Source organism: Lissotriton vulgaris, chromosome 2_1 (assembly GCF_964263255.1).
Source record: "Lissotriton vulgaris chromosome 2_1, aLisVul1.2, whole genome shotgun sequence".
Taxonomy (NCBI): domain Eukaryota; kingdom Metazoa; phylum Chordata; class Amphibia; order Caudata; family Salamandridae; genus Lissotriton; species Lissotriton vulgaris.
In genome coordinates, this window is record NC_141687.1 from 1,668,093,930 (window position 1) to 1,668,219,577 (window position 125,648).

Here is a 125,648-nt window from a genome sequence, read left to right on the forward strand (position 1 = left end):
TTCAGTTAGACCACAGGCCTGCATGACATTTTATTAGTCCCTGGATTACATCTTTCATAGACATTTCTACCTGGTGTAATCAAATTACAATGATGCTGTTCGAGACATTTTATTACTGTTGACTATTCTCTGTGTTTTTGAAAGCTGAAGCAGGGACTAGTGTTTGTCGTTCACATTTGCCCTGCTGTATATGGTTAGTGAAGCTGTGGGGTTTGCTCAAATGTTGTACAAAGTTGTAGCCGCCATTTTCCAGCAGGAGCTTTCATTTTCTTGTTCTCTGTATCTGGAGGTGAGCATGCAAATGTTGGCCATTCTAGTTCTCCCATGTAATGTTCATAATTTGAACCTTCTGCTTAGATTAATAGGGTAATCCACAGGTGTCTGCCTGATGGAAACTGTCTTTTGTTTGTACTGTGGGTGTAGTATAATCCATTAAAAGTCTCACTGTCCCTGGGCATTTAGTTGGTAGCATTTGATTTTATAAAGGCAATTACAGTTCCATTTTGCAAAGGGTTGGGTGCGTTTAATAGTGACTCTTCCTTTCATTTGCTATTTTTAGGTCGAACCTAAGTAACGCGCATGCAAGACCTGTTGTTATCTCCTCTATCGTCTTTTGGCAAGCCCATGAATTGCCATTTGTTTGTTGTGCCATTTAGAAAAACTTGATTTGTATTGGTGCATTGGGTCTGATTCTCCCACCTTTGGGTGCTTGGATCACGCCCAGGCGATTTCAACCATTGTTTGCTTGTGTTGGTCATCCCAATACGTCCCCGGTTCCTCCTGGTCATCCTGACCTACCTTTTAATTTTGTAGGCTATCGACATAGTTTTAGGCTTTCAGGCCATTTCACGGAGCAATGCTCTGTTCAGCACCTGCAAAGTGGCAATTTCTGTCCGGTAGCTGTTGACCTAAAAATGCAAGCCCTATTACATTTCTAATGCTTGTTTACTTTAAATAGTTGATTTTCTTTCTTCTGCTGGACACATACACACATGTCAGTGTCCAGAAACACATAGACCACAGTAGGATGTAAGGGAAACCATTAGCAACTGGAACATTAAACTTTCCATAGAGGGCCAGGTTTGTGTATCCACACCAAACCGTACACAAACTTTGTCCATCAACATGCATGGGAAGGGTCTAAGTTGGGGATCAATTTATGGTGAGATGGGATTTATAAAGAAAACTCATAAAAAGCATCAGCAAATTCCCCAATATCAGTGACAATAAGCCTAATCTACAGTCAAAATCATGATTGCCTTATTAAAAAGAAAAATAAAGTCTAAAAAATATATATATCATGGTAGCCTTATGAAATGAGAATGAAAGTATAAAAAATATATTTATCATGGTAGCCTTCGCCACCCAATCCGGAAGGAAAAACGCATGCTCCAACAGCACGCCACCTTCTTAAAATTGAGAGAGTGACAGTCAAATTATTTCTCAGCAACAACAAAAGTCTTTTTTTCTTAATTTAATGGACAGTGACAGAGATGACTCGTTCCGCGATGGCTACAGCTCATTGTGTTCAAATTCCACTTAGGTGACTTTGAAAACATCCTTAAATATAAATAAGATTCAGACACAGTGCTGCTGGTGTGAATGTGCATTAGTTACATTATATACCGGTTTCACTTGTCAAACATGTGGGGCACAGGATATATACAAATGAGGCAGATGCGTGCTATAATCCGTGAGTCAAATGGAGAGCGAGCTAGGGGCCTCTAACTAAGGATTCTGGGTAATGTCCTCACTGCTTAATCAAGGACAGTGTACCAAGTCTATACATTGAGGGAATTGTGAACCTACAACAGCAAACAGTGTTAAGTCATTATGTGCAAGGCGATTTATCAGTTTGTGGTCACACTATGTGTAACATGATACATGAATTTATAAAGATATTGTACTAAACTATGTGGTCCAGGCACATAGTGACCCCAATTGCATTAATTGGATGGGTAATCACAAGTTCATGGCAGTAAAGTATGTGGATTAAGCAATTAGTAAGTTCACAATAATATGTTTAAGGCACTTAGTGAGTTCATAAGGATAATGTACCACAACACTACATGTAAGGCATTTAGAAATCTCACAGTGGCAATGTACCAATGCTCTAAGGCTAAGACAAAAAAATAGTTTCAAAGGACACTATGTCAAGGCACTATATGAAAAGCAATTAGTGAGTGAGTTTATGGAAACATTGGACCAAAGGACCATGGAAAGGTCACTATGAGAGCTCATAGGCAGTCTATGTACAGTCATTAGTGAGCTTAAAAGAACACACTATCAGAGCACTAGCTGTTTAGCAAAATTTTTACAGGACACTGTAGCAGGTCTTCGTGTACAAGTTTGAAGTTCTGAAAGTAAGTGAGTTCACATACACAACACCAAGGCGCAATGAGTGAGGCCACTAGTGTGTTCACGAGGAAGAGTTGTGGCACACTGGTAAGGTGAATACAGAAAGACAACATTTCTCGACATTATAGTGAAGGTATTCATTGAGTTCAGTAGTGCAGCAACACGCTGTGGGTAGGTTCAGGGCTCACGAGGGCACTGCACCAAGAAGAAACAAGGCACTTTCACTGAGATCGTGGTTGAGTTCACTGCACAGTGGGTAATCCTTTCTGGGTGTGAGGATAATTACCCAAATGACCAACGTATGTTCCCTGTTTGAGAGCAAAATCTACACCCACATAGCAATGACTGTAAATTGGATTAACCGCTTGGGTCTGAACTGTTCTGCAGGTGAGAAAAGGCGCAAAATAGGTAGATGTCCATTTTGGGGGATCATTTTGTGCTTCCAGTTGAGTTCAGCGTCTCTCAAAATGACCACTTCAGATTCATCTGGAACGTTTTAAAACAGAACCTAAGAAGAAATCTACATCCCTGCGGGAACCATGATTGTTGAACGTTTTGAAGGTTCGATGTTGAGGCGCAAGGAATCCGCAGGAGAACCATGCTGAAAGGGTCTTTAAAGAGGGGCTAACCAGGAGCTTTGGTCCAATTTGATTGCAGCAGAAGCTCTTTTCAACAACTCTTGAGGGGTCCGGGATGTCCATTATTTTCAGAGCTCACAACTTTCAGGAAAATTGGTTTCGACATAGCATTTCAAGGTAGGCAAGGGATTCCTCAGAGTCGGTCTCTTGTTTTAGAGTTCGTTTTTCAAGTCAGGGAGTGTTACTCTTTCTTCTTCCTGGCATCTTGCTGTGAATGGTGTCTCTCCCTGCTGGGCACCATCAGTAAGTTTGAGTGACAGTCGCCCAACTTGATGCCAGCCTGGCAATGGTGGAGTCGTACTGGCTATCACCGGAGGGCACCTCTGTTAGACTACCATCATAGGTTGGAGAGGCTGAAGGTGTTTGGATGGTGGAGGTTAGGCTACTGTAAGACGAGGTGGGTCCTCGAAGGAACTGGGAGCCAGGTGGACTCTGAGACGGTGCAGGGCTGGGTGAGTTACTGCCACCGAGTGACCACAGACCTGTGTACTGACTGAAAGAGACAAGAAATACTGTTGATACCACTAAAAAGCACAATCACATCTTTCAGGAGACTAAGTAGCTAGTGGATGCTAAAGCGCATATTTATGAGTGGGGTGTCGTTGCACTTGCATCATGCAACGTGGTGCATGCGTGGCACAAGCCCAAAATGCGATTTATGAGGCCACACAAGGCCACCTTGCATGGCCCTGAGTAACGAAATGAACAAACAAAACTTGAGGGGCCTCTCCAGCTGAAGTGCGATGCTGAGGGGGCCCCCTGGAGGTTGGGCAGGGGCTGTGGGGGGCTGTGTTACGCCCCTGGGTGTTGCGTGGGTGTTCCCTTGCAACATTCATGGATTTTGACACATTCCCAGATTGCACCAAAATGCTATGCCTTCCCAGGTGAAGCGTAATGAGGCCAAATATCTTCATTCCTACTCGTTACTTCCTATTTCTATGTGTGATGCATTCTGTAGCACACATAGAAAGAGGAAAATTCCTCTGGGGACTGTTTTTGTGCAAGAAGGTGCCCCTTCCTGCACAAAAAATGCTACTTACAATGTAGGCACCCTTGCACCATGGTGCAAGAGTGCCTGCCCTGGTGCTAGGCAGCCAAAACAGCGCAGGCGCAGGCGCAGGCGCAGGGTCAAAGGCAGGAATGCACCACATTCTTTTAAATATTGCACTTTCCTTCCCTTTCCCGTTCACGCAGCTCAGCAAGGTGACTTTCTGTACTACGTAGTGTGACTTTGCCAAGGATATGGGTTGATATTCTTCCTACTCAGACCGAGGCCCTTATTTACGGGGATTTGGTGCAGGGCAGCACAGCAAGTCATCTTGCTGCGCTACCCAATACAAAATTGAAAGGGCAGGAATGCACTGTATTTTTGCAACACAGTGCATTCCTGTCCTTTCCCCCTGCATTAGCTCCGTTTCAGCAGCCCAGCACCAACGCAGGCCCCCTTGCACCATGGTGCAAGGATCACTGCATTGTTGGCAGGATTGTTTCTGTGCAGGAAAGGAAACCTACCTGTACAAAAACATTCCTAAGAGGTGTTTTCCTCTTTCTATGTGTGCTTCAGAATGCAGCACACATAGAACGAGGAAAAAATTAGGAGAAATAAATACATTTTTCCTTGTCACACTTCACCTCAGGAGACGTGAGGATTTGGAGCTTCCCCAGGTTTATATGATCTTGTTATGGGTGTGCATGGGAAAACCCACTGCAACGCCCATGGAACGCCGCCCGAGCGCAGAGTAAGACAACGCAGCGCTTTGCACTGCCTTTCATTAATCCATATCTATGAGGCCACCCAAAAACACGCATAGTGGTTTTGCGACGCCCCATAAATACGATTTAGTAATCTACGCCACTGGAGCATCACAAAAATGAAGCTCCGGCAGCACAAGGAGGCATGTAAACAAGCCCTTGAGTTCACACAGTATGGTCTGAAAATCACCACTAAAAATGAGGAAGCCTCTGCAGAACATTGATCACTTCCAGGCAGGCCAGAGACGCTGAAAGTACCAGAGTGGCTGGCTACAGTCTCCCTTCCAGGTCTAACCTTTCAGAAGCTACAGACCTCCCTGCAGATGTCCCTAGGTGCCACCGACACAAGCACCATTACATACACTCACACGCTAAGAGCTAGGTGTGTATTTCACACCTATCCATGTTCTCTAAATGTTTGCGGACAGTTTGAATAATTTGCTGAATCATTCAAACCAATGTCTGTGGGATTCTATGCAGAATGCAGTTAATTATAGGAATGTAGTGATTGTTCAACGGAAATGCGCACATTTGTGAATACATTTTTTATATGCCTAGATTAAAGGGTACTAATTTTATGCTAAAGTCACTGGATTCCACACCATGATTGTGTTTCATGTCAGTGACATATGTTGCAAAAAGAATTTGAATAAGGGCCATATGTATCATCAAACTATTTTGTATTTCCTAAATAACGAATTTTAAGGAATCGCTATTTAGGAAATGCAAAATGGTATGTATGATCAAAATCGCTTTTTATTTGCGATTCCTTAAGCTTCCTTATTTGCGAATTCGCATTTTGCGAATTTGCAATTAAGGAATAATTTCCAATGCATTCCTATGGGCCAGGAGGCCCATAGGAATGAATGCAAAATAATTCTCAAATTGCGAATTCGCAATTTGCTAATCGCAATTTGAGAATTATTGCAAGGTTGCAGGGGTGTCTCAAAGACACCCTGCTGCACCCCTGAAAAGAACATGTGTGTGCAAATGGCACACATACATGCCCTATAGGCATGTGTGTGCATCATATGCCACCTTTAAAAATACCAATTTATGCATTTCTGGAAGAATTCGCAAGTTTCCATCAACTGAAAGTTGGTGGTAATTTGCGAATTCTTAAACAAAATTTGTAAGCTAAAATTGCTACATACATAGCATTTAAGGAATTGCAAATTTGCGATTCCCTAAATGCTATGGAAAAATAAGGAATCGCACAAGTTTGCAATTCCTTATTTTGGTAATGTTTCATACATTACAGACCGTGCAAAACGGCCATTTGCGAGTCGCAAAGGCCGAAATTCTGCGAATTTCGGCCTTTGCGATTCAAAAACGGCTTGATACATATGGCCCTAAGTCTCTTAAGTGTGAACACAGGGGCGTCATACATGTTTTCTGGGGAATGAAGCAATTGTAAAGACAGCACCAACCTCGAGGAAGGGGCTGCACCCGATGAAAGTGGCAACACGCCAGTCGATGCAGAGAGTCCCAGGCTGGACCAGCCGTCGGGTGCCGGCAGCATTGAGAAGGCAGCTGAGGTATCCATGTAAGGATCTGTGGGAACATGACAAATCAGCAAGCATTAGAAACACTAAACAGAGATGGGTTTGTGTTCAGGGCTGTGGAGAAACGTGTGCATGGCAGCGCAGGCATAAAGTATACATAAAGCCACAAAATTGCCGAAAACAGTCCTAGCACATTGAGAAATACTTAATACAATACACAAATAAAAACAATTGTGATTAGGGCTCCCAGTTTTATGGTATTTCTTTTTTGACTTTTCCGTCTGTATTTATCCATATTTCTTTTTTGCTAATTTTATCTGTTTTTATACATATTTATTTGGGGTTTTGGAAAAATAAAGCTGAACCTGGTATATTTCCACATTTATTTAACTGGTAAATATGCACTCATGCTTGAATGTCTACTAGGTTTCAATGCTTTTAAGAAAATATGCGAATTTCAGTTTCAACCTTGTGCACATCTACTGCTGATAAAGACTCTTTACCAAAATTCCTTTCGTTTTTAGCCCCCTTACCTATCAATCCCAAAGCTATTGGCCTGGCAGTCAAAGCAGACAGTATTATAAATTACTCAAAAAGTTAATCAATTTCAGTTTTTATCCACATTTAAAAATAAATACAGATAAGACAATAAATGTTTTCTGTCTGTATTCATCTAGAAAAATCAGTAAAAACGGAAAACAGGGAGCCTTAATTTTGATTAACATTTTAGATCAGGGGTTGGCAGAGATTAGTACTCGTGTGAGGTGCCCCCCTCCCCCTTTCATTCTCAATCCTTTCTAAATTTATAAAAAGCCTGGTCAGTTTTGGGAGTGACACTGTGAGCAGACTTAATGTTCCTTAGGGTAATGCAGTGCAGTAATCAGAGTTGCTGTGCAGCATTGCGCAAGGGAAAGAAAGCAGAGCAGTGCTGTATTTATTAAAATGGTCTGCTGCTGCAGGCCCCCCCTGCGCTGGTGCACTATAAAGGGTGCCTAGCCCCACATACAACCTTTACACCATGATGCAGGGCTGTAGGCGTGCCTTCGAGCATAGGATTTGCACTTGAAGCATACCCTTTCCGTACAAACTCAGATGCCTAGGAAAACTCGGAAACATTCCACATATTGGGACGTATTTATGAAGCTTTCGTGCAGCGCAGCAAGCCGCCTTGCTGCGCTACGTGGAAGGGAAAGGGTGGGAATGAGCCGTATTTTAAATTATAAAACATATTCCTGTCCTTTCCTGCTTAGGGCCAACGAAGGCACCCTAGCGCAGTGGTGCGAGGGTACCTGCGTTACAGACATCATTGTTTCTGTGCAGGAAGGGACACCTTCCTGCACAAAAACAAACCTCTCAGGCTTTTTACTTTTTCTATGGGTGCTGCATAATACACCACAAAAAGAAAGAAGAAAAACGAGAAATAAAATATATTTCCCCTCGTTACCCCTCAGCTGGGGAGGCGTAGCAATTTGATGTATTCCCAGGTTTGCAAACAAGAAAGAGTTTGACGAGTGCACTCCAGTTTTTTCTTTTCATAAATTCATATTCCTCCTTTGAATTGGATTGTGTGCAAGCCCGGAAGTGTCGCCACCATCTCAACAGGTTGTATTCCCAGGTTTACAAGTAATGGTCAGTCTGGGGAGGCACCAAAATCCATGAGTGAATGCGTGGGAACACCCACGCTCCACTCACGGAATGCCTCCCTGGGGCAAAGTTGCGCAATGCAGGGATTTGGGCTGCCTTGTGTTGCTTTTGATTTATCAAGCCATGTAGGGGCACGGAAGGTGGCTTTGCGTGGCTTGACTGATCGGACTTATGTTTTGATTCACCCAAGAGCCCCCTTGCATGGGCAAGGGCGACCAAAACCTACATAAATATGCTCCATTGTATGTATACTCTGCAGTGCAGCACACATGCAATGTGTAGAATGTTTGGAGAAATGTAACCTTTTATCAATGTTAACATCTGCTTCAACAAGGATTTTGTTTTAGACGCACAGCCAAGTCAGGCTATCTTTGTAGATCGAGTTTTGTATCAGAAACTATGGGTGCTTGTGCAGATCTGCCCAAGTAACACCCAAGTAATGCACCCTTAAAGCAAAGGTGAACAAACAACGCAGAGCAATTTTTGCATTGAGAAAGCGGCACTTTTTTCAGCACAATATACCAAATATGCTGGGATATAAATACCCTTACAAGATTTGCGTCACTCTATGTGCAAAGTATTTGCAAATCCGGGGTGGAGCATACTGGGGTAGAGTTCACATATACACTCAGCTGTCATCAGAGCGGGCAACATTAGTTCAGGACACTGCTCTAAAAAGGCAGATAGACAGAATTTTAAAATAGTCGAGATAGCCTTGCAGGTTGGTGAGCATGGTACATACGCAATAAAAAGAGCTCTTCCTGTGGCAGCAGTCTTCATGGGTCCACACCATTGAAGTTTCAGTTTCAGTGCATTGTCCGTTTGATATCATACGTAAAACGGCAATACAAACAATTCATGTACACACCATTTAATATATACCCTGCCCCACAGCGTCCTCACAGCTGGACCTCTAAAGAGTACACAAGAGTACAAACACAGTGTGCATGGGCACTCAGGCATAGGCGGCATGCATGGTGGCGGTTTACCTTAGGGGAGTATGGTCCAGCCTGCCCCACCGCCCAGGGTGAAGTGGGAGAACATTACATGAGAAAGGTGGTGGGGGAGAATATTGCATGAGGAGAACAGTCACTGTGGGGCAGGAGGCAAGTAATATGACCCTGTCCCTTGTGGGGTTTGCCACTTTTTACAAGCCATTTATTCATCTTTTTAGATCATGAAAGGGACTAAAACCGGAACCTAAATCTTATTTTGTATGAAACACGGTGCATTCTTTCCTAAACTGGAAATTCTGCATATTTGCTTTAATAATCATTTAAAAGTAATTGAAACAGCTCCAAAGTAATTTTAATTGCTTTTTAAATGCATTTTTTAAAGTGGCAGAAATACTTTTGCTGATTTTACAGACTTTTTTATTGATCCATACGCTTGACTAATATAATACGCAGTACAGGGTAAAGGTAGAGACAAGCGAAAGGCATGTAAGTCACTGAGTTGGTGCAGTGAAAATTATAGAAAGTGCAAAGAGCCGATGCTGCTTCTCTACCGATCTCCACTATCAGCATGCTGTTAAAAATACAGGCGCGAAAAAAGAGAACAAGGGAGACCCTACTCACAAAGGAACCAGGGTAATGCGTTTATCCAGAAAAACAATGGTTCCTGTGGCATATCACTTTATGAATATTTGATTAACTGGGACTTAATACCAATCCAAGTATTAGAGAAAGGGTGGCATCAAGGAGAGAAAGACACAATTACATCCGTTTCAAACCATTTTTTTATATGCTTCAAATGACAAAAATAATTAAAACAGTTTTGACTATGACATATAATACAATATACAAAGTGCAATGTGTCCCCAGTGATTTGTGAAGTAACCAAAAAACAACGTGTGTACAGTTAGGTGAACTATACAGGTTACAGTGGTGGCTATTTACAAGAAGGAGACATGACTCAGACCAATTATTTAAATCAATTGTGGAACAGCTGCTATACAATCATAGGCACTGTGTGAGTCTTATTCGCCTCCAAGTACGTCGACGGCGTTTCGACCCTTAGAATGAGGGTCTCATCAGGACTGGGAGTGAGGGACGTCTTATAGTGGGCTAATGAAAAGTATAACCCATGCGTGTAGAAGTAAACTGAATTTACTTACAGTGAACCTGGCCGGGCACACTGTCATAGACACCTTGGTAGTTGTCGTCTATCTGTCTCTGACAGACGGTGCCGGAAGACAGCGATCGAGCTGGTGGACAACGCGCCCAGAGAATCTCTGGTCATTTCGGCGGTGACGGCACCGTCCGCCGAGACAGATAGACTACAACTACCAAGGTGTCCATGACAGTGTGCCCGGCCGGGTTCACCTAACTGTACACACGTTGTTTTTTGGTTACTTCACAAATCACTGGGGACACATTGCACTTTGTATATTGTATTATATGTCGTAGTCAAAACTGTTTTAATTATTTTTGTCATTTGAAGCATATAAAAAATGGTTTGAAACTGATGTAATTGTGTCTCTCTCCTTGCTGCCACCCTTTCTCTAATACTTGGATTGGTATTAAGTCCCAGTTTATCAAATATTCATAAAGTGATATGCCACAGGAACCATTGTTAAAAATACAGATGCTGACTGGTCCCAGACAGCTATAGCCCTGGTCACCATTATTATAAACTGGAACACCTTTTGCTAGTATTCATTGACATTGGATTGAACGGACTGTCTATCCCTTGATATGTTTTTATATAAACTTTGTAATACGTTGTACTTTTCTTCAAATTGGGGTAAAGGTACTTGGGGGCATATTTACAATAAGTGGCGCTTCAGCAGGGATGGGCCACTTATTGTACGCCATGTCTCTGCCACCATGGATGCGCCGCATTTACAATGCGGCGCACCATGGGGCAAAAAAAACGGCACAGATGCGTCACGCATCTGTGCCGTAAAAGTGGCGCATTGCCGGAGTTTGGTCGCAAGCTCGACGCAGCTCCAGAAATGCTCTGGGGGCCCTATCTTGTTAATGCTGCGTCGATCCTTACGCCTGCTTTAAGCAGGCGCAGGGTTTTGACGCAGCATGGTCCTCAAAGTGACTGAGTGAAATTTTGAAGATTTCACTCAGCCACTTTTAGGAGGCGTTCCTGCGCTGGAACGCCCCCCCCCCTTGCGCAGGAACGCCTCCTTCTGGCGCATCTCCCAGATGCGTCACGTTGTAAGTACCCCGCACCATGGTGCATCTTTTGCGCCGCCACTGCGTTACAAAAGTGATGCAACAGCGGCATAAAAGTGGCCCAAAGGGCCTGTAAATCTGCCCCTTGGTATCTTACCCATTATAGAAATGGGGTAACCCAAAAACGGTTGTTGGACCTGGGTAATCGATATTATTAGCAAAAACAATGGCCCAACCCGAGATAGATTATTGGCTCAATGAATCAGTACTCACAGTTAATCATTTTTTGTGACTGAATGAGTATTAGAATTAATCACCTCTTATAGATTTAATCAAAAAATATTCATTCCACTTAAAAAGCATCCACCTCGAGAAAAACTAATTTATTCAAACAGGAGTTTTAATAAATTGCTCCAACACAGCGAGAAAATTCATATATACATTAATAAAATTTCAAAAAACGAACGGTAACAAAGAGAGCAGCGTGCTTCTACAAGGGTGCCGGAAAAAAGAAAGAAAACGTGGTTTTGAAAGAAAAGGGTGTAAGCCTCAACAGAATAGTGACATAGGGTTTATTAAAGTTGAAAGAACAGTGCTGTACAAAAATTCAGCAAATTATGCAATAAGGCCACTGATTGCTTATTTCACTTTTAACATTTATACATTCTTTAGGTGGCATGTATAATGTTTGAAACGACAGTGGTCCTATTTTTTGGAGAAGAGCATCGACGTTTCGACCCGTCTTGGGGTACAGGGGTGGCTGGGGACCTCGACCTGCGGGTCTTCCTCAGGACGTGTATGACACAAACTTCGTACCGTGGTTGAAAAAGCTGTGAGCCCAAAATTTTTCTTTACATGGGATGATCAAGATCCTCCTACGTCTGGATGGTCTTAAAAAACTGATTGGTCACAGTCCCACTTCTAAAGTTCCGAGTTAATGGTCGTTGGCCTTCCACATAGTTATTCAGGTGATGATGTCGAAGGTAACATATAGGACTTAGTCCGTTACTTTTAGTGTTCATATACGGACATCATAGGTGAATATAGATGAAGCTCAGTCTCTGCGCCAAAAGATTTCTTTGGATTCATAGGATGGCGGCCCTCGCTTGGATATGTTCGCGAAAGTCGAAATTATCCAACCCGGCAATTTAGGGCGCAGGTGTGTTTGTATGCTGGCGACGACTCATCAAGTCCAGGGGCCTCGTCTCCTTCTGGCGCATCTCCCAGATGCGTCACGTTGTAAGTACCCCGCACCATGGCGCATCTTTTGCGCCGCCACTGCGTTACAAAAGTGATGCAACAGCGGCATAAAAGTGGCCCAAAGGGCCTGTAAATCTGCCCCTTGGTATCTTTCACTGAGTGTGCATGCATTAGTTGCCTCATCTACGACATTGATGAAATTGCTCCAATTGAATTCCGAAGGTACCATTGGGGCATATTTACTAGGGCATCGTGCCACCAGGTCGTCACTTTTTGTGGCTTAATGGAGCTTTGTAAATATGGTATCCTTTCATGCAGGGATCTGCGTGAAAGGGGCATGCAATGCGTGTTACCGTGGGCATCCACCGCATCACCCAGATATACAAGGATGTGTATGTAAATCTGAGGCAGCGCCAAAAAAATAACTCCATGCAAGAGCAGGCATTTGAATCGGTGATAGAAGGAGAAATACTTCATTTCTCTACGTTTTTACTTTTTCTATGCGTGCTGCAGTAGAAAGAGCAAAATGCCCTGAATTTTTGTTTAAGTGCAGGAAAGTGTCACCTTCTGAACATAAACAATATAATTTCTGCAACGCAGGCCTGCGTTGGCACTAGGCAGCTAAGTTTAGCACCAGCACGAGGGAACACACAGGGGTGTACCGTATTGTTGTAAATATGGCTCATCCCTGTGTTTTGGAAATGTTGGAGTGCGGCGTAACCAAATTTGGTGCAGCTCCACGGTCCGCAATTCCATGTACATATGTCCCATTGTTTATTGTACTATATTACTGGGTGGCTCCTGGTATATTCACTTTTGTTACTTTGTACGACACATACTAGCTATAACAGAGGCGTGGCTCCCAACATTGCAGGAGCTGTAGAGGCACTGGGCCCCAGAGCAGGGAGGAGCCCACTGCATCTCCAATTGTAGCTGTTTTTCACTGCCAAACAGTGGAATAGCGGCCCTTATTCCTTCTTGGGGCCCACTGCACCATTGCTACTGGCTAGAATGATGAGCTTGTGGCACCTGGTGGGAGGGCAGAGCCCTAACCAGAATACATACTGTGAGCACAGGACCTACTAGATACACCAAGGATGACCCCAGTTGAAAAGATGCCAGAGCCCCTCACTTCAGGGACAGTGTCACTCTCTGTGATCTGGCCTGCTGGATCCTGCCTGCCATAGCGAAGCCCCTGGGATTCTATGGGGAAAGTGGCTGCCGGGGTGCCTAAAGCGGAGAGTGAGAAGGACCAGTCCTGAAAGCAGTCCCTCTGAATACAGAACTGGTGGTGGTACCATCGATATGGGAGGCGGGGAGTTAGTAAATTTGGAGAAACTAGGGAAACTTCCAGAATAAAGAAATTATTGTGTCATTACTCAGCCATCACTAGCGCCATAGTGGTCGGCACAGAAGCTATAGGAACACTGCAGCCGCTGCAAGACAGGATGAAAACAATAGTTACCTAAGCAGCAACTGGTATAGCCCCCCCTCCCCCACCCACACACACACACAAACCTACCACCGCAGCCAGAATGGGGTGGTTTCTCCTCTGCAGAGACGTGAATATGGATCTGGTCAAGGAAGCTGGTACAAGCAGGGTTGGCCTTCTGCTCACTCCAATTGTGCACTTTTCCATAAGGTCAGCAGCGGTGCCACCATGAATGAGTTCCACCAGCCACTGCAACGTGCATTAGGCAAGTGGGACACGCCTTCAAAATGAAGGTATTGGGCCGGAAGCATGGAAATAAAATAGTGCATCCAGAGTGCTGCAGGAATGCACTACGAAGCCTGGAGAAAGGGTAAGTGGGTTATTGCCACCTGTGGAGACTTTTATTCACAACCTGAGAGTCCCGACTCAAATCCCACCTAGCCTTGCTCCAACTTTCGCCTTTGAAAGGTCAATTAAATGAGCATGAGTATGGTTTAGACGGGTAATAACGCCAGTACATTAAAGTTATTATCTGAAGGAAGAACTTTTATTATAGAAAATTCTATTCTCCATGACTATGGAAGTGCCTTCCCAGTGTGTTCTTGTGGTTTGAGAGTCAGCCATTATTGCAGTATTACCCTTTTACCTGTGTTTGGTACTCTTTTGTAACATGCACACGTCACTTTTCTCTTGTAACACACTGTTTGTACCTCTTACATTTTGTTTGCTTTTGATACTTGCACAAGTGCCACCATTGCCTACGTAACGTTTGTTCTTGTGTTTGAGTGTCTGCCATGTATTGCAGTATTTTTCCTCTACTTGTACTTTGTACGCTTTGTAACCTGCACACGTCACTTTTTCCTCCTGTAATGCACCGTTTGTTACCTCTTGTATTTTGGTTGCTCACTATTGTCACTTTTGCCTCATGTAACTTAGCGTTTGCTTTTGTAAGTTGTTCACTTGTAATGTTCTCATGTATCAGTTCTGTTCCTATTGTGAAGCGCTCTGACACCTTCGCGTAAAGTTCGCGCTATATAAAAACGCATAAATAAATAAATGGGTCAGACGGTCCAGCGTGTTAAATGCTCACGACAGGTTTAGAGCCTTGCCTGGGTTATTATTATTGTTGTTGTTGTTGTTATGAACACTGCCCACAAGCCCTGGTCCCAAATTAACGTTCGAAAGTTGTTAGCTGCAGAAAAACAGCATCTCCGCCCGCACTAGCAGGGAAACTGGCGTGTAAGAGAAGCACACGGCACGTCGCAGACGCACTTACGTGGTGATGGTTGCGTGGCGCCACTCTCTGGCTCCCTTACCTATCTCGCATTATTCTGTGCTCCTGCCAGCAGAGGGCACCCTAACCACAGCATATACCTTTCAATGCACCATGTTAGACTCAGGCTGCGCAGCGGAGGGTGGCTCCCTCCTCAGAGCCTCCTCTCCTCCTTGCCACTGAATCACACCGCAGCATCCAGCGGCCACAATAACAGTCCTTTGGAAATGAGTACATACTTGGAGAGACGTTCCTCTGTCCGTACGGGGAGGGGTAGGGAGCTGCCCGGTGGCTTCGCAGGCCCGAGTACCTCTCGCAGTAGGAGCCGTGCCCTGCAGCCATGGCGGGACTTCCTGTGAAGGACGCGCCGGCGCCGGAGGAGCAGAAGGCTCCGGAACCTGCAGGCAGAAACCAGCCACCAACTGCGGAAGAGAAGACAGACATCTCAGAACATGAGCAGGAGGCCTTTAGCATTTAATAAAAAAAACATGACATATATGAAAGATCTACAACTGATGCATGCTTGGCTACTTTCTCTTCAAACTTAAACTCCATTACCCCGGGCAGTGTGATGACTTTTTTTAACCAATGTATGTCAGCAGCTCCTTGAAGTGGCACGGACTAGGATGAGGCGCGTGCGAAACGGAAGGACACCTCCAATTAGAAGACAAAGCCATCGGTTTTTTGATAAACTCTACCAGACAGAGCAGTGTCTCGTGGCGAAACTCATAGGGGCATATTTATCAAGTAGTTGCGTCAGCCGTGTGCCGGGCAAGAGAGGCGCAACTACTAAGATTTATCAAGCTACGCAAGGCCACCTTGCATGGCCCTGCATGACTCGATAGAACTAGAATAACGCAACTCAACGCAAATCTCTGCGTTACTCTGCCCCAGGGAGGTATTCCATGGGTGGCGCATCAGTGTTCCCACTCATTCACCCATGGATTTTTGCGCATTTCCAGATTTACCAACACTGGCATACCCAGGAATGCGTCAGAATGGTACCCCTCCCCAAGTGAGGCTTAGCAAGGAGAAATGTCTTTATTTCTCCTCGTTTTTTCTCTTTCTATGTGTTCTGCATTCTGCGGCACAGATAGTAAGAGGAAAACGCCTCTTGGGATTGTTTTTGTGCAGGAAGGTGTTCCTTCCTGCACAAAACAATCCTGCTTACAACACAGGCACCCTTTCACCGTGGTGCAAGGGGGCCTGCATTTACGTGAGGCAGCACGTTGGGCGACAGTGCTAGAAGAGGCAACGATGAGCCTTATAATGTTAAGTATGGCGCATTCCTGCCCCTTCCCTATCAAGCAGCGCAGGAAGGTGGCTTCCTGTGCTACACTATTTGTTGCTAAATGTGCCCCATATTGTGGGTTTACCAGGAATGTAAAAGGGCTCTCAGCCCACTCATTGCTTAACATTGGTTGGCTTTACTATCACTCTCATTTACTTTCTGCTTATTCGCTTATCCTTATTATGCTTGCCTTGTCCGACTTCTATCTGTCTCTCCCTGGAGCACGTTGATGACTGAAGCCTGCACCTCCGGTTTAAAGCCTGTGACTCAGAGCCAGACAAGTATCCTGAGTGTGGAAGGTGTTGAATCAGGCCTTTGATCTGGTCCCACTGTTGGAGCCCATATCGAATAACCCCTTCGATGCTCATGACGAGCTCAGCTCGTCATGCAGTACACTGGTCGTGTGCTCATGACGAGCTGAGCTCATCATGAACAATGGGAATGAATCAGAAGTAGCACAGAGGGGGAATTGCTGCAGCACTGATGGTGTTAAGGAGCACGTTGGAGTTGGCTATCATCCACTGTGTGGCTGCCTCTCTCAATTTTTCTGTCCACCAGGTCCAGTCTTTTGCTCTCCTTCTCTAGTGATTGCCTGTTGATGTGGGGGCACTATTTCTCTTCCTTGAGGTTGTCACAATGATGGAATCCACTGGGACATTTCCCTTGATGTATTTGGGTTTTTGTGTGGAATGTTTGTACTTCTCCTTCTCACGAGGAGTTATTGCACTTGCTGTGGCTGGCTCTCTGAAAGCCTCTTTCCCCTGGTCCAGGATGCTAGGGAGCATGGGCAGGTAGAAGTTAGCTTTCTGGGAAGGCATAGGGTTTCTAGTAGGAAGCATGGATCCTCCTTTTCTTCCTCTAATTGTACCCCATATGTGTCCACTGCCCTGTAAATGTGGCTATTGTACATGGAAAGGTAGGCTGGTGGTGAAGCTCTTGAGGGGCAATTGTCTATCCTTTCCTCAGGGGACTCAGTGTCGAGGTCGAGCCATGTATCGTCAAACTGGGTTTGTTCCTCAAACATTGTCGCCTCTTCATCCTTGAGTTCGAAGAACTCATCTTGTTCTTCTTTGTTTGGCTCCAGGGTTGCCGGGCCTCCATGCCTGCTGCTCATTCTCCACCTCTGTGGTTCCCAATAGTCTCACTGGTTTGCAAAACTCTCTTAGGGCGTCATCAAACTCCTTTCTCCCGGCAAGGACCACCATTTCAGCCTCTTGTGTTTTCTCGCTCCACCTCTAGCACTCCTTCTCCGACATCCATTGTAAATTGACATCTTCCTTTTCAGTGTCAGTGGCTCCCCTGCCCCATGTCTTTGCACTTTTCCTTTGCTCCCTCTTGAGCACTTGTTTGCATCAAGTGTTTCGTCGAAGGTTTGACCCCATCCATATCTTTTGGTTGGGATCGGTGCAGCTCCTTATGTTTGTGCTGTCCTTCAGTCATCAAGTGTTTCCTAGCTGAGGCTGCTTTTGAGGACCTTGAGTCCAAGGCCTTGGCATCTGGGCCTTTGAGCACTTTTGTTACCTTCTGCCGTCTTCTTTCAGCGTCTTTCACTGCTTTCTTTAACGCTTCCCTCCTTTCGACTATGGTGGCTTCAATGTAAGATTCCCCTCAATGCACTGGTTCGGCCTCCTTAACATTCTCTTTGTCCTAGCTGGGTAGGCCAAGGTCTTTCAGGAATTCCTGTGTCTTGTGGGTACTACCTATGGTACGGTGTTAATCACTGTCGGACCTTGAAGGTTTTCGGCACAAACTCTGCTCGGGCTTCGCAATCTTCATCCCTGTGGTCTTTTGGCAGGCACAGATTGCAGACCTCATGTGATCTCCACTGCACAAACCTGTGGGGGCAGTTGGGGCAGAACTTAGATAGGGTATTTTCCATGAACCTCTGCTGCCTCTCTCCTCTTCATTCTCCAACCATGTAAGTGTTACCGGCGGTGTCCTGCATTGGGAGTCGAGAAGTCTCTCACTGGGATTCTTTGGAGGTCTTCCGCTGTGCTTTCAGACCCAACGGCGGAGAAAAGAAATCTGAAGATGGTGACCGCGCATAGGATCTTCTAGGGCAGGCACCATGTGGTCTTCACACTAGGGATGGACTTACCACCAAATGGTGGTCGATGACGTAAAAAAAAAAAAAAGAAAAGAAGAACAAACATGTTTCCAGACCTAATCACTAGATGGCGGATTAGAAGCACATGTGAATCCAGAAAAGGATTCATGCCACAAATCTTCACTTTCTGTTTTAAGTTCTTCTGAACACTTCACCCTAAACTCACTCCAATTGCAGACCTTGTCCCTTATACGTGTGAGACTCCAATACTGTCAAAGTACTTCCTACACGTGAATTAAGTGGTTAGGAAATTTATAGGTGATGTACGTAAGAGCTCTGCAAGAAGCCTGGCAAGGCAGATGAGAGGATATTTTATGCATCTCTGTTATTTCGCTCCTAGTCGGCTGCCAACTTGTTCTTTTCTTTTATTCAAAGATTTTGTCTGAAGAGATTTACTCTCTTCTTGATCAACTTTTATTTTAATTATCTCGTTGTTTTTGTTTGTTATCGAAAATCTGCCAGACAGTCAAGAAATTAATAATTTTCTTTTGTTGCTTCTGATTTGAGCTTAGCTAAGCTTTTTTTTTCAATAATTATATTTCATTCTTTAGTTTTATAGACTACTTCTTTCCATTTTCTATCAATTGTCTTTTATAATATTAAATAATAATTCTTGCAGATTGTTTGACTCTTTGCTCGCAGATTTTTCATCAATATTAACCACATAAAATCTCGTTATTTATCATGTAAGATACATTTGTCTTTAGCATCCTTAGCATTTCAGCTTTGCCATTGAACTGTTCACGGTGTGGGGCTGATTCTACAAGTTGTGCATGGAGTTGGCAGATGCACCTATCCTGCAGCTCTATGACTAAAGATGGAGCCCACCTTCTTTTGGTAACTGACTGCTCTATAAATTGGGTGCGCCTACATGTGCAAATGTACTGTGACTGATTGGAGAGCCGCTCTATATAACGGTCTCTGATTGGATGGCGAGCCAATTTTGCAGCTGCTATTGGATAATATGTGGGGGCCAGACACAGCAGCAAGCTAGATGTCTTGCAACTGGTAACACATTTTCTGTGATTGGCCAGATGGTCTCAGTCATGTTATTAGATAATTCCTCTTCAAAAGAGAGACCACCTGTGCAGCTTCAATGTGATTTGGCACATATCAGAGTCTCTGCTATTTGCTGGGCAGAGATCTGACCTCTGTAGCTGGCCTCTGATTCGGCAAAGAGCTCTCCCTCTTCTGCTAGCTAGTTGATTTACAATTGGGCAGGCACGTGCTCATTAATGTGGCACAGGGCAGGACTTAGGCTTCCATTGCCTGGTAGCTTCTCGTCGTTTGGGTGGACAGCTCACCTACGCATCAGGGCTGTTACTGGCGTGAAACTGGGAGAAAACAGAGCCGTATATGGAGCGTTTAAACCGGATGTAGCCATCAGATAACCTAAGGAATAGTATTATCCCCTCTCAAAATCAGCATGCATAGTCTCAAAAACATTTCTTACTTTGTGAATACCCTGACTGCGGATCACCATTGTCCAAGACGTCACGTGAGTCACTTCTGTAAAAAGAAATGGAGAGTTGCCAATTATCAGCATATACAAGGCAGTTGTAGATTCATAAAAAGAATAGGCACATGAGCCTAAAGCTTCTCTAAAAAGCCTGCCACTATCTCTACATATTATCACGGTTGCCAAATGCCTGGTTTGCTGAATACCATAGCTTTCTACTTTTGATGACTCTTTGCACCCTACACTTCCTTTCTCTTTATCTCACACTTGCAACTTCTTTATCATCTCGGATTTCTCTATTTATCCGTGCATACCAATATTTCTCTTCCTTCTTCTTTCTTCCTTGCCTTTCTATGTCTCTCTCGCCTGATCATCTGATGATGAAAAATAAGTCTTGGTCCCCAAAAATGAGTGTCAGTGCCCAGAACCACCTGCACAAATTAAGCACCAGTCCTCCTGCTTGTGCATGATGCATTATGTGCTCATATGTACATTTTGGGAAAAATATCATGAAGCACTTCCTTCTGGTTCTAAACAGGCAGCTTACACACTCACATAACCTTACCGTACCTTAACCCCCCATGCTGCTTCTCCCACCACCAGCAATACCACCACCACCTTCCTAGTCACATTCTGAGACCTAAAAGGGTGTCCCGCTGGTAGAAGGCACTTTTCGCTTCCATAAGCGACTCCACGCTCAGGGAGAATTTCCTAGCCCCACAACAGCACTAACCTCTCCTTGGCGTCCAGGAAAGCCTTAGCAAACGGGTTGTGCTTGATCTTCAGGGCTGTGATCTGCAAGGAGAGTAGACAGGTGTTCAGAGTGGAGATCGCACATAGGGCCGACTTTAGTGCTGGTGGCGCCAAGTGCAGCAATTATTTTTGGCACCTGCACGCACTATGACCATCTCCTCGGATTCTCTCACTTCCATCGGACAAAAGTGCCCCTCATCTATCCAATCATAAGTTATTGCTAAACACAGCGCCCCCTCTGAGGTCAGCTCCCCTCCACAGACCAGCGCCCAGTGCGGCCGCAGCGTTCGCACTGCCCTAAAGCCGGCCCTTATCACACACCCCTGGGCTAGGGTCAGAGTAGGAATAGAGTAAAGTTGCAGCTTCAGCACCAACAAAGCAATGATGAATTCTACTTCAGGGTCAGCAGCACAGGAAGCCAGGTATCTGCACTCACCTCTTCGTTCTGATATGCCGTTACCGCAATGAACTGGGTCTCTGGGAAAGCAAAGCTGTTAATCATTTTCTGAGGTCCACCGACCTTCATGACGTGGATGCGAGGTTCGTACTTGTGAAGGGAGTTTAGCATGATCTGTGCCATGGAAAGAAAAAGTTATACATTAAATACCGGGATTGCAGTCCGAAGCCCTCCAGAGACATCCCTCCACCCAAACACTTTTCACTGACACATAGGTTTCGACTGATGTGTTTCGGCTGCCCGTGACACATCACAGGTACTCTCATAGCTGATGGTACATTCTTTGGTAGCCACACAGGCATACAGATGTTTGGTACAGTGAATCCTTACCACCATTCCTTCATCATTTATGCATAAAGGATGCATCGGCCCATGACCGACTGCGCTGGTGATATAGTACCAGCCCTGCTCAGGCTGTATGAGAGGCTGCTGCAGAGGATGCACAAGTATGTAAATGTTCTCCTTTCATATACCATTTATCGGATCTTAGTTTAGAAACCTCCAGGGCACCAAGTTGGACTTATTCTGTTTTTTTGTACACATACATGCCTTTCTCATTTCCTGTATTCAGTCTCTGGTGCTGTTGAGTGACTTTCACCTTTGGTTTCTGTTGTCAACATTTCTCTTTCAACCTTAATTCCCAGCCCTACTTTTTGGCTCTGTTATACTTAGGCTTTCCTGTTTTCAGTTTCTATTTTTGGTAAATTCTGGTGTTTCGTTTTTACTGTTTTCAAGTAATTTCAATATCTTAACAAGCATTAGAAATGCAATAGGTCTCGCAGCATTAGAGTTAGTGCTTTTAGAATTGTTTATGGGTTTTTTTGTAAATCTTTAGCATGAGGTTGAGGGTGAGTGAGGGTGAGTGAGGGTGAGGGGTTGAGGGTGAGTGAGGGTGAGTGAGGGTGAGGGGTTGAGGGTGAGTGAGGGTGAGGCTGAGGTGGTGAGGGTGAGTGAGGGTGAGTGAGGGGTTGAGTGTGAGGGGTTGAGGGTGAGTGAGGGTGAGGGGTTGAGGGTGGGTGAGGGGTTGAGGGTGGGTGAGGGGTTGAGGGTGAGTGAGGTGAGGGGTTGAGGGTGAGTGAGAGTGAGGGTGAGTGAGGGTGAGGGGTTGAGGGTGAGTGAGGGTGAGTGAGGGTGAGTGAGGGTGAGGGTGGGTGAGGGGTTGAGGGTGAGTGAGGGTGAGTGAGGGTGAGGGTGGGTGAGGGGTTGAGGGTGAGTGAGGTGAGGGGTTGAGGGTGAGTGAGGGTGAGGGGTTGAGGGTGAGTGAGGGTGAGGGGTTGAGGGTGAGTGAGGGTGAGTGAGGGTGAGTGAGGGTGAGTGAGGGTGAGTGAGGGTGAGTGAGGGTGAGTGAGGTGAGTGAGGTGAGTGAGGTGAGTGAGGTGAGTGAGGTGAGTGAGGTGAGTGAGGTGAGGGGTTGAGGGTGAGTGAGGGTGACTGAGGTGAGGGGTTGAGGGTGAGTGAGGGTGGGTGAGGTGAGGGGTTGAGGGTGAGTGAGGGTGAGTGAGGGGTTGAGGGTGAGTGAGGGTGATGGTGAGTGAGGGTGATGGTGAGTGAGGGTGAGTGAGAGTGAGTGAGGGGTTGAGGGTGAGTGAGTGAGGGGTTGAGGGTGAGTGAGTGAGGGGTTGAGGGTGAGTGAGGGTGGGTGAGGGTGAGTGAGGGTGGGTGAGGGTGAGTGAGGGTGGGTGAGGGTGGGTGAGGGTGGGTGAGGGTGGGTGAGGGTGGGTGAGGGTGGGTGAGTGAGGGTGAGTGAGGGTGGGTGAGTGAGGGTGAGTGAGGTGAGGGGTTGAGGGTGAGTGAGGGTGAGTGCGGGTGAGTGAGGGTGAGTGAGGTGAGGGGTTGAGGGTGAGTGAGGGTGAGGGAGGGGTTGAGGGTGAGTGAGGGTGAGTGTGAGTGAGTGAGGGGTTGAGGGTGAGTGAGTGAGGGGTTGAGGGTGAGTGAGTGAGGGGTTGAGGGTGAGTGAGGGTGAGTGAGGGTGAGGGGTTGAGGGTGAGTGAGGGTGAGGGTGAGGTATTGAGGGTGAGGGGTTGGGTGAGGGTGAGTGAGGGTGAGTGTGAGTGAGGGTGAGTGAGGGTGGGTGAGTGTGAGTGTGAGTGAGGGTGAGTGAGGGTGAGTGTGGGTGAGTGTGGGTGAGGGTGAGGGATTGAGGGTGAGGGGTTGAGGGTGAGGGGTTGAGGGTGAGTGAGGGTGAGGGGTTGAGGGTGAGGGGTTGAGGGTGAGTGGGGGTGAGTGAGGGTGAGGGGTTGAGGGTGAGTGAGGGTGAGGTGTTGAGGGTGAGTGAGGATGAGGGGTTGAGGGTGGGTGAGGGTGAGTGAGGGTGAGTGTGAGTGAGGGTGAGTGAGGGTGAGGGTGAGTGAGGGTGAGTGTGAGTGAAGGTGGGTGAGGGTGAGGGGTTGAGGGTGATTGAGGGTGAGGGTGAGGGGTTGAGGGTGAGTGAGGGTGAGTGAGGGTGAGGGGTTGAGGGTGAGTGAGGATGAGTGAGAGTGAGGGTGAGTGAGGGGTTGAGGGTGAGTGAGAGTGAGTGAGAGTGAGAGTGAGGGTGAGTGAGGGTGAGTGAGGGTGGGTGAGGGTGAGTGAGGGTGAGTGAGGGTGAGTGAGGGTGAGTGAGGGTGAGTGAGGGTGAGTGAGAGTGAGTGAGAGTGAGGGTGAGTGAGGGTGAGTGAGAGTGAGGCGTTGAGGGTGAGGTGTTGAGGGTGAGGTGTTGAGGGTGAGGTGTTGAGGGTGAGTGAGAGTGAGGGTGAGTGAGGGTGAGTGAGAGTGAGGGTGATGGTGAGTGAGGGTGAGGCGTTGAGGGTGAGGCGTTGAGGGTGAGGTGTTGAGGGTGAGTGAGAGTGAGGGTGAGGGTGAGAGTGAGGGTGAGGGTGAGAGTGAGGGTGTGTGAGAGTGAGGGTGAGTGAGGGTGAGGGTAAGGGTGAGTGAGGGTGAGGCTTTGCTTTTGGCAACATTGTTATTTTTGTATTGCTGAATGCAAGTCAGCCTACTCAACAATAAAGTTTTAACAAAACCATCACAAAAGAAAACAAGCATTGCCAAAGGCAAAAGGCCCACCCTTGAAACAATTAGAAATGTGTCTGTCGTTCAAAATAGGATTTTTACGCAGCGTCCTTTATAGAAAGCATGTTGAGACACAAAATGTGTAAATAAAAAAAAACATAATATTTCATATCCTTTCATTGATCACTTATATTAATAACCACTGATATAGACTAGATTAAAGGCGAAGAAAGTTGTAAACCAGACACCCTTTACATAGACAATGTTTGTTTTAGTAAATCAGTCTTCAAGCTCTCATGAAGAAGCAGAGGGTTGTGATCACAGCTGTATGTTATTCACAGCTGTATGTTGTAATGCACCTCCCCGACATGTAACTCATGTTTGGAGTTAACTACAGATTTGTAATATTGAAACAGCGGCCAATGGGATATCAAAGGATGCAGATTAATGCAGAATGCCCAAGTACAAGGATCACAATAATCGACTTGTCATACTAAAGAGACCATGCCATAGGTTTCTCTATCACAGGAAGTGATGCACTTTGGGATGACCCAACCATTTACGGGTGCTAGATTTATGATTTAAATCTTACCAGGCATATCTTTTCCATAGATTGGAAGAAATGGAGCCATAAAGACCTATCGTTGGAATGACTTCCAGCATTACTTCACCCACACTTGTTAATTTGCCAATCTGATTGGCTGAACGAGTTGGATCACGCAATGAGATTGTCTCGTTTAGGCAATAGGCTTCCTTACTTTTGATTCAACTTACTATTGGGCGCTCTTTTAGTCAATGCTTCTGGCCGGTAAGTTTGCATTCTATTTTGCCATATTTACAAAACTCTACAGAAGCAGTCCCACATTTTTTTCAATATATAAGCATGTCAGGAAACAGTCCTTATGCAATACCTTCTGGTCGAGTTATTTTTAATAGTATTGCTAATTTCAGCAAGCAAACAATTAAAGAAGGTCCAGCCCCAGGCACATTCGCTCCATGACGAGGGCTGGCCAGCCGGGCCCTGCAGCTGTCTGCGGCCATCTTCCGTGAGCACCGAGTGCATTCATACACCATTCATGCGATGACTCAGGCAGCTGAAGGAAAGGTGTTTTCTCCAGAGCGAGCGCCTCACAACATCCGTAAGGCGGGAATTCCTCAAGTGGTGAAACACCTCGTCTGGCAGAGGCAGTGACTCCCCTGCGTGGGGCGAGGGCTCGGCCATCAGCCATGCTTTTATGAAGCACAAGGGAGTAACTGTTGCTTTCAAAAATAGCTCCAGACAACTTTTTTACACAATTTACCAATTGTTTCTAGTCAGTATTGCGTTGAAAGTTGTTCCGCTCGACCAGTCAGCGCCAGAGTGCACAGATACATGGCCCTATTAATAGAATGGCGAGTGCAGGGCAAAAGGAAGGGGCAGTAACATTTTAGAACTGGGAGAGGCAGGGGTGACTCATGCGCCGTGTTTTCAAATCAAAGGTAAGTAGAGGTAAGACTCCGAGTCCAGTGTGCCAGCATGTGGCTGACCAATGACTGTGACTTAATCTTACTATCCCGTAGGGAGAATGGCGAGTGCAGGGCAAAAGGAAGGGGCAGTAACATTTTAGAACTGGGAGAGGCAGGGGTGACTCATGCGCCGTGTTTTCAAATCAAAGGTAAGTAGAGGTAAGACTCCGAGTCCAGTGTGCCAGCATGTGGCTGACCAATGAATGTGACTTAATCTTACTATCCCGCAGGGACAGTAAACTGCCAGCAAAACATAGCAGTGAAATCATCTCATTTCATAGAACTGACCTTCATCCAGTCCCATGTGTTCTGCTACCTGCACTAAGCATTCTGGGACTTGTAGTTTCACCTTACTTCTCATAAGTAAGCCTAAAGGGGCCAACGTGAAGTAGTGCTGGTTGGAAACCGCGACAACTGGCTGCGCTCGGGTTAGATGACAGCTATAGCAAAAGCCCGGATTACCCCAGTGGCCCGAGAGATCACAGGATCCCAAACCGGAGCAGATGTTATACTGCACTCAGGCAAACAAAGGCGATCCAGAAAATAAGTAACAAGCAATTGAGGCTTGACTTAATACAGGCTACACGTTGAGAGGTGCGCACGCCTACAAATCTTCAGGGCTGAAGGCGGTAAACTGTTCACAGCATCTTGAATTAATCAAAGGCGTGCCACGCACTAACGACCTCTGGCCCCGGCTGGGCTGGGTGCTGCACAAAGCGCACAGAAACACGAGTTGCGCAGAAAACCTTTACTCACAAAACATTGTGCCTGTAGCAGGACAGTGGAAGTGCTGTCTTGATCCTAAAATTAACAAGACGGAGGGGAGGGGGGAGGAGAGATGCGACACGGCGGGAAGGGGAGGGGGCGGTGCGGCTCAAATAAACAAACAAGCCGGAGGGAAGAGAGGGGAGGGGGGAGGAGAAATGCGACACGGAGGGAAGGGGAGGGGGCGGAGCGGGTTAAATTATACAAACAACAAGCTGGAGGGAAGAGAGGGGAGGGGGGAGGAGAAATGCGACACGGCGGGAAGGGGAGGGGGCGGAACGGGGGCGGAGAGGGGAGAGAGAGAGTAGGCAAGGGTAAACAAACACGGACGTGCACGCGCCCGTGACTTTTAAGGTCAATGCGCATGCGCATAAGCTTAATGCGCATGCGCATTGACCTTAAAAGTCACGGGCACTGCAAGGAATCGCCACGATTCCTTGCAGTTAGATAAAGAGTGGATGAGCCCCTATAGTCTCGCTTGCTCGATGCGCATGCGCATCGACAGGCGAGACCTAAAAACCAGTTGTTATCAGTGGTTACACATTTTCGCGCCACTAAAAACAACAGAAAATGTGTTTTACCAGTTTTTATGGAACATTGTGCTTTTAATATTGTTTGCTTTCTGCACTGATAACACATGGTATATAGACAGTATACATATAGTGCATATGAGGTCCAAATAGATTTTTGTAAATTAAACTTATTGTAGTACACCATACAATACTTCAGTGAGTCTTTGGTCATGTGCCCTCGCTCTTTCTTTCCCATGTAAACTTCTGTGAAAAGGCACTCTCAACATTTGCACTTGGGACCGGCAACGCCAGAACAGCCAGTACACAATTGCTGGGCGCTTATGCCCTCAGAGTTAATGAGGCGGTCAAAAATGAAGCAGCACTTTTGAAACTACGGAGGAAATGTCCTTTTACTGAAGGGATCTTGAACTTCTACAGAGTACCACAGTGAGGTTTCATTGACTTCAAATGCCATTGGTGGTGAAGGGACATTTCTATGCATCATTGCAAGCCATTTCTCATACATTGTAAAATAAATGTTCCTGAATTGCTCTTCAATATTGCTTTGCTTACCAAGTGGCAAGCACTCTAACATGGAGCATGTTGCAGTGCCAAAGCCACTAAAGGTGTTGCCCAGCGTACTCTCAAGGAGATGTTTCACATCTACACCAATTATGCTGAACACTTGGCAGAAAAGGGTTTTTTCAGACTCCAGTTTTTTTATTATGCCTACTACAGCAGTTATGTATTCCGGTCAAAATCTAATAATGCAGTAGAGTGTACTTTTTTTACATCACTATAAATATGCGACTAAAGATCCTCACATTTCTTGCCTTTGGCATCATCACTCAGAAAAACATCTGTAATTGGTTGCCACATGGATAATATAGCATTCATAGCCCCTTGGGCTGAGTACCTTCAGCTAAGGAGGGAAACAGCCATCACAACGCGGTTTTTACCACGCGTTGCTATTACATCGCATGCGTTTCAACGCATGCGCTGTTACAGCGTGTGACAAAAACCATGCATACCATTACATCGCATGCGCTGTAATGTGTAATGGCGGCTGCAGCGGCTATCCAAGTCGTTGTGAGGAAACTTAGGCTGTTTCCTCACAACGACGTGCACCAAGCTGGAAGGAGGAAGCAGGAACCGGGAGCAGAGACGGCGACGCTGGAGAGGAGAGAGGTAAGGGATTGAGCTTTGGGTGGGGGGTTCTGTTGTAGGGTTTAGGGTAGTGTTATAACGTTTGTGTGTTTTTAAAAAACGTTTTAGTGTGTTTGTTTAGTGTAGTGTATTAGGGCTTAGGGTACTGTTGTAGTGATTTAGGTTTTAGGGTAGTGTAGTAGTGTTTGTGTAGTGATTTAGGTTTTAGGGTAGTGTAGTAGTGTTTGTGTAGTGTAGTGTTTTAGGGTTTAGGGTAGTGTAGTGTTTTAGGTTTTAGGGTGGTGTAGTAGTGTTTGTGTAGTGTAGTGATTTAGGTTTTAGGGTAGTGTAGTAGTGTTTGTGTAGTGTAGTGATTTAGGTTTTAGGGTAGTGCAGTAGTGTTTGTGTAGTGTAGTGTTTTAGGGTTTAGGGTAGTGTAGTAGTGTTTGTGTAGTATAGTGTTTTAGGGTTTAGGGTAGTGTAGTTTTTTAGGGATTAGTGTAGTATAGTAGTATTTGTGTAGTGTTTTAGGGTAGTGTAATTGTTTTTGTGTAGTGTTTTAGGGCTCGATTCACAGAACTAACTTAAGACAAAATCCTAAACTTACTACCATTTTGGTATTCACAGAAGGCACTTACTCATTTTGGTATTCACAGAAGGCACTTACTCATTTCGGTATTCACAGAAGTTAGGAGTCCTAAGTTTAGGACTCCTAAATGCCTTCTGTGAATACCGAAAGTCTTAAAGTTAGGATTTTTCTCAGTTTAGGAGTAGTAAAGTTAGGACTGTAGTTTAGTGTAGTGTTTTAGGTTTTAGTGTAGTATAGTAGTGTTTGTGTAGTGCAGTGTTTTAGTGCTTAGTGTGGTGTTGTAGTGTTTTAGGGTTTAGGGTAGTGTAGGGGTGGGAGTAGTGTGGGTAGTGTTGTAGTGTGGTAGGGTTTTAGGGTAGTGTAGGGGTGGGAGTAGTGTGGGTAGTGTTGTAGTGCAGTAGGGTTTTAGGGTTTAGGGTAGTGTAGGGGTGGGAGTCGTGTGTGGAGTGTTGGAGTGTAGTAGTGTTTTAGGGTTTAGGGTAGTGTAGGGGTGGGAGTAGTGTGGGTAGTGGTTTAGGGTAGGGTAGTAGTGTTTTAGGGTTAGGGGTAGTGTAGGGGTGGGAGTAGTTTGGGTAGTGTTGTAGTGTAGTAGTGTTTTAGGGTTAGGGGTAGTGTAGGGGTGGGAGTAGTGTGGGTAGCGGTTTAGGGTAGGGTAGTAGTGTTTTAGGGTAAGGGGTAGTGTAGGGGTGGGAGTAGTGTGGGTAGTGTTGTAGTGTAGTAGTGTGTTAGGGTTAGGGATAGTGAAGGGGTGGGAGTAGTGTGGGTACTGTTGTAGTGTAGTAGTGTTTTAGGGTTAGGGGTAGTGAAGGGATGGGAGTAGTGTGGGTAGTGTTGTAGTGTATTAGTGTTTTAGGGTTAGGGGTAGTGTAGGGGTGGGAGTAGTGTGGGTAGTGTTGTAATGTTTTAGGGTTTAGGGTAGTGTAAGGGTGGGAGTAGTGTGGGTAGTGTTGTAGTGTAGTAGTGTTTAGGGTTAGGGGTAGTGTGGGGTGAGACTAGTGTGGGGAGTGTTGTAGTGTATTAGTGTTTTAGGGTTAGGGGTAGTGTAGGGGTGGGAGTAGTGTGGATAGTGTAGTAGTGTTTTAGGGTTAGGGTTAGGGGTAGTGTAGGGGTGCGAGTAGTGTGGGTAGTGTTGCAGTGTAGTAGTGTTTTTGGGTTAGGGGTTGTGTAGGGGTGGGAGTAGTGTGTTGTGTAGGGGTAGGGTTGTCACTTACCTTGCAAACTTTAACCACCACTATAGCTTTACCAAGCATGCCTTTGCGTTGTAATGGCATGCGTTGTAAAGGCATACTCTTGGTAAAAGTATGCAATGTAATGGCATGTCGGTGAAATTGACATCTCGTAGTAATACTCGCGTTGTAATGGCACACGTAGTATTACTATGCGATGTAACGTCATACAGCCGCTAAGGAACACAGTTGGAATGACTGTTTCTTTGATGCCACACCAAGCATAAAATGATAAATATTTGCATTTTAGTTCCTGTGCATAAGAAAACAGTGCACTAGAATGGACTAAAAAGTCAATAGCTTCCCTCATTAACTCTGAAGATTGTAAAGATGCTTTCAGCATACCATCTAACAAGTGGCAAGGATCTCTTACAGGGAATCACTTCAACTCAGGTATCAATTTTGTCAGGTCATCACACAACTTTTTCATATAAATAGCTGGATCACTGTAAATACAAACAATATCACTCCAATCTTTGTTGAACTTGGAAAGAACCTTTTTTGCAGAGCATTCCAAGTGACACTGCTTTCCATGTTTTCCAAAAGTCTGGTGTCATGTTTTCACCACTATCCCAGATGCTTGGTGATGGCGCTCTTTTTACATATACTTGTCACTATACTTTGCATTGAATGTTTAAAGCCTGAGGCACTGGCAATTCACCTTATATCAATACTGACCCACTAGAAACTGGGGGCTGATGTATTGTGGATTTTTACCCATTGTCTGTGGGTAAATGTGATGACACATATTAGGAAAGATTCTTATGAAATCAGCCATTTTACCTATCAGTGTAAGAATCAAACGCAGCCAAAATATCAAATATGATTTTGATATTTCCTGATTCTCTACAGTTTATAAAATAATTAAACAAGACTTAAAACATGCTTCTAAACCCTACATCTTTAGACCAAAGACCACAAAACTGAAAAAAGCAAAAGGAAGAAGAAACAATATTTTAGTGGCATCCCTAAACATCAAAACTCAAGCAGGCAAATGTTAGTCCAGTCTTTCTTACTGCTAGCTTGTATAACAAAGTTAAATTGTATTGGCCCCTTCAGGAAGATTAAAAATGACTCTTTCACTCTCTTTTTCCTTTCTTTGAGTTTGTGGTTGTGCAGGTATTTTTTCAGTGTTTATATGTTTTTACTGGTGAGCGCTATTTCTCTTTCAAAGGGGTTTTATCAGTTATTATAGGTTTAAACCTAAAACCTCACAGCCTAGTTATACTCTAGCTGTGGGTATCCAGTGGAGATTCAGGAGTTCTGGATCAGGTCTATTTTCAGGAGAAACTCTTATTGTGTGAATGAGTGTGAAGCAATTCCAAAACTTCTGAAGTAGTACGAAATGTCTTTATTTCCAAGTAAGTTAACACATCCACGCAGATGAGGGAGTTTTTAAACTGACTCAATAGATTCTTTCTCAGGGTTAAACAGACACAAGGGAATTTTGGAACAGAGGCATCCCACAAAGGAAAGAACCTACGATACAACACAGTGCAAATCAAATTTATTGTATATCACTGTGTTTTGGCTGGATATTCAGAAAATCTGGAATGGATCTGGCCAGCTTGGACCTACATTTAAAATGCAGGTTATTCATTCATGTAAGTCCTTTGCCATAATGCGAGAGTATGAGTATGTTGACCTTGACACCCCCCTATTTTCTACTGAGAGGCTTGAGGAATGCCAACAAGTGTAATGTTTAGAAATTAAATAAAGCTCTACAGCACTGTTTACTTTCTGTACCTTTACTACATTCATGACCTCTGAGACCAGGGTACAAATTGGAATCAGATGCAACTCCTACCTGGCCCCAATTGATGACCTTGTATTCAGTGTAAATGCACTCAATACTACATTTCCCACCAGAAATACACACTATCTACATTTCTCAATGAGTAGATTTTTAAGCGTGCAAGTACTTCTGGAAAATCTGTAGCAAACACAGCTTTCCAGGATTACTAATAGAAGTCTTTGTTAATTACAATAAAGTAAAAAATCTGCTCCAAATGTAGGAAGAAAGAGCGGAGAGCAACTTTCTGACTTTCTTTTTGAACAAGGCCCAGTTTTGACTAGGCAGGGAAGATCCCTGCATGTCCAAGGCGGCGCTATATTTACAAAATATGGAAGTTCACAATATTTGATTTGGTTTCTCAAAAGGACATAATTTTAATAGTTATAGTCAATACTCGGCCTAAGAGGTACTATGGCGTGTATGTTATAGAAGACGTCAATGATCTTTATGCCTTAAATTTTATTCCTCTTTGTAATAAAATAAAAGATAAATTGATAAAATGGAAAGATCTTCCAAAAGTAATAATAGGCCCAGTAGCCATAATTTGCATGATGATTGTAACATTATGTAACTTTCTTTTCTTAGCTATTCCAAATGCGGTTCAAATGACATTTTTTAAAGAAGTTCAAGGTCTGTTCTCCACATTCATATGGGCAAATAAGGTTTCTAGGCTTTCAATAGATGCACTTTTTAGACCTGTGACAGAAGGGGGACTAGCTCTCCCTGACCTGAAAGAATACTACTATGCTAACTTTGCACATACCATGTACAGAACAACGAAGGTTCTAATTATTAATAGATACACCAATTTTTTACTAGATTTAATTCACAAAGAATATCTAATCCAAGACTTCATGCGTTTAATGAAAACACCCAAAAAAGTTAGATACAAAACTCTAAACTGGAGTCTTAAGCAAAAAAAGCAGCTTTATGGGTATTAGATGATCCCCAATATAAATGGAGAAACACTCCTTGCTGACTTACAAATCGGTCAAGATCCATTGTTAGATCCAGTAATCATAGCTAACTGGAGAAGTCAGGGCTTTTGTAAATAGGAGACTTTCTAATGGGGGGATAGAAAATCTGGCCCGAAAATAGAACGTGTATTAAAGATAGCAAAATAATCTTACAATGGTCCTACCCCAGGGTTAGAGGCTTTTTGTTGGAGCTACACCTTATATATATTACTGAAGCCAGTGAGTTAGCAGGGCAACTATTAAATCACAAACACTGTATATCGATAAGTGGTTGGGCCTCCCTTTTTCGAGCTCGAGTGGCAGGTAAATTATATCAGAAAGCACAGAGAAAATGGGAAACCCAGGAAGGGCTGCAAATTTCTACCACAGCTTGGAGCCAGATAAATAGGTTCAACAGCTCCTTGTTGAAAGCGGCCAATTTAAAACAAATGCAATATTACTCCAAGTGGCTGCTTTATTGAACACCAGATTTTCTGCATAAAAGAAACCCTCAAAGTTCGGCAAACATCTTTGGCTGTAATATGGAGAAAGGAGGGGTGAGGGAATTGGACTCACATCATCTGCTGGTGTTTGAAGCGAAATAGATTTTGGGAAATGATTAACAAGTACCTCCTCAATATATTGAAAGTACTGCAGGTGCTAGATATCCAGACAATGGTTCTAGGATACTCCCCCGATCCAATAGCAACCTCCCTGCAAAAAATGTTTTATATATATATATTGGTTCTGATAGCTCGGTCGCTGATTCTTCAAGGTGGAGGTCGAAGGACATCCCAACTTTTTCACAGCTAATCAGTAAACGAGATAAGATTAAGGCGTGTGAAAGAAAATATGCTCTAAGATCAGGCACCTATAGGAAGTTTAGGACTTTATGGAAGAATACAAGTTAAGACACCGTAAGTGGCTGCTACATTCCTGATCTTGTAGATCTTGTAGATTTCACTCAGCCACTTTTCCGAGGCGTACCTGTGCCGTAATGCCCCCACGCCTGCGCCAGAACCCCCACATGAAACCTGACGCAGATTTCATGTGGCGCAGGGCCTTACAACGTGACACATCTCCCTAGATGCGTCACATTGTAAATACCCAGCAGCATGGCGCTGGCTTTACACCACCGCTGCATGACAGAAGTGACGCAACTGTGGCGCAAAAGTGGCGTACGGGGCTTGTAAATCTGCCCCGTTGTTTTTACTGTATATGGTTTCAATATTTGCTTAATAATGTGGATAAGTAGGATGTTGTATTCATTTATTACTGTATTAAGCATTGCCAAACTATCTCTAAATAGAATTTTTTTTAACTATTTAACCTTTTTTGTCTGTTTATTCCTACTTAATGTGTATGTAATTAAGGCAACCATTTATATAGTGCAAAGCAAAAACAGAATTCTTTCACTCTCCACTTTTTGTGACTCACCTTTGAGTTAGGTGACATAGCACTATGTACTGAATAACACTATGGGACTTATTTACAAGCCTCTTGTGCCACTGGTGCGTCACTTTTAACATGGGAAGCCCCTACGTTTGTATTTTTATATGATAATAAATCATTAGAATATGAGCAAAAACAATTTCATTCAAGTTCAATCCTACCACAGACCCTCACAACCTTTCTAATCTGTGCCTTGCAGTTACCTGGCCCCCACCGTTCATCTTGTTAGAAAGCTTCACTTTGCAAAAGGTGATATCTGCCTTCATCCAGTGGGCTCCAAAGTTGGGCGAATCAGGGTGGATGTAGACACAGCTTGGACTCTGGGGCTCTGGCTTCCCACCTGGAATCCACTCTCCGTTCACATACTTCCAGCGATTCCCATCTGCTGCCACGAAGTCGAGGAGAACGGAATACATGGCACTGGGGTCTAAGCCCGATATCCTCACCTTCAGCACAGGGAACATTCTCCTGCAAGACAGAAGTATAAAATATTAGGTTAGAATCACCACTAGAAATCTACACACTTAGGGGCAGATTTATAATCATATCACCCAGCACAGCAAGCCACCTTGCCACGCTGCGTGAAAGGGCAGGAATGCAGCATATTTCACATCATACATTGTATTCCTACAGAATGCTCACACATAGAAAGAGGGAAAAAAAAGCAGAAATAAAGATATTTCTCCTCATTGCGCTTCCCTGGGGCAGAGTAACACAATGCAGCGATTTGCACTGCCTTGCATAACTCCTGATTTATCAAGCCATGCAGAACCACGCAAGGTGGCCTTGAGTGGCGTAATAAATCTAACTTAAGAGTTACGAAGCCTTTGCACCCCCCTTGCATGGCATAAGGGCGACACAACACAATGATAAATATGCCCCATAACATTAAGTGGCGAACTCCGTTTGAGTAAATGTTCTGAGAGATCCACCCCTAACTAGCTATGGTAGAGACAAATCACTTTTTCAGGTGTCATAAATCCTGTGATTTCTGAGTTACTGAATGGTAGAAAATGTAGATTTTCCGCAGACTTGCCATCACTCTGTAGCACCTTTAAAGCCAATAGAATTTAGAATTCAAAACATTCCAAAGTTAATAAAACCCCCAGCAACCAGTCCCCTTCCTTCTTTTATACATCTGTGAACTCAAAACTTAAAAATATTCTAAAAATAACATTGTAAAACGTGCTACAACTTCTTCTTTAATGAACACTACTTCCTCCACCAGAATCCAATGAACACCTTAAAGATCTTAAACTTGACCTGTATAAAAATATAATAAATAATCAAAACATTAGGGAAGGGATCAATCTGGAAGGGATAATATCAGCCTCTGTGTCTTTAATAAAATCCAGATTTTCAGCCCACTAAGGCTGTGGAAAATCTGCATTATGTGTCAAGACCCAGAGGCCAATAATATGCAAGTTTAAAGCTTAGCAATCAAACAATCTGCTGCACTCTCTACCAGCTTAAAGTAAAATCGCCTGAACATGGAATCAGATGACCAATCAGAACAACGCAAAATGTCCAGCCGACTGCCACCCATTATACAAGCCGCTCCCCTCACAGAATGAGTACTAAGCAAACTTACACCCACACCAGATCTTTGCATTATCTCTTTCACCCATCTAGCTAAAGTTGGAAAAGACACAGCCTAATGAGAATGCCTGAATGAAATAAGAAAATGTGAATGTGGGTGGGTCTGCACACCTGTGGTACACTAAATTTTATCCAATAGTGAAAACTAATGTTAACAATGTGTGTGCGTGCGAAGCAACGGAAAGGGGTACCACCCCCCCCCCTAAGTATGAATGAATAAAATGAGCCCCTGTGGACCAAGGGCTGCGCTGCGCACAACTCTCAGGCCAAGGGCCTATTGATTTTCTGCTTCTGCTTTAAACAAATGTTTACTCAAGTCTTTTGTATGTATTCTTTACCATACTAAAACATCATAAATTCTCAAAACATCAAAAGTAAAACAATTTCTTTCTCCTTAAAGCATAGATATCAAAGTATAACATGACATTTCTTATGCGAAAAATTCAATCATGAAAATTAAACAATAAAAACCCAATGCATTTCGGGTTCACACTGAACCCTTCATCAGGGGTTATAATGACTCTTGATAAGATTGAAGTTCCTCAGGATAGTTCATTTTCCGTGTCTACAACAAAAAGATTAATTTTTTACATTGTAAAAAAACATATATGGTTTACATGTTATCCCCTACACCAATAGTCTCAGGGTTTGCATTCCTCCTAATATCACAAAAGATTCTTATAAAAGATCAAGTGCGGTTAGTTAAACAAGTGAAGAAAATCTGGGGAAAAGAACTAGTGCTGGGTGCTCACGAGAACATGAATTCTTCCAATAAATACCAAAAAAAATGTGATTCCTATAATGTGAGGTTAATTGAAAGTTAATAATGTGATTGCGAGTAAAGTATTTCAACACCCAAAGACTGGTAAACCTATACCTTTAAAACACACCTCAAATAGCACAACTGAAAATGTCATCTACGCAATAAAAAGTCCATGTGGATTGGTTTATGTGGGGAGAACCAGCAGAAAATCAAAACTAGAATAGTGGAACACAAGAGTCATATCAGGAATAAAAACATGAACTCTTCATTGGCAGCACATTGGGTAAATGCCGCCCATACCATTCCACAACTAATATTCACTATTTTAGAACATGTCACACCTTTTTCAAACATGGATATAAACACCACACTTGCTCGTAAGGAAACTGAATGGATTAAAAGACTTGGAACCGTAATCCCGGGGGGTCTTAATGACCATTATGAGCTGTTAGGCTTCTTGTGAATTATCTGAGCCTTTAGAATGGAAGGGGTATATTGCATTCTTCATAATATGCAACTCATGAATAATTGATCTATTTTACATTAGTTATATTTTTCTTTTCTTTCCTTTTTAAGTCTCGTTTTCTTATACATTTCTGAACTATGCCTCTATTGTAGTCTTTCATTCATTTCATTCATTCACTATTGGATAAAATTTACTGTACCACAGGTGTGCAGACCCACCCACATTTTCTTACCTTGGGTACCATTTTGTGGATCTAGCACCCTTTAAATATGTGGCAAGATATTTCAAGCATCACCACCAATCAAGCAGAAAAAAAGCATATTCCAATAAAGAAGCAGATGCCATTTATGCTTTGGTTAAAGAGGGTAGGGAATTTGGTTCAGCAACTGGGTCTACTGCAAACCAACTAAGACAACTGGAATACCTTATGAAAAAGGAAATAAATCAGCGTTTACACGCCACCACGCTTATTGAATATCATTAGGTTAAGAGGATTCCCCGAGGATTACGTATCGCCTTCGCCCGATGCTATTTAAAAATTTGACAAAGCTTTCATGTCGCGCTGGTACGCGATCTTGAATAAGTGCTCGCTGGATTTAATACTACTATTGATTGAGGAAATTTCTAGCGTTTTGAGAGAACTTACTCTGGACATAGACAAATTAAAAGATGAGCTATCCAATAGAATTGGACAGGAGGATTGGACCAAGATTTTATAAAACATCAACAAAACCCTGGATCCACATGCTCGTGAAGTGCATGAACGAAAAACACGCAAGTTTAGGAGGGACACAATAGATTATAAACTGGATGAGGTTTATACGTGGGCCGAAAACTATGCCCAAAAAAGAGCTTTTAAAAAACCAGGGACAGCCTCTTCAGAAGAAAGTGTTGCCACAGATCAAGACCTGTCAATGCAGAGACCAAGTGCCGCATCAATGTCACAAACCTTAGGGAGAACAAGGGAGGAGACACCCGCGAGTTCATCTTCAGGACAGCCTTTTTTAGAGGCAGGCCAGGCAGAAAAACAACCGCCCGACAAAACAACCACAGGAAACGGAGGACCTGCAGGGGACAAAACAAAAAGAACTGCACCATCAGACACGGGCAGACCGAGCAGAGAAGTGAAGAACAAATAATTGAGAAAGAATCCTTAATAATCAATATCTCTCAGAGAACTTTGAACAACCTGGAGCTTCATATTTTAAACAGAGGATCATCTTTTGTACCCACATACACTTCAAATGAATTGGAGACGGAGGTGTCCCTATTTAAATTTATGAGGAAGCTGAGAAGATTGCGTTGGTTTTTTTCAAATAAAGTGACCGTTGAAACAGATTCCCTCTCTGAAAGACAATTTAAACCCAAGAGTAAATTCATTTCACCAATATCCCACAAGACATTGGATAATTTTGAGGTACTAATCAAAAAAGATCTTGAACAAATCACTTACAGACAATCTCCTTATTCGAATTTCTCCACACAAGAACGGAGGATTTTGAATAAATGAAGACAGGATTCATCCATCACCTTTCTGCCGGCAGACAAGGGAGGAGCTTTAGTAATTCTGGACACTGAATTTTATCATCAAAGTGTACATTCACTTGTCCAAAATGAAGACACATACATCCACTTGACTCAAGATCCCACACAGGAGTTTCAGCAAACACTCATCAAAATCTTGGATAAAGGAGTGGAAATGGGAGTCATTGATACCAAAACACGACAATTCTTGTTCAACCAACATCCTAAAATTCCCTCAATATACATGTTGCCCAAAGTGCACAAAAACAGAGACAACCACCCTTCCGCCCCATAGTTGCTGGATGCGGATCTATTCACGAAACTTTGGGTTACTTTCTTGATCATCATTTACAGCCGCTTGTTCAAGCGTGGTCAACTTACTTGAGGGACACCACGGATTGTTTACAGAAACTTGAAATGATAAAAGACATATTTCATGAGAACATCTTTCTATGTACCATCGATGTGGTGGCGTTATACACGTCAATAGCACACGGAGAAGGGCTGGAGGCAACTGAATGGAGATTACTACAATCAAACCTTGCAGAAGAGAAAAGTGTGTTTTTACTTGAGCTGTTACACTATGCCCTGTATCATAGTTATTTTCGCTGGAAAGATGATTTTTATGTACAGAGGACGGGAACCTCCATGGGTTTTCCGGGGGCACCCGCATATGCGAATACGTACATCATGTACATGGCATACTTTGAACACCAATACATATTGAATCATCCAGAGTGGAGAAAACAGTTACCAACACTCTCTTAGCAACAGAGTATCTAGGACACTCAGACCTCGACTCGAACATCTTTAGGAATCTCCCATCTCATTCAACACTGAACATACTCAGCCACATGTTCCGAAGGTGTCCACTCAGGTGAGAGTAGATGTTTAATGAGCAAGAGGTCAAACATATGTTGTCCAAAAGGATCAATTAGTGCCTCAGCACTTTTTTCCTTACTATGATCTTTGGAAAATTTCTCCTTCAAATATTCCTGATCTAAATCCTCAGAGTCAAAATCCTCAGAACAGCTGATCTCTACCTCCGCACTTCCAGAGGAGTCATCACAGATCGCTGTCTTATGCTTACGGCCCTTTGACCGCTTACTTATTTCCTTCTCTGGTCCTTTCCCTTGCCCACCTTGTGTGCCTTCAGCACCATCATATTTCCTGTCAACACAGAACTCATGTTCTTCCTCAGCAGCTCTTCTCTTTTTTGCCAAACCTATGTTGACAATCATATGATTTCTTTTTCTGGAGACTTTACCCCCTATTCTTAAATTAGTTTCTGCTTCATTAGCAGACCAAAAGCGTTCCTCCTCCATAGGAATGCTTTTACTAATCAACAAATCAAATTTCCTGCCTATCCTACTTAAGACCTCCAAAGAAATTTTTTGAATAGCTCTATCGAGTTTCTCATGAAGACTCATCTCCTACAAACCTTCACTTTGCTCCATGATTTTATTAAATACAGACTACAAAGCGCACAGTGAAGAAAACATTTTAAATAAACTAAAGCTGCTATAAAATCCACCTGATACCTTCACAACTCCTTTCAATAGATCGATGCTATCACCTTCTGAAACTGTCCAAACTCCTACCACACACTGATGCAGCAAGCCAGAGCACCTCCTCCCATCTCACTACGAGACGTACATGCGGACAAGTTTCTCGAACAAAAACCTCTTATTTTGTGAGAATCGTATATCCTCAACCAGGTCTGTGCTTTAGACTTTCCCCAAGATGGCTTCAGCAAGGCATGAGCGTAAGAAGCCACTAGTAATTCAAATAACACACAGCACTAAACAGCAACACTCCTACTGTAACAAAATGACATATCAATCTGTGCACACAACATTATGATATGTAATACGCCACACATCAAACTTATCTAAGTGAGCAGCAGCGATAAAAGAAGGAAGAGGACTCGTTGCTGGGGGTTTGATTAATTTTGGAATGTTTTGAATTCTATATTCTGTTAGCTTCAAAGGTGCTGCTGAGTGGTGGCAATAAAGGATTTACTGCATAATATACGCCTACAGGTCTTGACATAAGATCTGGAGGTGCAATATTGCTTCTGCGCAGTCTGACATGCCTTGTTTCCTCATTACTAGTCACAGTACGATGAATCTCCTATCCAGAAAGAACAGTGAAAGATTAAGGTTCTCAAACCACAGGTGTGGTGTTACGGTCTAGTGCTCTGCACACACGTGATCTGTGCCCTGCCTCAAGGTATCGCGAGAGGCAGTGCAGAACGTGGGGACAGAGAAGTGTAAATGGTTTTGCCTCCTCTCTGCGGAATAAAGTAACCTAACCAGCATACCCTGTATGTGTCTTCTTTACCCCCAGGGCACGCACTTTCTACACCACAGACCAAGTGGCGCTCACTGCAGACCAGCATCCTGCCGACTACGCCACGGAAGGAGGGACAGGGGGCAGCAACGAATCGGCTGGTGAAAGAAACAACGCCGCCCCAGCACAACATACACCTCCCCAAATGCCCGGTCAGGAGGATACACCAGAAACAAGGCAAGGGAGGTTCACTCCACATGACAGCTGCCGGAGGAGAGAATCGCAAGACAAGCACGCCTCCTAGACAAACACCCGCACAGGTAGAAGAGTGGTGCGACCAAGAAGATGCAATGACTTTACCACATAGAGCTCCAAGGGGTCAAAACCATCCTCATCCTGAGCTGACAACGCAGATACCCGGGACTCCTCCGCTGAGGGCCCACCACGCACAAACCGGGTGCACAAGTGCTCACGCACAAGCTACCGGCAAGACGTTTATGTAGTTGGGACAATTTTTCATATGCCTGTTGCATTGTTATTAAAGGAGGGAGATATGTGGTGTTACGGTCTAGTGCTCTGCACCCACGTGATCTGCGCCTTGCCTCAAGGTATCGCAAGAGGTGGTGCAGACCGTGGGGGCAGAGAAGCGTAAATGGTTTTGCCTCCCCTCTGCGGAATAAACTAACCTAACCGGCATACCCTGTACGCGTCTTCTTTGCCGCCAGGGCACGCATTTCCTACACCACAAAAGGTCACCTTAAGTGGCAGAATTTTAATCATGGCATCACCATAAATGCTTGGAATCTTTAAATATTTTAATTACATTTCCACCCTTGTGTGGATCAATTAGTAAATCATCCATAGAAGGGTTGAGTTTTGGAGCAAACTTATATGACAAGGTTTAGTCACAGTGCCAGCTGATAGTACAGTTTTCAATCATGGAGGCACCCCAAATTTCCTGGTTGAATCAGGAATCCATTTCAGGGTTTATTTACAGAGCCACGTTAAATTGCAGTGTTTAATCACAGAACCATCTTAAATTGCAATATTATTGATAGTGCCACCTTATAATTTAGGGTTTCATGAGGTAGACACCTTAAAGTGTTGGATTGAATCACAGAGATACCATGAATTGCAGAGCTTAATCAGGGAGCCATCTCAGACTACTGTTTAATCACAGAGCCACTATAAACTGCAAGGCGTAATCAGGGAGCCACCTTAAATTACTGAACCTAATCACACAGCCACCATAATTTCTAAGGTTTAATCACAGAGCAACTTTGAACGCCAGGATTTAATCATGGAATTTAATTTCAATTGCAAGGTTGGATCACTGAGTCCACTTAAAAGGCAGAGGGGTATATTTACAGAAGTTAATGCCACCAGAATGTCACTTTTTCTGACTTTCTGGTGGCGTTAATACCCTTCGTTTATTTGCAATGTTGCTTGTGAAATTTTGTTACTTTGTCTTTAACTTTATTAAATGCTTCTGTAATAAAGTCAGTTGTCAGTCTAGCAGTCTGGGACATGAATACTTCAAGTGTAATTCTATTTATGTTCTTTTTTTACCTTTACCTTTACATTTTACATGCAGCGATCCCTCTTGTAACCTGTATCCTAGTCCTATGGAAAGAGTTCTGTCATACTATAGATGTACAAAATGACATCCAATCCACCCTGCAAAATGTATCTCAAGAAGAGTCCTACTGCCCTCTGTGTAACCTAGCTAGTACTCCAGTCAGCAAAGCTCCTCAGACAAAATACAATTGTATTGGGCAGGGTGGGATTACAATACTATTAGGGGCAGAGGCATACGTTATAACCATACTCTGACCACTTAATCTGATCATTATCAAAGTATGCTTGTGACTGTGTAGGAAATAACTTTAAAAATCAAAGGTCAACTTGCAAACAATATTAGAGTTGCACATAAGAATGCTTTTAAATTGCTGTAGAAATGTTTTCACATAGAAAATGACATGTAGGAAAATGTGCTTGTTTATAACATTAAAGAATCGTTTTAGAATGCATTATTAATGCTATAACTAATTCATAAATTAATCACTCCTAGCCATTTCTTTCGACTCTTGCTCATTGTTTAAGACGTTATTTAGAACATTTTGCTTAGTACCAGCATCTTACTTAAGAATTTCCTGATTTCAAGCTTACGTTTCCTTAGCCTCATCCTGCCACATTAGCTCATTTGACTTGAACAAAGAACCTTGCCGTGACTGAGAATGATTTAGATATATTATATGTATGCTTCACGAAAACATTATCGCTAGTTTTGTCCCAGCATTTTCAACTCGCTTTTGTAGTCACAATTAGGATGAAGCGCATCTTTTAGCTTAGGTAAGAAGGTTTTCATGAGAACTTTCTTCCATGTTACAAGTGTTGTGAGGTAGTGTGGCTCACTGGTTAGAGGCGGCAGACCTGAGAGCAGAGGACGGCCCGGGACCAGGGTTCGATTCCCGGCGCGGCAGGTTTCTGGACCAGGGTCAGCAGACTCGATAATTCTCTCGCCTCGGTGCCCACTCTGATCAGCGATCACACTCGGCAACTCTGGGCATTAGCTTGCCTCATCTTCACTAACGGCCCCACCAGACCGCCGGGGATGCCTGGTATCACCCTGGAGATACCCATTAAGGTACCATCTCTCAGGGAAGCCAGGAAGGGTTTTGCAGCGGTCGAAGCGCCTTGGGACCCTCCGGGTAAGTAGTGCGCTATATAAATGCCTATACATTACATACATTACAAGTGCATGCAACATACCGGCGTGGATTTTTACAGTGGGAATCAAGAGAAGAGGCATTGGAAGTTGACAGCACCATCGGCTGAGCAGTGTCCATTGGAGTAGGACTATTAACAATTGCTAAGTTTGACACATTATTGTTTGATTTTATATTAATATGTGTTCCTAGCTAAAGAAAAAGAACTGCAAACTTCAGACCCATTTTGATTCTGCAGGGTCATTCCTTATTCTTGTTACTGACAGCTATTGCTAAAGATGACTTGATTCTATACCTTATGCAAACCTTTTTTTCTGATCAATGCTACTGCAACGATCTTTTCCTCCTTTACTGATGTTTTGACGGTTGTTACTGCAACTGTTGGGACCTCGGCTGAGTTTACAGAATGACTCTTTTCGGAAAGTTCTACTTTGCTCTTTTTCGAAAAAAGAACTCTTCATGGGTTCTATTCAGGGTAGCAAGTTTTGTGACAATTTTCCTTTACGGAACTCTTTGTATTGATTTATGCTGTCACTAATCAACCTTTTATTTAACATTTCTATAAACTTAACAAATCTAAATAAAGATGACAAATTATACTAATCCTTTAAGATAAATAAAGGTTTTGAAAACTGTATCAACTTCTCACCATTGACTGTACATTAAGATTCCGGCAGTTGATGATATATGCATGATTTCAATTTCTTTTTCCAGCTCCATTCGGAAAACAGTGGCAAAGGTCCATTAGCATGGACAAAATCTTAAGTTGGAGTGTTCAGTCTCAGAGACCCTTTGGAAAGCCTCCTAGGAAATTTCCGCCAGTTTCTGGTAGCGGAGTTATGGTTAACACTGTGAATGGAGTATTACAATTAATACCCAAGATATATTAAAATAATCCTTGATTCTGGTTTCCTGTGTCCAGATCCTACCGGCGTGGCAAAGCAGAAGTTAGAAGGCATTGCGGTATTATTAGTTGGGGTTTAGAAGGTGTGAGTATTGATAGGGTGAAATATGTTGTGGTAGAAGAGTATTGTATTGTGAGTATTTTCCTTTTCAGGTGTATGAGTGGAAGGTAGAGACATCGAGTTTTTGAGTTTCAGGTTTGTTGCAGTCGAAAGATCCAGGGATAATAACAAATGTTTAAACTTGTTTGCAGGTGAATTAGATACAGAGTCTGAGGTACCATCACTTCCATCGGTAACAATAGGGACAAGCTGTTGTGTTTGATTAGTCTTGGCTAATGTAGTGGAACCTTGTTGCGCAAACAGGTTAAGTTGCATTGATTTGTGTGAATTTTCGCTGGTCGAGAAGTCAATTGTGAGTGTAGAATATTCTTGAGTGGTTGTGATACATCATTTCAGTTAGAAAGAGCAAACAAAAATTTGTTTAAGAAGATATTTTAAGGTTGTGCATGAATGCAATCGTAAAGGAGGGTAGGCTGCAGCAAGGAGTGAGTCATACGTTATAGTGTTCGGACTGATATTGGGTGGTTGTGTGCTCTTGCGCTGCCATTGGGTAGTGGATTTTCTCTGTCGTGATGTGATTGGGCATTGTCGATTTGAGTGCAGTCTTTGGATTTGGTAAACAGTTACATGAAATTAAAAGTTGTCATCTAATTAGTGAATTGCAATTGACTTATACAGAACTGAATCAAACATTTGGTTTTACATAAAAACAATGAAAACCCAATTGTCATTATGAAATGCCTTAAGGATTTTAAGAAATGTGTCCTGGGAGATATCATTATTCCTGTACGCAAAGGTGAGGTAACACCTCCTGAGGGTACTCTGTCATACATTATGACTATCAAACTTGGATTAAACTCATGTTTGTGGCTTCAACAGTAGAGTTGGATTATAAAAAATAAGGGTGCTTTAAGTTTTCCGAGCTATGGGACATTCAATACTAGAATCCTAGATCATTTGAGGGGAAAATTGTATGAGATGAAGACACCACCTTAACCTATGCAATATGAAGCTTTTAATGCTTGGTAAAAGGTGGTAAGGGAAAAAGATAAGGAGAACTATCAAAGTAGGACAGGATGAGTAATGTGGAATTATGCAAATGCTCAATGGGATGAGAAACCGCGCAGATGGAGAAAAGGTATCATTGAAGGAACCAGATTTTATCCAGGTCTAACTTACGAAAAAGAGTAAAGATACTGCTAAGAAAGAGGAAGATAAGTCTGTTATTTATTCGGGAGATGAGATATAACAGATATAACAGATGCTGTCTTCCTGACCACCACCATCTGGAAAATATACTGACCCAAGAGAGATAAGTACGAGAGCTAGTCAGATCATAGCTACAGCTCCAGTAGATTCAGATCCACTTTTCATTGAACGACCCTTGCAGGTTTTACAAATTGCTCCACCAGTTGTGAGACGAGCACCAGCTGTGGTCCCCATTGATAATGTTCTAGTTGCACCTCGAGCGGTTGCTAGTGGACCACTCAAAAATCGAGAGAAGATCAAAAGTCCTAACTACACCAGTTTGTTACAACTCACTTAGCTCTAATAACCTAAGTGTTGGTGAAGAGGGATACTGACCAGCATGGATTAAAGAGATTACTTGAGAGAAAAGGATAACAGTAACAGAGCCCCCAAAAGAATCAAAGACAAAAAAAGATCAATCAATGGATATTCCTAAATTGAAAATAGACCTAGAAGAGCTGATGAAGGGTTGCCTGGAGTTTGATCACTTAGGTCAATACCAAAGAAATTAGTTAACCTACCTGTGGAAGGAGATTACTCGAAGAGCTGCTATGTACATGCCAAATTGGCAGGGATAGTGAATGGGTATCAATAATTACATAAATCTGCATCATAGTTACTCCGTTGAATTGGATGATCAGGCAATTGATAATATGAGGATTACAGGAATGCGTTTGCACATTACCGAGCTGATTAAATGCATTTACAGATGGAAGGATGTGGAGAAGTTGGAACTTATATTGGCAAAGAAACACAAAAAGAAAAAGAGAGAAGCAGAGGGCAAACAGGATGAGTTGCATGAGGCAGCGGCATATCCATTGTGGGAAGTAGTTGGAGGCACCTATGTACATGTTCCATGGGATAGAGGTTATTTGACGGCATTTGCGAATAATTATCCAAAATTGAGAGACAAGCCGGTGCAGTGGTACACACAAGTAGAAAGATTTTTAAAGATTTCAAAGGTGTTGTGGAGAGATGTGGATAGGTTTCTTGATATTGTCGTAGCAGCTGATTTAGGAGTGTAAGGTAGCAGTACGATGGCTTAAAGGAGAAGCACCAAGAGAGAGGAACTGGTGCACCTTCACCATTGGTGATGGAAATATATAAAGTAGTTATGACTTTTCTTAAAGGAAAAATTCCTCCCAGGGATGCAGATTGGTTAAAGATTAAAAGAACCACACAAGAGCCGAAGGAGGCAGTTCATGGGTACTATGAGAGACTACTGCAAATGTTTAAATATTGGATGTGAATATCCTGAAGAGAAGGAAATCAGAATTTTTGTGTCTCAATTTGTTCTAGTGTTGAAACCTGAAATTAGTGCTCACATTACACAGAGTGTAATCTGCTGGTAGACCAAGATGTTGGATCAAATATTGCATTATGCAAAATATTGCAGTGATGATTTGGACATGAAGCAGAGCAAAATAACGTTGGCTCAGACTAAGTTGGCTCAGAAAGGTTTTCATAACCTGTCTTTTGCAGGACATCAAGGAATGATGCAGGGAGTTGTTGCTCTTCAGGCTGGATTTTCAGGAAATCAAGGTGGAATGAATGTGCCCCACTGCAGAGGTAGAGGTGTTCCCACAGGTATTGCTACAATGAAAAGGTCACTGAATGTCACGTTTGTCATAGGGCGGGGCATTGGAAACAAGAATGTCAATTTAATCCAGAAAATGCTGGAGGATTAATGCAAAATTTACAGGGTACCTCAGTACAGAGGATGCCTATAAAGCAAATGCATACTCCTATGCAAAATGAAGCTCAGATGATGCCCCTGTTCCTTCGCAAATGGAGAATCCTAAATTGAATCTAAATCAAATGCCGAAGTTTAACGCAAATTAGTTTCAGAATGTTATGCCACAAATTCAAAACCAGAAACAAAATGTTGTAGGTCAATATCCTTTATTTCAGACTAATGAGTTTACTTCTGATAATTCCCAATGATGATACCTGAGAGAGGAAGAAGATTGTGTGCTTGTCACAGTCTTAGAGGTAGATCAAAGTGGCCCATATGTAGATCCAAATGTTTATGGTCACACTGCGTCCCTACCCTTTCTACTGTTAGAATAGTGGAAGTATCAGACTTGCCTCTCTCGGGGAAAACAATCCAAGTAGTTGTGGTTGCGAATAAACAAATGCAAAATCCAATTTAAATAGAAGTCCCAGAAAAAATAAGAACTGTGATACATGCCCAGTAGACCTTCTAGTAAGAGATCTGTCTGTAAGGTAAATTGCACAATATACAGCATATTGGACGGTGTTGGCTTCCAGACATGAAATGAGGATGTCGACTTTAAAATAATTAGACAGAATGCTGAAGTATGAATATTTCCCTTTTTGACAATTTCCAAATTACCAAAAGATCTCAGAGACACTGTAAGTATGGAAGTTTGGGATCTCACAGGGAAAGACATTGGACTTATAAAAGGTGTAGAACCAGCCCAAATCAAATTAAAGTCAAATGCTGTTTACCCCAGACGCCATCCTATCATTTGTCTCTATAAACTATTGCAGGAATTCAACCAGTAATCAAGGACATGCTTTAGAAAGGCATACTGAGAGAGTTGATTGGAAGCTCAAGTAATTCACCTATTATGGGATTTCAAAAGCCAAATGTGAAATATAGGATTGTTCAGGATTTAAGGTGGATTGAGAAAATGGTAGTGCCTTGTTGTCCTGTGGTAACAAATCCTGCCACATAACTATTTCGAATTCCCTGTACTGCAGAATAGTTCACAGTCATTGATTTATGCCAGGCTTTCTTCTCAGTGCCCTTGTACAGAGATAACCAATACCATTTCTCATTTATCTTCAGAGGACAATCATGTGGTGTTGTGTCCCTCAAGGGTGTATACATAGTCCGTCTATCTTTAATCGTTATGTGTATGATGCAGGATCTGAATAAAGCTATTGTTCAAATAGGTCTGCCGGTGCCGTTCTTCATGGTAGGGCAAGGTAAAGTGAAAATGTTCAGATGGAGCCGGGGTAGTCGGCAGCAAATGTTCACGTGCAGGCACCACGAGTTCGACTACCTAAGCTTTCACTGCTATTACCACAATGGTCAAGACAAAAAGGATGGCAGCAAGTATTCTTTTGTCTCGTGATGCAGAAGACGCCATAGTTCAAAGAGTTCTCACTGTCTCAAATAGTTCAAAAGTTCACAAAGTCTCAAATGTACATATGTGCATATATACACCAAAAAAGAAAAATACGGTGCTGAGCTCCGAGGTAGCCGTTATTTTCTTCTCCGGAGTCAAGACGGGTGTCGCTACTCTTGGCAGAACTGATCCCCCCCCCTTGAGATTCCCGGTTTCCGTTTCACAAACCCCAGAGCGGTAACCAACCAGTCTCGAAAATCAAAAAAAAGTCTTCTCCTTATCGTGGCCGCAGATCGTACCACTGTCGTCCAGAAGCAGTATGGTCCGGGAAGGCTCCCTCGACTTCGGCCGATGTCACAGCTGGGCTCTTTTCTTTTTCCAGAATCTCCTTGTAGTCAGTCAGCACAGCAGGATTCACCAGGTCCGGAGAGACACGCCGGCAGTGAGTTGAGTGTATCCACCGCTTTCTGTTCGTCACTCGTACAGCTGTTCGAGTTGCCAAGAGGACCTGCTCGGGGCCACGCCCGAGGGCAGAGATGTGCCCCCCCTCCCCCCTTGCTGACCACGCTGTTTCGCGCCAACGGTGCCTGACTCCAAGATGGCGCCCTTGGGGACACGCTTCCTATGACCGGCGGACACAGGCTCCGGGGACACGAACGCAGAGGATAGTGCCCTGGTGGACTCTGAGGATCGCAGGCTCACCAAGATGGCGATGCTATGCTGTTTTCGGACAGTTTTTTCGTTGGACTAGTCCCTCCCTCCATACCCTGCATCCCACCCACCCTTCCTCTATGCTGTGAATGCTGCTGTTTTTCGGACAGTTTTCGTTGGACTCTAGCCCTTCCCTCCAGACCTTTGCATCCCACCCACCCCTCCTCTATGCTGTGACTGCATCTTAGACCGATGCAATAATGCTAAGCTTTGGTACTTGCTGAAGTCCTTACACCATATACCACCCCTATGCGTCTCTTAGAGTTTAACCAGTCATATCCCTTCCTATGTGTATGTAGTTGACTCTTATCACTAGTGTTTGCAGCGGACCTTTGTACTCTCTACCACCCCTATATTACCCGTAGAGTGTTTCCAGTCACATCCCTCCTGTGAAGTTAGAAGATAACTCTAACGACTAGTATCCTATGTGATCTTTAGATTGTATCCAGGTGTATCCCCTCCCTGTGTTTAGAATTATAGCTTTAACGACTAATCGCCTGTGGGACTGTTGGAATATAGCCAGGTGTATCCCTTCCCCCGTGTGAAGAGATAACCCTATTCACTATTCACTAGAACAAAAAGAAATGTGTTCCTGAAATGTGTAACGTAACTGATTCTATGTAAAGTGCCTTGATAACATGTAACGGAACGGGTGCTATGTAAAGCGCCTTGATAACCTAATCGGTTCAAATTCCTGAAATGTGTAACGTAACTGATTCTATGTAAAGTGCTGTGATAACATGTAACGGAACTGGTGCTATGTAAAGCTCTCTGATAACCTAATCGGTTCAAGTTCGCGCTATAGAAAACTCTAAAAATAAATAAATAAATAAATAAATCAGATTATAAAAATAAATGTGAGCCTTTCCTAGTTCAATACACAGATGATCTGTTAGTAGCATTGGATACACATGATGCTTGTAAATACAACAACAATGCACTTTTAAATCACCTGCCAGAAAATGGATGCAAAGTCTCTCCGGGTAAACTGCAGCATTTAAAAAAAGTAGTACAATATCTGGTGCACGTCATCATGAAATGAGCCAGAAAGGTGTCACCAGAGAGAAAAGAAGCCATCTTGCAGATGAGTCCACCTCAAAGACAGCAAGAAATCAGGATATTTTTGGGAATGGTTGGCTACTGTAGACAGTGGATACCTAACTTTTCTCTAATAGCAAGCCCCTACTGAGGCTGACACATCGAGACATGTCTGATCCACTTCCTTGGGTCAACTAATGTACAAAAGCGTTCCTAGAACTGAAAGAGAAATTATGTCTCGCCCCAGCTCTTGGAATGCCTGATTACACAAAAGAGTTTACTTTGTTTTGCAGTGAAAGAGCTGATAACGTTGTAATCAAACATTGTAATGTTCTTCACGGATAGCCAGCATGGTTTTGGCATAGCTCATGATTTGGGGCAGTTATGGTTGCAACGTGGTTTCCTTACCTCCACAGGTATGCCTATTGCTCAGACATGAGTCCCTTGCCCACTTTGCCACTGGATTCAAGCAAGCCCGGCTGAAGACGGCTGGAATGCCAGAAACCGGTTCTCGGAAGCTTGTTTCCGGTCCAGGGAAGACATGGCTTGGCAGTTCAGGCTGGGCTGTTGCCATAAGGCACAGGGTCAGACTGATTTGCATATAACCATGTCTGAACTGGGGTGGCAGAGTGAGCTAAAGAACGGTGATGGATCAAACCCAGATCTTTTGACTGGGTGTGAGTGTTTGAGTGATTCAGATGGTCCGTCCATCACCACCCCCTTTTGTACCGCTTTTGGCCGCCATAAGTGTGGCAGGGTATGCTCAGACGTGAGTCCCTTGTTCACTTTGCCACTGGATTCAAGCAAGCCGGGCTGAAGACGGCTGGAATGCCAGAAACCGGTCCTCGGAAGCTTTTTTCCGGTCCAGGGAAGACATGGCTTGGCAGTTCGGGCTGTACTGTTCCCATGAGGCACAGGGTCAGACTAATTTGCATATAGCCATGTCTGAACTGGGGTGGCAGAGTGGGCTAAAGAACGGTGATGGATTAAACCCAGATCTTTTGACTGGGTGTGAGTGTTTGATTGATTCAGATGCTCCGTCCATCACCACCCCCTTTTGTACCGTATTCGAAATGGACAGCATGTCAAGAACTTGCTTGAAGCCCTGCAAATGCCTAATGAAACTGTTGTTGTAAAATGTCCTGGACATCAAACAGGCAACGGTTGCTATGGGCAACAGATACGCTCACTCCATAGCCAGGTGTTGTGCACTGTTGGCATGCACATTTAATGGAGGTTTCACAGATGTGGTTCATTCTGTCTCTCATCGGGTATCACCTGCTACTCGAGACCCTTACCAAGAACAGTGACACAACCTCAATTATGGTGATTGGGTCATGATCAAGAAGCACATTCAAAAGACTTGTCTTGAGTCTAGATGGAAAGGGCCCTACCAAGTAATACTGAAGTAGAACTCTGCTGTTAAATGTACTGGAATTCCCAATTGGATGAATGCCTCATCTACTAGGAGAGTGAACAATCCAAAAGAGGCTTCTTTGGTCTATGATCAAAGAGAAGAGCATTCATTAGTGGTCTCAACACCAGTCGACAGACCACATAGACCTGTAGCACCAGCAACTGTTGAAATACAGAGAAGCACAAGGAGAAGAAAGAGGTGAAGATCAACAAGCTGAAAGACAAGTACAAGAGCCTGAAGTAACACAAAGAGGTATCGAGGTCTCAGACAAAGACAAAGCAGAGACTAAACCACGTGCTGAAAGCATGTTATGTTATGTTATGTTATGTTAAAAATTCTTATAAAGCGCACATACACCAGACGGCTTCATGGCGCTGAGAGCAGAGGGGGGAAAAAAAGTTTAGCGGTAAAAGGTGAGAGAAAAGAGAGGATGTTAGTCGTACGCTGAGCGGAACAGGAAAGTTTTCAAACAGGACCTAAAGTGGGCATAGGAAGTAGTAAGCCTCAGCTCAGGAGGAAGTGAGTTCCAACAGGTAGGGGAAAGAAACGAGAATCTGAGGCCCCCATGCTTTTTGCGCTTAAAAGTAGGGGTCGTAAGCAGGGCGAGATGGGAGGAGCGCAGATTACGAGATGGGCAATAATGGAGGAGGAGAGAGGAAATAAAGACTAGACGAAGGCCGGCCAAGGCCTTGAAGGTAATGCAGTCTAGTTTGAATTCACAACGTTTGGCTACTGGGAGCCAATGAAGGGTTTTGAGCATAGGGCGAAGATGATGGTGTCTGGGTTGGTGGAAAATCAATCTTGCAGCCTGGTTCTGGACCAGCTGTAGACGGTTCAGCTGATATGAAGGGATGCCAACATAAAGAGAGTTGGCGTAATCGATCCTGGAGATTACGAGGGCCAGAAGGGCTAAGGTAAGGGCCTCTGTGGTGAGGAAGCGGGAGATCTTACAAGTTTTGCGGAGGTGGAAAAAACTAGAAGAAACCACTGCATTAATGTGGGGCTTCATCGAGAGGTCCTTACTAATAATGACACCAAGGCTCTATAACATAACATAACATCGAGGTTTCAGACAAAGACAAAGCAGAGACTGAACCACGTGTTGAAAGCATCTGTGAAACTGATCAAGGAGAAGAACAAGATCCTGGTTAAGGAATGAGCTCTGGGACGAAAAGAGTTTGCCGACAAGCAGAGTGGAAAAGAAATCATGAAAAAGAGAGACTGAGGAGAAGATCATCAATAGCATGGATTTCAGAAACAGTGCATGAGGACAGTAAAACCGAAGACAAAGGTGATCTTGACACAAATGATCAAGTTCTAAGAAGGTCTAGAAGAACTTGACTACCTTGCCGAAGATATTCTGAACCTGAATGGTCTTACTGCGTGAATGCCGTACTGAATGTTACTCTGAAAAATGTGTGTATTGTGAACCCTGAATTGTTAGAACCACCTTGAACTGCAGAGACATTACAATTTGGGAAAATTCAATTGAAAAGCAAAAACGAACTTAATGCAAAAAGAACAGCTATGAACTTTTTCTTTTAGATGTTTATTGGTTTAGCTATTTGTTTTACTGAAGACTAACCTAGGTCAGAGAAGAAAGTTACAGAAGAATAAGGATAACATTTTATAAGAACACAGAGTAGGGTTAACCCCTTCGATGCGCCCGTCGGCCAACGGCCGTCGCAAGCACTACCTCTGTAATGCTGCGCACATCCGTTGGTCGCCGCAGCCCCCCCCCACTCAATAAAACCGCCGCACCCCGGCGGAATTGCCGCCGCGGTTAAGCGGCTATGTTATCAGTTAGGGAATTGCACTAATAAGAAGAATAGAAAAAGACTCCACAGCTTTGAAAAGATCGTCTGCTAAGCCTCTACAGAAAGCTATTCTATTACTGACTCTGACCAATGTGTTGCATTTGAAATAAGTGTAAATGTATCATAGGCGCAATTTTCGAATTAACAGTTATAATGATTACAATAGTACCTAGGATGTTACCTAGCACATGATTCAGAGCCCCTAGTACCAATGTCCCTAATACACATACACATCATTTTAGGTATTGTATTTTTACTAAAATGTTTGTGAGTTACAAGAAAGATGACTATTCTACTAATATTTATTCTAGATTAGTACAAGAATATAATAATGCAATGGATGTCAAGGATTGCTATGTCTGTGCACACTTACCGACTTCAGTTTCTGAAGTCACATACTACCACATACCTTTGTCTTAGGCAATCTCCTGTTTATAGGTAAGGACATTTCAAATATTTTTATTCAAACTATGATTTAGTACTATCCAGAGTACCACTAAAAAAAGAATGAAGTTACATCCGCAAGCAAAAATGATGGATACTGCCTAGTATTATTTCTTTCCACATTTGCCTGTAGATAGCGTAAAAGCGTACAATTTTTTGCCTGACTCATGAAGACTTTTATGACTCTGGCTCTGAAGGCATCAAGTCGATTGTCCAGCATTATGCACCCACCAGATCCCTTCGGACTTCAGACAAAAATGTGCTCGCTGTTCCCAGATTGAAGAAGGTTAAATGGGGTGGCAGAGCTTTCTCTACTGCTGCCCTCAAACTGTGGAATTCTCTTCCAATAGAAATTTCTAGTCTGGTCTCTCTTCCACTATTTCACAAGGCCTTAAAGACCTTGCTTTTTCGTGATTGTTTAGTTTGAGCATGTTCTTCCTCTCTCCGTCTCCTGATGCTTGCATCTAGTGCCTTAACGCCCTTGGGCTAAGTTTCAGGCTCTACAATTCTAAATTCATTCATTCACCTGCTTAATGGACACAGAGCGCAGCTTCAAGCTTAGGTAAGAAGGTTTGCTTGAGAACTTTCCTCCATGGTACAAGTGTATTCAATAAAGTTTTACAACATACTGGCATGGATGTTTACTGTGGGAATCAAGAGAAGGGGCATCTGAAGTTGACAACACCATCAGATGAGCAGTTTCCATTGGAGGAGGACTATTAAGAATTGCTGAAGTTTTTTACATTATTGTGTGATTTTATATTAATAAGTGTTCCTATCTAGAGAGAAAAAACTGTGGTCTTCAGACCCCTTTTGACTCTGCAGAGACCCCTTATTCTTGTTACCAACAGCTATTGTTAAAGGTGACTTGATTCTTTACTCGATCCAAACCTATTTTCAATGCTAGTGAAACCATCTTTTCCTCCTTTACTAATATTTTGATGGTTGCTACTGCGACTGTATGAAACTCAGCTGAGTTTCCACAATGACTCTTTCTGGGAAGTTCTACTTTGCTCTTTTCCAAAAAAGGAACTCTTCATGGGTTCAATTCAGGGTGGCTAATTTTGTGACAATTTTCCTTTACGGAACACTTTTTAATGATTTATGCTGTCACTAATCAATCTTTTATTTGACATTTCTATAAACGGAACTAATCTAAATAAAGATGACAAATTATACTAATCCTTTAAGATAAATAAAGGTTTTGAAAACGGTATCAACTTCTCATCATTGACTGTACATTAAGAATCTGACAGTTGATGATATATGCATGATTTGAATATCTCGTTCCAGTTCCGTTCGAAAAACGGTGGCAAAGGTCCATTGACCTGTTGGGAAGTTATCTGGAATTCCAATGGACGCAATCTGGAAGTTGGAGTGTTTGGTCTTAAGAGACCCTTTGGAATGCCTCTTTTTGTTCCTGATAAATAGCCAAACCTCACTTAGGTCAGTTACCCTTGCCTATGGCTAAATTGTCATGATTCCTAGGTCACCATTATTTGCGATCGCCCTGCATAACCGAAAAAGATCCTTTGCACACTTGTATTACTCCACAAAACCTTTTGCAAAAATGTAGTTTTGTAGCTGTCGAGTTGGTGCTGTAATCAGCATCAAGCTCCTGTTGATACCGGTTATTTTCATGAAAAGACCTGTGAAGCCAACCAGTGCCTGCTAGACTGGGAACCCGAATATTGGCCAGCACAGGTCATTGGAGCTGGACCACTGACCAGCTACCCCAGAACTGACTATGTATTGGACCCCTTTCCTCAGTGCTGCAAAAGAGTTTGAATTGCAAACTTAACCTAAGGGTGCTTGTATTGGGGCTTGCGGTGAATGTACCACAGGGGCCCATCTCCTTCTACAAAGAATCTGGTGACTCTCAGTAAGAGTTTACTAAGCACAGATGTGCAGCTCTGGAGTGCACAGTACTCCAGAGTGACTGGTTAATAGACCTCAGCCTTTTGCTCTGCATTGTGGTTGCGGGCCTGGTTTTACTATGGGAAACTAAGGATTGCAAGTCCAGGCATTTGAAGCAAAAAAATTGGACTGGATGACCTGCTCATAGATGGACCTGGGAAACTTTAGAGTTTTGTAAATAGTAGTGACTTTGCCTGCCTAGCAACATTATTCTCCTGCAGAGTTGCAATAACTTTTGAGTCTTTTCAGGGTAGACCAAATCCTGTGTCACAACATTCCAAACCTTTCTACTTCTATCTGAACATTGATCGGTGGGCTTAGACCATACCATGTTCAGCTGCCAAAGACTCCCCATTTACTTCCACCCTGAAAAAGATTAAATGGCATATTCATGACCCGGTTAGCGTCACTCTTGCACCGCGCAACGTGATGCAAGAGATAGGCAAACCATACGTCAAATTTATTTTTTAAGCCATGGAAGGCCACTTTGCGTGGCTCCGAGTGGCTTCACAAATCTGGAGTAACGCAGCGCAAATCACTGTGTTGCATTACTCTGGCCTGGGAAGGCATTCCATGGGTGTTTCCATGCAACTCCCATGGATTTTGACGCATCCCCAGACTTACAAGAACTTGTAAACCTGGGAGTGCTCCAAAATCTTCCACCTTTCCAGGGGAGGCAAAACGAGGGGTAATATCGCTCTTTCTCCTTGTTTCTTCCTCTTTCTATGTGTGCTGTATACTGCAGCAGGCACAAAAAGAGGAATATGCCCCCAGGACTGTTTTTATGCTGGTAGGTGCCCCTTCCTGCACAAAAACAATTCTGCATGCAACACAGGCACCCTTGCACCACGATGCAAAGATGCCTGCATTGGCACTAGGTTGCCAAAAGGGAGCAAGCACAAGGGTAAAGACAGGAATGCGCCATATTAAATACGACACATTCTGCCCTTTCCCTGTGAAGCAGCACAGCAAGGTGACTTGGTGTGCTCCACTGCATCACAATCTCATAAATGAGCCCCTAAAGGTCCACAACCAATGATTGTGATGAACTTGAAACGAAAGATTTCTTTTGGCCCCTTTTGAAAACGCCTACGTTTTTGGCTGAGCATACTTAAGTCTGCTCTAAAGATGTCCTCGATATGTAGGAAACCACTCATTAATCAAGAACAGCAGAACTACTGACTCTGTCACCTTGTGTAAAAAGCCCCTGTTTCTTTAATATCTCTTCTTTTCTCTGATCATTGATCTAACTGGTCCTTTTGACCCGATGACTACGGGTAGAACCAGTCCTGCTGAGATACCCTGCTTGCTTGGAAGCTACAGAGACTTTATATCCCATCCATCAGTAAGACCCTTATAACAACTGTGTGGTATCCCTGAAGACTCAAGTCCTTCCATAAAGTTCTCGACCTGGACCTATAAACTTACATTTGTTTGCCGGTCTTCCCAAAGTCAAACATTAGGTTGTGTTTCGACTATATTTCAGAAACTCTACCTACCAGGCCTTTTTAGTTTTAACATTTGCGCTCTATTTACGCCAACAGTGTCAATGGCTTGTTTTTACTGCCCCCGTCGGTGGCTTTGACGCTGTCGACCATACACTGCTCTTAAAGGAGGTGCACCACGCTGATAAAGTTGAAACGGTGCAGAACTGCTTTACATCTTTTCTTTCAGCAAGATCTCAAAGTTAATTTGAGGCCCCTTATTTTCTATTGTGAGTAAAATCTCCTGGGGTGTTCCTCAGGGCTCTGTCCTAGCTCCCTGCTTGTTTCACCTGAATGTTAAGCCGCTCACTCTTTTTATCCTCTCTCGTGGTCTACAATCATATGTCAATGTTGACGACACCCAATTGTTGCTCATGCATAGAAGATTTGTCCCTCCTGAAGATGCCTCACTGTAGCATTGTCTTTCTGTTTCAAGTTTGAGAATGGATGGTCTACCATTGGTTAAAATTTAACACCAAGAAAATTGAAACTTTTGATCACTGGGTGGTGCAAGGGGGAAAAGGGGAAGAGTGGAGTCAGAGTTGACGGAGTAGACTAATGGCGTGACTCTCATTGGCTCGCAGACTGTGGGCCTATTCGAACACCTTCTCAATGGGCCCAATTCACAAACGTAATCTGAGACAAAATGCTAACTTTGAGACTTTCGGTATTCACAGAAGGATTTAGGAGTACTAAAGTTAGGATTTTGTCTCATTTAATCTTAAGTTTTGGTCTTAAGTTAAAATTAGACAAACTTAAGTTTAACTGAGAAAAAATCCTAACTTTACGACTAGGATTTTGTCTCAGTTAACCTTAAGTTTGTCTTAAATTTAACTTAAGACCAAAACTTCAGTTGAACTGAGACAAAATCCTAACTTTAGTACTTCTAAATGCCTTCTGTGAATACCGAAAGTCATAAAGTTAGGAGTTTGTCTCAGATTACTTTTGTGAATCGGACCCAATATGTAAAAAGTCTTGGGTATTAAAATTGATTCTGCCCTTCAAATGGATTGTCAGATTTTATCTGTTAGTTCTTCCTGTTCCTTTATTTGAGAAAAATCTGACCCATTCTTTCTCATCTCTCCTTATGTGGGTGCCAAACCATAGCCATGGCCTTAACTGGCTGTAGGTCAACTTATGATGGTGCCTACCTTGGCATCAAGTCTTCAACAAATTCTCACCCTATCAAAATCAGTTAGCTTGCATCAGAGCCTCTGTTTTGTCGAACCCCATTCCTGAAATATTTCCATTGGCTAACCATACAGGATTTAAATTATTTTAAGATGCTTTGCATTGTCTATCGTCTTTGCATGGAATTGTGCCCAAGTGTATCTCTCCCTGCCTCACTGGTTACAGATAGGGCGACCACCTCCCTCCAGACCATTCCGGACATTGTTTCCAGTCCTGGACTTTAGTATGATTGATGAATACATTCTCTGTGGTAATATTGTTTTGCTTCCGCTGAGCTAGTCAGACTAATATGCTTGAATCAATGATTTGTAGGTGAAATGTTCACGACTCGAGACAGCATCCGTAATTACCTGGAGTGAGGAAGACGACTCAAATCCTTCAAAATTTCAATCAGTTCTTAGTCTAAAGATCCTGGATTTTGAATGACCCGCAGAGTGGGCCGTGCTTTCTACACTTTAGCTCAATCCTTATGGACCTCTCTGCCATCCAAATTCAGATTGAACACCTAAATATGCAGGGGTCGATTTACAAGCCCCTTGCGCCTCCTTGTGCGCCGTTGTGTCACTTTTTTTGGATGCAACGGTGGCGCAAACTATGCAACCTTTTTACAACGTGACGCATCTAGGAAGATGCGTCACGTTGTAAAGCCCTGCGTCAAGTTATACCTGCATCAGGTATAATGTATGCAGGGTGGAAGTTCCCACTCAGGAAGGCCTGGTAAAACCTTATGCCTGCTTGAAGCAGGCATAAGGAGTGATGCAGTACTGTAAGTATAGGCCTCAAAATACATTGCTGGAGTTGCGTCATGCTTGTGCCATGACTCCAGCAATGGTGACTTTTGGGCCAACAGATGCATCAGAATTTCTTGTATTGTAAATACAGCGCATCCATGGTGGCGCAAGGACATTTGATGCAGGCGCTAGGAAACTTGCGCATCTATACAGATGCGTCAGTTTCTTGTAAATCTGCCACTTAATTCATACTTTACTTGACTTGGATCTTACCCCAGCTCTGCCTCCAGAGATCTTATAGAGCTCGGAGATCTTCGTGCGACAGTGTACTTGATAAAAAATGTATAACATAATATTTAAAAGTTTTATTTTTCTGAAAGCGTATAAATGAAGTGTGCATTTCCAAAGCAATACATTTAGCTGGACAGTAATGATCTTTGGGTAATAGGTAGCCATGCCGTTGACATATGCAGTAATAATCAGTGCTTAATTTGAGCCGGTGGTTTCCCCAGTCAAGTACCTGATAAACTTCAAAAGCTGTTGCATTTTACACAATTGAAAATATGATAAACATGAATAATGCTACAGAACAAAATCCTAAAATAAAGTTCACCTGCACCACTGCTTTCATTTCCTACATCAAGGCTATAAGATAATATCATTGTCGCGAATAAGAACAATGTCAAAGTACGTTCTGACCAGAGCAAACATCACGTCAATAATACCAGTACAAACGATATCAATGTACAAAATGACAGCTGTGTGCATAATGATGATAATGTCAGTAAAAATAAGACCAGTGGCTGCCATATTATTTTTAGATGCTCCAATGGACTCACATCATTGCTCTCGGATTCACCCAAGGTGACCTCTCTGTCAACCACAAGTCAGAGATACATGGTCAGGCAGGTCCTGCGACCCATGCCCGTGCCTATTGAGTAATAGGTCACATGTGCGGTACCCCATCAACCAAAGCCAAACATGTACCCAGGAAAAAGCCCTGATCGATTCCACAGATAAAACAAGTCTGAGATAACTGGTCGAAATAAAACTCATTTTGCCAAAGGCTAGTGTTCCCCAGAAATACCACAAAGCTAGGTACCACATACAGATAGGCACACTCATCCAATCAGGACATGACAGGCACATAGTGATCAGACGCTCCTCATGCTGGACATCTGGACACACATACACTGGCCCACACTAGCTTTCCCTGAGGTCAAGAGCAATCTGTGTCCTTATCAGATGCCTGCATTTGTTGATTTACAACTGAGATGCTTTTTTGGAATGTAGAAAATTGTTTTATTGTACTTCATGAATTGTATAAATGGACGGCCAAAACTTTGTTCATCAAGAGATTTAGAGCAGACGCATTCTGTCCCGACTCTTCTGGCAGCAGCATTTAATTAAATCAACCTGTTCCTGTTTTGCCAAACGCCTCTTGTCTATTTATTTATTTAAGGTAAATTCATATCCGAGCAACATTTTGGCAAGCAAGCCAGGAGAGATTTGTTCATCGGGCCCGACTGCTGTTGAAGGAAGGACCCCACCCTAACAGATTCATCAATGCAAAATTATCGGTGAACAGAAACCATCATTGATTAGAAGTTGTGCTGTATCCACGGGGCAGTGGTCCATCCAGAGGCAGCCGCCAGAGAGTAAGAGAGTTACATCTGATCCTTAGTTCCAATAACGCCGTGAGGCAAACTAGGACAAGCGCATATATTACTTCTGTTTTTTCTCACGCAAGAAGAAGGCGAAGGTAGGTACAATTGTTGGTATTTTACCCTGGGTGCAGGGTACGGCTCGTCCCACTGTATCAGTAAGGGATCGCTTGTACATCTGGGTGTGGTTCAGAGGATACTAAGTCCCTGGGTGTCAGTAGGGGATTACTTGGACCGATGGGTGTGGTGGCAAGTTGGTTTGCATAGGCTCTGTGTGTGATAAAGAGCCAACATCTCAAACTTGATTTTTTAGTTATAAAAGTACTTAGGGCTATTGTCTCAACACTGCTTTCACCTGAAAAAAGCAAGAGGTGTTCTCTTTTTTCTCTCCACTTGGACCACTGGGCAGTAGGTAGCGATACGCACAACCCCTGGGTGTAATATAGGGTGTATTTCGGCAGTTAGGGAAAAGATTCAGACCTGGGTGACTAGGGTATGTCTTGTGTCTGGCCGCGGAGGGCTAGTAGTTATCAGGTTATTCCTGTTCCTCCATTTAAATTGTTGCTCATTTTTGTCCGCGGATCCTGCAGTGACAGACTATCAGGCTCATCCAGCTCCACGTACTGCACAGAGCATCCCCTGTCCTTGGGCTATAGGCACTAGGAGGGGGCTCTGTTTTTTCGACAAAATAAAAAGAAATTCTGTAAACCTTTTTAGTCTCTATTACATCTGTTCCATTTTTATACATTTATTGATATTGTGGTGCTGGTGAAACTTTGTAAATAATGCTGCATGTTTAAATGTTCTGTCTCGTTAATAAGTCTATGTTTGTTAGAGATAACTTTCTTTTCAACTCAAACGTTCATGATTGCTAGTTTTCTGCTGCAAAACAATCCGCATTGCACTGAATGACAATTGGACTTTTGTTACTAGTTGTTATTGCTTCATTGCATTATTGTCTCTGTTACTCTGTTAACCAATTTTTGTCGATGCATCAGGTTGTTTTTTGAGCTCATAAACAGTAGATTGAGTTTTTGGTGGCACCCCCGTGTACACAGTTCCCCCAAACAAGAGTAGAATTGGGAATCAATTTTAAAGAAAATCTCGAGATAACCAAAAGCAAACCTTTAAAACAGACACATCTCCCAATTCTTCATGGAGACTCCATTAGACCACATGCAAGCGAAGTTCCCCAACCAGGGTTGGAGACTAGAAAGACACTGCTGTGAGTGACACGCCCATACTAAGATACGCACATTTCCCTAGCATAAAGGGGGCACATTCAATACCAATACCATAGATTGTACCAAAACAGACCAGACACAGGGGTCAAAAGAGAGACCTGCAAATGACACTGCTAAGAATGTAGACCGACAGAGGGATTACCCCAACACGCACCATACACAACCACAGAACAAGCCGCAGCGAAGAGGAAGGCCCCAGCTCCTCCGAGTCCGACAGAGAAGGCAAAAGTCTAGAATGGGGCCTGCCAAGCCAGGGGATAGATAGGGAGTGCTCAGCAAAGACCACCAGGCACATGAGAACATGCTCAACTTCCTGACAGCCCCGGAAAGCCTTGAGGGGGGCCTGTGGTCACAATGCTCATAAGCAAAACACAATACCATTTTCTAGTGGATACCGGGGTGACTAGATCATGCCTATGGGAAGGAGCAGTCCCTCTATCAAAGACCACTGCCATGATACAGGGGATTTCAGAATTCATGGCCAAAGTCCCTCTCACTGAACTCCTTGAGCTAGAAATAGGGGGAAATAAGATCAGGTAAAAGCTGTTGTGCTATTTCTCCGCACTGATCAGTATATTGGGATGGAACCTATTGTCCAAATTGAGAATAGCCATTGAGTTAACTGAGAACGAAACTATAGCCTGATCCTCCCCTGGACTCCCCCACCTCTATTGCGGACCAACAACATCCGCCCACTCCTCTGGGATGCTAGCCAGAGCAACCCTGGACCAATGAGCGCTTCTCACAGGAGCAGTCTGGAGTTATATGGAAATTCTACTAAAATTGTATAGCCTTGCATGATAGTAGACCGGCCGGGCACACCATCGCTTCGTAGAAACGGCCAAAGCAGTAGCATGTAGGGAACACAGGGAATCGGATACCCGGATCACGACATGCACCAGACCATCACATCCCCCGAGGCTAGGGGAAAGGCTGGCTCAGGGGTACCAAATTCAGCCTCCACCACCATGCTGGTGCCTCCTCAAAGGAGGAAGCAGCCCAGATGAAGCGGAACCCAGCCAAGGGTTGTATTTTCTGCACTAGGAGCCTCCTCCTTGTTACCCAATACTGGGCCAGGACGCATAACATGTCCGACCATCAGGGCACCTCCTCAGGCAATTGTACCTGCTGGTCACATGGGAGATATCCCTGGGCCAGGAGTGGATAGACTATTGCCAACACTCCCCTCCCCATGGTTCTGGTGGAGGGAGCAAGAAACTGGCAAAAGCACACCCAAAGGGGTCGGGGTGACCACAAAAGTACAGGTGGCACCTGATGGGGAAAGAACTCAGCCATAGGATCCCATAGGAATCCAAGTAAATGCTTACACCAGAAAGCCAAAAGGCGGGGGCCTCAAAACATCATAAAGTGCCACTTCTGCATCTGAAGAAACCACAAGGCCCCCCATTTTCACCTCAAAGTATACCACGAATGGAATAGACTGTTATCAGGGATACCCCCGCAGAATCTCTACACACAGAATAAACCCCCGAATCCCCAAACATGCAGTGAATCCTGAGCCTCAGCACCAGCACCCACATCACACTCACTGTCAGAAAACACCACAAACGTAAAAAGGCAACATCACAACAGTAGGGATAACTCAAAACCTATAATTTAACCACAACAGTAAGAATAACTCAAAACCTTTTATTTAACAGTAATAGTAGGGATAACTTCAAACCTTTAACAGTAAACAGTAGAGATAATGTAAAATCTTTAACTGCACACAGGAAAACCTCAGAGCAGCATTACTATGTTAACCGGGAATCCCCACTACAGTTCTTCATCTGGATGCCCACAGGAGGCCCGGGCCCCCGTGGCGGGTTAGCTGACTGTGCCCCGGGGGGAAGACAGTCTGACAATGGAGCAGAACAGCCCCCACCAGTATATGAAAGCAGGTGCCCAGATCCTTGTGTCCATACCACCAGGGCGCACCAATGTCTCTGATGTCTTTCAGGCCTCCTCCAAATGGAGGCCTACCTATAGTTCTAAAACTTGGTGAACTGCTCCGGTGGTGGAAGCCAGACCTATCAGGTGTCTTGCGGAAGGCGGGTCGAAAAGACCACTAGAGCTCTGTGCCTGGGACGACTCCTGGACGACTCCTGGTGGCCCCCCGCCCTGGGCAGCGCACCCAAACCAACAGACCACGCACGCAACCTGGGCTTCATCCTGGACTCCTCCCTCTCCATGACCAGACAAATCAACGCTGTCTCCTCGTCATGCTTCAACATCCTGCGCATGCTACGTAAGATCTTCCGGTGGATCCCCACCGAGACCAGGAAGACGGTCACCCAGGCCCTCGTCACCAGCCGACTGGACTACGGCAACTCCCTCTACGCCGGAACCACTGCCAAACTCCAGAAGAGACTCCAGCGGATCCAGAACACCTCAGCAAGACTCATCCTCGACATCCCCCAACACAGCCACATCTCTGGACACCTGAGAGACCTGCACTGGCTCCCGGTCAACAAGAGAATCACCTTCTGTCTCCTCACCTACGCACACAAAGCCCAACACAACCAAGGCCCAGGATACCTCAACAGCCGCCTCAACTTCTACACTCCCACACGCCAGCTTCGATCGACCGGCCACGCCCTCGCCGCCGTCGCCCGCATCCGAAGAGCCACCACAGGAGGAAGGTCCTTCTCCCATCCAAGAGTGGCCAAAAGGAAGTGACTGTGATGCATTCATAGTAGAATGACAGTGCAATGGTACAATGTAGTTGTTAGTTATGCCGTTACTGGCGGCGTTTCAACCCTCAGTGTGATACAGGGGTCTCAGGAGGACATAATTGATAAAGGGACATCTGTAATAATTAATATATAACCGAACTAGGAAGCGTGTGGTGGGAACAATCACTTGCTGCAAAAAAAGAAAGTTAGAAATACCTACATGGGTCAGTTGCAAGGATGTTCGAATCCAGGGGCCAATCCCTGTGACCAATCTGCAGTGGACGGGCAAGCCCCAGGGGTGGCTCATTAAGAAGAGGTTTGGGGGACCCACCCCTTCTATATTTGCTGACTATTGTGTTTTACAATTAAATAATTATGACCATACTGCTTTGTTATTGTGACCCTCGCTCTGGATGAGGAGCAGCAGATTCATTGCACTTTTCACTGGCGCGTGCTACAGAGTATGTGCCAGCAGTGGCAGGATTTGCAAGGCTGACTTGCTTTCGGGCCTGTTGTATCTGGTCTGCCAGGGCTGTAGGGTCTCTTCCTCCTGTCACACACTGCATCATCACTGACTGGATGCAGCCCTGGTGCCTTTTGCTGAATCCCTCTGATGCCCAAGGCTGTTAGTCAATAAGTGAGTATGGCCCTTTCCTAACTCCTCTCAGGGTGGGATCGGTAAGGCTCACTGACACCACCTCACTCTATGACCAGTTTGGAAAGTGGAGGGTTTCACTGAATGGTGCAGAGGTAGGAGGGCGGACGAGTCTGGATGTGACTGACGTCATTAGCCATTCATTTGCTGTAAAGAGATACACTGTGCATGCTCTGGTTTCGGTGAAACGTGTGCAGTGTATTTTGGTGAGCACCAGCTTGCCACCTTTTATACTAGACAGGGTAGCAACTGAGGTGGGTGTTGGTATTTCTTAAATGCTGGTTTGCCTGATTCTCGTCACAGTGCCTGCCCTATGACTACATGCCAACATTTTATAAGAGGAAAGTGGGAGATTAAAAAAAAAATATTGGGAGAAAGTATTTCCCCCTTTGACTTCTATTGAGGGTGGGGACGGCCATCCCAGGCGGCACATGTTTTTGGGGGCGGCGGTTTCACCCACCCCGCTCCTACCTGCAGCCGTCACTGGCGGCAAAGTCAGGAATCGCCATCACCAGCATCTCCCCCCCGTTTGTACATTTGCCCGCCGCGGGTGCCAAACGCAGGGGCCGCCACTGGGCCTTTATCAGCTCTATTGTCATGTATGGTGCTGTAAGGTCGGATATCAGAAAAGCAAAAATATTTTTTTTCTTACCTGTCAAGAGTATGGAGAAGAAGCTATGGCAGGCAGAGAGAGTGTGACAAAAATGTTATACCGGCAAGAACAGGTTACTGACAGTGCATACTCTGAGTCACACAAGACCAGCCCCTGAGGAATCAGGTTTCTGCATGCAGGAATCGGGAGACGGGAGACCAGCCTTGAAATCGGTAGTCTCACATCTGAATCGGAAGGGTTGGCATGCATGCCTATGCTATTCCGATGTTCCAAGGCCTCAGATCAACAGGCTGTACTGTGCCTGCAGCTCTCCTCATCTGGCCCGCACTGCCCATTTATTCCGCAGGACATTTTTCTAGTGGGCTGGTGCCACTGGAGGCTGGTTTTTGAAGGCAGAGTGCCACAGCTGGCACCTTGGAAACTCTCTGGAGTTCTCCCAGGGATTTAAAGCAGGCACAGCAGGTGCTTCAGATGATAGGAAAAAGATAAAGGAGAGGGAAGAAGAGAGAAATTAGACCGGAGGAAGGGAGCAGGGCTGGTTTGAACATTTTTGCTAGGGTTGATTTTGGTTCCCCATCTTACCCTAGTCCTCTTCCTCCTCCAGGCAGCTGAATCAGCTGAGAGGAGACAATGCTTGTTCAGCGGCATAGGAGCGTCGCACCACTGTTGTTTGAGCAGTTTAAAAAAGGGAAAATAAAACAATGATAACACAATGTTATTATCATTTTATTTTTCAGTGCGGACTCTGAGCCAGGTTAAGTCGCGCGGGCTGTCAGAGGAGGAGGAGGATAAATGTGCACCATAAGTGCGCATGCCAGTTTGGCCGGCCATCTTGGGCCGCCCAAACAGACATGAGCACTTAGCATTTCTGCACCCGGCTGTGTTGCACAGCTGGGTGGAGAATTGTCTCAGGCTCCCAGCCACCGCCGCTCAGACCAACCATGATGCTGCTGTCAGGCTGGGGACAGCAGCGTTATGATTGGCTCAGGGGAGGCTGACAGCAGCGTTATGATTGGCTCAGGGGAGGCTGGGAGCCTATCTGCTTCTGCTCCGTGCTGCCAGGAAGGGAAGAGAGGCGGCTACTGTTCACAGGTAAGTGTTCTTTTTTTTTCATCGCCCCTGCCCTGCACCACCACCCCTGTTCAGCAGCTGGCGCCACTGTGCTTGTTTGTTCTCAAAGCCTGTGGAAGACTCCTTACTAGGGCTCCCCAGCTGCACTGTCTATAAAGAGGCTTGGAAAGTTGTCCCATGATCCAAGATTCAAGGGAGGCAGTGGCGCACACACCAAACCTGTGAACGCCAACCCCCCACATCCCCCCTCCACCACACACAGCCATCACAGGTAGGAGTATGAAGTTAGGATCAACCATATTGCATTTCACTAATGCCATTCGTCAGTGGGCTAGTGGGCCACCATGCTCTTCCCTCTGAAGCCTATGAATGCACCGGCTGGAAATGAAATGTGCTTTAACAGCGCGAATGAATACCTTTCTGTTACCATGGTAGTTCTATAATGGCGGGACGGATATAGTAACCAGCCACCCTGTCTTCTACTTTGACAGGAAACATGCTATATTTCCATAATTTAAAGCTTTTGTACCCCATTCAGCATCGCTGACTTCAGTAAAGATGTGTGGAGTACTGCATTGGTGTGCCTCCGCTCCAGAAATGTAAATAAATAAGACTAAATTACAATTTACCACTACTACCCAATGTTAAATATTGGATTCCAGGGTCTCCGGACTGACAATGCAGAATCACTTTTATATTTGTTTTCCTTTTCGTGGAAAAATGATCTGCTTCTGTATAAGACAGCAAGTAGGGAGGGAAGATAGAGAAAGGAGTGATGTGAGGGACTGAGTGGAGGTATGTGCAGACTTGGAGAGGCAATTGAAGAGTCGGAAAATTGAGCCATTTTCGGAGGGCAAGGGGAGTGGATTGAAAGAATGGAATTGAATTAGCTGGTGGAGAGACAGGAAGATAGAGAGGAAAGGAATAAAGGGAGAGAGGGATACTCTTCTTCCCAAACCCATTTCAATCCCTACCTCCTTTCTCTGTGTACTCCCTGTGTCCACTTGTTCCTAGAGTGGCTTGGCACAAGGAGGTACACTGCACTGCACAGGAACAGCATCTATGGACCTGCATAGCTGGCCCATTCATGACACTGCAGAGAGAGAGGGCATTGCGGGTGCTTTGTTGTCAATATTTTATGGGAATTGCATGGACATGCATCACGTTATCCCATTTTTAAAACAATTGAGCGGGAGAATCTCCCCTAACCCCACCTTGCAGCTCTAGCTTGCACAAGCAACTTTAGGATTTTGTTTTATGCCCCCACTACTTTTAAAGTTAACCAGCCACCACTGGAAAGTGTTTGTGGTCAGACCCTGCGCCCAACCCACCACAGGCAGACAACCATCATTCCCATTGCCTTTAATCATGTACAGCGGGGGTTGGGAGGCCTCCCCAGCTGCCCTCAATGATTGCTCCATATGCATGGCCTTTAGGGAAACATTTCATTTCTATTTTTTTTCTTCAGATTGTCAAATCCTAAATTAGATTTGTGAATCTGAAGCAACCTTCATACCCTGAAGTTTGACTTTTTTTTGTTTTATGTAGCACAAACTCAACCCAAAGGTATAAGAGCGCTTTACATCAGCACCACTTGCATTACATTCATTTTTGTTAGGCACGGGGAGATTAAGTGATTTGCCCAGAATCACAGGATGTTGAGTGTCCTTGCTGAGACTCGAACCAGGGTTCTGCTTCGAGGTTGACCGCTCTAGCCGTTAGGCAATTCCAATGTTTGACTCAAAAATCTCTGACACCTAAAATGTCTGGGTACCACAGTCCCTGGCCCCATTTAGGTGTCAATAATTTAATCAAAAATCAAACATAAAAATCCATCAATGTTTTGGCTTTTTAGAAAATGTAAACTAGCAAAATGCAGCACACATAGAAAGAGGAAAAACTGAGGAGAAATAAAGATAGTTCTCGTCGTTATGCTTCCCCTGGGGATGCGTGGCATTTGATGCATTCCCGGGTCTAACACTAATGGTAAATCTGGAAAAGAGTCAAAATCAAAGCGTTTTGCAGTGGGAACAACCACGCACCACCCATGGAACGCCTCCCTGGGGCAGAGTAACGCAAAGCAATGATTTGCGCTGTGTTGCGTTACTTTAGATTTATCCTGCCACTCAGGGACACTCAACGTGGCCTTGAGAGTAGGTGCAGCCAGCACAGGTAACTGCGGTGGGGCGGGCAGACGACGGAATAGGGAAAATAAAACTAACAAAATAAATCCTATTCTGTCGACTTACTCCCCATCCCCGCACCACCTCGGGTACCGGTGCCGGCCGCGCCTGCTTGAAATGCTTGATAAATCTATCTTAACAGTTGCATCTCTCTGCCGCCCCATTCCGTGGTGCAAGGGCAATGCTATCCTTTGATAAAGTTGGCCATGAATCTTTTTGATTACAAGATCCTGGCGCAAAACTAAGCCTATCAGGCCCTCCAAACATTCTATCAAGAATTACTACAGTGCAAATCTTCTACCTCTAGGGCGCGAAAAGGTGGCAATCCGCACCAAAAACGTTGCCTAAAAAGATAATCGATGAGACTGCAAGTAACAAGATAGACGTCTGCAGACTTTAGCATGGTACAGTAACAAACCACTCTTAAAGTCCTTATACCATTAACACATGCTTTGCACAATACGTACATTAGGCATTATTGCTTTGTCATAACGTTTTGTAACAAACAGATCAAACCTATGAGATCTGGCTAATTCATTTTTTCATGAACCAATAAGACCTATAAACGTTATCATTAGTTTGTCACCCACCAATGGCTTGACACCATACACAACCCAGACCTTCAGAAGTGCACATTAACTGGCAAACATTATGCATTCAGTTCTAAAATTACAAACATGGACAAAAGTGCACAGTTGGCAAAACAATATACAATCTATTTAGATCTTTTTTAAAGAACCTGACAAGCGTTATGAGAGTGCACATCCTCTACCCCCAGGGTTTGTCAGATAGACTGACCAACACCAAAGCTCTGGCCTCACCCAGTAATCTGTGAGATTTTATGTAAAATACCTGTTTACAACTTGTGACAGACTAGTGTGACAACAATCTGCCATTACAGGTCCATTAGCTTTAACAACTGCTTTTCCCAACGCAAAGCAAATTATTGTCTCTATCAAGAGGGCCTTACAAGAATTATTACTGTGCAAATCTTGTATCCCCAAGGTTTGTCAGAAGGGGTATTCACCACCTATACCCTTGCGTACTACAGTAATCTGTGTGATTCCACATATCAAACGCCGCGCTGCAGGCTTGAATAAAGAGTACTAACAATCCACCCTTAAATTCCTGACTTTTACATATGCAGTTCACTATAAGTACCTCAGGCCTACTGTCTTTATCGTAACTTCATAAAAAGCAGTTGAAGCCAAAAGCCCTGATCATTGGCTTGCCACCATAACAATCTCAGTCCTGTAGTATTGAGCATAAGCTTCTCCACTTGGAAAAAAGTGCAATAAAAAAGTATTTTTTCAGAGGAAGCACACATTTTTTTTTGCCCAATCAAAAGCTATACTTAAATTCATCAATGTGTGGGTGGAGCCTAAGACCCTCTCTCAGTAGCAATTCAGAAAGCTCTTGCTCATTTAATATCGGGTGACAGCTGTGCTGTCATGCTAGACCCAAGAATGGATAGTTTTAGGCCTTTCCTAACGTCAAGTTGGTTATATATTTTTCTAATCGGCGGTGGCATCATCTCCAGCCGTCCGTGAGGGGTCCTGAGTAGTGAAGTGTGCTCCGAGAACAATGGTCTTGTTGACATGTACTGGCACGGATGGGTGCAAGGTCTGAGCCCTTATGGCCGCATAGGGACTGTGAACTCCAAATGGAGGGATACAATGTCTACAAAAAGGTACATGAGGGCAAATGGGAAAAGAAGATTGTGAATATGGAATTCAATTTCCTCAAAATACTATCGTTCTGTAAAATCTATTGGGACTGAAATTCAGTGCAGATCTTAATGCAGTTGCAAACCATCGCAAAACAGTTTTAATGACATGTACACTGTATGGTCTTCCTATTTTGACAAATGAAGAGATCGAATAAAATACGTTTGCAGAGTAGATTGTAAAAAATGTTGTACAGTTAATACGATTAACTGATGTTGATTTAATAGTTCAAATAGCTCCTTTAAGAAAGGATATTTAAATCCCTATTAGATCGGGCTCCTGGGCTAAGTTGTGAAATTAAAATAAGTGGCGCAAATATTCGTATACACAACTTATCCAAGCCAGACATTTGCAAATTTTAGAAGAACTTCTACTTGAGTGAAACGTCTTGAAAAAGTAAAGATTAAGTCGGAGTTTTATATGTAAACTACAAAACAATTCAGAAAATGTTATCCCTGTGCCATCAAAGCTCTAAAATGTAAAGACAGTTCCTGAAAATCTGAGCGGGGGTTTGGTCCATATTCGGATGTTGGGGGGTCATGTACTAGGGTGTGATGGGGGAGAGGCTGCGTGTTTCGCTGGGGTACAGAATATGCCCGATTCTTGCTTTCCATTACAGATAGATTTTTGGTCCGAAGAATATTTTACAAAATCTCCATTTTGTTAGGCCATGAGGTTCAATAGTGGTGCCTTAATGCAACTAGTCTGTGGGCATCGACGTGTCCCATTCACACCAGTCTCGTGTCAGGCTAACCTCTGACAGTCCAGTACTGATGGACAAAACTGAGCCACATGGCAGATTTGTGTCTGAAATATTGGGGTGATTGAGACAGCCACCTGTCAGGGGTGCCTCGAAACTAAGCTCCGACAGTGCTTGGAAACAGTCAGTCCCATTCCATGTAATCTTAGCTGACAGCTCGCCCCGTGTCATGTGTGACAGCTTTAGCCAGTTGCACTCTGTCTGCTGAGAATTTAAACCCATGGTTCTAATGAGAACTACAAATCCCAGAATGCACGATGGGGGAGATCAGTGTGTTTGAGGGGCTCTCTGCTGAGGCGTACCTTGGTCAATAAGATGTGTGGGGGGGCGGGAGGGGGATGTTTGAGCTTCATATTTCCCAACAATCAGGCGCCATATAATGATAAAATACATTATACTAAAAGCAGGGCACATGAGAGGGGCTTGAAGGGTAGTGGAAATGGAGAGGAATGCGGTTTGGTAGGGGCACTATGTGACAGAAAACAAAATATTATGCAAACTAACCAACATTTTTAAAGTGAGTTCCTGTCTGTCTGCAAACATCCGACAGACACCTCGCCAAACCCGACTGAAATCACGTGTACCTAACTATTTACCAGAAAATACACGTATTAGAGGGTGAAACCCCTTCCTCTCCCTTGTACTGGGAGGGATGGGGGAGTGTGTGAGGGGTTTCAACCGTGAGCTACAGGGTCCGTGAGTTTGAGTGTACCCTAACCCTTCCTGGTACTGGGGGGTCCGTGTATTGGGGGTCTCTCTGCTTCTAGGACGCTCGGGGTGCTTGAGGGACCTCCCATATAGAGATGCCAGGCTCGCCCTTGGACTAGGGGTACCAGTGCATTGGAGGGGGTCTCCCTTCGATGTGGGGCTCCCAGTGTGCCCGAGGGTGTTCCCTCCTATTAGAGGGGATCTTACTTGTAGCTGAAACAATCTCGGACCTCTCCCTTGTAATAAGGGATCTCCCTTGAGTATGGGGTGGGGTATCTCTTGCCCAGAGGAAGCCTCTCTAATGGTTCGCCCTTGAGTAATAGCGCTCTTCTTTTCAGGTCTGGCTGAAAATGCAGCTGTCTGCAGGTGTATTGTTACCAACTTTCAAATACACAGTCTGGACGTTGGCTCCACCCAGAGTACCCTCCCCTTCACTGCTTGCCATTATCTTTTCGTGTATCATTCCACGTTCTAGGAATCGCTTCCTTTGCAATGCATGAGGGACTATCTTACAAAGGTGAAAGGCACTCAGTCATAACCAGTATGGCCACCCCATTAATATGATAAAACTGTGCTTGTGCATGCAACACATATAAAACAGCAGCTATGCATCCAATACACGCAAGCAGCATTTGTGAAGGTCTGTGTGTACATGCATTGGCACATAAAAGCCAGACCTACAGGCTTTGCCATGCTGCTTTTATTCAGTGTTTTCTGTTATTTGTAGGAGATGCTAACGCATGCTCGCGTGGTGAGGCCGCTCCCTTGCACACGAGGAAGCCCCGCTGTAGGGCTCGTCCTTGTGCACGGGCCCTCTCCCCTGGAGGGGGGCTGGCCCCTTTATTAGGACTCTCCCGGGCACAGGGAGGGCCTCTGGTGCGGGGGACCCATGTTGTGGAGGGGACTTGGCAAGGTGTTTCGTGACAGTGTTGGGGTGGAGGGGTGCCTTGAGTATTAGGGGGTTCCCATCAGTGGCTTCCATTCCATCGGGGAAGTGTTCCTAGTATTAGAAAGGAGGATGTGGGAATCTACGCGATGTTACAAGGTCTCCCCTTATATTATGTAATTGCGATTTCAGGGGCGTCCCTCTCAGGTTTGGGGGTCCCAGTCAGCCTCCTCCAACTACAGGGGGCTCGGATGCTTGCATTCTATGGCATGCATGGGGGATCCCCCCGAGACCAGGGTCTGAGGGCGTCACATACATTACACACCCCTCTGTTGTAGTGGTCGCGGGCCGGGAATTATGTGCATACAATTTAGAGACTGCGGCGACTCCTGTAGGGTACGATGTTATTTATTACTACTCTGTCGTGAGTGAAGACCGTATTCTTTGGTTGGCCTAAGAGGTTCCATGTTCTTGTGTTATTGTATCGTGTAGTGTTGTGTTTTCTGTGCTGTACGCTTCTCTTGCATGCATCATTTTATCTGAATTACCTCAAGGCGCTTAACCAAGGCGCAGGAGGAAACTGAGGCCAAAAGCTTTGTTTTTACATTGATTTAAGAGGGACACCCAGCCGCTGTTATTTCACTCATACATCAACGCGTCAACCGGTGCGCACTCCAAGTGCCACCTTGCTAGTAGCGTAGCCAATGTGTCATGGGCCCTAGTGCAAGAAGGGAAATGTGCCTCCTGGCCGCGGTGTGAATGATAAAACACAGCACTGTCTCTCTCCGCCTGCCGCACTGTTTGCCTAATTATTATGTGTTTATCTATATCTTTTTTGCTTCCTCGATCTTGCTTTGTAATGCAACCTTTATCTCCTGTGTATAGTTAAAGCGCTCTGATACCCACGGGTCAAGCTAGCGCTATATAAAACTTTTAAAATAAAATAAATAAAAGCACTGCTGCTCGGGTCTTCGGGGGTCTCTCGGCTAGGGGGTCTCTCGGTGCTAGGTGGTCTCTCGGTGCTAGGGGGGTGTCGCGATCTCTCACCTGCCGGTCTTGGTGACGATCATCTCGTTGGTGCGCTGCTGGAAGTCTTCCCACAGCTCCTTGTCCTGGAGGCCGACGCTCACCTCCCGCTCCTGGGGGGCGCCGGGATCCGAAGCCTTCATCTCCCCCTCGGCCGCGCTGAACACGTGCTCCAGGCGCTCGGGGGCCCCCGTTGGGACGCTCATCCTCCCGGCTCGGCTGGGACTCCTCTGTGCTCCGCTGCACCTCTCCCGGGCCGCGGGCGCCTCGTCCCCTCTGTGCACTGCTCCTGGCTGCACCCCAGGCCAGCACCTCTTATTCACGGGGTCACCTTCTCTGCGCAGCCTCCTCTTGTGCTCGGCTCCACAGGGAACCTCTGCTATGCACCTCTTCTCCAAAACCAATAGCTCTGACTGAACACTTATACGGTCCCAAAAGACCCGAACTATTGGCTTTGCAAATGCTTGTTTACATTGGCGCCTTCCGGTGCACCTCTCCCCGTTACCTCTGCACCTCCTCTGGTACCTTCTCTCGTGCACGTCTACCCCTCCTCAGGGCACCTCTTTTCTGCCACCGGTTCCCCTCCTCAGTGCAACTCTTCACTCTCCACCTCTCCACGGACTCTGGGCGCTCCCTTGGTCCTCACCGGTCCTGCTGCCGAGTCTTCAACACCCCTCCATTCCTCTCTTCGCCTCCCCCACCCGCAGTCCCACACGCTCGCACCCTCGGACCCTTTCCCTCTCCACACACAAGGCTCCTCTCTCCAGCGCTTCCTTCTTCACACCTCTTCAAGCATCTCCGGGGGCTTTAAACGCCGCCGCCCCGCCCTCGCCCCCTTCTGCGAGAGGCTGCTATTGGTCAGTATAGCATGAGGATGGGGGAGGCCAGGGGGGGCAGGGACCTGTCCAGCCCTGTAGACACACCGGACTCTCAGACAGGGCACCCAACAGCCAACACGCTGTGGACCGGCCTATACCACGCAGGAGGCCCACTGTGTGACGTGGGCACTATTGACCAGTCTATAAGACACTGCCAGCAAACTATTTCCCTGTGGTGGGTAATACGGATTTCATCCAATGGGATGCCTAATCACAGCCTGATTATATTTCCCTCATCCAATTAATCCCTTAGACAAGGACAGGCCCAAACTTCCTCAGAAGTTTCACTATTTCCTGTTGTCTAATTCCCCCTTTCATAAAAGATGCGCAAACCCGAATACTACACCTGTAAACAGGACACACTGGGTTAACTGAACCTTGTTGGCTGCAGGTTTAAAAACCCGACTACTTCAAATAGTGTTTTTTTAACAAAGTAATATGTTTTTTTCCCTAAAAATGCACCTTCTTAACCTACACACTGAAATAGTTTCATTTTATTTTCACTGCAGCAACCAAAGAGTATAGTGTAGTGTTTCATTTACTATTCTGAATACACGTTTATGCTAATTGCACCGAAATAAACATGTAATAAAAAAAAGTAACTCCTAACATACACACTATGATGATGTCATCTTGGAGATCAGATGACATTTTGAAGTTCCTCGGCATTCGACCTTTTCGTGTATGATGTCACCAGAACCCCTTGATGGCAAAATAGGAGCATATTAGCCAGTTACCCATTGTATCCTCTTCATGCGCGTGTGCTCGCGACTGTGTGTGTGTGTACAAGAGCCCAGTCGCACTGAGTAATAAACAAATATCACTGTGACTGTACACAAATATGTATCATTTTATAAATGTAAATGACCCAATAGTTCAACCCAATACATGTGTACCATGCCAGTACTTTAAATTACCATGCATGCGCATCATAAAACTGAATGTCTCGTAAATTCACCTAAGAAATTTAACTTTTCAGCGCAATAATGAATTCTCTGCTACCCCACCATTTTTGACAATGTTTTTATAACATGATACTGCCCAAGTTCCCTATACTATACCTTTTGGGTTCCCTTGTTTTTTGTAAAAACAATGCACTCCGGGGCAGACTTATCAAGGTTTTGCACCACAGAAGAGGCGCAAGGGTGACGCAAAATCTAAGTGAGATTTATCAAGCCACGCACGGCCACCCGCATGGCAGCGCAAGTCAATGCCTTGAGTTTTCCTGCAGGGAGGTGTTCCATGGGTGGAGGGTGGGCGTTCCCACGCGTCCACCCATGGATTTTGGAGCATTCCCAGTGGTAGATCTGGGAATGCGTCAAAATGCCACGCGTCCCTAAGTGAGGCGTAACAAGAAGAAATATCTTTATTTCTCCTCATTTTTATCTCTTCTACGTGTGCTGTATTCTGCAGCACACATAACAAGAGGAAAATGTCTCTCAGGTGGGTTTTTGTGCAGGAAGGTTTCCCTTCCTGCACAAAAACAATCCTGCCTACAACGCAGGAACCCTTGCACCACGGCGCAAGGGTACATACGTTGGCGCTAGGCAGCCAAATGTGCACCTAAGACGGCCAGCTAAACACACATGCGTACTTAAAGAAGTGTACCAACCAGTCCTCTTCCCCCTCTCATGGCCACGCCTCCCCCTCCGTACACATTGGCTCAGCCAGCAGGTGAAAAATAAAGGATGATAGAACATTGTTTTACTTTTCACCTGCGGGCTCTGAGCCAGTGGGGCGATGCTCCTCCTCCTCCGGTCTGCACACCATCTCCTGCCTTTCTACATTAAACAAGCATTTGCAATGCAATCGGCCTCGCATAAGTGAAAGTTAGAGCTATTGGTGTTGTAAATGACAATGTTTTTCAGTTTTTTTTGTTTGTTTGCAGTGCAGTGATTATTCGACCAATGTAAAGAGATCAGAAAGAAAGATGATGGAGAGGAAAGAGTGGAAAGCAGCTGTGGTACGAGTAGTGCTTTGAAAGAAAGAGGAAAGACACACCTCCGGGTCTGGAGCACGCAAATGACTGCGCCACACACGGAGCTCTGTAATACACGTCTTATTCTTCGGCATTCAACCATTACCTGAATAAACTGCTTCATAGACTTCATTGACCACACCCAGACTCACCCAAATACCCTCCAACTGATTACAGAACTTTTTAGGGAGTCCACCTAGGACCACAAGAGTCCTACTGCACATGATCACATGACACTACAACCTCCATGTGGTGGCCATACGCCTCAAAGGATTGTTTTTAGGCAGGAAGGTGTCCCTTCCTGCCCAAAAACAGTCCTGCCCAGAATGCAGACACCCTTGTACTATGGACAGGGCACAGAAATTATGTGGCAGGGGAGGACCAAATTATGCTGAAAATGATGCTGCAAGATTGACTGCATTATGCGGTTAGAATAGACAAATGATGTGGCGTCATGCAGCACAATGTCTGACAGTATTACTCTATTATTCTGGTATTTTTACACTGGTTTGGGCACAGGTTGCACCCAATTAGTACCACTTTAACACCCGCACCTGACATTAAGCAATAGAAATGGGACTAGTCAACAGCTGCCGCGGGTCTTCCACTGCATGGCAACACCAGTCATTGCGTTTTTTTAGTAACTTTTGAACCATTTGAGCTGCAAACAAAATGAAATGTAAATTAAAATATGCAGAGTATGCAGCAGATGATGGATTACGTGGCAAATGCGAAAAATGTCCCGGACATATTATGTCATCATTCCAGCGGCCTTGACTATGGTGCAAGGATGCCTGTGGTGGCGCTGGGCAGCACACAGGGCCCCAGCGCAAGGAGAGCGCAGAAATGCTTCATAGCCTTGTAAATATGGAACACTTCTACTTTCTCCCCTCGTACAAAGTGGCGCAGCAAGTTACCGTGTGTCGCGTTGCCTCAAATAACAATAAATGTGCCCCTAAATATCAGAGAATGAAAAGCAAACGTTTACATTTACATTTACATTTACAAACGCCAATCTCCATATTAAAGGAATGAGCAGGAATCTGGCCAACTACATAGTCTGACCTTCAGATCTGTCATTGAACCCATAGCAAATGTGACAGGATAAAGACACATTTTAAAGGCATCTATATTACTTATTCACCTTGCTTCTGAGGGTGCTGCTGCCCACGCGCACCCATACTTCTAGCGCCTAGGCGCCGAGCCGAAACCTGAGCACTCCCTGTTTGAAGCGGGTTCCTGGGCTCGAGGGGGCGGGGCGGAAGAGGTGCGTATGTTTTATGACAGCCCCGCCCTCCTCGCTTTACAGCCAAGGGAGCATAAAATATTCTAGTGACTACTCCGTTCACACCAGGACTATCAAGGCACTAGAGTTGCTTAAAAGATGTGATTCAAGCAGTAATCCTCAAAGGGAAGCAGACGTCATCCGGAAAGAAATAATATTTCAGGGTAGAAGCGCGCGTTTTAGTCTGGGGTCGGTGGAGTGAGTGCTGCGGCACCTAATTTAGGAGCGGTTTGATACACCCGGAGTATATTTTTAGCATTCCAAACACAGTTTAATTTCAGCTTTTCGTTGTAAACGGTGGGATTTCAGTGAGGCATGAAAGGGGCACCCGTAGTTATTACTCCGACAGGTATACATATAGAACTGCCAGATGCATGGACAGTCTTACCTTGTAGTGAGGTCCCAACAGGGCCCGCCTACGATGAAAAGTAGTGTTAGTGTGCCCGGCCTTTTACTGAATTTGTCACCTGTACACAAATGCAGTATTCGCCCTCCTAGGCCCCCAACACGAAATAAGAACCATTTTATGTATAGTGTTTAACACTTGAACTTTTGCTGCTTCTAAGCGCTGTAACCAACAGCCACTACGGGTATTCTTTTTGAATTAATTGCCTTTTAATTCAAGATAGCGGCATGCTATCTTGTATTCCAATAGTGCTTTTTAGTTAAAAAAAAAAACTTGCAGTCCTGTAGTTAAGTGGCAAACACGCATTTTACCCTTTAGTTGGTTTGCAGGCCGCAGGTGTTTTTTTTTCAAGGCTTAGCTGATTTGTGAGTTGTACCAAGTCTGAAGGTCACTTTATTTCTGATCAAGGCAATTTGGGGGTGGGGGCGAATTGCGGGACAGGAAAATGTCGCAAAGGATTTTTTTAGTGCAGAAAGTTGTACCTTTATGTCCAGCAACAATCCTGAATGCAACACAGGCACCCTTGCATCGTGGTGCAAGTGTGGCTGCACTGGCTTTAGGCTGCACATTGTGCGCTAGCACAAGGAAAGGGCAGGAATCAGGGCACGAGTCCTAAAAAGAGAAGGGGGGGACGCTGTCACCGGAAGTGACGTCACCGGACGTGACGTCACGATAGGAAGTGACGTCACAAAAGGTGCGATCCGATCTCATCCCAGAATGGCCAAAGAGTGATGTCCAGCTGTTTGGCAGGGGGGACGGCGTCCACCCGGTAAAATAAGTGGGGGGACGCCGTCCACCCGCGTGTTACCCCGACTCGAGCCCTGGCAGGAATGTGCAGTATGATGGTAAATATGGTGCATTCCTGTACTTTCCCTTTAATGCAGCGCAGAAACGTGACTTGCTGCACTGGACTTTTTGAAATAATGATAAATCTGCCTCTTGGTACTTGGATCTGGTAACAGAGAGTGCAGTAAGACTCTCCGCAAATGTAAAGTACTGCGACACGTGCTGTGTCGAGGAAGGCGGAGCAGCGTTCGGTTCAGCTGTTTAGCTTGTGAGTCCTGATGGGTTCCAAATCTCCAGCGATACTATGAAGGGGATTAAAGGGACCGACTAGCCCTCCCAGACTTACTCTAAAGCCACCGCTGCATATTCAAGACTCCACCTCCACAAAGGGCCCAGATATAAAATAAGGTGACCTTTAGACTTGCTACCTTTAGACTTGCTACAGTTCATTAATCAGCTCAGCCTTGAAAAAACCCCATTCCTGTGAGCCAATTATGGAGCGAAACGTGTTGGATGCATAACTAGGGAACTGCAACTTTTTGACCTTAAAAAAAAAATATTGTAATATACGAACACATGTCCCTATCTTGGATTAGAAAGCAATTTATTCCTAAGGATAACTGTCTTCTATTTTTGACAAGTGATCCTCAAATTCGACACTTTCAATTTAAATTCTCTAGAACATGTAACCACCCTTGCAAGTAATATTATCATTATTAACCATTGATGGTTCCATCCAATTATGTATGCTATGAATTAGCTTGGAATGGAGGCTTCACCCAGAAGGGATTTACATGCACCCCAACCAAAGACCAGATTAAGGCTTTTAATTGGACGAATTTAAGATGGGGTCCTTTCGAAATTGTACCTGGACGAAATATAAGAATATAATCACGAGAATGTTATAGACAGGGCCATTGAAATTTTGTAGCAAAAGAGTTATGAATAAGACTCCCAGTTTTCTTTTTTTACTGAGTTTTACAGATAAATACAGAGAGAAAACCATCTATTTTCCTGTCTGTATGTATTTTTAGGTGTGGATAAATATGGAAAATACGTGTTCCTTTGGGTGATTCTTCCTACTGTCAATCATGAGTGCTAGGTCAATAGATTTGTAGATTGACAGGTGGGGGAGTTAAAACAATTAAAAAATATTTCCTAATGAAGTTTAAATAACTGCAGCATACCAGCTGTTTAACCTGGTCTATAATGCAAATGGAAACATGACAGGGGGAGCAATACTTAAGTACTATTGACCTACACTTCACCACCACAGATTGTTACATATAACCAAATTCTCACAATTCACAGCCCGCCCTGAGTATGGGTAGGGTATCTATTAGTTCTTGGTCCTGAAGAAACGACCTGGATCCCTCATGGACCAACAAGGCATGAAACGTGTCGACCTGAAGTTATAAACATCACATTTCAGATCGTCGCTCTTCGTAACCTTGCGTTGACCATCTACATTTCATTGCTTTTAACTTATCAAAGGGACCCTTGAATAAACATATCCCTGGGTACCCTCGAGGTAGTTTTAGATCACTTTCACATTTCACCACAATTTTCCACTATCTCTACTACACACCCGCATGCATCATCACAGCTGAAATAAAAAGATCCTTGCTAAAGAGTCTCTTGCAAGCCATTGGGACATTGCAGCGCCAGCCCCATGAGGAGCAAAAGCCTGTTGATGAAGCATGACATTCATATGGGTGTGTAAGGGCAACACTTCCCCACAATAAGGACCCCCCTCAAAGTAGCATACTCCAACCTTTGACTATCCCTTTCTCCTTATAGGAACAGACACCCCTTTCTGTTGATATATATCCTTACTAAGGAGCAGGGCCTTAATACTGTTCCTTGTCCCGCTTCTTTTGTGATAAATGATTGGTCGAAATAATAAACATTTAAACCTATAGCAATCCAGATGTTTCTGAATAGTAATTTTGGCAAAAGTTGTTTTGGAAAACGATCTCTGCCACTATCTTCCATTCTTGACCCTATTTCAGGTCACCCTCCCTGTATTTTAGTGACTGTTTTCCTGTTGGTGGGATGCCAGACCTAACTTTGTCTGCCTGAGTCTGGTCTCTGCCTCTGGTCGATGGCCCGGCATTTTGGTCACTGTTCACTTTGTTATCCAAGGTGGGCCTCTATTTGTCTTTTTGCAGGTCGAATCTGTGGTCAATCTACCTGTATTTGGTTATTATTGGTCTATGTATAGTATCTTCAGGCCTATCTGTGTTGACTGTCTCCAACCTCAGCCAGTAGTTGCTCGCTCTTGTAGTTGCGGTACAAAAGGGGGTGGTAATGGACCTGTTTGATTGATTCGGATGCTCCGTCCATCACCACCCCATTTTGTACCGCTCTTGTAGTTGGCCATTGTTTGCTATAGAGACTCTACAAGGCCTGCTCCCTGGTGGCTAATATTTATCTCGTACAGTGCTGGTGTTTAGATTTCTAGGGCGTTACCCAGAGTTACAGATGTACATTTTTCAGGCCGAGCCTGGGCAGCGCATGAGCTTCTGCTGTGAGGCCTGCAGTAGTGGAGTATGGCTTTGAAGCCCCACCCACTCTTCCCCATATTTTTAATTGGCTTGTATCTTTGTCCTTCACAAATGTTGGCTTCTGATTCATAAATAGGCTTGTTAGTCCCTCCTTGGTACCGCCTTGTCTGCATTTGTTACCTCCCATAACGACTGGGCCTTTTACTTGGCTTGTTACACTGTCTCTGTTATAAGCTGGTGAGCACTATTTAGTTTATTGACTAATGAGGACAACGGCCACTGCTTTTTGTATTTTCAGCGCGCCCACTCAGGACAAAGGCGGCCGCTTTTTGGGTGGAGTGCTATGCCGCTCTAACTTTAATAGTGGCTGCCCCACACCACCCACAGAGCAATAGCGACGCTTTAAAAAAAATCTTTTTAGAAGAACGCGGCGTCCGCTTCAGTAATGACGCACTTTTTTTCAGCTTTTTTTTTTTAATTTGATGGTGAGCGCAGCGCCTGCTTCAGGGACAAATCGCTCTGTTTCTTTTTTTTTTTTTTACTTTAATGGTGAGAGTGTGGCCGCTTCATGGACACCGTGCTCTGCAATACAATAGGTCTCCCCTTTGCTAAAGTTTGACCTATTGGTATTATAAATGACAATGCCTTTTAATATTATAAAAAGGCATGGTCATTTACTATGCCAATAGGTCAAACTTTGGCAAAAGCGAGATGACAATATTATAAAAGGCAGTGTCATTTACAATGCAACAGCTCAAAAGCTCGCAATTGCGAGACCTATTGCATTGTAAATGCTTGTTAGATATCTGCAGGGGCGTAGCTTCCAATGATGAAGCAGGTGCAGTGGCCTCGAGGACCAGAGACCTTAGGTGCCCACGGACCCCGTATTATTGCTGTATTTCACTGTTCAACCCGTCACCAAAGGCCCCATTTCCTTCCAATAGGGCAGTTCTAATGTTGGGCAAGCAGTGACGTGGAGTAGACTTGTGGTGACGTCTCGGGGGGGGGGGGGGGGGGGGCTGTTCCTTAAATAAATGGGCGGTCCTCCGCGGGGTCGTTTGGGAGGTTCTGCCCACCTGTGGCAGGTTCTGCTCTGCACCACGTCAAAGGTCTGTCGAATCAAGCGCCTGTTTACAGGTGTAAGGTGCATCTGTCCGCTTTGGGAGTTGCTGCTGAGCATGTCCCACTTCACTGGCCGACGGGACACCAGTGCCCTTCACCGTGCCCTAGCAGGGCCTGTCCAGGCCACCATCCTGTCACTGCTCTTGACGACTGTCGAACCTGCTCTGTTGTGAGGCGCTTTAAGGCCCATTGGCCAAGTTCGCGCTATATACAAATTAAACTGCTGCCAGCGGGCAGTGTGGGCCTTGGAGTCTCCTCGCTGAGTGAGGCACAGCTGGGGCGGGCACCAGGAAGCCCCCTCCCCGGGCCGCTCTGCAGGCCTCCGGTTTGTGCCAGAGCCCCTGGGGCCCGAGACATCAATACTGTCTGCGAGAGCCCGCAGCCCAGGGGCAGTCACTGCTCACCTGGGTGTGAAATGTGGCAGCTCCCTGCAGTCTGGGCGGGAGGGGGCAGGGCCGCCAGGCCCTGGATTCACACAGATTCTGGCAAACACCTGGCGGGGGTGCAGGGGCTCAGCACACAGGAGCAGAGGGGGGGCTCCCTGTCACAGCCAGCGCGGCGTGGGCAGACGAGGCCTGCGGACTGAGGGGGTCTTACAGATATATATCGCACTGACCGATCACTAAAACGTCCCCCCCCTCCTTCCCAGTCCATATCCGTTTTGGATAAAAATAGGTCGGTGGGATTTTGCTCCACCGCAGAGGACATCTGTGCGCACAAATTCAACCTACCTTCATTGTCATACCAAGTTATGACAGCCCCAAATTATTCCATCTTATTACCAATAACAGGCAGAGCAACAGACAGACAGGAACAGGACGACATGACTCTCGACGCAGTCGCTTTGTGCGATCTGTAAAGGGCCTATTCAGTGAAATGTTATAGAGGGGCAGATTGCCACTAGGCAGGTTTTAGCCTTGCCAGCGCCTGGTACGACAGTCTCCCGCCTCCCAGGATCTGTTTCACAGATTCCCTTACCTTCCAGTGATGTCCCCCATCTCTCCGTGGCCCTTTCCCCACATTTAATTATTATATAGCACCACTTATCACAATGTAGAGTGTCAGAGAGCTTTTCACCACACACATATCATAGAGAGACAAGGGGTCATAGACACCTGTACATCAATGTGTTGGAAATGTTACTTAAGACCAGGGCCACTAAGATTATGCAATTGTGCATCCCTGGCGTTTTTCGCACAATTGCCGTGTCGGCTACATAACCTATCATCTGCTGCATAACCTGCACATTTTACCAAAAAAAACATGTATTTCTAGCTCAAATGGTTAAAAAATGACTAAAAACGCAGAGAAGCGAGCTGCTGAGAAGTGGAAGGCCCTTTGCAAAGGTTGACTGGTCACCTTCCTTTTGCTTTTATCTATCTTTTGGTGTTAAACTGATACTAATGAGGTTCAACCAATGCCCAAGTGCAAAACAATAAAGTAATATTGTCACCAAATGTGCAGCATTATGCCGCATAATTTAATTAGCCTTTTCTTGCAGCATAGTTTACTCAACCCTACCTCACGATTCCAGTGACCCTGCTTAAGACAATCAGGACTGTAAGGTGTTGGAGTCACATGTAATCTACACTGGCAGGCATTATATGGTAAGAGTGCTTCGCCAGGAGGAACGTGGGGCAGATTTACTAACATTTCTAGCAGAGCAGTAACCAATCCCTTGGACCATAGTGCAAGGGAGTGTGTGTGATGTCAAGCATGTTTTTTTTGTTTTTTTTTTACTGGAAGGGTACCCTTTCAGAATAAAATTCTATGTTTTGGTAAAGTTTAACACTTTGCCACTTTGTATGTTTGCTGTATGGTGTAGCACACATGCAAAGTTGGGAAGGCTTGGAGAAAATACATCTTTCCTCCAAATTAATGTCTGCCTTGAAAAAGCATACTTTTTACTCAAAAAGAGGGATTAGCTTCAAAATCAATGGGTGGGTGCCACCCATGTTACACCACCTTTATTTTTGCAGTCTCATGTAGCGTTAACCAGACCGAGAAGGGTATCATAGCGCTTAACACATGTCGGCAAACATAAACATTAGTACCGAAAGTGAAAGAATTAGAGAACAAGGGAATGCCACAAAACAATAGCATTCCAGAGAGAGCATACTCTAACCGCTTAACTGCGGTGGTATTTCCGCCTCAGTGCGGCGGTTCAGTGGAGCGGGTGGGGCCGCGTCAGCCAACGGACGTGCGCGGCACTACGAAGGTAGTGCGCATGACAGCCTTTGGCCGACAGATGCATGCAAGGGGTTAAATACAAATTATGCCTTGCTCCTGTACAAAACAGAGCAGCTCCTGGAGGTGGAGGTGAATTGGGTTTATGGCGCTTGCTCCATGAAGCTGTCGTACTGACACGAGGGAAGAGTTTACTGCAGCACCTGTCTGTTCTCAAGGGGGCTACCTGGATGTGGGGGCACAGCGTGGGTTCTAGTGCCTGCAATACTGCGGATCACCCCCCTCATTGCCTTTCTTGTGGCCCAGGGGTGCCCTATCTCTATTGGCTCTTCCGCTACTATGTCTTGAACAGAGGTTCGTGCCCCATGATAACGTGCCTCCATTTGAACCTCTAGGCGAGTGTTTGGGGGTATCACTGGCTCCTCTCATCGACGGGCAATTGCGCAGGAATCGTCCTGGACTCCTGGATTTTTGGTGGCTGGGTCCCTTTCGGGGAGGTCCTGGTGAGGCGGAACTCTTGCCCTGCTTTGACGCCACAGGGATTTGGCCCGGCTGTACATACTTGTACACTCGGTGGCCTGCATTGTGAGGTTTACTGTTCTGTAAATGGTTAATTGCGCCCTCCTGGCTCACCATAACATCAGATAGCCAGCCAATGGGGGCTGTGTCATCGCCTGGGGTGCATCTTATTGGACTTGCAGATGGATAGTGGTGTGTGGCGGCCCTGATACTGAAACTCTTGGCGTGATCATACGGTGCCCTCAATGCACTAAGGATGATGTGACTGTGAACTCCTCCAAGCAGTGGTCAAGCAGGGCGTTGGGGACATGTCATACAGGAATGACAAGTTTGAAAAATGTTTAACCACCATTGATGCTTTCGGGGAACGCTTGAAGGGCAAGATTGACTCCCTGTCCATGTAGTTGGGCCTTATTCAATAGGACTCACGAAAAAACTCAGAGAGGGTGGCTACCCTGGGGAACACAGTGCGAACCCTGACGCCAACTTTTCAGTCAGCGGACCAACACATCACAGCTCTTGAGGTACAGACTTTATGTCTGGCTGTGCACATGGATGATCAGGAGGGGTGGGCCCTTCACAATAACATTCGCATTGTTGGGCTGCCCAAGCATGTTGAGGTTGACTCTCTGTTGGCTTACCTGGAGACATGGTCTCAGGAGGCGGTGGCTCCAGAGGGCCTCTTCAGATTTGATGCTTTAGAGCGTGCGCACAGGATGCAGCACAGATGCCTAGCCCTCGGGCTTGCCGCGTCCGGTGGTGGCCTGTGTCCTACATTTCCGAGACCGGGATCATCTCCTGCACAGCCCTACTACCATGGCCCATTTGTGGTAGACTACACCAAAGTATCTCTGTGCCCTGACCTTACCCTCCAGGTTCAAACACAGAGGGCATCATTCCTGGCGGTGAAGAATAAACTACGCAACTCGGATATGCTTTACTCTTTGCTTTTCCATGCTTGACTGCGTGTCCAGACTTTGGAAAAGGTGCATTTCTTCATGGATCCATCAGAAGCATGGGACAGAATTGAACTCTTTGACAAGAGCACTGTGCATCCTGAGATGCCTGAGAAGAAATGTCCTTTGCGCCCCAGGTATGACAATCTCAAAAAAGGCAGCAGAGCAGTTGAGAGTGGTTGAAACTGCTGCCTCTATGGGAAGAGGACTCCTTTCGTCACCCATCCCTGGAATGCCACGCCTCCTCTTCGGACTCGGAAGATTCTGTTACCCCAGGTCTCAAAAACACTCTGCCTGGGGTCACTCCGGTGTTCATGGACGGCTTGGTCTGAAGTGTCTACACTGGCATTTCATGGGTGTTCTGTATTGTTCCTCTACTGTATTATGTTGGCCGGTTGGTTATATGGCTGATTACCCATCTGTGATTTATTTACTCCTGTTTAGGTGGTCCGAAGGGTAAGGGCAAGGGGACTTGAGGGAAATATCCTATTGAACTGTTAAATTTCTTGACTGTTGATCTTCCACCTCTTGCTGGCAGCTCCTTCCCCACCAACAGGATAAGCCCAGGTGGAATGAATTGATAGCACACCCATATCTACTTCCAGATGCATTGGTGTACAAACCTAATTTGTCAGGAGACCCTATAGTGGACACCCAGCTATTAGGGCAGTGGATACACACTTTGCCTGCTCGGTTGGTACCCCCCAGTCTCACATCACGGCCGCACAAACAGGAAGCCCTCTGCCCCGTGGTACTCGCAATCCTTGAAAGAATTGCAAAGCCACGTCAGGTCCTTAGAACGAAGATGGCATCAAAATTAAGAGGAGACTGAGCTAAGTATATTCAAAGCAGCCCTCAGAAAATATCATGCCCTGATTAAAACTACCAAAAAAGCCTAATATACAGAGGCAATTAAAACGTCCAACATTAACCATAAAGCGATCTTGAAAATCGTCAATCTATTTACGAATCCTAAAATCTTAAAACAAGAGATTCCCCCCTCTCAGCGTCTTTGTAAGAACAAAACAGAATTTTTTAATAGAAAGTCTGGATATTACAAAAAGACTTCCCCCTCCCATTCTCCCTTTCATTAATAATGACGTTTTTGCAGACACAGATTGAGCTTGTATGCAAATTTTCAAGCCAATCACTTTGGAAGAATCGTGTCAGCTGATCTTGACTATTAAATCAGGCTCCCCTTTTGATCCCTGTCCCCCCATGCTTTTACATGCTCTCTCCAATATTGCTAACCCCTTTATAAATAATATAATAAATTCTTCTCTATCAACCACCAAGATTACGGCAGACTGGAAACTTGCAGCTGTTAAACCACTTCAAAAGAAACAACTTGTGGATCCTGCTACCCTTTCCAATCTGTGTCCTATTTCCCTCTTACCCTGTCTGAGTAAGATGACAGAAACATTTGTCAATATTCAACTCACAACATATTTGGAGGAAGTAAACCTGCTCCACTCCAACCAATCTAGTTTCACGTCTACTGAGCCGTTATTCCCACTCTGTGTGGGATACAGTTGCGCTGGTGCTGCCTCAGTGTCCGGAGGAGGCCCAGACCGTACTCTCCCAGGTTGTTTCCGCTGGGAGGGACGCAGCGAAGTTTACCATCCGTTGTGGGCTAAATACCGCCAACTTTCTAGCAGGATGATTTGCACATCGGTAGCCCTTCGGCGCTATGCCTGGATAAGATTGACTGGTTTTTCTGGGGATGCCCTTTGATGGCCTTCGCCTTTTGGCGACAAAACAGATAACGCTCTAGAGCGTTTCAAGGACTCACAGGCTACGACCAAGTCCTTGGGCCTCTCCAACCATCCTGCGCAGTCTGCTTTTCACCCCCTTTGTGGTTATGGAAGGGATGCCTCACCAAGTCCTGCCCAGGCCACAGGCCGACACAAGCTCCACAATTTTCGCGCAGCAAGGGACGTGGGAACCTCCGCTGTGGTACTGGGGGCCAGGGAGCAGGCCAGTCCACCAACCCCCCTCTGATTCCGGCTCCAAACCTTCCTAGTCCGACAATTCAGGCCCATCAATCGCCAGTGGATGGCAGGATCCGCCATCACCTCCACCATTGGTTCACCATCACGTCGGACAGGTGGGCTTTGCAGATAGTCCAAAGGGGCTACTCCCTTCCCTTTGGGGCTACCCCTCCAGCTATGCCACCTCAGTACCATTGCATGTTGGAGGATCATCTGGGCCTTCTCCAACATAATATCACAGATCTCCTGGCCAACGGAGCCATCAAGCGCGTTTGTGCCCCAGAAGTAGGTCGTGGTTGCTATTCTCACTTCTTTCTGGTACCCATGAAGCAAAAGGGCCTGCGTCCTATCTTGGACCTCAGGAACGTCAACCACTTCCTCAGGAAGGAGAAGTTAAAGAAGTTGAGGCTAGCTCAGGTCATCTGCCCTAGACCCTGGAGACTGGATGGTAGCGTTGGACTTGCAGGATGCTTACTTTCACATCCCCGCCATGCCGGCACACCGGCGATACCTGCGGTTCACAGTAGGCTACAAGCAATTTCAGTTTGCCGTGCTCCCCTTAGGCCTTACCAGCACCCCTCTGGTGTTCACAAAAGTGATGCAGCTCATCTGCACAGATCAGGGGTTCAGCCTTCCCCTATCTTAACAACTGGCTGTTAAAGGCAGGCTCGCCCAGGCTGTTGTCTCCCACCTCCAGACTACGGCCGACCATCCTGCATTCGCTGAGGTTTTCCATCAATTTGGCACAGTCACACCGGACCCCCTCTCAGAATCTCCTCTTCATCGGAGCGATTCTGGACATGACGCAGTTTCGGGGTTATCCTCCCAAACAGCGAGTCCAAGATATTTGGGCTATGATTCCGATCTTTCAGCCACTATCCCGGGTTTCAGTCAGGATGACACTGAGGCTTCTGGGCCTCATGGCCTCCTGCATCCTGCTGGTCGATCATGCCAGGTGGCATATGCGAGCTCTGCAGTGGGACCTGAAGTTCCAGTGGGCACAGCATCAGGGGAATCTGTCCGATGGATGGGGCGGCCACATGGGAGAGGGGAAGATCAGAGGCCTCTGGTCTTCGGTGGAGTCCGGGCTCCACAGTAACCTGCTGGAGCTTTGGGTGATCCGTCCTGCACTCAAAGCATTTGTTCCCTCTGTCTGGGGAAGAGTAATGCAGGTGTTCACGGACAACACCACCACCATGTGTGTGGTACTGTAACAAACAAGGCGGGGTGGGGTCGTGGACCCTATGTCAGGAGGCCCCCGCCTCTGGGCATGGCTGGAACATCAGGGCATATCCCTGGTGGCTCAACACCTGGCAGGTTCTCTGAATGCCAGGGCAGACGAACTCAGTCGCAGGTGCATGATGGATCACGAATGGCATCTTCACTCGGAGGTGGTGCAAGGTCTCTTTCAGCAGTGGAGAGAGCCTTGGTTAGATCTATTCGCCACCGGGGAGAATGCGCAATGTCAGCAATTCTGCGCGTTGGAATTTCCAAAGCGGCACTCGCTAGGCGACGCTTTTCGGTGCGAGTGGAGTTGCGGTCTTCCATATGCCTTTCCACCTAGGCACGTTCTACCCAGAATGCTGAAGAAGATCAAGCGCGACCGGGCCCAAGTCATTATTGTGGCTCCGGATTGGGCACAAAGAGTCTGGTATCCCAAGCTGCTCAACATGGCCATTGATCCTCCGATCAGACTACTTCTTCGGGAGGATCTTCTGTCGCAGCAGCAGGGGACGGTCCTCCACTCGAACCTGTCCAGCCTCCACCTCCTTGCGTGCTGATTGAGCGGCGGCAGCTGCTGTCATTTGACCTGCCTCCCGAAGTCTGTGATGTAATCTTGGCAGCCGGGCGATCCCCCACTAAGAAGGTATACGCCTGCCGATGGAACACATTTGTGGCAAGGTGGCAGCAAAGGCTGTGGACCCCCTTTCTGAGGTTCTCTTGTTCCTCCTTTCTTTGGCCCAGCAGGGCTCTGCTCTGGGAACTATCAAGTGCTATCTGTCGGCCATTTCTGTCTTTCTTAGGCTTCCTGATCAGCCTTCTCTCTTCAAGTCGCTAGTTATAAATCGTTTCTTAAAAGGCATTACTCATCTCTTTCCTCTTATCCCCTTCATAATGCCTCAGTGAGACTTGAATTTGGTCTTGACCTATTTGATATGGGCTCCCTTTGAGCCGCTTCACAACTGTCCTCTCAGACGCTTAGATCTTAAAACTGCATTCCTGACAGCCATCATATCTGCCAGAAGAGTGAGTGAGCTCCAGGCTCTTTCATCCAAGCCTCCTTTTCTGGCTGTACATCCGGAAAAGGTTGTCCTATGAACTCGTCCACCCTTTCTTTCCAAGGTGGTCACCTCCTTTCACATTGGGCAAACCATCACTTTGCGCACCTTCTTTCTGCCTCCGCATCCTTCGAAAGAGGAAGAGAGGCACCACCGTCTGGACCCAAAACGTGCACTTTCCTTCTATCTGGATTGCCCTTAACAGTTCCAGGTGGATAACCAGTTCATTGTGGAGTACCTAGGCGCCCAGAAAGGTCGGGCCATACACAAGCGGATCATCTCCAGACGGGTAGTTTTCTGTGTTTTAAAGCTTGCTATTCTCCAGCAAAAAAAGGAGCCTCCAGTGGGGCTGCTCACCCACTCTGCCAGGGAGACGGCAGCCACTACTGCTTTGGGATGAGGAGTCCCTCTAAATGACATCTGTCAGGGAGCTATGTGGGCATCGCTGCACACGTTTACGAAACACTACTGCCTGGACAGCCAAGTCCGGAGAGACAGCTTCTTTGGCTGTTCTGTTCTCCTGGACTTTCTGGTGTGAACTCGGTTCGCAGACCCACCTCCGGGGTTGGTATTGCGGGGGTATCTATTCTAAGGTAAGGAATCTATAGCTAACTGTTTCTTTCAGAGGAACAAGTTACTTACCAGTGGTAACAACATATCTGTAAGAAACATAGGTTAGTTATATATTCCTTACCGCCCCACCCATCCTCCCCATTCTGCGAACTGATTTCTAGGGTTAAGGTCATCCTTTCAGGGCCCTAATTTTGTGCACCACTGGTCAGTGTCTTGCATGGCTCTGCGTTTTTGGTGCGAAAATCATGTACAGAACTGATGTCAGCGCATAAAAGAGTGGCGTCTAAGTAGCTACCGCGACGTCATCCCGGTGACCACGACGCCAACGACGGATGCGGAGTCGACCGACGCCACCTTCCGACACACAGAGGTACTGCTGACGAAAAAACTTTCCCGATCCAGTTTGACGCCTGGAGGTAATTCTAATGTAAGGAATCGATGACTAACCTATGTTTATTACAGATATATTGTAACCGTAGGTAAGTAACGTGTTCATCATTAAGTTGGGCAACAATTATTATTCTGTGGCAATATACCTCTCGGGTGAACATGAGAACATGTCATATTGTAAGGTTGAATATGCAAAGATAATAGGGCTGGAGGTCAGAGGAAAAGGCCATGGGCCAGATTTATCAAAGTTTTGCGTCACCCTTGAGCCACGCGAGGGGGTGCAAGGGCTACTCAAAACCTAGATGAGATTTACCGAGCCATGCAAGGTGCATTGGTAAATCTGGAGTAACGCAAGCCAGTTCAAATTGCTGCCTTGCGTTACTCTGCATGGTGGGGGTGTTCCATGGATGTACAGTGGGCTTTCCTATGTATCTACTTGTATTCTGAGGCATTCCCAGATTTACCAACCCTGGTATACCTATGAATGCATTAGAACCATACGCCTTCCCACCAGAGGTGCAATGAGGAGAAATATCTTCATTTATCCTCATTGTTTCCACTTTCTAAGTGTGCGGCATTCTGCAGCACACTTAGAAAGAGGAAAATGTCTCTAAGGATTGTTTTGTGCAGGAAAGTGTCCCTTACTGCACAAAAACAATCATTGCACTGTGGCGCAACAAGGAGAAATAAAGATATTTCTTCTCATTGCGCCTCCCCTGAGAAGGCTTATCTTTTTAGGCGCATTCCCTAATCTACCACTTATGTAAATCTGGGAATGTGTCAGAATCCATGGGAGCTGCATGGGAAAGCCCACGTAATGTCCATGAAATGCCTTCCCAGGGTAGAGTAATGCAAAGCAGCAATTTGCGTTGCCTTGTGTTACTCTAGTTTTATGAAGCCACTCAGGGCCAGGACTGCGGGCCTCCACCATGAGTGCAGAGGCCCTTTGGGATCAGGCCCATTGAGTTAAAGATTTGCAATGATATCCTTGTTGAGCCCTTTTCAAAAAGGTTGTATAGTGTTTTGCCAATTATACTTTTGTATATATTCATAGTTTCATGACTCTGTGCCTGATGGTTGCCAGTGTATTTGCAATACAGGAAGTCTCCGTTTGTTATGACAACAAACCTTTTTAAAAAATGGCTGTATATTGTTTTGACACCTGTCATTTTAAATATATTTGTAATGTATGAGAAACCTTATGCTTAATATAGTAGGCCTCAGTTAGTGATGGTGACATGCCAAGGATAAAGGTTATATGCCTGATTGGTTCATTCATGAGCGGTATGTAGGAAATCAAAGGATTGATCTGTTTAGTATGAAAAGTTATGACAAAGACAGTAGGTATGCCTTATTTATTCTGGAAAGCATTAGTTACAATCAATGTGCATTTACGGGTTAATTATCATTACTGTGATTTAAATACTTTAGACAGATTTTGTTACAGATAGTTTCACAGGCTACAATAGAAGGCCAGGCTTTTGGATTTGGTTACCCCCTGTGACAAGCACAAAAACTGGGTGTAGATTTGTGGTTAAGAATCCTTGTTATTCTGTTTTAGAAGAGGTTGTAAAAAGTTTTACTACCTGCAATTTTGTACATGTTTTGGGCATTTTATGACTGTATGCTGATGGTTGCTCTGCTGTAAAGCGTATGCTCAAAATAGTAATCTTACTTTCTTTATGTTGACAAGTGTTGACAAGTCAATGACAAGGAGTGCGGATCTGATTTGTTCATTAGCTAAAGTTATATCAGGTACAGTAGGTTAATCTGTTTATAATGAAAAATTCCCTCAATGGCAGACGGCCATACTTATTTATTGCTAAGATCACATTATAAAGCCAGTAGATATTTCAGTTTATTTGATATTATTTTGTGTTAATGCTTGTAGACATGGGTTTTATTACATGGGATTTTACACAAATTACTGTAGCAAGCAAGGAATTTGGCGTTGGTTACTTCATTTGACAAACCCTGGTGGTAGAAGATTTACAATGTGTCCTTCATACATCACCTTACGAGTGCCTGGCATGTGTGATTGTCTGCCATACACTTACATTTAAAAAAACATAACTCTATTACCCATGCGTACATACAGGATCGTTGGGTCAGCCCTCTTCTGTCTGTTCAAGTGTCATTCACATGTTTCTTCTCCCCATGACAGCATACTGCATTCAGCAATTTATACAGTTGGCTCTAGTTCCCTGTGGGTAAAGGCAGTTTGCCTGATCACATGTGCACATCCACCTGATAATAAGTGTGCTTCACTGTCCTTTTCACTTTTTTAAATTATTTAAATTTTTTTAGGAGCAACCTGCATATCCTCTGACAGTAGTACCAGGCAGCTCACCTGCCGTTCATTTCATCGGCAGTATTCTGCATCCTATAAGCCACTATTTCTAAAATGAGTAGCAATTTTGGAATGGTATTGACCACAGTGTATCATTATTTAACCATTCCAAGATGGCCACCATGTTTAAAAGCATTTTGTTGGCTACTTTGGATCAGTACAACAGTAATATGCTATACACTTTAACATTCAACCACATCCACCCAGTATGATGTTTACTGAGTGGCCATCTTGAAATGGTATTATGCCTAGAAAGCCATTGTTTTTACCACTCAAAAATGGCCAACACATTCATTTTAAATTAGACAGCTATACTGGAAATTAAAAACAATTATACACTATGTACTAAACCAACTCAAGACAGCTTCCTGCTGCTCTGTATATTTATATTGCACGCTTATTCCTGACACATTTAGGGGCCAGCATCTTTTCTCTTTTTTATTTTAATTTATCTTCAATATGTTTGTTGGGTTTATGTGCTTGTTTTATTTCTGATACATAAATGGGTGAATGCAAGTTAGGGATGAACCACCTCACTCATTGTGATCACAGACACCATTTCCAGTTCTGAGCTTCTCATTCACAAATCATTGGTGTCAAGTGAATTACCGTAATTACTTCTGTTGAAGTAAACCAAGACTATGACAACCAGAATATATTAATTTGTTAAATTAAAACTCAGTATTGGAAACAGTGTCTATGATGACCTGGGGTGAGGCAGCCACCCTAATGCAAGAATTAATCATTGAGAGTGCAAAAATGAGTGACAATGTGCACGTATGATTACTTACTGAGTGTCTAAACTCATTTTTCACTCACTGTACATGCCTGCAAAGGGATCTCTAATACCTCTTTAATGTGCAGGTAGGTGCTGTCTGCACAGTGACACACGTAGTGTCTTTGAAGCAGCTGCTCCATATTTCACTTGACTGATCTGACCCCAGATCAGCAGGAGTTTGTGGTTGCCCTGGGGGAAGCGGGTTCTCTGTAATAGGGTGCCATACCTTGTTTGCGCTCAGTGCATCTATTTAAAGGTGCACCATGGCGCAAACACATAAAGTGTATCCCTAAGGGTAACAGGGTCCCTGGACTCTATTTCTATTGCACTCTTCCGCCCTTTTTCACTTGGGCCTAGTTCCCGCTCCATGAAACCTCAGATGTTATGGCCCAGAGCATGGAAAACCTATAGGTGAAAGGCTGGAGGTTAATTACCCCAAGGTTAATGTCTTAAAGGCTAAAGGTTTTGAGGTATACTCCCATGCTTCTTGAATTTCTCCTGGATTTGCCCGTAATAGTGCCCGGGTCCTTATTAAGTGACCTAGGCTAATTGCTGCCCGGCCCGACCTGAAATGATGGTTAGACGTAGGATGAGTGGAGACTCTGCCACTCCCAAAAATCAAGGGAGGCCTTAGAATATCCACCAACTAAAGGCCTGAGTATAAATGCCCTAGCAGCATAGACGAAATTTATCACACCAATAAAATCCGATTGCCTTCGATCGGTAATTTAAGGGGTGCGATAATTGAAGTCTATGATGAATATTTGCTCTGTAATGAGGAATAACATGTGGCTGTTTCTGCTTACTGCAAAAATTAAAGGGCCTTGTTTCCCCTTTAAATTCCAGCAGATTTGACCTGCCAAAATTTGTTCTAGGATGTAGACTATTGCCCCCGATAATTATGAAAAAGTCAAGATAATTTAGAATTCTGATCCCTGCGCAAACGTATGCTTGCGCAACAGTCAGAATGTAATAGGCTAGTTGTAATCCGGCCCAGAATCTATTATTTGATCGCCCAACTGCATTATCTGGCTGATGGATGCCTAGGGACGGAACACATATGAGACATGATATCTGGAAAATGAAATCCAGCAGGTACCTCTCTGGAAACCTTATGGGGCGGTACTAAGGTATTGACTAAATTAACAACAAAGGCTCGTTCATGCTGGAGCAGGAACATGAAGAAGATGGGCAGCAAGGCAGTGAGTTGTGCACCACACTACATCTGTAGTGTGGACACTCTTCATACTGAAGCATCTTCCGTTCTGGCGGAGCACTTGCATACATCTAGAGCATTACAGATGAAGCTGTTCCATTCCTGCCTCATGGGACCTGACCAGATAGACTGTCTTGGGCATCTGGTTTGGGGGAACCAGAACCAAAAATTGGTGGATTTGCTGCACCTGGGATCAGGCAGAATGGTGGTATCGATTCTATATGGTTAAAAGTTGGGATGGGTAGAGCGTCTGGTGTGGAAGTTGGGAAGCAAATGGTCAGTGAATATTGGCAAGCAGTTGAATGATATGGAATAGACTAATGGGTCATGTTATTGCATTGTGTTGTAATTGAATTTATATAGTGCTTACAACCCTTGACGAGATATTGAGGAACTTTATGATAGGTAGGAGGCTACTCTGAAACCTAAGGTAAGTTGTTCGTACAGTGGTGGTTAGTTATCGTTGGTTAATGTTAGTAATTGGGACTAGTCTTATGGTTAGAGGAAACAGATTCATGCATATTGTCCAGTTTCATTGTTGTAGACTAAGTTGATAGAAGTTTGGTGAGGTCATTAGCGTGAGCTCATGTAAATGGAGGGTGAGATGACTAGAAAGGCGAGAAGGTGTTAGATATTGTTAGCAAAGAATGGTTAAGGAGAGGAATGGCTAGTTTGAACTATGTTGCTTACGTTTCCAGAAATGCGTGTTTTAAGTTTGCGCAGATTTTTTTACCTGTGTTATATGTATATAACTCAACCACGTAAGATATTAGTGGCTCACATGTGCTATGGTATGATGATGTCAAGTGCTGGCGGCAATTTGAAAAACTGTGACAACCAAACTTGGGGCAAGCCCAAGCTGGCACGTTGCCAGGCACACCCAAGGCTTGCAACTGTACCTAGGTGTAGGTTCACCGATTTCGACAAATCTTTGACAAAACATAGAATTCCTATGTGCTCTTGAATGGTGATGTGGACTAGAGACGTACAGAGGCGGGCAGCCACTGAAATGGCGTCTTTGGGGTTAATGCCGACCAGACTCGTGGAGCCCGATCCGACCAACAGGTGGGATGCAGACTAGCAGCAATTTAGTAAACGCTGGCTCCACAAACTCCCCTGAATGAAAAAGGAAAGACTGTGGTGAGAGCTGATGGGTGAATTTGGTTACTTCGTAAACAAGAGGAACCAGGAGCTATATTTAAGCAGGTCCTGCACACAAGCTCCAAGGGTATAATGTGTCTCAAAGGGGTGTGCAGTTCCTAGGGAAAAAGGAGGGGAAAGGGAGGTCTTTCTTCATGATGCCCTCACACACACCAGAGGATGTCATGCTTCATCATTGGACCTGCTCGTCATCGGACTGGAACTGCAATGCCCAGCGGGCACCCGTAAATGGGGCTCTTTGGCGGAGATCTTTTGAAGAAGCTGTGGGGTGTGTGCGGGTGTAAGGGCTGGGTAGTGCACTCAGTAGGTGAGATAAAATAAGTCTAGAGCAGTCCTACTGTTGTGTTTTTTTATTCCTGTGGTAGCTCTAGCCTAATTTAAATGGGTAAGCCCCTACATGGGTGTAATGTTCCTATAGGGCTAAAGTGGTGTACTGGGTCGACATGTTTCATGCCTGTTAAGCCCCTAACGGGTCTCGTGGCACTTCATCAGGACTATATGTGCAGTTTTTTTAAGAACAGTGCAATTCGTGTGCTTTGCAGTAAGACTGGTTCAGTAAATTGTTGAATGATAGCCAGACGCAGTAGCGGACCCCAGTTGAAATTGTCCTGGGGTATAAAAGACCTAGGGGAAGGGGGAGGGAGACAATAAAAAGAGAAGGCCAAGGAAATTTAAAACACTGCGTGAAAAGTCGAGTCACTTTTATGTAGGTCAAGTTAGCGAACAACATTGGTGGTTAAGTGCGACGTAGGGTTCTCCCCTCGTACACATAATGGGAGATACTGAGCGACCTGGAGGCGTAGAAAGGCAACTGTGGGCTACTCTGAGGCTGGTGCAGGGAGATTGGTTAGCAAATCCAAGCTCTACAGGTCAGGGTTAGAGAGATCTAGTCGCTACTGATCGTGGTGCCGGTATAGTGATCTCAGAATGTGGATGCCCAGCTGATTGGTGTCCGGGAGTGAAGGAACCAGTGCTCCTGTCGGTGGGAGCATGTGCAAATTACCATCATGTTTTTTTGGATGGCTCACAATCGAAGAAGGTAAAAAGTAAGGGTCAGCTGACGGTAGGTAAGAGTCGCGTGGTGGGCGTGAGCGTTTTTGTGGCGACATGGTCCGCCTGAGCATGAGGAGTATAGTGCTTGTGTGGGTGGCGGCATGAGCAGGAACTAAATTTGTTCTCACAATCATAGTCAAAGGTCAACTGCTGGCAAGTGGGCGCCACGTGGTGGGGGTTGGCTTGATGGCGGTGAGGTGGGCCAGTTGTGACTAATGGAGGGTTATGTGTCAGCAGGCTAGTGCCTGTATACATTCGGCGTGTGCTAATTAAAATGCGAGGTAGCGATAGCGGAGACCGTGTGCATCGCGCTTATGCTACGTGCCAAAATTAACAACAACAAGCAACAACAAATGAACAAAAAAACGGCACGATGCCGGACAATGCCCACAAAGATACATAACACTCACCAGGATTAAGGATAGTCAAAGGCTGATGGGGGAAGGCATAGCACTTAGTTGCTTGCGTTTCTGCAAACAAGAAAAATTATTGCATATTAGCTACATGTTACGGTCTTACCGTGATGGAATAGGTTACTTCCGGGTTAGAGTCTTTTATAGGGGCCTCAATGGAATTCCACAATCAGGAGCTAGCGTGTAACTAGTGGTGGCCATATTGGGTGAGTGGTCTTTTAACCAAAGTCTGCAATATTTGAATAGGATGAGTTGGGACCTACGTTAAAGGAAAGCCCGTTGTCAGTCTACTATAGAAAGGGGACTAGATTATTAGGAGGTGTCCCTTGTAACCAAAAATGATAAAGAGACGGGGTATTGCACGGGGTGAGCCCATTAAAACTGAGTGTCTGCACGATTGCTGGGGACCTACGGTATTATATGTTCCAATGTTGTCACATCTGGGGGTCACTTGTAATAGATTGTACGTGCCATGTGCCCTAGAGGAATAAGTACAAGGGCAGTTCGGTTGTACGTTGGGCACTGAGTCTGTTAGTGCTTATTGTGCCTGACGCGTAATGTTGGTCCCTAATGGGGTCTAAGTCAAGGTGGTGTGAAATCTAGTGAGACAACTTGTCAGAAGTATATAAATGGTCAGGTTTGAAAAGTATTGCAGGTTAATCAGGCGTGGTTGAGTTCAGCCCATGGAATGTCATCATTAAGACCTCGTGTGTGCGAGGACAATTTGAAAACCCAGTTTTTCTCTTTTCTCCAGAGAGCCTCCTTGGACAGCTGTGGGAATGCTTCCAGGCTAGTCCACGACAGATCATTGGTAGTATGATTGTGGTCTGCAAAGTGTGTGTACAGTTTTGTGCTGTTTTTTTTACACCTGATGTTGCTTCTATGTTCTGTCATTCTGATTTTTACTAGGCGGGTGGTCATGGGTAGATGCAATTACGTGTATTGCAATTGGTATGCCTGTTTTGGTGCCATATTAGAGTGTCGGTAAGCATAATGTTTTTGGAAGCTTTTGTCAAGGGGCAGATAGTACAATGCCCGCATGGGAAGTGGATTGTCACTGGCAGTAGGTTCCATAGGGAATTGGCGGGGGCTGGAGTTCTTCTTTTTGGTCTGGTGCTAATAAGTAGATCTTTGAGGTTTTTGGTTCGTTTAAAAGCAAATCGGGGTTTGTCTAATGCATTTGGTTACTGCCAGAATGGGTGGATGTGCCTGACACATGTAGGATGCGTGTAGCAGCCCAAATAATTAGTTGAACCACGGGGAAGATAGGCTGGTTGGAGAAATTGGTTCATATTTTACTAATTTCTGCTCAGTCAGACCATCAGCACAGGTCATACCAGCACAGAGGCCGAAAGTCAATCCCATGGATCAGATAGGTCGACCGGTTATTTAATTGGCATGTGGGGGCAAGAGTTCACAGGGGTACCACACAGTATTGCAGCGACCTTTATATTGTAACTAATATGGATATGGCTTATAGGAGTGTTGTGAACGTATTTGTGTATATTTTATATCTTATCCTACTGTGTACGTATAACGTAACAAGGCAATAACATTTGTTGAAAAAATGCCTTACAGTGAACATGATGACGGTGAAAGGATTGAAGGTGGCAAAGCTGAAAGCTGAAAGCAACATTCTTGGGAGTGAAGGGACAAAGGGTTAAAGCAGATGCGCAGGGGAAAGGCCTGGAGGTGACAAGAATTGAGGAAAATGAATTGGAGGGCACAGGTGGCCCTCTAGGTGGCAGGCTGAAGGTGACTGGCTGACGTCAAAAACATTAAGGTGAAAGGGCTGAAGGTAAAAGGCTTTGAAGTGAAAGGACCGGAGGGTCCAGAGAAAATAGGGTAAGAGTGCACCTTCGCCTAGCACCTGGAACCTTCGATCTCCTGTCACCTGCAACTACACTGGTGCTGAGCTCACAGCCTTGGACCCCAGACTCTGCACCAACAACTGCTGAAGCACCTCTCTATGCTCACAGTGGGGCCTTCTTCATGCCGCCACTGTCTCTTCTGATGCAACATTGGAGCACCTGCACATGCAACCACCACGCCAACCATAAGTGCCCCTGGAGAACTCAACTGCCTCCTGCTCAGCACCTGATCATTCTGCAAACACGCCGCTAAGATCTGGGACACCATCACCTCGATTACCACCGATGTCGTCTTCCCCACCAAGACATACTTGCACCCGACATCACCACAGTCACGTCCAACAGCTACAAGATAGCACCCCGGCACCGCATTAACAAACACGGAGGTGGAATCACCATCATCCATAAAGAAACAATCTACTGCACCACTGCAGCTGATGATACCAGCCCGATCATGGAACACATCAAATTCTAACTCAAAACAGACAGCAAAACCACCATGAGAGGCACCCTCACCTACAGACCTCCAGGACCACGGCCCAGCTTCTGCGACTCCATCCTTAATTTCATTGCACCACAAGGAATCAATACTGAACACTACATCTTCCTCGGAGACCTACATTTTCACCTCAACTACCCTAACGATGCCAACACAGCCAACCTCCTCAATGGCATGAACAACATCAGCCTCACCCGACTAGTCACTAACCACACACACATCGCAGGACACATGCTCTACTCTATTTTTACAGTGTCAAGTACAGCCATGTCACTGAGCTCATCTGGACGGACCACTCAATTGTTCACTTCACCATCACAGCAGCCCCCTGCACCACCACCAAGCCACCCATCACCTCACACTGCAGCTGGAACAAAGTATCCGAAAGCCAATGGGCTGACGCCCTCAACGCCTCATATCCTGACACCAGAACCAACCTTGAACTGGCTGCCCAGAACTTCACCACTTGGATTACCGACAGCGCTGACAGATTTCCCCCATCCAACCCCCCAAACTCAAGAGATCCATCAACATGTCAGTTGGTACACCTCCGAACTGAGAACCACAAAACACAACTGCAAGGAACTCGAAAGGAAGTGGGACACCAGCAAGGAACCCACAGACTGCACCACCTTCAAAACATGGCTCAATGACTAACAACAACTCCAGAAAGAGGCAAAGAAAAATGTCCAAGCTGACTACATCAAAGCCAGTTCCAAGCACAGCAAAGAACTCTTTAGCATTGTCAAAGAGATCTCCAACCCCTCAGAATTCGAAAATATCATCACCCCTTCTTAAGAACTCTGTGATGCACTTGATGGGCATCTTCCACGACAAGATCTCCACCATCTACAAATACTTTGAACCCCAGCCCTCTGCCTCTGACATCCTCAGCCTTCTCGCTCCTACAGACACAAACTCCAACCACCGGATCTCCATATGGACCAGCTCACCACAAGAGTGCGACAGCTATCGTGCACTCCGTCCACCCAGGAGCACCCATGGATCCCTGTCCCTACCACATGTATAACCTCGGAGACAGGACCGTCAGCAACATACTTACCGCCATCTTCAACACATCCATCAACTCAGCCATCTTCCCAAAAGAAAAGAAACATGCTGAAGTCAAACCCCTCCTCAAGAAACCGTCCTTCGACCCCAATGAGCTCAAGACTTACGGGCCCATCTCTCTGCTCCACTGTCCTCAAGAAGGGCATCAACCTCCAACCCACAGAATACCTGAAGAACAATGATCTTCTGGACTCATCCCAATCTGGATTCTGTATGAACCACAGCACCGAAACCACCCTGATCGCAGCCACCGACGACATCGGAACCCTCCTGCAACTGGGAGAAACGTCCACCCTGATCTACCTCGACCTCTCAGCAGCCTTGAACACCGTGCCCCACCAAACCCTGATCAGGAGGCTCCAGCAGGTCAAAATCCGAGAGGATGCCCTCAAATGGATCGCATTCTTCCTCACCGGAAGAACCCAGATAATCCACCTTGCACCTTTTACCCCAGAATCCAAGAGAATCAGCTACAGCGTCCCTCAAAGCTCGTTCCTCAGCCCTATGCTATTTAACGCCTGCATGACCTCTCTGGCCAACATCGTCAGAACCCATGAACTGAATATTACATGCTACGCAGATGATACCCAGCTCATTCATGCACTGTCAGAAGACCCATCCACCACAAGGAACAATTTATGTCTGTGCATGACGAGCGTCGCCAACTGTATGCAAAACAACTACCCCAAACTTAACACAGAAAAAACAGAAGCACTGATCTTTGGGAACAACACCTCCTTATGGAACGACTACTGGTGGCATGCTGAAATAAGACCCTCACCCACTCTCATTGACCCCGCCCAGAACCTCAGCATCATCCTGAAGAACAAACTCACCATAAAAAGCAGATCAATGCAGTCTCCTCCGCCTACTTCTTGTTTCTTTGTGTGCTCCAAAAGATTTTCATATGGCCCTCCATCAACACCAGATATACCAACACTCAATCCCTTGTCACTAGCCGCTTGGACTAAGGCAATGCACACTATGTTGAAATCACCACTCACCGCCTGAAGGGACTGCATACCGAGCAGAACTCAGCAGCCAGACTTATCCTTGACCTCCCCAAACAGACCCACATCACCCCACACTTAAAGAAGCGGCTGCACTAACTCCCTGTCCACAAGAGATGTCAATTCAAGATGCTGACCCATGCCTACAAAGCCCTGTACAATCAAGGACCACCGCTCTGCCTCCCTCTCCCTCGCTCACATGCCCCGTATTCGCTGATGCAATGGTGGAGGAAGCACTTTCTCCCACCTCACTGCGAAGTCCTGAAACAGCCTCACCCTTTCCCTCCAACTCCAGTCCTCACCTTCTTTTCAGCAATTCAGAATGCAACTCAAGACCTGGTTGTTCAACTGATTCCACCCGAGTAGCACGACTCTCAGCACCTGGAAACCCTCGCGGGTATAGCAGCAGGGCTCGAGTCGGGGTACCACGCGGGTGGACGGCGTCCCCCCACTTCTTTTAACTTATTTTACTGGGTGGACGCCGTCCCCCCTGCCCAAAAGCAGGACTTGACAATGATTGCGTTACTTACCGGACTGGCTGCCCCGTCGATCTCCCAACCTTGACGTACTTCGTGCATACGTTCACTCAGTTTCTTATTTCCTTTACCGAGTTTGCCATTGAAGTGCAGTTCTGTTTTCTCGTCTTTCTTGGAACAAAATGGTTTCCCTTAAAAGGGGAATTGCAGCATTCCCTATGAGTGTTTTATTTTACATTGATAGAAGTCTATGTTTTTAAACTTTTGTGACGTAATTTCCTGTTGTGACGTCACTTCCTATCTTTGAGCGTCCCCTCACTTCTTTATTTAGGACTTGTGCCCTGTATAGCAGTGCTTTACAAATCCAGTTTGATTGATTGATTGATTGACTGAGATGAGGGCGGGAGGTGACAGACCTAAGATTGAGAGATTTTGGGCCAAGGCTGGGAGGCAAAGGGCCCAGAATTGAAAGGTGTGGAGGTGAAAGGTCTACAGCTGACAAATCTGGAAATATTATGCCAAATAGTGAAGGCCACAGGGGGAAATGACAGGTGTTAACAGGCATGTCCACCCTGCTAGGAGCTGAGTGTTTATTGTCATGGGATGTGGCATAGTGGTTGCGTTGTGAGCCTCAGCCATGTAGTCTAGTTGTAGTCATTCGATATTTGCCTTGCTGTGTAAGTTGGTAGAGAAGTGCGCCATGGACGTCATTTAGGTGTTGCCAGCTGTAACACCTGGCATGCCGCTTGTGACCCCTGGCACTGCCTTTGCGACCCCTGGCGTCAGCAGTGACAGGAACAGAAGCAGCTCGTCCTAATGGACGTATTTGTGGGCTTCACTCACCTGGATTTTTGTCCATTTTTATTCTACTAATAGTGAAAAATACTACATTATTTGCTATTAGTTTAATAAAAAATGGAGTACAAATAGCTGGAACATGGCTTTTCCAGACGGTTGACGTAAGTAAAAAAAATGCTTTTAAATGTAAGTATGTAGTGTGCATGCTTGCAGTTATGAGTGTGTTTATGTAAGAGAGTGTGTGTGTATGTGTGAATGTGTGAATGTATAAGCATATTTATGTGTGAGTGAAAGTGAAGGTCAAGGGGCATGTGAAGTCACTTCCGCTATCCCAGGCATTTTGGTGAACTGGCGTCCTTCAAGTGGCTAGCGATTAAGTTGTCAGCGGCAGCACGAAGAGACAGGAATATAGTTCTGGCTTCCCACTTGGGAAAAGTGTGTGATCCTGGGAAAATCGCTTTCACCTTTCGCCTGAATTACCTGCTGTAACACGGGAGTCTGAACCTGGCTGAACCGCATACAACCTGCATCACACTCCTGGATGCATGCTTTAATCCACAGGCAACATAGCACGTGCAGCGTTACCCTGCCAAAGAGTGTGGTTTAGGGGCAGACGCTGCCCCTCTGTGTTGCTGCGTCTCCTGCAGGATATGCAGGTGTGAAGGGGGTATTCAGTAGGCCTCCCCAGGGGGTCTGTGGATGTGCCCGTAGGTGTGTGACTCCCTGGCACCAGGGACGGAGGGGAAGCTTGGAGATCAAACACCCCCCCTCTTTATTGTGCAAATGGCGCTCGACTGAAGGGGACAATAGCCGCCCGGGCAGGTGGGCCCGCCGGGAGGAGGGATATCAGAGCCCACTTCCTGCTTGGAGCATTTAATGTGGTCATTAACCCAAGCACTAGACACCTTCAAAGCTCCCCCGCCCCAGAGCCGGGCACCTTTCCCAGGCCGAAGCCGTCCCGCAGGATGGCATTTATAAAACTGCAGATTTTCACATCAAAAGTTTATTTGTCTGCTGGGGGCGGGAGCGGGTTCACGACATGCAACAGCTGACTTCTACACCACTTTAATTTAACGGTGACACCTGGGGGAGGGGGTGGATGTGTGTGTCAACATCCTCCCCGCGTGCACAGTGCAGCCGCCCCTGGGCTTCTCTGTGCTGGGCCCCCTTTACTCCGCATTTCACTCTGATTTCAGCATGAGTCCCCGTGGAAAGAACCTAAGCCGGCGTCGAACAGTCCTTGTCCCTTAGGAAATACCAGTGGAAGCCTGCACGTGTGAAGATCCCCACCACTGCAGAAAAGGGAAAGTCCACTTTGTACAAAACATGCTATTGATGTAAAAAAACAAAACAAAAGAGTACATGGTCTCCAACCTCGGGCCATAATCTTAAAAGGCTGCACCGCTTTGAAAACAGAGAACACTTTTTGCCATCTGTGTAATAGAACACAAAGCTATTTTGCCCCACTTAAAAAATTGCGAAAGAGAGGATTATGATTGGTCCATTTTGGCCCTGTGAACAAGGGGCAAAATGAACACGAGCCAGTAAGCCAAACTCCTTGTTACTTGATAACATGTTTGTCTACCGATACTGCTTAAGGAGCAGGGTTTCAAACACCAATCATGAAATTATCGAGACATTATCACTAGATGCAATCCCAAAAATATTTGTACACGTAATCTGAAGAATATGGGTAGTGGTAAAGTTACTCGCTAGGTTTTTTTCCTCTCAAGATTCAAAACAATGAACTTTATTTGGTTAGGTTAAGAAACGAGGACCATTCTTTTTAAATTTCCACCACTTTTATCTTGCACCTAAAATACCTGCGATAAATTGCAGCCCTTGCAGGATGTTGCTTCCCATTATAAACACAGTTATTCCGTCTAGCAGGTGAGCGATAGCTCTTTTCAGTCTCGATCTGTCCCTACAGAGCTCTTGTTGGCCATAATTTGACTAAAGGCTTACATTAGTAGGCAGTAACCAAGCACATTTCAGGGTCCTTATTTATGAGGCCTTGCAACACTTTTATGTTGCCATTGCGTCACTATTTGTGACGCACTGGCAGCTTAAAAAATGCGCCATGTTGCACCCTATTTACAAAGTGGTGCATCTAAGCACATGTGTCACTTTGTAAAGCCCTGCACTACTTTATACCTGCATCAGGTATAATGTATGCAGGGCGGGGCAGTGAAATATATCAGATTTCAATTTGTCACTTCTAGGACCCTACTGCATCAAAACCTTACACCTGCCTCACAGCAGGCGTAAGACTGACGCAGCCCTTTCGCACGGGGTTTGCCTCATGTGAAAGGACACATTGCTGGGGTTGCGTCTGTTTACAGACACACACCCCAGCAATGCGCCACTTTTGCGCCTACATATACGTCAGTAATACTGACCTGCCTGTAACTTTTTGCGACATGGAGCACTGTACTTTAAATACGGCGCATCCATCACGTCACAAGCAGGGCCCAGTGAAAACTGTTGCATCGCTGTTTTGTTGCAGCGATGCAACAGTTTTGATAAATAAGGCCATAGGTTAATTTCACCGCTGTCTTATCCAACCCAGCTGCCAGGAAGAGCCGCCACTCTACAACTTCAGGTTCTTGTGTAGGAAACTGGCCTCATCAGGGTGGCTCGGCCTGGAAGGGCACCTAAGTGATGCTAACCCGCAGTGGTCTGATTTTATTGGATCAGTCTCCAGCGTTCAACAAGGTCACCCACCTACTTCTCGCGAGGCGGCTCAGAGAGGCTCTGTTCAGGGCTTAGCTCTGCGCTGGCAACATCAGCAAATGTTTTTTCTTATTAAAGATTTGTATAGCTAGCATATGGACCCCATTTTTAGGTGGGCGTATGTTTTTTATTTTTACTTTTGATTGTTGTGGCATAAGCTTGCAATAAAACAATGTTTAAGTAACTGCATCTGCTTGCCAAGACCAGACATATCGGTTTTGTCAATATTGGTTTAATTTGTACATGTCTCCTTTAACATATTTACTTACAGCATTTGGCTGACTTGTTTAGCTTTACACCAACACACAGATCTTTATGAACAACCTGGATCCAAGCCATTCTGAAGCTGAATCATGATCCTGTTTTCTGCGCTGTGCCAGCACTGACAGAATCTGTGTCTTTCCTTTTAGGTGTCTGGGGTGCATACATTAATTCGAAATATCTCTGAGTTAGTGCACGTTTTGCAGATAGCAGAGCATGGGGAGTTAAAAAAACAGGATGAGATTTCCTTAATACAGGCTTATGTTAACATCTAATGCAATATAATGCTAATATGTTCCTCTACAGACCACCAGGACCTCGCGCAAAATTCAGTGAAGACATCACGGACTTCATCACTCCACACGCGCTCCCCTCCAAAGACTACATCCTCCTGGGAGACCTCAACTTTCACCTTGAAAAGATCAACGACCGCAACACCACCACCCTCCTGGACAACCTCGCCAACCTCGGACTTAAACAACTGGTCACTTCCCCCACCCACATTGCAGGTCACACACTAGACCCCATCTTCACCTCCAGCAATCATGTCTCCTTCAGCCACACTACGGATCTCCTCTGGACTGACCACAGCTGCGTTCACTTCACCTACAACAAGCCAAAACCCACCAACCACCTCCAACCAACTCTGCAAAGAAACTGGAACAAAATCATCACCGACCAGATCTCCGCATCGCTCCTTATAAACACCCCAGCCCACTCTTCTAACCCAAACCAAGCCGCCGCCAACCTCACCCTATGGTTATCCAACACTGCCGACACCTTAGCACCACTGAAAAAACGTCAAAGCAAACCTGGCAGCAAGAAGGCCTCATGGTTCAACGATGATCTTAAGAAGTCCAAGAAATTCTGCCGCTCCCTTGAAAAGGCCTGGAAAAAAGACCCAACCACTAGCACCAAGGACGCCTTCAAAAACGCCACCAGCACTCACCACCAACTAATCCGAAAGGCCAATAAAACAGCATTCAAGGATCGACTTGACAACAACGCCCACAACAGTAAGGAACTTTTCAACATCGTCAAGGAATTTTCCAATCCCTCGGCCAACTCCAACGACATCACCCCCTCTCAAGCCCTCTGCGACTCCCTAGCCTCATTCTTCCACAACAAGATTGCAGACATCCACAACAGCTTCGACAACCAACGCGGAGACCAACCCACCCAACCATTTGCTGAACATTCTCCCCCCGTGAACACCCTTAACGACTGGAACCCAATCTCCACTGAGGACACAATCCGCCTGATGAATTCCATCCACTCAGGATCCCCCACAGACCCATGTCCTCATCACATCTTCAACAAAGCAGACTCCGTCATAGCACCGCACCTCCGAGACGTCATCAACTGCTCCTTCAACTCCGCCACCTTCCCGGAAGACTGGAAACACGCTGAACACACCGCCCTTCTGAAAAAACCCACAGCGGACCCCACCGAACTCAAAAATTACCGCCCCATTTCGCTCCTTCCATTCCCGGCCAAAGTCATCGAGAAAGCTGTCAACAACCAGCTCGCCGCTTTCCTCGAAGCCAACAAATCCCTCGACTCCTCACAATCTGGCTTCCGAGCAAAACACAGCACTGAGACCGCCCTCATCGCAGCAACAGACGACATTCGAACCCTACTGGACAATGGAGACACAGTCGCCCTCATCCTCCTCGACCTCTCTGCAGCATTCGACACAGTCTGCCACAGCACCCTTTTACAACGCCTCAATAACATCGGAATACAAGGAAAAGCACTTGAATGGATCACCTCGTTCCTCACCGGAAGAACCCAGAGAGTCCGCCTCCCACCATTCAAATCAGAGGCCACTGAAGTAATCTGCGGCGTACCCCAAGGTTCCTCACTCAGCCCCACCCTCTTCAACGTATACATGAGCCCCCTCGCGGCCATCGCCCGCCAACACAACCTCAACATCATCTCTTACGCGGATGACACTCAACTAATCCTTTCTCTCACCAATGACCCCAGCACCGCCAAAACTAACCTACACGAAGGAATGAAAGAAGTCGCCGAATGGATGAAACAAAGCCGTCTGAAACTGAACTCAGACAAAACAGAAGTCCTCATCTTAGGTACATCCCCCTCTGCATGGGACGACTCTTGGTGGCCGGAAGCCCTTGGAAAAGCACCCATCCCGACAGACCACGCACGGAACCTAGGCGTCATCCTGGATTCTTCACTCTCAATGAACAGACAAGTCAGTGCCGTATCCTCATCCTGCTTCAACATTCTTCGCATGCTCAAAAAAACATTCCGCTGGATCCCCACCGAAACAAGGAAAACAGTCACCCATGCTCTGGTCACGAGCTGACTGGACTATGGAAACACCCTCTACGCTGGTACTACCGCTAAACTCCAGAAGAAACTCCAACGAATCCAAAACGCCTCAGCCAGGATCATATTAGACATCCCGCGCAACGAACACATCTCTGGTCACCTGAAAGACCTCCACTGGCTACCCGTCAATAAGAGAATCACTTTCCGACTGCTAACCCACGCACACAAATCACTCTACGACATCGGACCAGAATGCCTCAACTCACGACTATCCTTCTACACCCCCTCCCGCCAACTACGTTCCTCCAGTCAAGCCCTCGCCACTGTACCTCGCATCAACAAAACCACCATGGGAGGCAGATCCTTCTCATACCTGGCTGCTAAAACTTGGAACTCACTCCCCGCCTACCTCCGCCTTACCCAGAACCACCTAGCATTCAGAAAGCAACTTAAAACGCGGATATTTGACAAGTAATCCTCCTCTCCTCTCTAAGCGCCTTGAGACCCTCTGGGTATGTAGTGCGCTATATAAATTATCTGACTTGACTTGACTTGACTTCATTTCCTAAAACTCAACAGGTATCCACATATGGGTACATGTCTAAGAGTTAAATAAGTTTGGAAATATACCATTTTATTACTCAATTTATTCTCAAAACACAAAATAGATATGGATGAATACCAATAAGATGGGCAAAAAATAAATATGGATAAATACAGACAGACGTTAAAAAAATAAATACCATCAAACCGGGAACCCTAGTTATATGCAATTGAGAAATGGGTTGGCCCTCACTTCAACATTATTCTTCCTTGGTGGATTTGCACATACATGGATTACAATTAGAAAACCAGTCCTTCCAACCATCTGACAAATGTTGTGCAGATTCATTTTACAGTGCAGGGGGGTGGAGGAATAGGTGTGAGAGATTAACACACACACTTAGTAGTATTCAGTGAGCTGACAGCTTTGAGCAGCTCTTCAGGTCCCTTTAGTTTGTGGTATTTCTTACAAGTTTAGTCTACGTCTATTTACTGCACTGGATTAGTGCCCTCTGCTTGGCCAGCATTATGTGGCAGATTGTTTCAGTTATTCAATGCCTGTTTATTAAGTAGTGCAAAAAGAACATTTGATGGAAGGAATGCTGAAACAATGTCATGCATTCACCCCAGTACAGAGATCTAGGTCTAAATCCATAGTTGTTTTGCACACCATATAATTCCACTTTAGACCCAACCATAAGCAAATCAGTCTTGACTCTGATCCCCATGGGAACAGCCCACCCGAACTGCCAGGCCAACTCCTCCCTGGATCGGAAACTAGCATCCTGGGACCGGTTTCAGGGGGGAACAACCTTTACAACGAAGGTTTTACAACACGGTACTGTAACCACGCAACTTTTACAACGCAAGTCGTTACAACGACTTGCGCTGGGGGGCGCTCCAGGATAGTAAATAGTTTAATTTACTATCCAATTCCTTCCCTACTATCCATGGGGACTGGAGTTGGAATAGTAAATTAAAATATTTACTATCCAGCACCCCCCAACGCAAGTCGCATTGTAAAAGTTGGGTAGTAACGGCACGCGTTGTAAAAGTACACGTTGTAACGTCGTACATCCGGTTTCAGGGCATCACCCTTACTCAGCCAGGCTAGCTTGAATCCAGTGGCATGGTGAGCACGGGGTCCATGTCTGGTCATACTCTTCCCACTTAGGGCGACAAATGCATAAAGAACAAATTATGGACAGAATGCTGAAACAATGTCAAAAATTCATCCCCAGTACAGAGATTTGGGCCTAAATCCATTGTTTCTTTGCACAGGATGCCATTCCAGTTTAGAACCATCCATATGCAAATCATTGTCTCTGAATTTGTGTGTGTTGTAAAGTGCTCTGACACTCTACAGTCTACACTGATATGAGAGGTGCTATAAAACAAATTAAATACATGTGAGAGAAGGGCTATGGATAAATGAGGTGCAAGGTTGGGAGGTCATAGTGAGGGAATCATTGAAGGGCCCCAACAAAGATTGTCCTGTCCTACTGCACTGCAAGGTCATCATTTACTATGCTTTAAAAGCTAATACAATTGAATATATAATGAAATATGTGTTGTACACTGCGTCATTTTTGCCCACATTTTCTTGGGTGGGGGGCCACCAAACTCTGATTGTAGGTGTCAAGCTCACTCTCTGCACTCGCTATGCACGGTATGGAGGCAGGCCAGACTACATTTTCCAGGCCTGCTTTAGGATCCCAGTCCGGCCCTGCAGGCACAGCTACGACATAGTTCTTGAATACTTCTTTTCATTCCTCCCATGCCGTTGGAGGTGGAGCTGGTTGAGTCAGAAACAGGTTCGTTGGTTAATAGTGTACTCTATGGGTGAATTAGATTTAACTAATCACAATGTATGGGACAACTAGCATTATGCAGAAGACTGAGTAGAGTGAGTGGACATCGGCCAGAACACTTTGGTGATACAACCAAAATAAAGGTTATTTCTGGTGATCACACCTCTGAAAATTAAGAGGCAGAATGTTCAGGTGAATCCTTTCACCTTCAGCTAAGCTGGAAGTTCACCCGTGTTTGTGGCACACATTGTTTCCTGTGAAGTGAATAGGCTGTGACTTCCAGTTGAGTGAGGGTGTGTATGTAGGCAGATATCTGACTATATGGTTACCCCCACTTTTTCCTGGTGTTTTGCTGGTTTTCGACTTAGTTGGCCTGGGACCCTGCTATTCAGGGTCCCAGTCTATCTGCTTTCTCTATAAAATGGACTCCATGTACTTTAGGTACATACCAGATTGGTTACTGGGTCACCCTTGTGAGCCCCTGTATAGTGTACCATAGGTACCCAGGGCATAGGTGCATCCTAGGCCTACCAGGGGCTGCAGCATGTATTGTGCCACCCCTGGTTTGCCTTCTAAACTGACACCACAGGTCTGTTCACGTAGCCTGGGTAAGGTGGTGTAATCACCCCTTACTTAGATATAGTATACCTATACCTATATACCTATACTAGCAGCCCGCCCCGGCTTTGCCCAGGGCAGAAGGGGGCTGGGGGCAGCATTTTAAGCCTCTGTGCACCCCCCCCCCATTGCCTAGACCGCATCCCTCCCGCCTCCCGCCCCGACATTGGCCATACCACCTCCCGCCTTCAGCCTTCAGCCTTGAGCCTCCCGCCCGCCCCGGCATTGGCCATACCGCCTACCCCTACCGCCTCCCGCCTCGCGCCTTGCACCTTGAGCCTCCCGCCGCCCGCCTACAGCCTCCCGCCCCCCCGCCTCCCGCCTCCCGCCTCTCGCCTGCCTTTGCCTTACCACCACTCCTCGCCGCAAGTCACCACTCCTCCCCACATATCGTGATTACGTACCGCCACTCCTCTCCGCAAGTCACCGCTCCTCCCCGCATATCGTCATTACGTTACGTGTAGGTCGCGATCAGCGCTACGTCGCGGCCGGCGCTTGTTTTAGGGGACTACTTTGTTTACAAATTTTTATTTTTTAATTTACGTTTTTTTTAAATTTAATGTCGCCTATGTCCATCTACACACCCTGACATTTTCATAGATGTATCGGGTGTGTAGATTGGCGCTGTGGTTCCAGAGTTTACCTGGCCAAAAGGTGCAAGTTCTCTCTTTATAATAGTAGTATAGATAGACACATATATACCTAAAAGCCACTCCTAAGGCAGACCTCAACAATCCTGGAGGTAGAGTGCTTGGTTTTATGTGAGAGGGTGCCCTAGCATGAGCTGAGCCCCTCTGCAGCTTTCAGAACCATCTCCTTATAGCTGTTCTATGATATAGCCATACCATATTCTCTTAAGTGCATTATAATCCTCGCACATAATGCTAACTTTGGTTTGGCTTTATCAAAACATGTCGTGTAAGGTGTCAAACACTTTGGAATACTACCCTCCTGTCAGTTCTGGTGGCAGGAGTAGCATTCCACCCTTCTAGAGGGAGAAGACATGTAGTTACTGGTTTACCCAGTTAAAGTTAAAAAGAGCCTCAGCATCACAAAATGGATGCTGCTGCCACAGACACGAGTAAGCATGGGCGGAAAATCAGTTCACTCGCGGATTTTGCGGATTTTCGGTAAATTCGCAATCCGCGAACTCTTGCGAATTTACCGAAAATCCGTAAATTCGCACGCAGCTGATTTTTTTGCTTGGTGATACAATATTGCGGCGTGCGGCGTTCCCTTACCGTCATTCAGCGTTTGCCGAGTTGTTTTTCTCGATATTTTGCGAGTGCTGTGCCATTTTGGATCTTGCTGCGGGATCCCGCGGGAGTTTGGCGACGCAATGCGAGAGTTCGCAACTGCGAACATGTAGATGCGGCGGGCAGCAACAATCTCGCACTCGCGAAATTACAAAATTTCCAATTCTGCACAAGAAATCCACCAGCAAGCAGCATAAACCTTCTGAAAATGATGATGTTTATCAGAATAACTCCTCAGGTTGACATTTGCCTGCACTTTTTTGGATTTAAGGCCCTTTTGACTTTCTTTGGATCACTTTTGGATTAGAAATCAACTTTCACAAGTAAGTTTGTTTGGAGCATTACAGTTGCTGTTCTGCAGAAAAACGAGTTTTGCAAAACTGAAAGCACTCAGCAGGTGCAAAAGTTCAAACTCATCATTAGTAACCATTCCCTGTAGTGCTTCCTGAGGGGCCCCTCCAGAGTTCAGTTGCCTACGTTTGTTTGGGGCATTACAGTTGCTGTTCTGCAGAAAAACGAGTTTTGCAAAACTGAAAGCACTCAGCAGGTGCAAAAGTTCAAACTCATCATTAGTAACCATTCCCTATAGTGCTTCCTGAGGGGACCCTCCAGAGTTCAGTTGCCTACTTGCAACTATTCTATGACCCTGCTCTGACCCTCACAGCAGGCTCATAGAATAGCTACAAGTAGGCCACAAAGGTCCTGGAAAAAAAAATTGCACTGCAACAGAAAGCAAATTACAGATAAGGAAGCAGGTGCCAGACAGAAAGTTTAAATTCAGTGACACATTAATCAACCCCAAATTAATTCATGTCAGTTGAAGCAGGGCAGGTGTGCTTGCTTTCCCCCCCCATAATCTACAGTGATGAATCAGAGGGTGGCAGTGATGTACCAGAGGGTGGCATGGGTGAATCAGAGGGTGGCAGTGGTGAAACAGAGGGTGCTGTGAACCTGTGATGATGAACCAGACGTAGAAACAACAAAGTCGCGACCGTTGTGAGCCGACAAGTAAGTTCGCAATTGCGAACTGGTAAAAAACCCTCGCGAACTGGCAGAAACCCTTGCGAACACACAAAAAAATCCGCAAATTCGCGAGAGTTTGCGGATACGCAAATTTGCGAACGCCAGATTCGCAAAATTCGCCCATGCTTAGACACGAGTCTGACCTCCTGTTGCTGGACGAAACTCCGGCAGGGGATGCCTGGACAATAGGTTTCCTGTCCAAGGAGGGGCTGGCACCTCCCCAGACATGCTTTTGTGTAATGGGGCAGGGAGGGCTGCATTCAGTGAATGCTTTCCAGACACTGCCTGGGGCACACTAGGTGCTCCATGCATTTCCAAGTTCAAACCGGTTGCTGGGGCCCTCTGCCCCAGTTCTGGCGCGAAACTAGACAAAGGGAAAGGGGTGTAACCACCCCCTTCCCAGGTCTATCCATAGGAGGGACCTTAAAGGTAGTCCAGCCCCTAAACTTAGTATAAGTATAGGGGCCCAGTCCCTAGGACTTTAGATTACCCTGGCCGAAACTCTGAAACATATATCCTGGACCTTCAACATTCTATTTCGACTGGAAAATGGAAGACATCTCTCTTGTGGTCAAGGAGTGACCACCCTATTGAAACAGTCACCAACAGCAACTTTGCCAGTCTGCATTTTTGAGGCTCCCCCCGGATCCCGAAGAATCAGTGACACAGGACATGGACTTCAAGACATCTCTGACCCTGACCTTTGCTCACAGAAAAGCTGAGACCCGTGGTGGACACGAGAGACGTGGGACCGGAACTCCTGGGCATCCTTCATTTTGCAAGCTGCACTCACTTCACGAGGTAACTTGAAGTTGTGCATTAGGATGCTTGAAGCTTCAGACCCAAGCACCCTTTGCACCGAAGCTAAGAGGCCCCCACTCCACGAGTGACCCGTGGGCCCTGCTTTTGCATTTCAGCTTGATGCGTCTTTGCGGTTCCTAGTCCATTGGCTAGTGAGCCCCCGAAGACTTTCTTTTGTATCTAACTTGCTTTCCTGGTTGCTTAAGGCTTGCTCCAACTTCCCTACAGAGGAAAAGTTCCTCAGACCTTGCTGGTCTGCACCGAAGCCAATCTCAATATCCTGCGTAGGTTGCGCTTGCCAAGGCTTGTTGCGTCCAATCTGGATACCAACACCGCAGTCAACTAGATCCTTTGTGCACAGCTCGAATCCAGCTCCTGCTTGTTCGACACCTCCTGGTCCTCGTGGCTGAAGAGACAAGCTTCACCTTTTCACCTGAAATCTCCCGACATTGGCTGGCAGCTTTCTATCGCCATCCTGCTCACTGGCAAGTGACCCAGACTCTATCCCTTCTCCTTTCAGGTTCTTCAGATCTTTAATCTACCCTTGGATCTACCCGGACACTTTTCCTCTGGTCGCCTGCAGCACTTCTTTGCAGATCTCCATTGAAATTGACGACGAAACCTGACACCAAAAGACACCTATGCACCCGGATTCCGTGAGTGAGGTAACACGAGTACTCTGGTAGTCTCGGGAGTATTGGCCCTCCTAGTGTCTAAGTCTAAAAGGGTTTCATCGTAGTCCATTCGGAAGTATCCTTAAATTGTAAAATTGTAACTTGTTAGTTCCCATGGAAAGTCAATTGTAACCCGCAGCTGTGTTTAGACACTGCACGCGGCTCCTGTGGGCTTCCTACTTCCTAACCTTTGGTTGTTTAGAGTAGCCCCAGCGATTCCACAGGCCCCAGGCCTGCTTTCTAATTCTCACGTGGTTCTTTTATCAGTATTTTTGTATATGGTTTGTGAGGCCCCTAGGGCATAACGTATACTGTGCAACTTATCGTATGCTAATTGAGTAACTTGTATTGTACTTTTACCTCTGACCTCATAAAGAGTGCAGAGGGGTTGTGTTTAGAATAAATACATATATTTGATATATACCTTGTGTGGTGTCCTTTCATTTGGTACTCAAGGGATTATAATTGGTAAAACAACTTGCTTAATACGCTCTCTGAAGTCTCAGCCTGATGACTGCTGGTCCATGCTACCACTAGGATAGCTTTCTATAAGGTTGACTTTACAACCACCATCAATAAGGGTCGATTAGATTGGTGCAAAGTGCCCACTAGAACTAGTGGAATCATATGCCAGGCTAACTTCTCGCATTGGTGTGCAGCGGATGGAATAAGAGCTTGCATTGTTTTACCAAATAATCTTGAGAATATCCATTGAAAAATCACATCAAGGTACCTGTAGGTACATATGAATCAAGTCATATAATACATAAGTTCTACTGAACTTAGCAGTTGTAGGTGGTAAGGGCCTAGCACACCATGACTACAACTTCTAGAGACGTTCTAGTAGGAAAACAAGTAGTGTAGGTAGTGCACACACCACACCTCACTAGTCATGTCCTAAAGAGCAGGAGCTAGTGGCTCTCTGCCAGATGTCAGCCAAGTGCAGACATCTTAGTTTGATACCTTCTCAGTCCAAGATTTGAGAGGATTATGTGTCAGTAGAAAATTAAGGCAAGGACAGAGTCCAACGACCCAGCACCTCATATATAAACTGGTGGCAGATGACTTAGCAAAAGCATCAAATCCAGGTACCATAGGTTGTGGGGAGGGGGGACATCCATCATCATCAGAGGAGGATCCAAGTGGGGCACCCCACCAGGACTCTGAGGATGATGAGGATGTAGACCAGGAACATGTGATGAACCTGACCTGGGAGAGACAGGACTAACTGGAGATGGAGATGGCCATGGGGGTCACTCCTTCATTCCCCCAGGTAGGCCTACTGGTGGACCCAGAAGACAGAGATCCAACTCAGGTGAATCTCACTATTCTGGTTCATCAATAGGGTCAACTGCCTCATCTCATAGGAGGAGAGTGAGAACATCCCCTCAGAGAAGAGAGCATGAAGAAAGAATAACAGAAGTCAATCTTAGGATCAGAAGGCAAGAAGTTGCCCTGGCCAAAGAGATAACAAAAGAGAGAACAAAATGAGTGGACTAGAGCCCACTGGTGGCAGCAATATCCCTAGTGGTATGGATAGGTCTTATGACCATAGAAACCTAAACAAGATTGTCTCTCCCTATCAGATTGGGGATGACATCCACAAGTGGATAACTGCTTTGGAGGGGGCCTTCAAAGTACAGAAGGTACTCAAGGAGCAGTGGGCAGCAATCTTGTGGCTCTCTGTTGTATCTTGAGTCTTCCTGATGTTCAGCTAGAATGTCTGTGTTGTGGAATGTTGGATGGGTGGAATGCGAGTGGTTTGTGAATGTCAGTTGGGTGAAGACTGAGCAGCAGGACAGCTGCTCCTGATGGGGTTATCATTATATCTTAACATCTTAACTTAATAAAGTAACTTATTAATCTATCTGAAGTTTCCATCTCCTTTCTGAATACATCACTCTCCTTTGCAGAAAAAGGGAGAGATAAGCTCCTCACTGTCAGAGAAGAGGATGCTGACAACTACACAGATCTGAAGAGTGCTCTGATAGAGGGGTTTGGCTTAACCACTGAGCAGTATATGTTGCTGTTCAGAGACACCCAGAAGACACAGACTCAGGACTGGACTGATTTTGTAGATTGTGCTACTAAGGCTCCGGAAGGTTGGTTACTGGGCAGCAAAGTACAAGACTTTACAGGATTGTATAATTTGATTATGAGGGAGCAGATCCTTAATAATTGTCAAAAGCAGCTTTTACACCAGCACCTGGTGGACTCTGACTTGACCTCTCGCCAAGATTTGGAAAATAAGGCAGACAAATGGGTCAGAACCAGGGTAAGGCCTAAAAATCAGGGTGGTGACCAAAAGAAAGATTCTACCAAACCACAAGAGAAAGATGGGGATAAAGCTAAATATAAATCCACAACAGGGCCCCAAGTCAAGTCAAGTCAAGTCATATAATTTGTATAGCGCACTACATACCCAGAGGGTTTCAAGGCGCTTAGGAAGGGGAGGAGGATTACTTGTCAAATATCCACGTTTTAAGTTGCTTTCTGAATGCTAGGTGGTTCTGGGTAAGGCGAAGGTAAGCGGGGAGTGAGTTCCATGTTTTAGCAGCCAGGTATGAAAAGGATCTGCCTCCCATGGTGGTCTTGTTGATGCGAGGTACAGTGGCGAGGGCTTGGCTGGAAGAACGTAGTTGGCGGGAGGGGGTGTAGAAGGACAGTCGTGAGTTGAGGCATTCTGGACCGATGTTGTAGAGTGATTTGTGTGCGTGGGTAAGCAGTCGGAAAGTGATCCTCTTATTGACGGGTAGCCAGTGGAGGTCTTTAAGGTGACCAGAGATGTGTTCGTTGCGTGGGATGTCTAATATGAGTCTGGCTGAGGCGTTTTGGATTCGTTGGAGTTTCTTCTGGAGTTTTGCGGTAGTACCTGCGTAGAGGGTGTTTCCGTAGTCCAGTCGGCTCATGACCAGAGCGTGGGTGACTGTTTTCCTTGTGTCGGAGGGGATCCAGCGAAATGTTTTTCTGAGCATGCGAAGAATGTTGAAGCAGGAAGAGGATACGGCGCTGACTTGTCTGTTCATTGAGAGTGAAGAATCCAGGATGACGCCTAGGTTCCGTGCGTGGTCTGTCGGGATGGGTGCTTTTCCGAGGGCTTCCGGCCACCAGGAGTCGTCCCATGCAGAGGGGGATGTACCTAAGATGAGGACTTCTGTTTTGTCTGAGTTCAGTTTCAGACGGCTTTGTTTCATCCATTCGGCAACTTCTTTCATTCCTTCGTGTAGGTTAGTTTTGGCGGTGCTGGGGTCATTGGTGAGAGAAAGGATCAGTTGAGTGTCATCCGCGTAAGAGATGATGTTGAGGTTGTGTTGGCGTGCGATGGCCGCGAGGGGGCTCATGTATACGTTGAAGAGGGTGGGGCTGAGTGAGGATCCTTGTAGTACGCCGCAGATGACTGCAGAGGCCTCGGACTTGAATGGTGGAAGGCGGACCCTCTGGGTTCTTCCGGTGAGGAACGAGGTGATCCATTCAAGTGCTTTTCCTTGGATTCCGATGTTATTGAGGCGTTGTAAAAGGGTTTTGTGGCAGACTGTGTCGAATGCTGCAGAGAGGTCAAGGAGGATGAGGGCGACTGTGTCTCCATTGTCCAGTAGAGTTCGAATGTCGTCTGTTGCTGCGATGAGGGCGGTCTCAGTGCTGTGTTTTGCTCGGAAGCCAGATTATGAGGGGTCGAGGGATTTGTTGGCTTCGAGGAAGGCGGCGAGCTGGTTGTTGACAGCTTTCTCGATGACTTTGGCCGGGAATGGAAGAAGCGAGATGGGGCGGTAATTTTTGAGTTCGGTGGGGTCCGCTGTGGGTTTTTTCAGAAGGGCGGTGAGTTCAGCGTGTTTCCAGTCTTCCGGGAAGGTGGCGGAGTTGAATGAGCAGTTGATGACGTCTCGGAGGTGCGGTGCTATGACGGAGTCTGCTTTGTTGAAGATGTGGTGAGGACATGGGTCTGTGGGGGATCCTGAGTGGATGGAATTCATCAGGCGGATGGTGTCCTCAGTGGAGATAGGGTTCCAGTCGTTAAGGGTGTTCACGGGGGGAAGATGATCAGCAAATGGTAGGGTGGGTTGGTTTCCGGGTTGGTTGTCAAAGCTGTTGTGGATGTCTGCAATCTTGTTGTGGAAAAATGAGGCTAGGGAGTCGCAGAGGGTTTGAGAGGGGGTGATGTCGTTGGAGTTGGCCGAGGGATTGGAAAATTTCTTTGACGATGTTGAAAAGTTCCTTGCTGTTGTGAGCGTTGTTGTCAAGTCGATCCTTGAATGCTGTTTTCTTGGCTTTTCGGATTAGTTGGTGGTGAATGCGGGTGGCGTTTTTGAAGGCGTCCTTGGTGCTGGTGGTTGGGTCTTTTTTCCAGGCCTTTTCAAGGGAGCGGCAGAGTTTCTTGGACTTCTTGAGATCATCGTTGAACCATGGGGCCTTCTTGCTGCCAGGTTTGTTTTGACGTTTTTTCAGTGGTGCTAAGGTGTCAGCGGTGTTGGATAACCATAGGGTGAGGTTGGCGGCGGCTTCGTTAGCGTTAGAAGAGAGGGATGGGGTGTTTTGAAGGAGCGATGCGGAGATTTGGTTCGTGGTGATTTTGTTCCAGTTTCTTTGCAGGGTAGGTTGGAGGTGGATGCTGGGTTTTGGTTTGTTGTAGGTGAAGTGAACGCAGCTGTGGTCAGTCCAGAGGAGGTCAGTGGTGTGGCTGAAGGAGACATGGTTGCTGGATGTGAAGATGGGGTCGAGTGTGTGACCTGCGATGTGGGTGGGGGAAGTGACTAGTTGTTTGAGTCCGAGGTTGGCGAGGTTGTCCACGAGGATGGCGGTGTTGCGGTCGTTGATCTTTTCGAGGTGAAAGTTGAGGTCTCCCAGAAGGATGTAGTCTTTGGAGGGGAGCGCGTGTGGGGTGATGAAGTCCGTGATGTCTTCACTGAATTTTGCGCGGGGTCCTGGTGGTCTGTAGAGGAGGGTGCCTCTGAGTGTGGTTTTGGGGTCGATGTGGATCTGGAAGTGAAGGTGTTCGGAGTTGGCGAGGTTGGCGTCAGAGCTGGTTGAGATGCGGATTGATTTCTTATGGACGATAGCGATTCCTCCTCCTGTGTGGCTGGTACGGTCTTTACGAGTGATCTTATAGTCTTCAGGGATGGCAATGGTGATGTCTGGTGCGGAGGAAGCATTCATCCATGTTTCCGTAAGGAAGGCGATGTCCGGCGAAATGGTGTCTAGTAGGTTCCATAGGTCAATGGCGTGCCTGTGGACTGATCGGGTGTTGAGAAGGATGCATTGTAGGTGGTTGGGGTCGGGAATCTGTGGTGTGGTCGTAGCGGAGATGTTGAGGGTGCCGCTGAATTTGCAGGAGAAGCAGGAGAAAGGTCCATGCGTTTGTCCAGGGGCGGCTTGGACGCAGTTGGGTGCGCGGCCGGGGTTAAGGGCTAGGAGGGTGGCGGCATCGTAGGTAATGCGGGGGGGCTGGGAGGGACGGGGGCCAGGGGGTCTGGCGCTGGGCGCGGTCCAGGCACGGACGGGCGTAGACGGGCTTACCTTTGGCGCACCTTCGGCGCGGATTGGGCGCGAACGCTGCGCGTAGGCGCTGCGCGCAGGAACTCCTGTCATATATGGATAGTGGAGGGGGAGGGGCGAGGGCGTCTCAGCTGGGAGGCGGGGCGGGCTATCGATGACCACAACAACAACACCAACAAAATGGAGGAGGAGGGGGGAGCACAGCGGAAACGCGCTAACAGAAAAAGCGGCGCTTTTAAATTGTAAAGTGCTAAATTATCAGAGCGGCAGCTAGGCAGCTAGGCACACAGCAGGCAGCAATTATTAGGTACAAATATAAACAAATGAAAGCAGCAACGATACCGAGTGACACAGCAGGAGGACACTGGGGAGCGACCACTCAGCCCAAGGGAGAGGAGCGAGTCACAGCGCTTTCCGGTGGTGGAGCGCTGTAATGGTCAGTGGGAGGGCGTCTCAGCTGGGAGGTGGGGCGGGCTATCGATGACCACAACAACAACACCAACAAAATGGAGGAGGAGGGGGGAGCACAGCGGAAACGCGCTAACAGAAAAAGCGGCGCTTTTAAATTGTAAAGTGCTAAATTATCAGAGCTGCAGCTAAGCAGCTAGGCACACAGCAGGCAGCAATTATTAGGCACAAATATAAACAAATGAAAGCAGCAACGATACCGAGTGACACAGCAGGAGGACACTGGGGAGCGACCACTCAGCCCAAGGGAGAGGAGCGAAAAAATCCTCTGTGGGGGTGGATCCCAAACTCCTTCCTCTACTGTTAAGAAACCTTATTGCCATGTATGTAAGGAACCTGGCCACTGGAAAACTGACAGCAGTTGCCCAAAAGCCATCAATAAGGAAAATATCCCTCCAAATAATACCCCAACACCTACTGTTACTACTAGTAGTAATCCCCCAGGTGGTGGGAGTGCCCCCAAAACTTTGGTTGGGTATTCTTGGGGAACTCAGGTGGACTCTGGCCTAACCAGGTCCCCAACAACAGCAACTCTAGTCTGTGATGGTGGCATGGGGTTTGCCAACTTCACTGCTTGTCCCAATACCTTGGGCAAGTACAGACAGGAGCCGCACATCAATGGTCAGATAGCTGTGGCCTATAGGGGCACAGGGGCTAGTATCACCATTGTGACAGAGAAACTAGTGCCCTCAGAACAGCTTTTACCTGGGTTCACATACCAGGTGACCAATATTGATGGAGTCAGGTTAGATCATGCCATGGCAGTAATAAATCTCCGCTGGGGAGGTGTCACTGGCCCAAAGAGAGTCGCAATGTCTACAAACTTGCCTGTAGATTGTTTACTGGGCAATGATCTTGAGATCTCAGCCTGGGCTGAGATAGAAAAAGAAACCCATTCCAAAATGGTAGGCCTTCCTGAAAAGGTAGGTAGGGCTGTGATGGCCACAGCCCAAACCCAGACAAATGTTAGTGTTGTGAAGCCTGAAACTATGGATCACTCCACTCAGACAGAGAGCATTGGGGAGGAAGAAAAGTCTCCCTCTCACCAGACTTTAGGTGAGGGTCAGCCTCCTCAGGGAACTGACCCTACCCCTTGTGAAGGAACTGCCCCAAAGGTAGTCAGGCCTGGCCTGGCAGAGCCCCCTGATGTCAGTGGACCCTTCCAAGGTGGTACCCAGTCTGGAGCAGGTAACATGCCCCTCTCTACCCTGCCTCTGTCAGCCCAGGGCTGCAGAGGTCAGGGAGGCCAGTGGACCCCAAAGGGCCCCCTGTCCATAGGACCCCCCCCCCCATCAGCAGATTAGGGGCACCTAGTCTAGTAGCCCTAGCCAGGTGAAAATTCCTCAACCCTCTGAGGGATCTCCCTTACCCTTGTGTAGGAACCTCCCCCAGATGGACTCTGTTGGGTACATGCAAACCTGGGGCCCAGTGGCCCCAAACATGACCTGTCCCTCCAGTGGTCCAACCAAAGGGACCCAGCCTCCAGCTGTAGGTAGCCAGAGGTTGCCCCAGGGAGCACAGTGCAACTCAGTCATGGAAAGAAAGGCATGCATGGTGGATAGTGATTGGAGGAAGCTGAGCCCAACCTTAGTAGGGCCTCACTTCAGTACTACATCCCAGCACCAGCATTTTACTTTGCCAAAACACCCCACAGGTAGAGATCCCCTATGGTGGAGACCCTCTGATACCCTTAGGGTGAGGGATTGGTTAGTGGACCATAAGACAGGGGGTAACCATTCTAGTGCAGGTACTTTCTTATATGGCCACTTAGTCAATATAGGCTTATCTGGACAAGGATAGCCTTATCTTCTTTCGTTGGGGGGGGGGGGGGGGGGGTTGTGTAGGAAGGTAGATATCTGACTATATGGTTACCCCCACTTTTTCCTGGTGTTTTGCTGGTTTTCAACTTAGTTAGCCTGGGACCCTGCTATTCAGGACCCCAGTCTATCTGCTTTCTCTATAAAATGGACTCCATGAGCTTTAGGTACATACCAGATTGGTTGCTGGGTCACCCTTGTGAGCCCCTGTATAGTGTACCATAGGTACCCAGGGCATAGGTGCACCCTAGGCCTACCAGGGGCTGCAGCATGTTTTGGGCCACCCCTGGTTTGCCTTTCAAACTGACACCACAGGTCTGTTCACACAGCCTGGGTAAGGTGGTGTAAACACCCCTTACTTAGATTTAGTATACCTATACCTATATACCTATAGAGGCACATATACACCTATAAGCCACTTCTAAGGCAGACCTCGAGAATCCTGGAGGTAGAGTGCTTGGTTTTATGTGAGAGGGTGCCCTAGCATGAGCTGAGCCCCTCATCAGCTTTTGGAACCATCTCCTTATAGCTGTTCTATGATATAGCCATACCATATACTCTTAAGTGCATTATAATCCTCTCAGTTAATGCTAACTTTGGTTTGGCTTTATCAAAACATGTCGTGTAAGGTGTCATCATTTCATTTCATTTCATAAATTTTTATTCGAATTCCAAGAATTCATAAAAGCACATCCACAAATTTACAATGGTATTATAAAAGTCC

The 125,648-nt window shown here is 45.6% G+C and overlaps 1 protein-coding gene across 1 annotated transcript; it reads right to left on the reverse strand.

Moving 5' to 3' along the window:
* Positions 1–1,508: 1,508 nt before the first annotated feature.
* On the reverse strand, positions 1,509–75,155 carry LOC147733055 (T-box transcription factor T-A-like). The gene is made up of 8 exons (XM_086958906.1): positions 74,600–75,155; positions 34,136–34,400; positions 20,977–21,111; positions 20,521–20,582; positions 19,782–19,837; positions 15,170–15,352; positions 6,179–6,302; positions 1,509–3,489 (listed from the first exon to the last, which is right to left on the reverse strand). Exons 1-8 carry the CDS (start codon positions 74,782–74,784, stop codon positions 3,237–3,239), a joined length of 1,263 nt encoding a protein of 420 aa, XP_086815032.1. The 5' UTR covers positions 74,785–75,155; the 3' UTR covers positions 1,509–3,236.
* Positions 75,156–125,648: the final 50,493 nt, after the last annotated feature.

Bases quoted from the DNA above. Each gene is read 5' to 3' on its own strand.
- LOC147733055 (XM_086958906.1), bottom strand. From the start codon at position 74,784: ATGAGCGTCCCAACGGGGGCCCCCGAGCGCCTGGAGCACGTGTTCAGC. The intron at 34,401-74,599 runs GTGAGAGATCGC...TCTGTCTTGCAG, and splicing joins ATCGTCACCAAGACCGGCAG to GAGAATGTTCCCTGTGCTGA. The intron at 19,838-20,520 runs GTTAGTGCTGTT...TTCTTTTTACAG, and splicing joins TTCCTGGACGCCAAGGAGAG to AAGTGACTCACGTGACGTCT.